At 38.4% G+C, this 144,179-nt stretch overlaps 1 protein-coding gene and 1 long non-coding RNA gene across 3 annotated transcripts in view; one reads left to right on the top strand and one right to left on the bottom strand.

Moving 5' to 3' along the window:
• Window positions 1–7,515: 7,515 nt before the first annotated feature.
• itpkb (inositol-trisphosphate 3-kinase B) lies at window positions 7,516–120,856 on the bottom strand. 2 transcript variants are annotated; one of them, XM_041252740.1, is made up of 8 exons: window positions 120,528–120,856; window positions 116,150–117,508; window positions 57,045–57,144; window positions 54,563–54,776; window positions 40,028–40,232; window positions 21,159–21,260; window positions 16,854–16,925; window positions 7,516–11,221 (listed from the first exon to the last, which is right to left on the bottom strand). In XM_041252740.1, exons 2-8 carry the CDS (start codon window positions 117,332–117,334, stop codon window positions 11,009–11,011), a joined length of 2,091 nt encoding a protein of 696 aa, XP_041108674.1. In that variant the 5' UTR covers window positions 117,335–117,508; window positions 120,528–120,856; the 3' UTR covers window positions 7,516–11,008. The 2 variants fall into 2 exon arrangements, with proteins under 2 accessions (XP_041108674.1, XP_041108676.1); XM_041252742.1 differs by lacking the exon at window positions 16,854–16,925.
• Window positions 120,857–142,082: 21,226 nt separating this feature from the next.
• The window catches only part of LOC121316544, a 19,672-nt gene continuing 17,575 nt past the window's right edge, over window positions 142,083–144,179 (top strand). The window contains exon 1 of the long non-coding RNA XR_005950411.1: window positions 142,083–142,171. This is a non-coding gene — a long non-coding RNA (uncharacterized LOC121316544). The remainder of the gene's footprint in view (window positions 142,172–144,179) is intronic.

Consider the following 144,179-nt stretch of genomic DNA (forward strand, 5'->3'; position numbering starts at 1 on the left):
GATTGTGTTCCAATCAACCATAATACTCACCACCTGTGAAGACTCTTGTAGTCGAAGTGCATCGTGGACGTGGATGCGGCAGTTTTTATATATTTATAAATGTTTGTTTAATAAAAATGAAATAAAATGTGAACTTCTGAGTAGTGTGGATCATTAAGAAAAATCACAAAGTGTGCGATCAAGTTTTGAAGCAGACCTGGGATAAATATAGTTATGAATAAGGTTTGTGAAAAATAACTGTTATTTGAAAATAATTAAATACAGATTGCAGAAAGTAACTGTTATTTGAAAATATTTAAATATGGTTTGTGGATAGTAATTATTTGAAAATATTTAAATACAAGTAAAGTAGTTGAAATGCATTGAAATACTTTAAACTCTTCATAAATATGTAACTGTAACATAGAGCAGCCTAATTATTATCCTGCATTCTAAGCAGGTTAAGCCTTGTCCTTGTCAACCACTCAATTCTCTTTTGGAAACTGCTCTGTTTCAAATAGATTTAATTTGATCAATGCATTGAAATATTTGAACATTTTATTTCAGTGGGTAAATATTTGAAACAATGACATATCTTTAACCACTGGTTTAATGGCCTGTTTTGAAGTTATTGAATTGGACATGTTTAACATTTTCCTTGTTAGAAATCCTCTTCAACCACCATGTGGTAATTGCAAGACCTAATACCTAATTATACATTTAGGGTAATAATTAGATTTTATTTTTTTATTATTCCTTAACTATCTTTTTTAAGATAACTTACAGATATTTAAATATTATCAAATAGTATTTGTTTTCTGCAAAAAATAAAAAATAAAAAAAATGAAATATATATATCTGCATCAGTGTAAGCCGACTCTTTGCATCGTTGATGGTGAGGCCCAGCCTCGCCAGATGCTCTGTCACAACTGCCGTGTAGGCCCCAGCTCCCTCTCGCGACTGTGAACAGATCAACCAGTTTATTACTCTGATCCCCTGCAGCTGCAGGGGGGCCAGGATAGCGTCCAGGCACTTTGAGAACATACAAGGAGCTAGGGAGAGGCTAAATCGCAGCACAGCAAACTCGTAAACACTACCTTGAAAAGAGGTAGAGTTGCAGGCCCTGTTGCATGCTCCCTACCAGCCAGTCTATACAGTTATTTGAATGCTTTGAAATGCTAGAAAACAGTAATAGTGCATTGAGATCAAAAGTGCATGCAAATATTGTCCTATTTCTATCTCTCAAGGTCATTGTTGGCTTCAGAGTGACATCCCAAACCAGTTTCTTACTTGCCCGGCTGCTCAGTATGGGAGGGTTACCTGATCTGGGTAGTGTCTGGGTGGTATGATGCATCTTCCACTTCTTAGTGATGGGCTTCACTGTGCTGAGAGCGATAATCAGCACCTTTGAAATGTTCTTGTAGCTTTGCTCTGTGCATCTCTACCACTTTTTCCCTGACTTGTTTCGAAAGCTCCTTGGTCTTCATGGTTGCTTTATTAGATCAGCTTGAAAGTCTTTATATACTTGAGGGAAACTATCTACAACTTAAACCACTTTGAGTACACACAGGCTGAAACCACTTCACTAATTTTGTGACCTTTCAAACAAATAATTTGCACCTGAACTGATGTCGTCAGGTGTAAGTGGCGCAGTAAATAAAAGTAATGTCCACGCAGTATTTCTCCCAAAAACAGTCTGTGTATTTTAATAATAATAACTGAAATAATCTGCCCCTTTACCAGCAATGGTATTGAGGGGTATATGGCGGGCTTACAGACCCAAAAATAATAATTATAAAAACAATAGTCTGATGGACTTGCTCGGTCCCGCGTCCTCCGTGCATGAAATAGTGCGTGCTCCGTTCTGGGGACAGTGGTGTTTGTGCAGTGAAGTGCTCTGGGGTGACTGCTGGCTTGGTAGAGTCAGCTCCAGGGCCCTCAATTCTCCTCTGCAACACAAATACACATGTAACAGAAAAACAACAAACTACAGGCTCCGACTGTCAGATTATGTTTGTTCAACGCAAAGTGGTGTACTGATGTAGCTGCTTCCCCTTTGTACCCATGACCTCCTCCCTGCAATCATTCGTCGCCATGGTTTCACAAATAGAGGGCTGTCCTGCAGCTGATCGCAATGGAGTCGTTCCGGGTATGTGCAACTACGTGCTTCCTCTAATTTGGTCACCTTCCGGTTTCCACCTACCATCAAGGCGGTCCATCTAGGAGGCAGCATACCACCATCTTTACACAACGCCCTTTGTGATCGGAAGGGAGATTTACAACATTGATCGTTTCTCTCTTTCTCACATATGTCACCCCTCAGATTTATGCCAAAGGAACACTCGGCCAACTCTACATTACCCAATGGGCCCCCCTCCCTAGAAAAAAAATCTGCATTTTGATGCTCCTTACCCGCACAATGCTTCATAGTATAGTGGATGGGTTGCAGCACCAGATAACACCGAATTATCCTGACATTATTGTCCTTCATCATGTGTAACCACCTTAAAGGAGCATGATCAGTGACAGAGAAAGAACACCCAAACAAGTAATAGCGAAGAGCGTGAATAGCTCATTTGATAGCTAAACACTCCTTCTCAATGACGGAGTAGTTACTTTACATAGGAGCCATTTTTTTGCATTTTTTTTCTCAAATAAATGATAGGGTGTTCTACTCACTTGTTGGGACAGGACCACCCCCAGACCAAGGATGAACTCTTTGCTGAAATCTGGTGAAATTAGAGCTGGAGCTTGACAGAGTCGTTTCTTAATCATATCAAATGCTTTCTGACATAGCCCTGTCCATTTAACTAATTTTGAAGAAGCCTTTCGGGATCGACCAGTGGGTTGACTATAGTGGCATACTCAGGGATAAAACAGCGATAACAGTTGGTTAACCCCAACAGTGATCTCATCTGTGACTTGGTTCTCAGATCGCCGTCTCCACCAGCGCCTGGTCTTTAGAGGCGATCGGCTTTACCCATTACCCATAATGTAGCCAAGATATTGGGTCTCCTGTTTGACAAATGCACACTTGCCCACCTTGGCTGTTAGCCCCACCTTTCTTATAGACTGTAGGATACCTGAGAGCCTAATAATATGCTCCTTCCAGGTGGAGCTAAAAATCACCACATTACAATGTACGCGGCTGCATACTGATTATGGAGAGCTAAGACCTGATCCATCAGTCTCTGAAAGGTGGTGGGAGCTCCATGCAACCCGAAGGGCATGGTCTGGAAAAGGAACAAGCCATCTGGGGTAGAGAAAGCAGTTTTCTCTCTCGAGCTCTGAGTGAGTGGAATCTGCCAGTATCCTTTCGTCAGATCCAAAGTCAAGATTAACCGCGGCTTACCCAGTCGGTTGAAGAGCTCATCCATCCGGGGCATTGGATATCCATCGAACTTGGAGATAGCATTAACTTTTCGGAAATCCACACAGAACCGAGTAGAGCCGTCCTTCTTTCCTACAATCACAATAGGACTGCACCACTCTCACTGGGAAGGCTCAATGACTCCAAGCCCGAGCATATACTCCACCGAACGGGACCCCTGCGACTCTCCGGGATCCGGTATGGTCTTTCCCGAACCCTGACACCTGGCAGATTAATAATAGCATGAGAAATAACATTAATTCTGCCGGGCAAGTCAGAAAAAACATCACTAAACCGTTCCACCAACTGGTGGAGCTCATGTTTCTGATCCAGAAGTAACTGTTCCCCCATCAGAATGTTAGTTGTAGCCAGTGGATTGACAGTGGGACCAAAATCCTCTTCTAAACTGTCACCAGCTATAAATAGGGCTTCCCTTTCACTCCAGGCATTTAGCAACTTAATGTGATAAATTTCGGTCTTATTTCAGCAATCAGGTTGTCTGTTTTCATAATTCATATTATCAATTCCCTATATCACCTCATATTGCCCCTGTCACTTCACATACAACTTATATTCTGATGAAGGAAGCAGCAACAGTACTTTATCACCTGGCCGAAAAGTCCAAATTTGTGCTTGTTTGTTGTACTGCTGCCTGGCGATGCTGACCTAGTGGCAAAGTGGCTGGTAAGGGGAACATGTGTAGCGGTGATGCAGTGCAGGAGTGAAAAGCAGACAACTGTGATTCGGTGAATACGTGTTTTATTGTTCTTTTTCCAGGTCTGGTGACCGTCAAATAATAAATCCCCGGCAATACACAACAATGTGTAAAGCACGGGGATGATGAAAACAAGGCACAGTCCTCAACAAAAACAATGGCACAGTCACCAGTCCTGGGTGAATGCAAACAAGCAGGTGCTCAGTGCAGTGGTGCACCAGACAGTGCTTTCCTTGCGACAGCTCTGGAGGTGTGCGTTAACTGTCTATTGGTGACAAAGAACAGACAATTACTGACAGACAGAAATAATACACAACATGTAAATAGGTTTTTAAACTCTGAGAGCTCCTCTCTGTCCTTCTCTCTCCCACTGTTTAACCCAAACGAAGGACAAGATCAGCGTTACTCTGGCCCCTATATGTACTCCTGCATGACATCTAGATAAACGGTTTATTACTTGCAGCTGCCCCTCGTTTACCTTTCAGGTCAATACAGTCTTACAACAGAGTCTCGCTTCTTTCCAGGCTGACCAACTTCCCGGTCCCAGAAACGAACTGTCAGATACTTCTCCTCCCGTTCTTTAGTGCCCTCACAGGTCAGGAGGGAGATTTATTACCAGAACTCACTATATTTCTCACACCTAGTTTTAGATTTTCTTGCGCCAAATGACCAACCAATGCTAGGCTGTCTCTTAACATGATTACATACTTGACTATGTTTTTGGAAGTTTTTGTTTGGTCCTCCCACCCTTCTTTCACAAGATTAAGGATACCTCTTGGTTGCCTCCCATACAGCAGCACAAAGGGAGAGAACCCGGTCAAGCTCTGAGGCACCTCTCTCATAGCATACATCAGGTAGGGGAGGAGTTTAGCCCAATGTTTGTGCTCTTGGTTGACAAACCACTTCAGCATCTGTTTTAAAGTCTGATTAAAACATTCCACCAAACTGTCCATCTGCGGGTGATAAACAGGTTCGAATGGACTTAATTTGCAACAATTTGTACAATTCTTTCAAACACTGTGACATGAAGTTAGTTCCATGATCAGTGAGAATTTCTTTTGGAATCCCTACTCTCGCTATAATCTGTACTAACTCTCGAGCAATTGCTGCAGCACTAGTGGATCTCAATGGTACTGCCTCTGGATAGCTAGTCACGTAGTCCACCACTACCAAAATGTGCATATAACCAGAGTCAGACTGTTTCAATGGATCCACTATGTCCATAGCAATGCGCTCAATGGGAACTGAGGTCAGGGGCAGTAGGACCAGTGGGGCCGGGCGAACCCATTCCAGTGCTATTTGCTGGTATTCCGGACACTCCGCCACAGATCTCGTCACCTCACTAAAAACTCCCATCAAATAAAACCAAGCCAATATTCGTTCCCGAGTGTTATCGCTACCTAAATGGCCTGAACATGGGACATCATGAGCCAACCGTATGATCTCACATCGAAAAGACTGAGGAACTAGTAATTGTGTTACAATCTGGCTTGTGCTCGTGGCTTGAGATACCCTATACAGCAAATGCCTGACAACAATGTGGTGAGGATATGTGAGTGGCCGATTATCCTCTATGTCCTTCCCCTTGACAGACCAAACCTGCCCCCAGATGTGTGCCAGCGAAGGATCGTTTTTTTGTTCCAACGCTAGGTCCACATCTTGGTCCCACAATTTCGGGATATCGAGCAAAGCTACAGTAGCTTCAGTCTGAAGTTTTCCTCAACAAACTCCAGCCTTGTCTTATTGACATTCCTTCCCATTTTTCAACCCTTTGCTCTTTTTTTTTTTTTTTTAGCAAAATCGGGAATGGAACAAATCAACGTCCAGCAGGAAGATTTTCCCAATAGTTTCTCCCGCTGCTCCCATGGTCTTACCGGAAACTGGCTTTACCATTTTATTAATCATTGTTTCAAAATGCAGCCAGTCTCAACCTAAAATAACTGGATATGGCAATTTTGCAGCCATGGCCACAATCACGCGGTAGGTATGACATCCAAGAGTCAAATCTAATTTAGATTCAAATGTCACTATCACAATCAATGAAACAACACACCTAAGCATCACTATCACCATCACTATCACAATCAATGAAACAACACACCCAAACATCACTATCACTCAATGAAACAACACACCCAAGCATTACTATCAAACGTCATTATCAAAAAAAATGAAACACACCTAAACGTCACTATCAAACACCACTATCACAATCAATGAAACAATGCACCCAAACATCACTAGCAAATGTCACTATCACAGTCAATGAAACAACACACCCAAACATCACTATCAAGCGTCACTATCAGAATCAATGAAACAACACACCCAAACGTCACTATTATAATCAATGAATCAACACATCCAAGCATCATTATCAAACATCACTATCAATCAATGAAACACACCCAAACACCACTATCACAATCAATGAAACAACACACCCAAACGTCACTATCAAACGTCACTATCACAATCAATGAAATAACACACCCAAACGTCACTATCACAATCAATGAAACAACACACCCAAATGTCACTATCACATTGGTAGGACAGACAGCGCACATTGCTGCTGTCATTCTTTTCTCAAAATGAACTCCGACCAGTGGAAAAAATGAACTAGCTTTCAGCTCCTTGTATCATGGGTGAACAAACTGACAATCAGTTAATCAATTTGGTAATGGTCATATTTATACATGTTTTTGTAGGGATGGGCTTTTAACTGTATCCCTGCCAAATCTTTTAAATATTCAAATTTCAACCCCCATGTGCAGGGCTGTTGGCATCCCACAGACTCCTGCACCCTATTAACAATTTTATGGCAGATATTTAAAAACATTTTCTGTATGTCTGACAGATGCACAGATGTAAAACCCACCTTTTAAAAGAATCAGGGCTTTAAAATAAAACTTCTTATCACATATTAGCTACAGTATCAGCTGTTGCAGATATCTTTGTTCTTGGATTGTTTGTTAGCTTTTTTACTTAAATTCTGGACATACTGATTTTTTAACCACTATAATCACAAAGCACTTACATGCACCATTTTTTTTATAAGTCGAAAAACAAAGATAAGACAACATCCTACATTATTTATTAAAATCTGTTTAACACTGATGTTTTGTTTTCTTTTCTGGTTGTAAATGCTTTGTGTTTAGTCCCATCGGGTTTTACTTGCTGCTATCGGATACATCTTGTCAGTTTATTGTTAAAAAGTAACAATGCAGTAAATCTGGTTTATAATGTTTATCGATGTTTGGAAATCTCTTTTGAAGTGAAGTAGTAGTATCATAAACTGATGTAACTGTGTAATACAGTATTGTAATATTTAAATAATAGGAGTATACCAGTATCTATCTATCTATACACTAAGGGCATGTTAGAATTATACTGAACACAGAAGAAAATTAGGAAACAGTATACTTTTATTTGTTATTATTATGTCTTTATTTGTTTGTAGATAATTCAGGCACAGTGGTGATATTCCAGTAAACTTTACATTTCATCTGTAACTATCCTTCTCAACAAACAAAACTAAAACAATATATAGCTCAAGCTCAATAAGGCAAGACCAAGACTCAGTTTTGGTTATCTTTGGATTTGTTTCTTTCAACCTGATTTAAAGCCTATACAATATTCTCCTTTCAAGGTTAAGTAAAACATCATGATGTCAATGTGTTATTTTGTATTTTTGATCTGCTATTAGAAGGAAATTTAACAAGTCCTGTTAAGTATATAAACAGCATTTGCTGGTATCAAATAGTCAACCGATAGATTTCTCAGACAATAACCCAAAACCAAGTGTGGACGTTTTTAAAAACCCAATGATTTGTACAAAACACAACTGATGCTAGATTCTCCATACAAAGCATATACAGTATAAAAGGAAAAACACAGTTACAATAAACCCTAAAATATACAGATATGCAACAAAATGTATAGCATTGTATAGATGAGAAATCTTAAAAAAAAAAAACAACAACATTCTACATTTAGTGTTCTCGTGAGAATAACACAATAAATATGGTTATATTTAAAAAAAATAAAAAATCATCATCTCACTAAAAACATTTTCCACACTTACAATGCAATTTGAGCAAGAAGTTCCATTTCGGCACATGTGCAGCTAAAACGTGTAGTCTGTGAGTATCAAAGATCAGGGTTCATAGAGACCTTTCAGCCTTAATTATCAAATCAATTAAAAATAATATATTTACCAAGATTGGACCAACTGAGAACAGATTTTAGGGAATAGGGTAGGAAATGGAGAATATTTTCTTGAGAATTATTTCGGGGCAATTTAAACAGGCTGTAGTTTGCATACAGCCTGTATTGGTATTTATCAGTGACAAAGCCCTAAAAAGAAAGAAAATTAAAATGTACTACTGCTGGGTGTATGGACAACTTCATGCTCTGGTACACTGTTACCACCAATAGTAAAACAATTTCATAGCAAAAACATAAATATTTGCTAGAAAAACACAAAAGATAAAACACAAATTAAATAGGAATGTATTTAACACAATATTATGTGTTTATTTCATTTTTTTTTCTGCACAAACCTACATACCAAACTCACACATTTCTAAACCTAACATAACATGGATTCATACTTTTCCAATTTTAAACAGGTCGTCTACTTTATTACAATATGCAATGCTGATTAATCTGTACACAGAATAGGCCGCATGCAGCTCTTTAACTGGGCCAAAATTTCCCGACAGTAAAACAGAGATTAGATTTAGCTCAAAATGCCAGAAGGGATTGGAGTCCGTAACCATACACTGTACATGCACTTGTGATTCCTGTGCACTATTACTACTAACCTCCAGCAGAGAGCAGTAAAGCAGCATCAAAGCTACCTTGAATCCAATGGTGCAATAACTTGTCACTATATATGGTATTCATAAAGCACCAATTGGCTGTACTCATAGAAAACATGTTGGTATGGTTTATGAATATTAATAGACTATAATAAAGAGAAATTTAACAGCAAAGTAGACACAGAAGACAAACACAAACAAGCCTTTCTATGCAAGGGTAAAATATTTTGCTATGGACACATTTATGTGTGCTTCTTCACAGAACTTGAATGGAAAACAGTTGGAATTATGGTACACAAACCAGAAAACAATTACATCCATGGCTTTGTTTTTATTAGAACATTGATGCTAGCATTTGAGTGAGATTCAGGGGGCGGGCGTTGGGGCTGCTTAATTAATGTCTATCATTATTAACTCTCTATTTAAAGCAAAATCTTAAGCACTTCCCCTATCTAGTGTTTTCGCTTTGTCCTCCTCCTCCTCCTCCTTCCTCTACATGCCTTTGCATCGGTCTCCTATGGGGGACAAGTGAGTCTCACTTCCCCAACCTCAGGTCTGCTTCAGTGACCTCGTCCTCGCTCTAGGGGGTTCCCACTGCTGTGAGTCAGACGGGACCCCCGGTCACACTATCCCGTCATAGCTCATGCGATAATTTTCCTCGTCACCCGAGGCTCTGTTCTATTTCCCTCAGGACGTGGCCTGCTTTACGCTCTCAGTGCCGAGTCCCAAACTAATCCATCTCTCTTTGTTGCAGGTTCCCTGCAGGATGCCTCTCTGCCCTAGATTTGGAGGCCTGTACCTCACCTTGTCCGAGGGCAGCACCAGATCAGTCAGTGAACCCATTTCTATCTTTCCTTTCAAGTCCTGATTCATCAGACTTTCCTTCACCCCGAGAGGCACCTCTGACGAAACAGGGCCCTTTTATGTGTTTTCAGATTCTCCAGGCTTCAGCCTTCGACCAAGCCCGGTCCTGCGGTCGGGGATCTCTTCCTATCCTAACTTCAAGTCCGAACCCCTCCAAACCTGCCTTTAAGTCTGGGCAATCAGCTCGCCTTCTATCCTCTTGTCCCACTAACCAGCTTGTTTCTGCTTCCTTTATTCTATCCTTACAGTCTCAACAAACACCCCGTGAATCAGTAGTACAGTACATGACAAGTCTGGATACACTGCAAACAATCACACTAAATGTTTCTCTATTAGCTTTAGTTTCACGCAAGTGTACTAAATTCTACACATATCTTTGAGAGACAAATACAAGTCTTATAGTTGCATTTAAACATAGCTTTGAAGATGCAATTTAGTTTTCTGTTCTTTTCTGAATTCATACTTTTAGTCAGATTTTTCCAATGTTTACTATTAGCTATATCATACAGTCTTCGGCTGTACATGGGAAACAGCAGGATTTTAGGAAGCGATAGTCAAATTCAGACTGTATTAATTCTGTATTATTGAAATGGAAATTTGTATATTGGTTACATTTGTAGTTTTCAGAAAGGTAAAACCAAGCTTACATCTGTTGCAAAAATATTATGTAACTCAATTACATTTAAGTTAAACTCAGTTGTTTGCAAAAGTGAAACATAAAACAGCAGTAAGTATGTTTGGACCTAAATGGTACAAAATCTTGTAACATAAATGGTGGCCAATAATTATTAACCAACATGTTGTCCAGGAAGACCTCATTTCTCTAATTTAAAAGGGAAAGGTGAAACTGAATATGATTTCATGAATACAGAAATTGCTGATGGAAGTTGCAGCATTTCAAATAAAAAGGTGATATACTGTATAAGAGTTTTTGTGTCTGTTATTTATAACAGAAAGGGTACATGGTTATTTTGTTATATAGGTGGGTGTCCATTGTAATGGAGTTTACATACACAGGGATGAATGGGTGGGTTTATGTCCCATAACAAATGCATTTGAGTTTTTCTCTGCAACTGCACACTTAAGATAAGGCTGCAACAATCTACAAATTGACACATCATCTTTACAATATCTAATATGTACAACATCTACACAGCTCTTTCTTTGGAGGGACAGTAGCTTTTTTGGAAACAAAGAGGGTCCTGTAGTGCGGGTTCCAAGGGTGTTTTAGTTTTTCATACAAATTTACTTGTATTAAAGCGAGTCCCTCTCCGCCATTTCTGTGATAATGTCTATGAGGTTATCAAGCCCCCAGAGGTAGCCGTCTTCCCTGTTGCCCTCCTCCCAGGTCACTCGGTGGCTCAAGACTTGCCCGTCTGGCAGTGGAGTGGTTTTGCCAAAGTCAATCATCCACACTTTGGCTTGCTCTCGTTTATCATGGACAAAGAGCACAGAGCTGCCTATTACCTGTCATAAAACACAAAATAACATTTATTGAGCTTGTGAAACAATTAGACCATGGCAAATCCTCATTGTTTTCATTTTGCAGAAGTACAGCATTGCAGGGGTGTCAACTGTCAACACCACGCCAGCTTTTGGGTTAAGGCAAAAGACTATAACTTATAATACTCATAGTATTCTTTATACTTTTTTGATATGGATAAGACTAAATAAATGTCAGGACAATATAAAATGTAAATTCAAATTAGACACATCATTATATACTACCTGACCTTATTCTTACTTGACAAAATAGGTTTATATACAGTGCCTATAGTAAGTATTCACCCCCCGCCCCTCCCTGGACTTTTCCACAGTTTTCTGTGTTACTGAAATCTTGATGCATTTAGGGTTTTTTTTTTTTTCCTTTGATTTACAAAACCTACACTTTGAAGAGGCAAGCGTTTTTATTGTGAAACAACAGTTAATGAAAAATACAAAAACTGAAATAAATGTCTTTGTTAGATTAGTATTCACCCCCGAGTCAATACTTGGTAGAACCACCTATGGCAGCAATTACAGCTGTGAGTCTTTTGGGGTAAGTCTCTACCAGGTTTGCACATCTGAATCGTGCAATATTTGGCCATTCTTAGCAAAATTGTTCAAGCTCTGTCAAGTTGGATGGGGATCGGTGGTGGACAGCAATATTCAAGTCTTGCCACAGATTCTCAATTAGATTCAAGTCTGGGCTTTGACTGGGCCACTCTAGGACATTCACTTTCTTTTTTTAAGCCACTCCAGTGTCGCTTTGGCTGTGCTTGGGGTCATTGTCCTGTTGAAAGGTGAATCTCCATCCCAGTCTTAGGTCTTTTGCAGACTGAAGCAGGTTTTCCTCAAGGAGTTGCCTGCATTTAGGTCCATCCATTTTGCCCTCTACCTTGACAAGCTTCCCAGTCCTTGCTGATGAAAAGCATCCCCATAGCATGATGCTGCCACCACCATGCTTCACAGTGGGGATGGTGTGACCTGGGTGATGTGTTGTGTTGGGTTTGCACCAAACATAACGCTTTGCATTTAGGAAAATAGATCAATTTGTGTTTCATCAGACCACAGAATCTTTTACCACATCTTTTCAGAGTCTCCCACATGCCTTTTTGCAAATTCCAAGTGGGATTTTACATAGTTTTTTTTTTTTTTTTTTTTTTTCGGAAATGGCTTCCTTCTTGCCACTCTTCCATACAGGTCAGATTTGTGGAGTACCTCAGCTATTGTTGACACATGGGCAGTGGCTTCTCTGACCAATACCCTTCTTACCCAGCTGCTCAGTTTGGGAGGACGGCCTGCTCTAACCAGATTTTTGGGTGGTGCCGTGTACCTTACATTTCTTAATGATCGACTTGACATTCAATGCCTTTTAAATCTTTTTATACCTCTCCCCTGATCTGTGTCTTTCCACAATTTTATCCAGTTGTTTTGAAAGCTCCTTGGTCTTCATGGTAGTATATCTGCTTTGAATGCACTACCCAGCTGTGGGACCTTACAGAGACAGGTGTATTTAATCTGAAATCATGTGAACCACTTTTATTGCACACAGATGGACTCCATTTAACTTATTGTGTGAATTCTGAAGGCAACTGGGTGTACCTGAGCTTATTTAGGAGTGTCATAGCTGAGAGGGTGAATACTTATCTAATGAAGACTTTTCATGTTTTTATTTTGAATTGATTTATTTTTTTCACACACACACCCTCCTCCATTTTTTTCACACATTGAAAGTGTTGAGTAGGTTGTGTAAATCAAAAGGAAAAAAAATCCCATTTAAATGCATCAAGATTTCAGGTTGTAACACAACAAACTGTGAAAACATCGAAGGGGGGAGGGGGGGTGAATACTTACTATAGGCACTGTATGAACTAAGTGTTAACAAAAACAAAAACAGAAAAATATATCTTGTTAATGTGTGTGGAGGTGCGGGTCTAGTGGTCAGGCTATGTGTCAGGAAGCACTCTAAACAACTATGAAATTGAAGCTCTTGTGATCATTTTTAACAAAAGCAAAACAGAAAACCTAGCGCCCACTGGTGCACTAACATAGAAACATCTAGTGCTTATAGGCAGAATAACAGATGCTTGGTAGCCATTGTTTGCAGGCCAGGCTCACCCTGCGAAAGAGACTGACTGGCTTATTTAGGCAGGTGCTTTTATTGAGTTAAGAGGATGCCCATATTTGGCTTTACTGCTCCCTCATTTCTTATGGTGGCCAGAGGCTGGAACTTTTTTGTTCAATATACTGCCCCCCACCCCCTGGCCAACACAAGTATTACACTACACTCTGCAACTTTTAAGTTCAGTGTTTTCTCACTGCCACAAAATGACAGTACGTTAATAACAGCAAAACTGCCTCCATGATCGGTCATTTCATGCTTTGTAAATCCAGTTAGTTCCTTTTTGGAGTATTTTGTGTGTTCTATGTTGCCCTTTCTAACAGCTCTAGCGGTATCTAGGAATCAAATTAAAGTATAAAAGGATACATTTGAATCTTTATGGCCATTATAACAAGAGAACAAATCCTATAAATAAATAAAAGATAAAAGGAGGGAGAATTTTGTGCTAATCTGTTTTTACTTCAGAGATATGTGGTACAGTGCTTACCTTGTGGGCCTCACAATCCTTAATTTTTTCCATTTGTTTTGCTCTGGCATGAGTACACAGGTAGTGTACTGTGTGCTATTAAGACTTTAATATTCTGCTAGACAACGTGTTCAATTAACAATTTCTAAAAGTAATTCCTGATGTCTTGACCAAGTGATACACTTCAATAGATACATATGTGTGTAATCTTGTAACATCTTGTGAGGTTAAGGCAAACATACAATATAGAAATAGAGGCTTATAGTACAAAAAGGACTTATTGGAAAAAAAACTTGTCTTCTTAAGTAGAAACAAAACAGAGAAACCTCCCCTGACTCTGGTGGCAGAAGGGAACTCTGTTAGACGAAGGCAGAAACGAGCATCAATAATACATTAATTCAGGGCAACCCACAAAATAGAGTGAACAAGAATTGTTTTGAATTATTTTCCATGTTACATTTAAACTTTGCCTTAAACCTGCTGGGCTGTTCCTGGCCATTTTACAATTGACAATTTCATTTTGCTTTGGATTAATTAGACCAAGGGTGGGGATTGGAGTGGTTGTGGGTATCGAACACACAAGAACTCAAGGAAAGGTAGAAAATTGGATTTTAATTGCAAATTGCTGTTCAATTAGGAGAGACTTGTCTTGTGTTGTGGGCTCTCCTTTTCAAACCGTTGAAAATTTTGTAAAACTACACAGGGTGGGCATTCTTTAAATGGAACAGCAAATTATGTAACTGGCTCAATTAAACAAACATTGTATGAACTTGTATATTAGCAGCTATCCAAACACTAACAACCTTTTTCCATGCATAGAAATCAGTAAAACAAATCATCTGGAAAGAACCAAAGCCAAGCTACAAGAATGGCAACATCTTTGTTTCTGTCTTTTAGGTGTGGTGAGAATGTTCTTTTCCATGCAGGAATGGTATTAATTGACGTCAGGGCCTGAGATCTGTCATGATCACATCAGGCTCATAATCAGTTTCATGCAGCAGCTGGAATGGTAGACCAGTAACCAGACTGTTGGAGTGAATAGCAAGATGTAGATAACCAACTCTGCAGTAATTTAAAAATGTGTTTAAATGTCTTGCCTCACAGTGTGTATTGTGTTCAGGATCAGTAGTTACTGCCCCCCTCACTCTCTACTTAAGACAAGAATGACATCAGGACACTTTGTAATGAAAAGTAGTATTGCATTCTTTTTTGTAATACTGTTTCACATCAGATAGTGCCATCCAAGGTTTAAAACTCTGCATCGAATACAATTTTAACACACAATTCAACATGAGGTTTCAGGGTATCTTAATTATGTGAACACTGACTTCTTTAATACACCCAAGTTTGTTTCTAATAATCAGGTAATTAATCAACTGTAACCTGGGTTATAGTGATATACCCAACCTCACAACATTTTTTTTTTTAATTAAATAATTTACTGTCAAACTTCTAACTAAAACACCTTTATAAATAGGGCACAGTATCCTACAATGTTCAGTTTTACACCAAAATATGATTCCTCTCTGTATCTGTTTTATACAAAACAGTTGGCATATCCCACATTTCTATGTACTTTATTTTATAGTTAACTGGACCAGTCTAGTTTGTTAACATTTTCTTATGGAAGATTTTACACTACCATGGTAGAAAAAACTCCTTTAGGCTTGTTCCCTTAACTCCCGAATTAACTAATCCTACTCCAGAGGGTGTTTTGATGCAGAATTAATTATTTTGGGAGAAAAATCCTTAAGACGTGTGTGTGAAGGCAAGTACAGTATCTGTATTGACCATGTGTGCTCCTTACTTCCTGTATCTACATCACAGGAGTTCCGTTTGATTCCTACCATTTGTATGTGCAGATGAGATGGAATAAAAAATGTTTAATATAGTAGTTGATGTTTAGCACATTTTTTACTGAGTTGTACGTTCCTTATTTAAGACAACAAAGAGTGGATGAACATAACCAAGTTCTTAAGTGAATAGCGAATCACAAGTTCGGGAGTAAAAAAGTATGACTGAAATCTTCTAGCTCTGTCTAATGAATGATGCAAATTAGAGAAACACAAAAAAAAGGACATTGCCTTTCTTGTTATACAGTAGAGATTCAATTATCCAAATGAACTTGCTGTTAAGGCATTGCAATAACGTGCAATTGAAATGAATAAAAGTTGTAGTTGCTCAGTCTCCAGCCCTTACTGACGAAATAGAAGAAAAATCAATTTACTTAACTGCAACAATTTAAAAGCACACAATGCTCCATCTATGGTTTGGTGGTCTGAATAATTCTGTATCATTTGCCTCTGCTGGTCCTTTTTTAGCAACTAAATCTTGTAGCTATTTTAGCAGCAGAAGCTGTGTTCGTAATACACCACACATAACTGTCACGTGATTACATGTGCGTTCTGTTGATTAGCCAGTACGGTTGATCAAAGATCCGATTATTGACCCTCAAATGTACTGTTAAAATCACAGAGCTGATGTTTTCAGTAAGGCCTTATAAGGTATATTAGCCATCTTGAAATGTTTTTACTTTTAAATTGCATTGGGTACTACACCCTTAATCCTTTAAGGACAGGTGAACAATGGCACATCTGAGCACAAAAACCTTTTAATTTACATCCCTAAAAAAAACTCTTGCCATAAAACACTGTGTTTAATACTGTAGAAATACTGCTTTGATGAAAGTTTTGTTATACAGTACTACAGTACCCCGTTGTCAATACATACCTGGCTGAGTTTTGGAAAGAGGTTTTTTTTGGGGGGGAGGGGGGGGGGGTTGTGGAGCTCAGAATGCAGGCAATTCAATTGCAAGTGCTATATATAAAGGCAGTCAAATAAAAGGCAGTCATCACTGTTTAACTTAAAGCCAGCACAATGCACACACAGATATTACTCTATGGACTGTATACTGTATATTAGAATATATTTTCGCTTGATAGATACACTAAGGTCTCATTCAAATGCAAAGGGAAAAGGTTTATTGAAAATAAAATAAAAAATAAAAAAACAAACAAACAAAAACTTACCTCATGGGTTTCAAAGAATGGTGAAATCTCCAAGGTTGCTCTTAGGTCCTTTAGTTGTTTCAAATAACCAGCCTGGAAAAAGTTTTTAAAAATACTGTGACTCATAAATCTTAAATCTTATTGTAGACTTCTTCCAGGATATATGATAACACTAGCAGTACTTGGTTCTACACTTAATGTTGGCCAGTTTACATTTTCTATCAATATAAAAGCATTGTAACTTACTCTTTGACATCCTTTTAAATGTTTTTATACAATATAATATCTTTATATAGCACCTTTCATAGTGGACCACCATCACAAAGTGCTTTACTGAGGTAGGCTGTGAACTGTGCATTACATGCAGAGTCACTTACAACAGGACATTGATTTAACATCTGATCCGCAGGATAGAGCACAAGGAGGTTAAGTGACTTGCTCTGGGTCACACAGTGAGTCAGTCAGTGGAAGAGGTAGGACTTGAACTGGTAACCTTCTGCTTACAAGCCCTTACTATAACCACTGGACCACATTGCCTCCTAAACATATGGATGTTTGTAGGGTCAGGGCAATTTTATTTGTGGAGTAGTACTATAAAGTATAATAATTAATTTGTGTTCTACTGTATCAGAACATCCTGCAGTGTTTACAAGAAGCATATCACTTTTCCTTTTTTGTATTCCAGCTAAACATACCGGATTCTGACGAGTCAACTCCCCACCCCAACTTTTAGCTCAGGGGTGCACAACATACGGCCTGCTGATTGCTTTAATACGGCCCATAAGTACTTTTATATTATAAATGAAAAATGGCCTGCACCTTTAAGAAAATGCATACTGTCAAAAAAAAAAATCAAAAATTCTACGTCACCACTGCTTACTTGAAAAAAAGTAGCATCGAAAGAGAGTTACAGTATAACTTGACAGACAGAGGTGATTGAAGTTTACAAGTGCTTGGAATATACACAAGCCCAGCCCATTTGGGTGGGATTCTGTCATGTTAGGCAATAGTAATGCAGTGCAGTAGACCTTGGAAAGCATGACGCAAGGTTCGGAAGGTGTCAGCTGACCCTGTCCTTACAAAGGTACCACCCAATGTTCCTGTCAGGACACTGCACTCTGACTGGTTATCATGTTATTGTTAATAAAACAATGAATAATCCTCTCCCAACACTGAAACCATAACTTTAAGGTCAGTATCCTATACTGCAGTCATTGCACATCTAAAGTAGTTAATGTTTGGCACTGAATAAGCGTTTTTGTTACTTTAAAAAAAAAAAAAAAAAAAAAAAAAAAAGTGAAAAGAGGTGCTGACTTCCTCAGTTGTCCTGACAGGAAAATTTCGTGGTACCTTTGTAGGCACTGCCCAGCTGAATGCTAAACGGAAGACAACAAATCAGGGAGACCACCAAGAGGCCTATGGAAACTCTAAAGGAGTTACATTCTTCCTCTGCTGAGCTGGGAGACACTGTGCATACGGCAACAACAGCCCGGGTACTTCACAAAACTGGCCTTTATGGGAGAGTGGCAAAAAGAAAGCCATTGTTGGAAAAAAACTCACTCATCAATCAAACCTCGGCTACAGTTTGCCAGAAGGCATGACTCTGAGACCAAGTGGAAGAAGATTCTATGGTCCGATGAGTCCAAAATAGAGCTTTGTAGCCTCAACGCTAAGCACTATGTTTGACGCAAGCTTAACACCGCACATCATCCTGAGAACACCATCCCTACCGTGAAGCATGGTGGTGGCTGCATCATGGTGGATGCTTCTCTGCGTCAGGACTTGGAAAGCTCGTGAAGATAGAGACAATGACCCCAAACATATAGCCAAAGCCACACTGGAGTGGCTTAAAAACAAAAAGGTCAATGTCCTGGAGTGGCCCAGTCAAAGCCTGAACCTCAATCCAATTGAGAATATGTGGAAAGAGTTGAAAATTGCTGTTCACTTAAGGTCCCCATCCAACTTCATGGAGCTTGAGCAATTTTGCAAAGAAGAATGGGCAAAAATTGCAGGGTCGATGTGCAAAGCTGGTAGAGACTTATCCAAATAGACTAATTGCTGCCAAAGGTGCCTCTACCAAATATTGACTCAAGGGGGTATTTTGTTCTGTTTTGTATTTGTAATTAATTTACAACAATTTGTAGATTTTAATTTTCACCTTTAGCATTTAATGTTTGTTTTATGTAAAGATTCGAAATGACAAAAACAGTGGACTTACTGAAACAGCTTTTTTTGTATTTTGCCTGTCATTAAATAGGTTAACTACACTTTTTCAATCTTAAACTGTAAACGTAATCTATTTTCCTAATGTTGGCCCTAGAGAACAATATGGTAACTCAATATTGGACCAACAAAACCCATAACTATGCAACCTTATTGCAAACATTCGAAGAAAATGTGAACATACTTGCTTTTTAATTCACATACCATGGGCCAAAAATCAACTGGAGAATACATTTCTCAACTTCAGCTTAGGAGCGCACTCCAGGAGAAAGAATTTCTCTTATAAACACTGTAGTGTATCCAGATCATGGACCTGGTTCTCTGAAAGGAGTAGTATATTCTAGAGAGTAGAGAGCATGAGCTGTATTCTCTTTCTACTGACAAACACAGGCGTGAAATGTATTCACCCATTATATCAATCAGTGTGAAAATTACACCACCCACTCGATATATCGTGGATGTCGAAGATCAATATAAATCCGCTATATATGAAGGGCCGTGATATAGCGAGAGAGCCATAGAAAAACAAATAGGCTAATAACAAATACAGTACAACCACTCCATCATTTTATCAGGTGCATCAGGGTCCAGTATAAATCCTCTATGCAACCTGCTTTTTCTCGTTTTTTGTATAAAAAGCAGCACACCATTTTAATTCGTATAACAGGGGGTAACTGCTTCCTAATTTCATGATTCTTCCGCTCCTTTCTCAAATGCCCAAACCCACTGCATTGAAAGAATCCACTCCCAACAGGCTTGTTTGCTAGGGACTTGACGTCACTGCCCTGTGGCTTTTGCTAGTGCACTGCTGCTACACGTGAACACTTCATTGGCTAAAATAAAAACTGCTTCAGCAAGTAGATATTCAATTTGCTTTGTATTATTGTGCAATGTGTGTTTATATGTGATAATAACAGGATGATAGTAATGCTTTGTTTTAAATTGTTTTGTATATTTTTATTTGTGGAGTGCAGTACGAAATAAAACAAACAGTAATTCTAAGTGCTTAAGTATAGTGCAGCTAAGGCATGCACAGTTAGACAGTAAAAATGGGGAGCTAACTCCACGACCATGACATATCTGAATCCGCAGTATAGCGAGGGGCGATATAACGAGGGGTGGGTGTACTTAGAAAATAAGCTTGTACTCTATCCAATAAACAAACACTTTTACTGTTTGGTCTTCAGAGCTAACTTTTTTTTTTTTTAAATCTCCAAAAGAGAGGCAGTACACATCAAGTAGTATGTGGGTATACTACCCCCTTTCAACCTTTTAAGTCAAATCTCACTGTTGGTTTTTTGGCTACTCTGGGACTTGCATGTTCACGAAACAATAAACCATAAACACATATATTAGGCCTTGCCTAAATAAATAAATAAATAAATAAATAAATAAAGTCTTTAACAAGCTAGTGTTTATTCAAAAAAGTAAATGTATCTCTTGGGGAGTGTATTAATGGTAGGTTTATTTTCTATGTTTGCTCTATTTATTTTCACATAGTATACTTTCAGAAGCATCCTATAAAACACATCATTTTTCACTACCAGCACTGCTGTAGGACTAACGTAACGTATCAATATTCTTTACACCTGAATCACAGAAGTGTGCCATACAGTAGATAAATACAGACGGCTTTCTGAATCACAACCAGTTAAATAAAAGTCAAATAAACTGTCAACAGGCAGCAGAACTCTGAATAGCCCTTCTGTATCGCTAGGCCTTTGTCAACTCCCGTTTCTTTAATGAAAAGACTGAAGTAAACAGCTCTCTAAATGGTGTGTGTTTAAAGAATGGACCTAATATCCTTTCTGTATTATGCAAGTGAAATGGTCAATACACATGTTCAAACTTCCTGGTGTACGCAGGTTACTAAGAAAAGAAGTGCTATATGTGTATGTGTGTAACTAAGACTGTGTAACTCTGTGTGTGCATGTGTGTTTTCTTATCTGTACTGTTTTCACCAGCTTACAGAGGCTGGTTCCGGGTCTCTGGTATTTCAAATTATCTCTCTCTATTAATAGAGTGAAGTCCTTGGGAACTCCCTTTAATTTTTGGCAGCTGCTCAAGAACACCCTGCATCACAGACAGACATTTCAGACTCACCAGGATATTCTTGTTTCCCTTGACAAAGTCTTGGAAGGCCTCAGTCACCTGCTCCCTGCTTCTGGTCTTCTTGAAGTCTCTGTTTACAGTGCCATCTTCCTTCTGCAGGGTGAGAGATCAGGAAAATCTGGGGTCATATTGGGGATATTTGACAACAGTAAAATAATGGGACAATAGATGCCAAAGCATTGAAATTATAGTTTTGGAGATTTATAAAAGGCCATTTTGTAGTTTATCATTTTTTTAAAATCAAGCTGTTCCCTTATAGGTAGCATTAATACAACTGTGATGCCATTATAACAACAGGGTTCTACTCTAGCACAACATAAAGTTGGAATAATTGCAGAGGTGTAGCACACAGGTACTGCCAGCAATTACCTGTTATAATAACATTGCTATGTCAAAATTCAAAAATATACCACTGTGGTAAAGAACACAAAATACAATGGAAAACTACAACATGATCATGCAATTTTACCATGATTGCAGTAACTTTTAAAACAATGACCCACCTCACAGGTCAAATTGTTATTGGAACAATATACATGTTTGACCTTACTAAGAATCATATTTATGCCACAAAAGGGATTGCCATTGTCTTTCTGTTTGTTTATCCGAAGCAGTGAGTGTTTATTCTTGTATTGATCTATGATCCAAATAAAGCTTCAATTCAGAGTCATTTTACTGTCTTTAGTACAGTACATTTTTTTGAGCTTCATATACACTACAGTATATCGTAATATTACACACACTCTTCAATGTTCGCGCTAGGCTGCGCCACTGCGCCAATGCCCCCGAAATAAAAAATGTCCCGCTGAATTTCTCTTAACGCAACCGTGTCCCCCTTCCCAGACCAGACACAACATAACACCAGCACGCATCTATTTGCTAGACAAAATATCTGTCTGCTGTTTGGAGATATGGAGTGACCTGGCAAGTGCATGGGAGAAATGTGTACTTCTCCATACTAAAGTACAGTTTATAGACAAAGTGCTGTAGATTTGTGAAACAAAAAACACTTCATTAATTTAAAAAAAATGTAAAAAGTAGGCTACGGTAATGTTATAAAGTATGTGAAATGTGTCTTTTCTATGAAAAAAATTCAAAAATTCAGGGCCACAATAATTCAGTATGTGTTAAGCACCAACTGTCTCTTTGCCAGTAGGCCTATAATGGCATGATAAAAAAATATATATCAACATATACAGTGTATGTGATTTTATACAGTACTGTATATATGCTTATACTAATGTTGCATTGAGAAAACACCACCGGAATCGGAATAAAGGACATTATTATGTTGTGGCATTTTCAAAACTATTATCATTATGTGCAGTATTAAAATATGTTAAAATATAGCAAATCCACAAGACCATCGAAGTACATATTCTATATTTGATATCTTATTTTTAGTGGTCTGTGTAACACGGATCATCGTTTAACCTTGCAAAAATTAAATATACAGTACCTGAAGCAGATATACGCGTTTATCACATCAACAACATCATCGTGTGTTGTACAAATAAAGCAAAAAAAAAAAAAAAAAAAATTGTGGGTGGTTGGGGGGGGCTAAGAATGAAAAATGTGAAAGAACAAAAATGATACAGAAATTGTCAAAATAAAGGGGCAACTGGAAGGTAAGAATTTACCAGTCAGGACAATGACATTTAAATACTACTACTATTACATTGTATCTGCTGGTAGTGTGGTTTTCTTCTAATGCAGCGGTTTGCAAACTGGGAAAAATTCTGAAATAGCGGACAACGCATTTTATTTAGTACCACTTGCCAGTCTATTGCAAACTTTTGTCTTGTAATCAACGTTTAAAACGCTAACAGCAGACAGATGTGCTGTGACAGAGCGTTCAGTGCACACATGGCTAATTTACATATTAAATAGGTACGTTTGAAATAAGCCCTGTTTAAATATCATATAAACAGTTGGACGGTTTCTGCAATCTGTCTTTTGGATAATAAATAAATATAATTACATATTTTAAAAAACTAAAAGCCAAGTCTTAACTCCATTTTATTTCCTGTGTCCGTTTGTGCCTGCAAATCAATATTTATTGTTTTCAAGACCCGATTAAAGTTTATTGTAACTTAAGTAATATTGGTTCATTTCAAAATACAGAATATATGGCCAATCAGAAACCAAAGTATTGCCATGTGGTCTAATTTTACAAGCCGTTACCTCTGGTGTGAGAGTAAGAGTTTTTAGCTTTCAGTCCAGAGAAAAAATATGGATTGTTGGCTCAATACTAGTTACTAGCAAAGGGCGACCAAGACGAAATACCGTCAGATTAAAAACACAAAAAATTTCTTGCGACTGAAGCTCTCTTCCCTGCCATCATCAGTGATTTGTGTGGTAACAAATAGGGACATCCATCACACTGATGCTATGTAAGCGTTTTATTATGATTTTTCAATTTGCATCAGTACTGTACGTTTTAGTCAGTATAATAGTAAATATATTTCCGTTATAATACTGTAACTCTTATAATTGTATCCATCACACACTCCGTGGCTTGTACATTGATGTATAATGTTATTGTACAGACCTTTTTTTTCTGTTTTCATTTTACTGTGACTCTCAGATGGGGATACCCAGTGGCCTACAATTTTTGGAAAGGGGAATGCAGCTTAAAATGATTGAAAAAACCCTGTTCTAAAGTGATTTGGTACAATGAATATCCTTTACTCAGTGATACACCAGCATCACTGTGACACATTTCCCAATATTTTCTCCAAAAGTGACTGTAGTGAGTACGGTAGAGACACCTTGGTTGTATCTACAGCTTTACGGTTTTATTTTTTTGTTCTTCAGAAACAGGTCAGTAAACTCTATTGGCATATTTAAAACAAACAAAAATTGAGAAATGATGAATGAAACATATTGATCCCCTCACTGAAGAACACATTGACCCTGTAAGTCCTGGAGCAAACACTGCTCTTTCACTAATTTTAGAAGCATTGCAGATACACAGGATGCACGTTATATACGAGGTGCATAATATTCCTGAGTGCCATTTACATGTGTATAAAAAAAAGGCACACTATATGAATATCAACCTGTTTTTCTTGCAAAAGCTAATGTTAGTCAGCCCTTTTATTACTGAGATAACGAAAACCAAAGATTTTGTGATGGGATTGTCTGACTTTATAACAAGTATACAGTTCATGCTTAATTGATGCATTGATAAAACAGTATATGCAAACTCAGTTTAAAGTATGACAGAACCAGTATTATTTTTTTTATTTAACTCTCTGCTTTCAGCATACCAGAGGATCATGTTTTACAATGAGTGCATTTTCCAAGGGGTGCGTGTTATACAAGGGATGTTAAATGAAACTGATCAGTCAGGCGACATGCAGTGCATGTTATGTTATTAATTACGGTACTTCGTTATTAACCCTTTAAGGGCCGAGATCGTGTTAACACGATCATACTGAAAGGCTTCTAGGACCGTGAATGCGTAAACACGTTAAAAACCGCAGATCGTTTTTGTGGTTTACAGGGCCACCGTACTTTGCAGTACAGCTTTGAAACGCATATCATTGGATAGGAAAGGGAAAGATGTTCACTTCTGTGTGTGTGTATGTGTGTATATGTGTGTGTGTGGTTACTGAGAGGGGCAGTAGTGTCTAAAGGGCGGAGAATGTTTTGGCAGCTCGGAGAAAGAATACTTCACAGCCAGCTTCAGAGAAACTTCTAAAAAAGATATGGAAAAATGCTGTAAATCCCATGTACTTGAGATAGTTATATTAGAACATTTATTCTATAATGCATTTTTGTATCTTGTTTCTTGATGTTTATAAATGTTGGAAAAAGTCACACACACACACTATATATATATATATATATATATATATATATATATATATATATATATATATATATATATATATATATATATATATAATGTGCGTGTGTGTGTGTGTTTTTACAACATATTAAACATCAATTGAACTATATATAAGCTATGATACAGTATTGATGTTCAAAGTCCACGGTACTAAAAATAGTTATGGAATAATTATGATAATGGAATTAATAACTATTTTATTTCTAATTATTTATTTGAGAAAATAATCTAGAATAATGTACATTATTGCTTATAAAGAACCTCAGAATAAATGTTTATTATGTCATTGCAATCATTCAGGTGTCTTGTAATTTGCCCAAACATTAATATTTTTTAACACAACTTTCAGAAAGTATTGTAAGGTCCCACTGGTCATAGAATAACACGTTTTTATGCATGCATCTCTAAGCAGGATACATAATACAAAATACTTTACATTAAAAAAATATATTAAAAAAGGGTTGAAAAAAAGCTATGTTCCCCAGACTGTTATGAAAAAAAGGACACAATTTCCAAGATGCTACTGCAAAAAATGGATTCTAACACAGTCAAGCACAGACAAAGAATGCCTGATCCTGGGGAAGCATCCCACTGAAATGCTTGGTCATGAAAGGGTTCATTCTCATCAGCTCATTTGGGGTCCCAACACACCACTACAAACAAAGGTGGCCTGAGCCTGTCAGAGCCCCTGAGGCCCCCCGCCCCGATTCTGCTGAGTAACATATTAAAGAAATTAACGTCTGTAATTACCCGGGATTATGGACCTACTACTGCGTAACAGGGCTTTGTGTATTCTGTGAGATTCACTAAGGATTATAGACCAAGACACAAAACACACAGACAGCTGTAAGGGTTCCAAGCACTTCTCAGTGGTTATCCAGGTCTTCACTTTGAGGGCAACCTTTAACCTCATGGCTACAGATAGAGTGAACAATCCTTCCTTCTATGGGCATGCTAGACAAGAAAACTTTGAGATAATAAATATATTTATACATTTTGTATTAATGCACATTAACTCTAGCCATCCAAAGAAAGCGTTCTTCTATTTTTGACAAATGGTTGGGATCTGCTTCATATAAATATTTTGTAATCAGGGTAATCTTGAGTAAACAAAATTATATGCATGAGGTTTACTTTTGTTGAGTATTTTAAGTATTATTTAAGTAAATATACTTGTGAACTTGCTGGTTGATTCTACAAACCTCTGTAGTTCAGTTTCCAACTTTCAAATTCATTCAGTATTGTGAAAACACAGCTCCCCTTGATATACACAAACATTTGTTTCTGACATCCTTTTTTCTTTACAAAGGGCTGGGAAAGACTATACAACACTTCCTGCATAGAGGGTCCTGAAATCCTGCAATCTGATTGGATGACGATTTGTGAGACAAACAGGCACAATTGATAAAGCACATTTCCTAAATCCTAGCTGGGAATGTCCGGTAGTCACACCTTACTGGATAAACATTAGGACTGTAAAGCTTTGAGGTTTAACTTATTCCATGTTGGGATAAGGATTTAGTTAGTTATTTTAAACCAGTATCAGTAGAGAACAGCCATCACTATATAATTGTAATTCTGTGCTGGTTATTGTAGTCTACTAGCTTCCCCAAATACGCATAACTCTTGTATAACCTTACACCCAGGAAAATTATAAGTACGCAACAATCTTTGTATAGTGGTGGCCAGAATATTGACTCCCACACTTCAATTTACTGATTTTGAATAAATATTTTAACAATATTAACAGCAAGATTATTTGTCTCTTAAAGGGTTTCTATGTCTTTTTTTCAGGTTATCTGTTACACCTCCTGGCTCATTTAACCTCAGCAAGGTATCTGGGTCAAAGCATGTTACTGTTTGCAAGCATGTGTGATAGAGTATTGAGCAAGATTACAAAGGGGAAATACATAGGACCACAAATAACGCGCATCCTATACCCTCTGTAATCAGTTGTAGTCCTGATGTGTAAAAAGGGACGTCAGGACTATATAATCCAGAATTGCATGTACTCTCAATTAAATACGGAATGAAAAGTATCTGGCAATGATTAAAGGGAAGTATTTAAATCAGGTCTGGAACTCAATTTGGGTTGTCTGTCTGAGGGCTACAACCTGCACATAGACCAGGATTAACGAATGTTAAGTTATTATCATAACCCTAGTTCCCCAAAATAGGAATGGGTGTTTCCTTTTCAGACACCAGAACCTGAAACTTTATACCAAAGACTGTCATCAGAGCAGTGTGACGCAGCTGCTGCTCGTCCCCCGAAGCATAAAACAGCTACGTGCCCTTCATGAACTGCGACCAATGAACGCCGCAACCCCGAAGTTAATAGTTAATATTCCTATTTCAGGGAACCAGTGTTATGATAATAACCTAACATTCCTTTTCAAGTAGGGAATATTAACTATTACAAATAGGTGAAGTATACCCAAGCTATCGCAAGGAGATGGCAGTACCTCGCTGAGCTACAAAGCTGAGGCGGAACGGCCTTCGTTATTATCATTGTAGGAGGTTGGTAACAAGCTCTGTGTGTTTATGTACCTGTGCTGGAGACTCTGCACAAATGAGCCGATCTTCGAAGTAGTTGAGTACTGATGAGTCTCAACAGGGCCAGTATAGCCTCCATGCAATTTGCAAGTATGCATGGAGCTACAGAGAGGCCGATCGGCAAAACACAGACTGTTTTCTGAAAAGGTAACCTCAGGTACTTCCTGTACACTGGTTTCATGGGGATGTGAAAATAGGTGTCCCTTCTTGGCACCAGAAAATGGGGTTTATTATGTAAATTGCCCGCTTTTGCAGCAGAGCTGCTACCTTCTGAGTCACCTGAGCGTTGGGTTGTGGGTCCATGACAATTGTTATTGTCACGCCCCAGAAGGGAGGAGGGCCGAGTTGGAACTGGAGCGAATAACCAGTTTGAACAGTAGTGAGCACCCAGGGTTCTGTGGTGCTACTTTGCCTGAGGCATGCAATAGAAAGTAAGCCTGCCTCCATGAAAAGCGGGTGCGAGGTGCCACTGTGCTGTGGGCTGCAAAACTGCAGTAGCCGGCTGTATTAGGGGCATAAGCTCTTCCTATAAGGAAAGCTGGGTCACCAGGTCGCTGCCAGAGTCTGCATCATTAGATGGGAATGCCATAGCCTGTTCATGAGCCTCCTCAGAGGCAACAATAGATAGCGCATCACCCCTTAGATCACATGCCCATATCTGAACACAGGCAGGTGGGATGAGTGAGGAAGAGACCGTGCTATTGGTGCTGCTGAGCGCTCTTGCAGCAGTTCAGTATGAATAACCTGCTGGTGTGAAAGAACCTCCCAGATCTTATCTACTTGACCTGCTGGTGTGATGGGACCTCCCAAATCTCATCTATCGGGCCAGCCGACAGTCCAGCATACACTTGGTGAAAGGGTCACAGAAATCACATGAAGTGTGATCGATCGGAGCATGCTCAGGATCCAGAAAGACAATGCACTTAACATGCCCGTCCTCTACAGGCAACTTGGCCTTGCAAGAAACACATGTCTGAAACCCTGCATGGTAGAAACAGACTCTGTCCTATGTAGTAGTGCACACAGTAGTAACAGTAAGCAATGTCAATACAACAGTAGTGCACATTCAATAATGCCAGTACACGCGGTAGGCAGTACCAGTGCACAAGACAGACAGTGTTAGTGCATCCAGAATACAGTGTTATAGTACAAAACAGACTGAGTCAGTGTGCAACAGGCAGTGACTGCAGTATTGGCGCACACAAAAATGCGTGTACACACATAATATGGACAGTGTCTGTGCATTTAGAATATACTGTAGTGCACAATAGAAAGTGTCAGTGCACAGAGCAGACAGTTTCAGTACACACAACATGCACACAAGAACTAGTGTAAATGCACAAATGGACAGTGTCAATGCACTTAGAAAACAGTGTCAGTAAGTATTACAGTGTCAGTGCACACAGCAGAGTGTCAGTACACACAATAGTGCTAGTGTGCACAACATGCACACACAAATTAGTGTATGTGCACAATATGGACAGTGTCAATGCACTTAGAGTGTCACTGCGTAATAGACAGCAGTGTACAATATAGACAGTGTCAGTTAAAGAATAGACAGTGTCCATATGCATTTTATAGAGTGTTAGAGCACACAGTATACAGACAGTGTACACAGTAGTCAGAGTCACTCGGTACCGAAACAGTAACCACGGTCCCGGCTTGCAGTAATTCCTGCTGGTGGCGCATTAACAGGGATGCCCACCTGTAAGAACACCCACTGGCTAACCTTCCAGTCAGTATAGACACGAGACTGGAAGCAGCCTGCTTGTAAAACAGGCCTTTGTAAGAGTGTGCTGATAGCTACGCTAACACAGCAACAAGCTGCTAAAGTAGGCACGCCCACAGTAGCTGCTCGGTTTCATTTCAATCCTTACTCTGTCAGAAAAAAAGAGAGAAAGAAACACAAAATGAATATATTATAACAATACAGAAATAATATACAATTTACAGTTGGACAATACTACACTGACCAAAATTTAAACACAACATGTGTTGGTCCGATGTTTCATGAGTTGAAATAAAAGCTCCCAGAAATTTTCCCACAAAAAGCTTATTTCTCTCAAATGTTGTGCACAAATTTGTTTACATCCCTGTTAGTGAGCATTTCTCCTTTGCCAAGATAATCCATTCACCTGACGGGTGTGGCATATCAAGAAGCTGATTAAACAGCATGATCATTACACAGGTGTACCTTGTGCTGGGGACAATAAAAGCCCACTCTAAAATGTGCAGTTTTGTAACTGAACACAATGCCACAGATGTCTCAAGTTTTGAGGGAGTGTGCAATTGGCATGCTGACTGCAGGAATGTCCACCAGAGCTGTTGCCAGAATACTGAATGTTCATTTCTCTACCATAAGCCGTCTCCAACGTAGTTTTAGGGAATTTGGCAGTACGTCCAACTGGCCTCACAACCGCAGACCACGAGTAACCACGCCAGACCATGACCTCCACATCCGGCTTCTTCAGATGCAGGATTGTCTGAGACCAGCCACTCGGACAGCTGATGAAACTGGGTTTGCACAACCGAAGAATTTCGGCACAAACTGTCAGAAACCGTCTCAGTGAAGCTCATCTGCATGCTCGTAGTCCTCACCAGAGTCTTGACCTCACTGCAGTTCGGCATCGTAACCGACTTCAGTGGGCAAATGCTCTCCTTCGATGGCCACTGGCACGCTGGAGAAGTGTGCTCTTCACGGATGAATCCTGGTTTCAACTGTACCGGGCAGATGGCAGACAATGTGTATGTCGTCGTGTGGGCGAGCAGTTTGCTGATGTCAACGTTGTGAACAGAGTGCCCCATGGTGGCGGTGGGGTTATGGTATGGGCAGGCATAAGCTACGGACATCGAACACAATTGAATGCACAGAGATACCGTGACGAGATCCTGAGGCCCACTGTCGTGCCATTCATCCGCCACCATCACCTCATGTTTCAGCATGATAATGCACGGCCCCATGTCGCAAGGATCTGTACACAATTCCTGGAAGCTGAAAATATCCCCGTTCTTCCATGGCCTGCATACTCACCAGACATGTCACCCATTGAGCATGTTTGGGATGCTCTGGATCGATGTGTACGACAGCGTGTTCCAGTTCCCACCAATATCCAGCAACTTCGCACAGCCATTGAAGAGGAGTGGGACAACATTCCAAGGCCACAATCAACAGCCTGATCAACTCTAATCGAAGGAGGTGTGTCATGCTGCATGAGGCAAATGGTGGTCACACCAGATACTGACTGGTTTTCTGATCCACGCCCCTACCTTTTTTTTTAAAGGTATCTGTGACCACAGATGCAGATCCAGTCATGTGAAATCCATAGATTAGGGCCTAATGAATTTATTTCAATTGCCTGATTTCCTTATATGAACTGTAACTCAGTAAAATCTTTGAAATTGTTGCATGTTGCGTTCAGTTTTGTTCAGTATGTGTGTGTGTGTGTGTGTGTGTGTGTGTGTGTGTGTGTGTAGATATATATATATATATATGACACACACACACACACACACAGTTCCTATAGAAAGTACACCACCTTTCAAAATTTTCACCTTTTGTTGCCTTATGACCTGGAACTTCCAAGTGAAAAAAATATTAAATATTCTAGAAATTGGTAGAAAATTAATTAAAAATAATTATAGCTTAATAAATAGCTTGGTTGGATAAGTGTCCACCCCCCTTGTAATAGCAATCTTAAATTAGCTCAGTTAAGTGGCCTCCAACTGTGTTAAACTGCTGAGATTCACATGATTTCTGGATAAATTCAGCAGTTCCTGTAGGTTCCCTCTGCTGGGTGGTGCACTTGAAAGCAAAGACTCACCCATGAACACCAAGGCACTTTCAAAAGAACTCTAGAACAAAGTTGTTGAAAGCCACAGATCGAGATGGGTATAAAAAAATATCAAAGGCCTTGAATATCCCTTGTAGCACGGTCAAGCCAATTATTAAGAAGTGAAAGGTGTATGGCACCACCAAGACCCTGCCTAGATCAGGTTGTCCCTCCAAACTTGATGACCGAGCAAGGAGGAGACTGATCAGAGAGGCTACCAAGAGGCCAATGGCAACTTTGCAAGAGCTACAGGCTTTTATGGCCAAGACTGGGCAAAGCGTGCATGAGACAACGCTATCTCAGGCACTCCACAAATCTGGCCTGTATGGTAGGGTCGCAAGAAGGAAGCCATTACTCAAGAAAGCCCACCTTGAATCCTGTTTGAAGTAAGCAAAATAACACTCAGGAGATTCTGTAGTCATGTTTTGTGGTCTGACGAAACTAAAATGTAACTTTTTCCTAAATGCCAAGCGTTATGTTTGGTGCAAACTCAACACAGCACATCACCGAAAGAACACCATCCCTACTGTGAAGCGTGGTGGTGGCAGCATCATCTTTTGGGGATGTTTCTCTTCAGCAGGGACTGGGGCACTTGTCAGGATAGAAGGGAAAATGAATGGAGCAAAGTACAGAGAAGTCCTTGAGGAAAACCTGCTGCTCTCTGCAAGAAAGCTGAAACTGGGACAGAAGTTCACCTTTCAGCATGACAATGACACAAAGCACACAGCCAAAGCTACACTGGAGTCCTTAAGTGGCCCAGTCAGAGCCCCGACCTAGATCTAATCGAAAATTTGTGGCATGACTTGAAGACTGCTGTCCATCAACGCCCCTCAAGGAACTTGACAGAGCTTGAACAGTCTTGTAAGAAGAATGGTGAAATATTGCCAAATCTAGGTGTGCAAAGTTGGTAGAGACCTATCCCAACAGACTCACAGCTGTAATTGCTGCCAAAGGTGCTTCCACCAAGTATTAACTCGGGGGTGGAGACTTATCCAATTATGATCTTTCAGTTTTGTATTTTTAATATATAATTTTTTTCTCAATAAAAACTAATTTTCCCCTTAACAGTGTGGAGTATGATGTGTAGATAAGTGGAAAAAATCATAATTTAAATGCATGAAACTGAGGCACTGACACAACAAAATATGAAAAAAAGTTCAAGGGGGTGTAGTATATCTATCTATCTCTGTTGGTGCTGTCTGTCAGGAGTGCTTGTGGCGTGCGTGCAGAGCTCAGAGTGAGTGAGGGGTTCTCCCCAGTTTTTCCTTCTATTAATTATATATATATATATATATATATATATATATATATATATATATATATATATATATATATATATAATATATATATATAATTAATTATCTATGAGAGCTGGTTTTACAAATGACGACCGTTATGGCCAAACCGGGGGGAGGGATGGGTTCAAGCGCTAATTTAGAATCTTTTAACAATTCCGCCGTGGCCCGGCATTTTTAGCAACAACACTGATGTACATTACATGGTGCAAAAATGTGTTGAACTTGGAAAAGTAGTTGGGTGTGGAAACATTGTCAGCTTCAAGGATGAATAAAGCTGTTGTAGTTTCCTCTACAGCTACTGAGGAATTAGTTTTCAAAGGAGAGTCGCAGCAGGATTAGTCACGTCACAATGTAGTTTCGGAGAACGTCTTGCAGTCGTCCCTGCCTCAAAACCCACAACTATTTCCAATGTTCCCCCTTATTTAAAAAATGATCTGTTATGAAAAGAACTAAGCCGGCACGGACAGATAATGTCAGGTATGTCCATGATTCCTTTGGGCTGTAAAGAACCTGCATTAAAACATGCTGTTTCTCTCAGGAGACAGGTCTGTATACTTCTAAATAATAGTAACAATGAATTAAAACAAAGCTTTTAGGTTTCGTGTTGATGGTGCTGATTACGTAATCTTTGCTTCAACGGAATTAATGAAATGTTTCACTTGCAGGCGTGAGGGGCACATTGCAAAACACTGTAAAAACAATGAGGACCACGGTAATGAAAGGGGAGAAACTAGTGAACAGAGTGAGAGCAGAGAGGGGCCTGCGAGTAAGGCAGCCATACTGCAGTTGTGCCTGGTGTGGGAGAGACTGGGGGAGCCGTATTTGCAGCTGCAGTGTCTGTCGCTGAAAAAGAAAGGGAGCCGACATTTTAAAGAGTTTAAGAAACTGATAATGTTGTGGAAGAATTGGGGTCTCTTAATGAGGCTGCTGATGATTCGAATGTTTCCAAAACACGTACCAGAATGGTTAAAAATACAGATTCTGAGAACATAGAAAGAAATCTGGAAAGGGATAGTAACAGTGCAGAGATCCAATCAGAGGAAAAAGTGGAGGAGGGTGGGCAGGTGATTAATGCACATATTGATTTTAAAATGTCTGGGGAAAAAGAGGAAAATAAAAACTAAGGAGATTAATTCAGCGAAACAGTGTGTGCTCGGAAACTATAGTCTCTCATTGTGATGACTCCGGGAATAGTTTAGCTGTGAAAAGAGGTGCGGTCTCTGTTAGTGTTAGCAGTGCTGCCAATCTCTCAGTGACTCAGAGTACACTGGAAGTGGAAGACAGCGGAGACGCTGATAATGATGTGAGTGAGAGCAAAACTGACTCCTCAGTAACTTGTGAAATGTCCACTAGTCAGCCAGACAGAGACGGGTACAGTAATGAAACTATTCATAAATTTCTGGAGCTAATTAAAGGTAAAATAAATGTTAGTGTAGTTGATCACTTTCCCAACTTGAAAGTATTTGTAAGTTCTGCACAGCAATTGATGCGCAACGCGTCAGTTATAGGAATTGAGAAAAAAGAACAAGACCGATTGAAGAATTTAGTGAGCAAAGTGCGTGCTTCTTGTAAATCAAGTAAAAATGTTTAGATGGTTTGTGGTGTTTATTTTCTCTATTACTCCTATTATGTAGACTTTTAATTTGGGTTCTTTAAATATTAATGGAGGGAGGGATGTAGGAAAGAGAACAGCAGTTTTTGAATATTTAATGCAGAAGAAAATGAGTGTTTCCATGCTTCAAGAAAGGTTTGGTTGGTTTAAACAGTGGGACAGTGAGTTTATACTGAGCCATGGCAATAATTTCAGTGCAAGAGTCGTGATTTTATTTGTTACATTTTATTTGTTTTATTTGCTAAGGATTTTAAACCAGACTCTTTTGTTGTGAGTGAAGAGGTTCAAGGGCAGCTATTAAAAGTCCAAGTCAGTATTTGTAGTAAGACTCTTGTCTTTCTAAATGTTTATGCTCCAAATGATGGGAGAGAGAGAGTGTTACTCTTCCAAACTCTGAATAAAGTACTGGCACAGTGTCAGCCCGAGGATGTGGTTTTATTGGGTGGGGATTTTAATTGTACAGTAGATAACAAGGTTGATAAGAATGGCTCTGAACCCCATCCAAGGTCAGTCAGTGAACTGGTCTCTTAAGAGACCATGATCTAGAGGATGTGTGGAGATTGATATTGCCACTATACTTGGGTGAAAGGGAGTGCTGGACATATTTCACTTGTTAGACTTGATAGGTTTTATGTTTTTAAGCATCATTTAAATTTATTTACTACCTGTGATATATGTCCTACTGGTTTCTCTGACCACAGGTCGGTTACTTTGAACATGCTTATCCCTTCTCCATGTGTTAACACTTCATATTGGCATTTAAACACAAAGCTTTTAAATGATACTAATTTTATTAAATGTTTTAATTTTTGGGGGGAACGATGGAGAAGGCAACAATGTAATTTTTCATCTTGAAGGTTATGATGGGATGTCTCTAAGGTTCAGATTAAACTACTTTGCCAACAGTATACTAAAGATATTGCTAAGAGTATTAGTTTAGCAATGAGAGAGCTGGAGGAGGACATCAATGAGCTCCATACAGCTCTGGGGTCCAGTTATAGTGATAGACTGTTTGAGGACCTGAAGCTTAAAAAAAGGAAACTGTCTGATCTGCTGGATACACGCGTACAAGGGGCGCTAGTGCATGCCAGGTTCCTTAATTTGTCTCAAATGGACGCTCCCACCCAATACTTCTTTGCTTTGGAAAAGAAAACTGCTCAGAGTAAACTTATTTATTGTTTATGGATGGATCAAGGCAACTACTGAGCGAACCTGAGGTCATCCGGGAGTACAGTGTGGGTTTTTACTCTGACTTGTTCAAGGCGGAGGCTGGGGATGAGTCTGGTAAAACTCAGCAGTTCCTAAAAGGTCTGGTCCAGGTTCCTGAAGAAGAGAAGGACCAGTTGGAGAGAGAGTTAACTTTCCAGGAGTTCTCTGATGCTCTTGTGGGATTGAACAATGGTAAAGCCAGGGATTGACGGTATACCGGTGGAATTCTGTAGTGGTCTACAGTCGGAAAAGACTGGTTTGAAGTGGTACTTGAGAGTATTGCAGAAGAGGAGCTGCCTTTCAGCTGTTGGCGTGCAGTATTGACTTTGCTACCAAAGAAAGGAGACTTATATGTAATATAAATAACTGGCATCCAATAAGTCTCCTTTGTACAGATTACAAAATTTTATCAAAAACTTTGGCGAATAGGTTGGGCAAAGTGACGAATTGTGTGGTGCATTTCGATTAAACATACTGTGTCCCCGGCAGATCAATATCTGATAATATCTTTCTGATTCATGATCTAATAGCAGCCTCCAAGCTCTTGGGTTTTAAAGCTGGTTTAATTTCTTTAGATCAGGAAAAAAAGCCTTTGATCATGTAGCTCATAAATATTCATTTAATGTAGTTAAGGCTTTTGGTTTTGGGCCCAGTTTTTTGGACAAAATTCAGTTACTCTACAGTAAGCAGTTACTCTGCTTAGCTCTCCAATGCAGGTGCAGAGGGAGTTGTTCCATGTCTGGGATATTATATTCACACTCAATTGATCTATTACTCCACAAATTAAGACTTTTGTTATCTGGCTTGTCCATTCCAAATGTACCAATGGAGCCTATAAAAGTGGTGTCCTATGCTGACGATGTTATAGTCTTTGTTTTGGGGAAAAAAAAGATGTACAAACATTAAATGATTGCTTGACATTGTTTGGAGAAGTGTCCTCTGCAAAGACAAACTGCTCAAAAAGCAGTGGATTTTTATTAGGTGATTGGGAAGGCAGTAGGCCTCCAGATCTCCCCTCAGGGTTACAATGGAGTCAGGCAGTTTTTAGATACCTGGGAGTGTTCTTGGGAGGGGAAGGGGTGGCTAAAGAGAACTGGGATGGGGTGTTAGATAAGGTCAAAAGTAGATTGCAGAGCTGGCGATGGCTCCTCACTAAACTATCCTATAGAGGTAGAGTTTTAGTGATTAACAACCTAGTAACATCCATGTTAAGGCATAGAGTAAGATGTGTAGATCCCCCAGTGTTGTTATTAAAAGAGATCCAGAGATTGATTGTAGATTTTTTCTTGGACGGATTGCACTGGATAAAGCAGAGTGTGAAGAGGGAGGGCAGGGCTTGGTTGATGTGAGTAGGGTGGCAGCATTTATACTGCTTTCTCTACAGAGGTTGCTTTATGCTCCTGAATCTCTCCCCTGGAGCGTGCTGGCTTTATTTTCCTCCAACAGGTGGGGAAGTTGGGTTTAGACAGACAGGTGTTTTTATTGAATACTGCACAGTTGGACTTGTCTGTTTTACCTGATTTTTACAAGAAGCTGCAGAATGCCTGGATGCTATTTAGAGTAAAATTAGATTTTAGGTGTGTGGAGTTATATTGGCTCTTAGAAGAGCCATTGGTATATAATTCTAATTTGAAATGCCCAATTTTAGAGTCAAACAGTTTTAAGTGTTTATTAGCTACTAAAGGGTTGATAAAAATTGTGCAGCTAGTGGATCTTAAAGAGCGAGCTTGGAAAAGCCTTGAGGTCCTAGCATCTGAGCTGGGAATTAGATCAGTGAGGATGATAAAGGGTTTTGTAATACAGCTGTGGGCAGCCTTGTCTACTGAGGGCATGAAGGCTATGGGTCAGTTTTTCAAAGGGGACAGTTCTCAGGGTTTAGAGACAGAGGTTTTTAAGCTTCAAGTTAGACCTGCTGTCGATCAGGATGCTGACTCCCCAGGACACCTTTTATAGTTTGGAGCATTCTACAGCCTGCAATTTGGAGCGTTAGAAAAGAAAGCATTGGACAGGCTGTGTGTTAAGATTAGGAACTTTAAACTGTTGAAAGATGTCCCAGATACGCACCGGAGGGAGAGATTGGGTGTTGAAGGTTCTGTTAAACCTGCCTGGAATAACCTGTATAAACCACCAATCCAGAAAAGAGTAGGTGTTCTGCACACCATTGGCCCTGTGAACTCGTTTCTCAGTATTATCTAGTCAGAGGCAGAAGATAAGTGTTTTTTTGTCAGTAGAGAGAAACTGTATTTCATTGTCTTTGGTACTGTCCAAGTCTGCAGTCTCTCATGAATTTACTAGACGAGTTGTTCAATTATTTAGGAATGAATTTCTCCCATGTTGTTTTCATATATGGGGTTAATTTTTCTATGGGGAATAAGTCTAAAGTTAAATTGGCTAATTTTCTTATTGGTCAAGGTTTGTTTTAAAAAAGCAGAAAAAACAAACTGAGCAATGTACTGACTGCTGATGTAATATCTGTGTTTAAAGTGTTGGTGGCTTGCAGAGTGCAAATTGATTTTCTGTATTATAAATGAGTACATCCATTGGAGTTGTTCGAAACAGTCTGGGCTGTTGGTGAAGTGGTGTGTTGTGGAAGAAGGAAGTTTAATTATGAAGGTGTGAGTTTTTAATAAATAAATAAATATTAAATAAATAAATAAAAAATATAAGAGTCAATGTATAATAGTGTTTGTGTAAATATGTATATATATTGTATTGTTGTTGAATTGTTTGTTTTAATGTATAAATTATGATAATAAAGATCTTTTAAAAATAAAAATATCTATCCATCTTTTTTCTTAACTCTAAGGAGTAGAATATTGCACAGCCGAACGAGTGCTAAGGATCCCAGGAAGGCACTTGAGCCGCAGGCTTCCCGTGGGGCAATAGGCTGAAAACACAGAATACTAGAAATAACCAATTTTACTTCAGCAATTAAATATATTAAATTAAATATTTAAAAGGCAAAGCTAAGGTAATTAGAAAGGTAATAATTTAATACCAGCAAGGTCTCTCAAGTACTCAGGATCAGCTGAAAAGGAAAATGGCGATGTTACCAGGGCACGTAGCTGTCTTATGCTGAGGGGGCGGAGCAGCAGCTATGTCAGGTTCAGGTTCAGGTGACTTAAAGGGAAACACCCATTTGTAATGGTTAATATTCCCTACTTGAAAGGGAATCTGAAGGAAAAGATTTATTCAACTTGTGCTGAGGAAAGCGGGCTTGTTTTTGTTACCGGGAAACGGTTAGCTATCTGGTATTTTAGTTAGAACTTGGGGGAAGTTTAGTTACATGCTCCTACCCGGAGTTAGGGTTTGTTTTGTTTTGATTTACTTTGTTTGTAAAATAAACATACAAGCACCAACCTATTTTGGAAAACCACTGTTGTCTGGATGCTTGATTTCATACTAGAGGACAGTGGGAAAAGACCCGAAGTTGACAAAGCACACCCCACTTTGCCACGCATGTCAGTCAATAGTGGAAACAGCTGGTTGACAGCGAAGAAACCATTGAAGGGTGGGAACAGTTTCACTCTCCAGGTGAATTAACCAAGCAAGTGCAACACTAAATGAAAACATGGCTTGCAAAAAGCAATTTGTTTAGCCAAGTGTAGTAACATATATAATGTTTTAAAATAATATACAAGTTTACTATAATGTGTTTCTTTCAAAACTACACATTTGAGATATATAATATATTGTATGATTTCTGGAATTCTTTTGTTAGCTACAATCACTTTAAAGGAAAGCACAGCAGTAAACAATGATGATAAAGAAAAGGAACAAGTGTGTAATTGCCCTGAAAATAAAAAAAAGCCCTTTGAGGTTCTGAGAAGGTGGACAGGCCATTTAATTCTCTTTACTTGAAGCTTTTTATGGAAATTTTAGGACAGATTTAAAAATACACTTTGGCAAAAAAATGAACAGTGCTATAAAAAAAGCCTTGAAATAAAACAAAGGATAATGCATCACCAAGTGGTAACACATTGAGGGTTTTCTATATGTCAGGAACTGATGTCGTTTGAATAGAAATGCCACAGGCAGGCTCATTTGGTGACAAAAACATACAGTACTACATCGTAAATCATAACAGGAAAGCACAAGCCTTTCATCTCTGCACTCTGCCCCGCAGCATCCATTTCAGTCTGCATTTAAATTGCAATCACCCAGTCCACAATGTTAAAAAGCTTACCTAGGTAAGTAACTTAAAAGGATGGACACTGCTATAATACTGAAACATGTATATCACCACCTCTGTGGGTCTAACCTACAATTCAAAAGTTATGAAGTTATGTGGATATTGCAAAGGAAGCTGTTTTACAATCTGTGAATCTGTACACATGACCTTGTGACTGAAATGATTGCACCACTCAAAAAATGTCCAGCTGTACTTCCTTATTTCTTACTGGTTTTGAAACAAGAAAAAAAAAAAAAAACAGTGTAAGATTTGCCCAATCTTAGTAAATGTAGTCTAATAAGTCCTAGAACCAAAGTATGGAAGTGCCCACCTTAATTCCCTCTATTCGGAAGCCCAGAGTTGCTGTTGAGCTAATGGTCTCCCTCCACTGCATATAGCGAGGCTTGGTCACTGCCTGTTGTTCCTGCTCCTCTGGCGTTGGCGCGGTTGGGTCCACCTCAATCATTTTCTGGTACATGTCTTTCCGTAAGCTGGGCTTCTTACGGGCTTTCGTTAGCTCCTCTTCCAAGTATGTCCTTAAAGTTAAAAGAAAACTACATTATTCATGCATCTAACCATAATTGTATTCCCTTTCACCAAGAATGGAAAGCAAGATCTTACCTTAAACTAGTGCTGGGAACAAACGCACGAAAACTGAAATTTATATTTAAACACTTCAAATAAAAGAAACGTGTAAATGGCATTGTAAAACGAAGGGGAAAAAACTCACCATTTTGGTTCTCATTTATTACCATCCACATAAAAGAAAGTCGCAACAAAATATATAATATAGACATTCTGTATAAAAATCACTACACAACCATTTCCTGCAAGTTGGGCACTGTTTAAGCGAGACATCTATCCCTTGAAATTCTGACACACTTTTTTGACACTGATGTCCATAGAGATCACTATACGTGCAGACGCGTAATCTGGTTTGTTTACTTTTTGCCGTCTAAAACTTTTACATAGAGGCTCTAATTGCTGTGTTGATCGTATGTTTTTTTTTTTTTTAAATATGCTTTATATCTCAGATATCACACAGAGCTGTTTATCATTTGCCATTGTTTTAATTGTAGTGCAACCTTTGGTGAGGTGGTAAATAAGTGCAACGTATTTTTATAATTTCTAGTGAATACGAGCATCTAACTTTTGTATATGAATACATGTCAAAAAATATTAATTCAAATATTCAGATATTTGTCCGAGCACTACCTTAAACCCATAACACTGGTGTTGACATTGTATGTCTGTACTGTTGTCAATGTATGAAATTGCAGAGTATATAAATCTCACTGACCTTCAGCAGCAATGTATGAGATTTGTATTGTGAAACAGCCCTTTGGAACGTCACTTACTCGAGTATGCCATTGGCAGATTTTTACCCACCCCTGCCGTTACTGAAAGACAGCAAATTCCCGATTTACTGGATTACACTAAACAAAGCAGTGTTTAAACAAACAGCGAAAGAAATTTGAGAACTCTAGTAACGAGGTAGCTACAATATTTGTCTGTCACTGTCTTGACCCAAATCTTGTGCAGATCTTTAAATCCAAGACTGTGGAGAAGTGGACAACAAGCGAGATACAGGAAAGGCTGGATGAACATCAACGTAAGCAGAGGAGGAAAGCGAATTGCTATGCTTTCTGCCGAGCAGATTAGAAAGCAAAATAGTACAATTATGGGTGATGGTGAAGAGCAACAACTGACTCCAGAAAACTCTGTTTCATGTCTCAAACTTGTAGCGACATTGGAAAGAATGACTGGAATGCTGGAGCACGAACAAGAGCAAACTACACAATGGCAAACTACACAATGGACTAACAAATCAGCCAGTTTACCACAGTCATGGCAGTACCACAACCGACAGCACCAGGAATGTCTAGTCTGCAGTGATATGAATCACATCACTCAATTTCACTGTATGCGACATGGATGGTGTTTTAGGTGTCATTCCAGTGTACATCAGAAGTGCCTAGGCCCCCAAATAAGCTTATTTTCAAAGCAGCCAGATGGTGTTAGAGGAAACATCAGTAATCTGTCTAAAGAAGAAGTCTTTAAGGTAATCTATTCTAACTTTTGTTCGAGCTTGCCTGGATCATTCAAGGTACCCACCTTGGTAGTGCCTGGCCAGAAGGACGATTTAATACCGTGCACGTTGTTAAACAGTTCAGACAAACTAATGGGTATTGGTGTTTGATGTCTACCCAAGATTATGGTAGAACAGTGAAACAGTGATTGCTAGTTCCTGCAAGTACTCGCTAGTCTGGATTGATGGAGTGGACACACCATTCCTTATAAAGTGGGCTCTATAAAGTTAAAGAATGTAGTCACCCTTTCGCCGCAGTGAACATCTTGTTTGGAGTAGGCTACCAGCCTGTGCTCCCCTTTCAGTCAGCAGCACAGTGCTGGTAGAGCCTACCACCGTACCTATCAGGCCCAGAAATATCTTAGTAGGACAGTTAGTCCCCCCTCTGTGGGGTGACAGATGGGTCCCATTGAAAGTGATAAACCCTTCCATCAAGTCTGTGACGTTAAGGAGAAATGCCAAAATTGCGGACATGTATCCCTGATTTGCCCTTGAGGATTTTGAATCCTCTGCAGCAGTGGACCACACAGAAGATAGCATCCAAGGGCAGGGTCAAAAGGTTGCTCAATGGGAGTAACTGTGACTTTATCTACTAGTGATTCATATAATAGGAGACTTGCGGCCCTAACTGCCCCTAATGAGCAGCAGTTGATTCCGAAGTTACAGAAGCTTGGGTTGCAGGACATCGACATAGCATCTGCTGAAGTGTCCCGTACTAGAAAGCCAAGTTAGTAGACCTGCTTGGGGAAAAATGGAGATGTGTTCTCTAAACAAAGATTGGACTGCGGAGAAGTGATGGGTTTTGTACACGGCATGCATTTGATTGACGACAAACCATTCAATCCCGTAGAGGAGAATGTCACCTTTCCATTACCACAAGTTGACAAGTTTTGGATGAAATGAGTGGTTAACATGTAGAAAACAAAGTACTGATTAGAGCAGAAGCCTCACAACGGAGTGAGGTAACCAGTGGAGTACCACAGGGATCAAACTTGTTAAATTTGCAGACGACACAAAAATAGGAGGAGTGGCAAACACTGTTGCAGCAGCAAAGGTCATTCAAAATGATCTAGCCAAGATTCAGAACTGGGCAGACACATGGAAAAAATGACATTTAATAGGGAAAAGTGTAAGGTACTGCACGCAGGAAATAAAAATGTGCACTATAAAATATCATATGGGAGATACTGAAATTGAAGAAGGAATCTATGAAAAAGACCTAGGAGTTTTTGTTGACTCAGAAATGTCTTCATCTAGACAATGTGGGGAAGCTATAAAAAAGGCCAACAAGATGCTCACATATAATGTGAAAAGTGTTGAATTTAAATCAAGGGAAGTAATTTTAAAACTGTACAATGCATTAGTAAGACCTCATCTTGAATATTGTGTTCAGTTCTGGTCACCTCCCTACAAAAAGGATATTGCTGCTCTAGAAAGAGTGCAAAGGTGACCAGAAATATTCCGGGTTTAAAAGGCATGTCCTATGAAGACAGGCTAAAAGAATTGAATCTATTCAGTCTTGAAAAAAGAAGACTACGCCGCAACCTAATTCAAGCATTCAAAATTCTAAAAGGTATTGACAATGTCGACCCAAGGGACTTTTTCAGCCTGAAAAAAGAAACAAGGACCAGGGGTCACAAATGGAGATTAGACAAAGGGGTATTCAGAACAGAAAATAGGAGGCACTTTTTTACACAGAGAATCGTGAGGGTTTGCAACCAACTCCCCAGTAATGTTGTTGAAGCAGACACCCTGGGATCCTTCAAGAAGCTGCTTGATGAGATTCTGGGATCAATGAACTACTAACAACCAAACAAGCAAGATGGCCCGAATGGCCTTCTCTCGTTTGTAAACTTTCTTATGTTCTAAAATGGAACAACAGGATATTATACTTAAGTCAGGCAGTGAGATTGCTTTGCCTATAGCCTTAGTATGGAAGAAGAGTGGAGAGTTGAGTGTGCAATGATTTCCGTTGGCTTAATGCCATAGCACTGAAGGATGCACATCCACATCCTCATCAAGCAGACATCCTTGCAGCCCTAGGAGGGAACTCCCTGTTCAGTACAATTTAACTTCCAGTTTTTACAATAGATACGCTAGGTTTTTACGAGTATGACCGTTTACCAAAAGGTTTGTGCAATAGCCCAGCATCCTTGCCATTTTTGGAAATCAGAACTTTTTCAGTCTCCTGTGTTACCTGGATGACCTTCTAGTGTTCGCCTCGAGTGAAGAAGAGGAGAACGGAGATGGTCTTCAGTAAGCTGTGGGAACACAATCTTAAACTGGCTCCAAAGAGGTGCTACTTGTTTGTCAGGTCAGTGAAGTTTCTTGGGTACGTTGTCAGTCAAGAAGGTGTGTTGACTGACCCAGGGAAGGTGGGCACAATCTCTTCTGTTACAAAGGAAGATTTCATGGGAATAGCAGGGCGAACACTATGCCCAAAGAAGATTAGATCTTTTCTGGCAATGGCAATATTACTACCAGCATTTCATTGAAGGATGTTCAGCGATCGTGGTTGACCAAAAACAAAGAGGAAATTAAAGACAGGAAGAACCAAGTTCCAGATCCAGGGGTTAGGAAGATAACATCAGCTGACTGGACATCAGTGTAATCAAGCATTAGAAGAGCTGAAAGCAGTGCTAGTGAACAAGGTTGTGTTAACGCACCCAGACTTCAGTCATCCGTTTATCCTGTCCGTGGATGCTTCATTTGATGTCCTTGGCACAGTATTATTTTAAGTCCCCGACGGAAAAGACAGAGAGCGCCCTACAACTTTTGCAAGTCGATCCTTGGAAAAATGCACAGTCCAAGTACCCAGTTCATCAAGCTTTTTGCTGTTAAAGTGGTCAGTATGTGAGTTTAGCTTCTGGCTGAAGGGGCACCTATTCACGTGGACAGACAACAATCTGCTTACGTACATTCTCATAAAGCCTAAATTGGACGCTTGTGAACAATTGTGGGTGGTGAAACTGGCATCTTACAAATTTGACCTGAAGCGGGTGCCCGGAACCTAGAATGTAATAGCTGATGCTTTGAGTCTTTGAGCTGTTTGTAAAAGTGAACATAAGCCACCGGCTTAACAGGGAATCATATAGAAACTAGAAACTTGTTGAAGCAAGTCAGTAAACCATGCATATATATATATATATATATATATATATATATATATATATATATATATATATATATATATATATATATGCACACACACACACACACACATACACACACACACACAGTGGCTTGCAAAAGTATTCAGACCCCTGACCAATTCTCTCATATTACCGAATTACAAATGGTACATTGAAATTTCGTTCTGTTTGATATTTTATTTTTAAACACTGAAACTCAGAATCAATTATTGTAAGGTGACATTGGTTTTATGTTGGGAAATATTTTTAAGAAAAAAAATAAAAAAACTGAAATATCTTGCTTGCATAAGTATTCGACCTCTGTGCTGTGGAAACTCCCAGTTTGCACCGATGAAAGAAATTGCCCTAAAGAGGACACAATTACCTTACCATTGTCCTCCACCTGTGAACCATTAAAGTTGCTGTCACATTTTCTGGATAAAAACCCCACTGTTGAAGGATCATTGGTAAGGCTGTGAATCTGAAGGAAAATGAAGACCAAAGAGCATTCCACAGAAGTTAGAGATAAAGTAATACAAATGCATAGATTAGGAAAAGGGCACAAAATAATATCCAAGTGTTTGGATATCCCAGTGAGCACAGTTGGATCAATAATCAGGAAGTGGAAGCTACATCACACCACCCAGGCACTGCCAAGAAAAGGCTGTCCCTCAAAACTCAGTGCTCAGACAAAAAGGAGACTTGTGAGAGAAGCCACAGAGAGGCCAACAATCACTTTGAAGGAGCTACAGAGTTCAGTGGCTGGGAGTGAAGTAATGGTGCACCAGTCAACCATATCAAGAGCTCTGCATAACACTGGCCTGTATGGGAGGGTGGCAAGAAAGAAGCCGTTACTCAAAAAGTACCATCTGAAAGCACGTCTGAAGTTTGCCAGAAAGCATGACAGTGACCCAGCTGCGATGTGGGAAACGGTTTTGTGATCAGATGAGACCAAGATAGAGCTTTTTGGCCAAAACCCAAAGCGCTATGTGTGGAGCAAACCTAACACTGCCCATGCCTCAAGACACACCATCCCTACAGTGAAGTATGGTGGTGGCAGCATCATACTGGGGGGATGCTTCTCATCAGCAGGGACTGGGCATCTTGTTACAAAATATAGAGATATAGCAGTGGCTGATAGCCCTAAAACAAAAAATGACACAACGCAGAGTCAGTCATTAACAGCAGTATAGCAGAGCAGGCTGAAGCGTTTCGCAGTGTGTGTGAAAGAGGGTGCTGAGCTGCTACATGTGATGCCATGAGAGAGAGAGAGAGAGCCGCTATGTATGTACAGAATAGCATTTCATAAGAAATGTCCATTCACAGTATCAGGACAAATTTACAAGAGATTATTAATTGTTTAGGTGAGCCAGTGAGGTTGTCCCATGGTCACTGTGACATATTTTGAGAAATGGTTCTGAAAATACAGTCTACATTATTCAAACCAGAGACCAAAACTCATGCAAGAACAGGCTACCAAGCATTCTGCACAATAACTTTTGAACAATTATATAACTTAACATAGTTACAGACAGACGGGCACCTCCTTATATACCCAGATCTTGAAAATCACTCATAATTTCCTTAAAGCATCACTATTGTTCCCTATAAACAGTTCTCCCTTGTAATTTCACAATTCAGTTATACATTAACGCTTGACAGCAAATTACACATACAGTAACTTACTTCATAAAAAGGTCACTGCTTTCAATATTCAACAATTCAACAGTTTTTGGTTTCAGTCTCGTAGCAAAATTAATGAGGGAGGTCTGAATGTATGTATGCGCCACCAAATATCCAAATACTAGTGCTATTTGTGTTAAAGAAGGTCTACACTAAGTTTCATTACAAGCAATAGATATGTTCCATACACTATAAACATAAGCACCATTTTGCTAAATTGTGTGAATTGCTGACTACTAGGACTAAGTAAAACACATTTTACTTGCTTCCGTAAGCTAAACAGAATAGTACAATCTAACTACTGTATGTCAATTAATTTTACGGACCACCATGTATGTGGCAACCTAAAGACAAACAGCTAGATACAAGTCCAGTTTTTTTGTACATCACTGCAGTTTGCTGAATAATCTTAGTGTTTGGTACAGTTGGTTAATTAAAACTTCACAGGAATGTTTAAAATTACTTTTAAACAGAGCTTCATAATTTTAGTTTAGTTATGATAAACTGGCTCTGTGTTTGAATTAGTAATTTGGACAAGTTGAGCCATTCGTCATTTCTAAACTCTTCAGAATGTGGTGTGCTTTTCATGAGGTTTAGAACCTTTCCATCTGATTAAGCAGCAACATGAGAGAGTCATATATTGTTTTGTTTGGACTGCCTTGCTCAGAATTAGCTAATATCCTGACCATCTGGTTACTTCTATATTTGTACATCAACTCTGCTATGTTCCAACAAGGCTTGAACCATGTAAACACAACTCTATTAAGTAAAACAGAGGCAGCTGGGTGGCAGAAGGATAATATCCCCAGAGCCTCAGAAACTTGGTTTCAACTTGATATGACCCTTACAGCTTTCTTGGATTAAGCAAGTGAAACCCCTTGTGATTCCTATTAAAGTAGAACATAAAACAAAAGAATCTGAGATAGGGTCAAAGTTACAATGTCCCGGTCCTTCTCCTAGGTAGCCAGAAGGATCTCAAAACAAATTGTTAGCAGGTGTACAAAGACAACAGGCACTGCTGATTGGATTCCAGCTTCAAAATGTTTACTTAAAATTGAGGAACTAACTTCTTGTTCTTTTCGTGGAATGTGGAACATGTAATAGTGGAATATTAAATTCCACGTGTAAGCAGCTTATTCCGAATAAGGTAAGCAGTATTCTGAATAAGATATGTGGAATATAGAGCTATCTTGTGGAATGTTAGTTTATGCAAACAGAATATTTCAAATACTTGCCTTTGCCCAACCATAAGTACATACCCTAAACTATGCCGTTTCACTGATCAATGTGTAGTTATAGCCATGTAAAACATCATTAACTGACACTGCGCATCATTGTTTTGTTACTAAAGTTTCAACTATACCTGCAGTGAACCGGTCGCTGCCAAGCTCACAACCTCTGTCCTGTCTAAAGCTGCACAGACAGAACGAGGATAAAACCATAAAATATATGCCAAAGCCTAGCACACATGAAATAATCACGCATTCCATATACAACACAGCTGTAGCCAAACATTTTGCATCAACTAGAATTTCAGAATTGAGACATACAAAAAAAAACATATATTAACATAACGTTTCTTTAACATTATGTAACCAAGAAACTATAAAAAGATATTGCAAAAGTCTACCGGAAGCCATAACTGTAGTACAGTATTTCATGTTAGATTTCAAAATGTCAATTTTTTCCTTTTTTGAGTTTTTCATCAAGTATAAATGGAAAACTTCAAAGTAGTATGTAATTCATTATGTTATCGCAACATTATTCAGGAGGTTTTGTTTGACTTCATGAAGCAAAATTAGTTAATTCTATAGGTTGATGCAAACCTTTTGGCCATAGCTGTATATACTGTAGTGTTTTTGCAAGGATAGTAGACAAAAGATGCATGCTATTCAAGAGGGATGCATTATACAAGAGGTAAACCACATCTAAAACTGTATACTGAATTAAATAGCTGCTGATTAATCCTCAGTACACATACATATATAAAATACATTACTCTTCAACTAGTATTGGGCTACAAATTAGGCTATCCAGTTTCCCAATATTTAGGGCCTTCAGCTCAGTATGTTTGCCAAGTTTCATGCATAATTATATTATAAATTGCTTTCAGCTCCCCTAGAACCAAGTGGCTTAAGGAAAAATAGTGGAATATAAATATATTATTCACAGTGCCAATTGATGGGATTGTAAAGATTTTGTTTTTTTGTTAATGCCTGTCTCTTTGGCGAAGTTTGGGATCACAGCTGCTTTGCTCACAATCTAACTATCACAAGGCTTTGCACAAAGCCCCCTTGAGGAAGTCTTTACTTAGACAAATTCACACCACCTGAACAGTGATCCTGACTTAATTACTACAAAATCCATTGTGGCATTAGCTCTGTATAGTTATAAGGCACAGAGTGTGTTTGAGAAGCTATGTTACGTGTAGAATAGCAATTTGTTTCCTAACTTTACAGAATAGTTCAGGCCATCTGCAACTTATTTGCAGACCACAAGTGGTCACCAGGGTTTTTAGTGATGTTTCTGCAAGTCCTAAAAACATGATGGTTCTGGATCATTGTTTTACATGTGTTTCGTAAACAAATCTAAATTTAAAGTCCGGGGATAAGTTGCTTATTGCTAGTTGGTTGTCTTAAGAGGTGGTATTGAAAACTGGAGCCGCTCTGTCTAACACATGGAACGGTGTTTTGACAAATAATGGATTTGTAATAAAATTCTTGAACATTCTATAAATTTCAGTATCATTAATATTAAGCATTGCAGTGATTGTGTAAAACATATGGAAATCTAGACAATAAAGTTACATTTGAGACCCCACACCTGTGGTAGAAAAGTAAGGACCTTTCAATAACAAAGTGGGGAGTACAGATGTCAAGATTTAAAACAAAAGATGATGGTTAATTGGAATAATTAACCCAAGTGTGAACAAGGTCTGTACTTTGTTATCAAATACTGGAAAATAAATGGACAGTGTTTGTAGCTATGAAGAATTATCAGGTTAAAAAGGATTGCAAAGTTGAGCTTCTTGTTTCAATAAACCACGCCTGTACTTTCAAGAGAGTACACTTGATCTGCAAAGACAAGTGGGTCATTGAAACTGGACTGAAACTGACAAAAATGTCTCTCTCTAATTGGTTTGTGATTGATTGATTGATTTAAATCTTTGATTATTTTCACTGATTGGTGACATTCGGTAACTATGTGAACTGTATAACTGAATCCCTTAATCAAGCTGTTCTGTATTCAATAAACTGTTTTACTTTACCAGTTGTTATATATTGTTCTTCATACACCTTTTGAAGTACTGACACTTTTCCTACTCATTGGATAAGGGATGCTATATTACAATTACATCATCCAGGGCTATATTAGTGGTTTTCCCAGGTAATTTGAGACCAGGGATGGGCAAAAAAATGTTTTACTGTTTGCAAAATGTCTATTTTACAATAAAAATAGTACTTTCTATTTTATTTTAAAATAATTTTCCAAGATTATTTATATTTATATTTCAAACACTTTTATTAAACTGGAAACCTATGTTGCAAATCGTTTTAAAAAACAAACTCAATAAAATCTCAATAAAATTCTAACATGCACGTATGTTCATTTTCTATGGTAGTAGCATTATTATTCCTGAACAAAATCCACTTGACCCAGTCCTTATTTATTATGACATGGGTTAACAACAAGCTTCTAAGTGTCGTGCCAATGGGTGGCATTTTATGGTTAATGTTAATATTTCAGATGACATGCATCATAAAAACGTACCATCGATTAAAAACATGAACTGCATTAAAAAGGGTGTTTTCAACGACTTTGTAAGACTTGATGAAACAGAACTGTTCCAATATTACTAACCTAATCATGGCTATCTGGGTTCACAGAACATGTAACAATCATTGTATTTGTCATCTCTGATTTTTTTTTTTTAAAAGTCACCTCTGAGGTTGGTTAAATGCAATTATGTGTTAAATGCTTTCATTAAGATCCCCTTATTGCACAAAGCAGATTTGTTAATGTACTGTGGTAAAATTGTAATTTTTTAAAACTGCACTAACATGTGCATCGTTTTACAGTTACCCCTCCAGCTATGTTCCATTATCCCGTGCATGATTTATTCTAAAGTTGTGCAATAAGCATTTATTAACAACAAGGTTTGCAATGGGATTACAAGGGACAATGGAGTGTATAAAGGAATTCAAAACATAGAAAAGATGATGGTATGATGACATCAAAATGGGCGTTACCTCCTAAAGACCCCAAAACCTGAATATTTTATACCGATGCCACTTAGCTGAGCCCGTAATGCAGTCGTGGTCACCCCCCCCCCCGAGGTTAATTTCTATTTCAAGGAACCAGGGTTTAAAGTGCGAAATGTAGCCATTACCCTATGGGTGAGTCTACCATCGCAAGGGCAAGATTGCAGAATGACTGGAATGCTACCAAGAGCTAAACCAAGAGGCTGCCCTGTGCTTAACCACATGGAGTCCTAGTAACAAGTAGCTATGGTGAAAATATTGAGGGAGAAACTCATCTCTATGCCTGTGTTGTAAGGGTAGACCCGGAAGGCGCCCTTAACACTAGTTCCAAAGAAGCACCTAGAATAAAGCCCACGAAGTTGTCATGCTCCTGGTGGAATGGGCAGTGAGCTTCTCTGGAGGGGGCAGGTTGGCTCACTCATAGGCTGCCGTGACTGTATCTGCTATCCATTTGGACAGCCTGTTTAAACAGGGCTTGACCATGGGACTCTGTCCTATAACAGATAAAAGATTGTTCGGACTGTCTCCAACTTATCTTCCTGTCAACGTAGTACACCAGAGTCTGCACTAGGCAGAGCGTATGGAGCGGTCGCTCCCTGTCAGACTTGAAAGGAGGTGGATGGAAAGCCGCCAGTTCCACAGACTGGTTGACATGAAATGCTGAGATAATCTTTGGCAAAAAAAGCAGGATAGATACGGAGCATAACCTTTGTCCTGACTTCTGCAAAAATTAAGCAGGCTTTCAAAACTGAAAATGCTTGCATCACACTCACCTGCTTTGCGGAGGTGCTTGCAAGCAAGAAAGTCGCTATAAGTGATAAAGATTTCAGCTCAGCTGAATGTAAGGGCTCAAATGGAGGCTTCATTAGTACATCCAACACCATGTTAAAGTCTCCAGCGAGGAACAATATCCTTCATAGGTGGCCAAAACCGCTGAGCTCCTTTCAAAAATTGCCCCCACCAAGAAGTGAGCACCTGGGGAGGCCAAGTCAATTTTGACATGGCAAGCTGAAATAGCTGCCAGATAGACCTTTAAAAAGTAGAGGGGGATTTCCCCTCATTAAGCATGTCCTGCAAAAGTTGCAGTATAACTGCCATGGGACAAGTCATGGGGTTGAACCCACGAGTCAGACACTACATCTGAAAGACGGTCCACTTGTACCCGTACTGGGAACACGTGGACACTGCTCTGGTATTTTGTAGAGTCTCAATAACCCTACTGGACAGACCCAGATGGCTCAAATGCAGCCTTTCAGGGGCCAAACCCAAAGCAGCAGGCTCGATGAGTCGGGATGCAATAAGGTCCCCTGTGCCTGACCTGAGCAGGTCGCAGAGCTTGGGTAGTCTCAGTATTGAGCAAGGCAAGCGGTGGTAAGGCATGGTGACAGAGGTAGAATTATTATTGGTGATAAATCCCCCTCCCGACCTGTGAGGGCACCATGTAAAAGGAAAAGAGTGCCCTGGACTGGATGGCCAGACAATTCATTCCCAGGGTTAGACAGAAGTCAGTCATCTAGAAAGGGAGCGGAGCTACAATACACTAAATCATCGACCCGGAAGGGAAAAGATTGCCAAATGTGGATTGGAGGAGCGGTTGTAATCATTAACCAAGGGGTCATGACTGATGGCATAAAAGAGAATGAAGCAAAGTGATCTGTTCCTTTGTTATGGTTAACGCTAACTGGAAGGAGTGTCGTATTGTTAATCGTGAGTGTTTTGTTTGGTTTTGTCATGTCTAATTGTACTTGTTTGTTATTTAGATGGCTAACATGATCCGGAGCTGTCGCTTCAGCACAAAACCCAAACAATACTGCACTTTGTAGATAAACTGTATTTGCACCACGAGCACTACAGCACTCACTTTGGACTGGTTTGTATATTATGAGTGTATTAAAGACTGTGTTTATTGTTTCAGGACTGAACCCCAGGGTTAAACTGAGTAGCACACAGCCTAGTTTGCTACCATTCATTTTTATTTACCGTCTGTCATCAGACTTTGGATTATAAATAAAATACCCTTGCACCTGGATTGTCACCGTCTGTCTGTTATTGATCACCGCATCACTCCTGCACTTGCACACTACAAACCACTTTGCAACAGGCATATAACAGTTGCCTCGGCCACTGGTGAGCCAAGGCATCTACTGCCAGCGGGTCCCCGTCTCCCATTATGGTGAACCAGGGGGGACAGTGGGTTGATTCCTGGGAGGCAGAGATCTATCTCTGCTCTCCCACACCTCTCCTAAATGAGGCTTACCACCTCAGGTCAAGGATCAGTTGGAGGCCACCATCCCGCTTGGGCACAAGGAATTACCAGGAGTAGAACCCTTCCTCCAACTAGAGGGGGTCTATCATGCAAATTTCACATTTTTGCAGCAGAGCTGCTACCTCCTGAGACACCACCACGGCATCCTGTAGGACCGTGCTAGAACTGCAGAGAGTAGCCGGTCTGAACGGTTGTAAGCACTCAGATGTCCGTGGTGCACTGACGGAAACTAAGCAGCCTGTGAGGAGACCACAAGTCAGCCGAGTTATGTTGCTTGATCCCTGGGAAAGAGCAACTCGGCTGCTGGCTTCACACAGAGAACAAGGCCACTGCTGGACATAACAAACAACAGTCTGTTAGTGCACAGTATATGTGCAATTAATAAAAAATAAATAAATAAATTACAGCATAAATAAATTATTGCATAAATTATGTAGCACAATAACTTGTGAAACTTATACAGTCATAAGCAACAAGTACTTATCTGATAGCCTCTTCCTGTCAGGCCAGATCTTGAAAGGAAAATTAGATTTACTGTATTAGATTTTGTAGAGTAACTCTGTAATCCATTACATGGTGTAATCTGGCATACATTTCTGGTCTTCAACCACACCAGACTGCATAGGTATTACTGTAGCATGGTGCCATTTTTATTTTTTTTAAAGAAAATGTATGTTGGCTTTGTTTGGATATAGACAGTCTCATGATAGTCTAGTTTCTAATAGGGATGTGCAGATATTTGTATTTTCCAAGTAATTACCTTTAAAATATTTGATGTTGTTAGGTATTAATTAAATGGAATACAAGATGTTTATGCAATGAATTGTGAGATTGTTTTCCTGGGCAAGATGTCATCTCTGATCAAACTCTACAAAGAAATACATATCCCAATTTCCAGAGCGGCAGTTTAAGAAAGGTCATGTTTACGTGATGAATCAGTTGCATTTGCTAGTTTTGCAACATATGTTCATTGTCAGTTTACAGCCTCAGTACAGCAGTATGGCAGTAAAAATGTCAGCACCCCGTATGAGAGGAAATTTGCTTCCAATCAACTTTTAAAACGCTCATTGTGGAAGTTAATTGCTACTGATTGGCATTCAATTAAAGGAAAGAGAAGGGTAGCTTTTCTTGTTTTCAAATCAGCACAATAAATGTGTTTTGTTTTATTTAATACCTGCCAACAAATACTTCAAGGAAATTACAATACAAGTTTAAGCGCACCCCACGTTTTTACATAAGATCTAAAATACATAAATGCAAATAACAAGGAAATGTTTAATTATTGCTATACAGTAGGTTATAGTCATGCAGTCAAACCAGGCATTTCACTAAATATCAGGCAGTAGATCCAATTAACATTTTACTTTGTCATATCACAAAATAATTTAAACTTGCTTCAAAAGGGGACAATACTAGTTGAATATAAACAGCTAACCTTGATCCCATTTTACAGTCCATGACACAAGGCAAATCGAACTCAGCCAGCAGGTCATCCATCTGATTATACTTTTCACCATCCTTCTCCACATCACCGTGGTAAGCAGGGACATAGGGCTTCAATATATCATTCATCAACCGGTCAAGGCAACGCTGCTCACAGTCACAGTGTTTCTTCAATATCCTGCCATTGGCGCCAGCTTTGAAGCTACCTGCATCACAAAGACCAACCAAACATATACATGATACACCAAAGTCTGCATTAGGGTTGCATGGTTATGCAAACATAGAAACTGCATTACATTCTGTGTGTCACAATTTAACTTTTATTTCTAAGTTTTATTTCTTTTTAGTATTCATATTGATAGTGATATGTGATCCCTCGCTAATCCCAAACCCAGATTTAACTGTTAGTATAAGGTTATTATTATTTCTCAAAGCAACTTTTAGTTTGTAACAAATGTTATAACATATTATTAGAAATGATCGGGATGCTACATCAGCTATGTTAGATTTTTAAGGATTATGATTGTGCAGTAGTTAAATTACACAGAACAATGTAGCCTTCGTGAAGCAGTTCTGAATCCAACAGTGTCCAATTCAAGTAAATTGTTAACGCATTTTGTATAGCCTTGTGAAGAGTGAATACATCCTCAATAATAGAAATGTGTTGGTTTTGTGCAGCGATCAGTTTAAGCCTTCAAACAAGTGGTCATTCCTAACCGTCTCTACTTTCAACATGTTGAAACATTTTATTCTAAATGTAGCTACTGGTCCAAAAAATTCTTAAAATTAAGAATGAGGCTCCATGGCAAAAAAAAAAAAAAGTGTGTTCCGAGTCCCAGCCAAGCAATTTAGTATACACAATGCATTTAAAGCTGAGCTCATTCGAACAATATCTCCAAATTTGATCCTACTGTAAAAGTAATCAATATTATTAACCTCTCATACGTTTGTTATCGGTAATTATACTTTAGAACTTGAATGGTTCTAAAGTGAAACCATTAAAATTAAGGCATTTGGCAAATACAAGATAAAAAGGTGTGTGAGGTAAAAGAAAAATGTACAAAGAAGGGTAGGAAACTGATAAGACATTTAATACCCGAGTAGGGTTACACATTGGATTCACATAGGATTGCTGAATAACACTGATAATAATCAGGTACAGTCGACTCCGCATAATTGGGACCAGTGTGAGGTCATGCATATAACCTTAGTGAGGGAATACAGTGGGATACAATGACAATAGGTCTAATTGTACATGTACATATGACTTGATTTGATCAGATTCATAACTTTATTTTTCCCTTTTACTATAAGTAACTTAAAATACCGAACAAGTTCAGAGAAATAAACCAACTTGATATACATTATACTCTCAACGCAAACAACACTATTCTCTGGCAACGCACAATATGAAAAGTACAATAATGTAAAATAATGTATAGTATACACCTTAAAAGTTGAACAGGTGTCTACAGCACCTTACAATAGATCTGTGACTACAATATAGCAATACAATATTTGATGGAAGTATGCACAGTATTCTGCCAATTTAAGTTGATAAACAACTGTAAAAAAAACTCTTATAAAACAACCTTTTGCCTCCATGAAGGCTCATAGTGTTCTGAGGCTCGAGAGTTTTACAGATTGGCTTTGCCATTTTCTGTGTCTTTCTTGCCGGCTTTTCCCTGTCATGAACATGGTTTGCATTATGCAATTATCCCAATTAAAATGCAATGTACAAATGACTTCGGGACCACACAGCTTCATACAGTTAACCGATTTATGCATTTAGCCTATATGCACTTAACCATATCACACAATCGTAGAAAGTGATTCACTTAAAAACAGGACTAGCTGAATGCTATACAATTAGCAATTTATGCAATTATCCAATATGCAAATAAGTTGTGTCGACTGTATATACAAATAGTCTGATAATAAGTCTTAGATATGGGATACTTCACTTAGCATCTTGTGGAATCAATCCCCAACTCTGTGTATGTATAGTTGTTTTTTTTTTTTGTTTTTTTTGCCATGTACAAACAGTAAAATTAAATGCAAGCCAATGTAAGGCTATATTTCAGCCAATCATTAGCTTAGCGAAAACCAGAGATACTGGTTATAAATACTTGAACTGATCACACAAGAATATGAGGAAAACAACAACTTATTTCCACCTAGATACCAAACACCATTATATGTTTTTTGTGTTGCTATGAATTCTTATAGAGGAGCCTATGTTTTCTAGTGAACCATAACATTCTTCTCATGCTCCGCCAATTATTTCCTTAGACCATCCCATATAAAAAACTATAGTACAGCACTGTGGTGCATACTATTGAGTATTTAAGAAACAAACAAACAAAACACTTTTATATGGGATATTTGTCATTTAAAGAATGAATCCTAGATATCTTCATTACCTATTGCCCTGCTACAGCTTAGGCTACAGAAACTGGAGAGAGATTACTTACCTGCATGCCCAGCCAGCTGGATCCAAGGGTACTTCTTCTTGAAGGACATGACGAATGGTGACCAGTGCACCATATTTTTGATTTTCCTCCATGATTTACTCTGCAAAACAGATAGAGCAAAGAAATAAGCATTGCTTTGGTTGTGTAAAGACCACATTTGTTCATTAAAACATTGCTTTGCTGAGACAGTGGACAAGGTTTTGCGTTAAATATGCTTTTGTGAGCGCATGTTATTTTTTTTTAATGTGTCCTACAAATCTCCCCATATAATCTGTAGATAATATAGTGATTCTAGAGGTCAACAGAAAAGGCAAGAACCTGTATATGGCGTTTTATATTAAATCCAATTTTGGCACACAAGTATTCAAAAGCCTGTGTAACCAGACAACAGGAGAGAGTGCTGCTGCTGCCCAGAGTCGCTTCGTAATTATTATTATTAGTATTAGTTTAGCAGTGCTTCCAAGAAAACATTCTAATTTAGCCCAGAATGGATCCTGTTTATTCATTTCTGAGCTGTGCCTGTGAGCTGTCTACATGCAACCATCAAGGAAAAAAGATGCGATGCATTATCTGTAGATCAACAACAACTTCTGTTTACCTCTTTACCAGTTTTGAATCTTGTTACTGATAGTGTATGCAAACTGAATTTGAGGGCTTTATTCTGCTTTTATTTGTGATTATTACTGATGCATGTTTAATTGGCAATGCAAGGCTGATCTATCGCAACCAAATATCAACAAAAACTAACCACTTCTATTGCTCAAAAGCACACAAGTAAGTTTTTGACATGGAGAATTAAGATCGGTTCTATTAATACATTTACTAAATAAATGAGTACAAATTGACTCAAACTTGCTGTAATACAGTGTGTGATCCACATGAACTTGCAGTTTCTTCTCTTCATCCACAAGCTGAATTACCGGTAGTTTGACTTTCCATAGAAACTCAATTTAATAAACATTTGCACCGGGAGGTACATTTTAAACTTTCTTAAAGCTACACTAGCAATAAATTTAACTTTATAACTTTATTATTAGTACTACTACTAGTAGTAATAGTACCACTAGTAGTATTGTATTTTTATAAAAAAAAAATTATCAAAAGTATTAATATGCTGTAATAGTTTTAAAAAAAATCTATTTCAGGGAAACAGGGTTTTGATAAAATGTTCTGTCAAGTACGATATTTAACCATTACCGAATGGGTCAGTATATCTAAGCCCTCGCAAATGGCATGATAACAGAACGACCGGAATGCGACAAGGCTAAGCTGAGAGGCTGCCCTGTGCGTTACCATTCAGAACTCTAGTTACAACTAGCTAGGGTGAAAAATTGAGGGAGAATTTCACCTCTATGCCTCTGCTTTGAGGATCATGGATCGCAAAATCACTAGCCTGACGTTCTGGAACAACCAAAAACATCTGGCGGACAACGTGTTTTTTTTGGCTGTTACCCGACAGGCAATCCTATTTTTTTACTCTATAACAAGATAACGTTCTGTGCTTTAATCAAACAGCGGTTTCTCAATCGAGATTCCGCTCACAGATCATCCTGGTAAAACACGTTTAGAGGGATCAACGTTTTCCATTGGTAATGCTTGAGTGATTTCCGGGGTGACGTACACATTGCTTGTGACCAAATCCTGCAAGGATTACCCGTGTAACACCCCTGACAACTCAAGCAATCCTATCTAGTCAGCGCACTGGTATATGTCACATGACTGTTTACTCCACAAAACACAATGAGAAAAGATTCAACAAAAAACAGTAATTTAACAATTACATAAATAATATAAAATGTCTCTTATGGTGCTAATTAGCAACAATAAGAAAATAAGCGCCAGCTGGGACTAGAGCACAAAGTTAGCTGACTTATGTTGCTGGCTCCCTGGGAAAGAGCTGCAGCAGGACATACCTAGCAACAGGCTACAGTGCACACAAATACATGTAAATAGAAAAAACTATTACAGCAATTCGTTTAAAGGGGATAGGAAACACTTTTCGGTTTGTTTGTAAATGATAAAATAGGTAGGAAAGCAATGTAATCTCGGGTTGGTTTTGATCTGTATATGGGAAAACAAGCTGCTTAAATTATTCAGTCTATCAAATTTACAATGTTTACAGAAATTTCAAGTATGATAATTTGTAGAGAATCTCTTTAACCTGCTAGTAAATCCTCAAATTTCTACACGGCCCGTTGACAGGATGGTACCCCTGGCCTAACATTTGTACAATGCTACGGACAAAAACCCTGCTTTTTTTGTGTGTTTTGTAATCTTTTTATTGTTGCACACTGTAACACGGCTAGGAGCCCTGTACATGAAAAGGGGGCAGGGCAAAGCCCTGCTATAAAATCTGTTCGTTTTTGTATGTGGAGTGCGAGCGAGGTGCTGTCCGCCACATTACTGTTTTCTTTTTATTTTTTATTTATTTAAGAATGGGATACTCCCCGCCCCGGTGCATATTTTGTATTTACTTTGTATTATGATTCATTTATTATATTTATGTGACTGCGTAGCCGTGTGTTTTTGTATTGTGTTGAAAAAATGTTGATATTTTCCCACTGATCTACAAGGCTTGTATAGTCCATCGTGCAGAAGTGGGAAAAATACAAAACTACCACCACACCGCCTAGATCAGGCCACCCCTCTAAACTTAGTTGCTGGACAAGAAGGGCACTTCTTAGGGAAGCTACTGTGAGGCCAACTGTGACTCTGAATGAGTTACAGAAGTCAGTGGCTGCGATGGACAATGATGTTCATGTATCAACAATCTCCAAGGCATTCCACAAAAAGGGCCTTTATGGGAGAGTGGCAAGGAAGAAGTCCTTGCTGAAAAAAGCCCATATCCTTGCCCGCAAAGAGTTCACAAAACGTCACCTAGAAGATACTGCAGTTACATGGAATAACGTCTTGTGGTCTGATGAAACTAAAGTGGAACTTTTTGGCCTAAACGCTGAGCGGTATGTGTGGCGCAAATCAAACACTGCACACCTGTCAGGTAACACCATCCCCATCGTAAAGTATGGTGGTGGTAGCATCATGTTATGGGGATGCTTTTCAGCAGCAGGGACTGGCAATATTGTCAGGATTGTTATGGGAGGACGAATGACACACAATACAGAGAAATCCTGAATAAAAACCTGCGCCCCTCTGCCAAAAAACTCAAACTGCGGAAGGAGTTTGTCTTTCAACAGGACAATGATTCAAAGCACACTGCCAGAGCAACACTGGCATGGCTTAAAATGAAGAAAACAGATGTCCTTGAGTGACCCAGTCAGAGTCCTGATCTTAATCCCATCGCAAATCTGTGGCAAAACCTCAAAATTGCTGTCCATCACCGTTCCCCAATTAACTTTACACAGCTTGAGCAATTTTGCGAGTACGAACGGGCAAATATTGCTCCATCATTGTGTGCAAAGTTAATAGAGACTTATCTGAAAAGACTACTCGCTGTAATAGCTGCCAGAGGTGGTTCAACCAAGTATTGACCCAGGGGAAGGAATACTTAAAAATAATGACATTTCAGTTTTTTAATTTTTATTATTTTATTGTGTAATTTTCTTTCTTGGATGGGGGAGGGGGGGGGGGGGGGGGGGGGGGGGGGGGGGCTCTATGAAGAAGAAATTGTGACTCACAAATAAAAATTCCCAATCTAATGCATCAAAATCACACACACACACACACACACACACACACACACACACAGGGTAAAAGTGGCCAGTGGTCATTTACAAATTACAAATTAAATACAATGTTCAGGACACTTATCACTCCCATCTGTAGTTTCATCTGCAACAACACAGACTGGTTTATGCTGTACTTGCTGTAAAACTGCTTGCATATGTTTCTTGTATACCTGGATGGACAGGGTTCCCTGGGCAGGCAGGGTTCCCTTAGTTACAGCAGGGATCTTAATCTACACATGTTATCATATGAATAGTACTTTAATAATAGAACAGTGTGAGAATTTAACAGTGCATCATTACAGACATTTAAAAAATGCATGTGACATCAATAGTATAACTGTTAAGAAGTGATCAGTGCTTCTTTGGAGCTTCTAACTACTGTGCCTTTTCATATTGTATTCCTGAACTACTGACACACATTCACTGCACAATAAACACATTGGCTTTGCGTTCGGTACCGTTGGTAAAATAAGTAAGTAGGTTATTTATTTGTCCACTCATTGTTGAATCTACAATTTTCACAATCACGTTTTCGGTTCTTACCAGCTAGGAGTAGAGAGAGCCATGTTACAGCAACACGAGTAAAAAAACAAAAAATCACTCTGAGTATGTAGTATTATTAAGCAGTTAATGACACATTAAAAATAATAAGTTATAAAACTAAAGTAAGGTTTTACCTCAACTACCGTGTCGTTTCCTTGTGTGGAGTGGGTGAAGGAGTAACGACTTTGCGATAACTAAATAAATGAATACATAAATTCTTTTATTTATTTATTTTTTTAAAATTGTGGGTTAACAATAGTTTCCCACTCCCCCCCCCCCCCCAAAAAAAACTACAAAAATATTCAACAGAATATAACTCACAAAACAGCTAGTTGCTTTTTAAACAACTCGACTCAGCACACAGGCAGCGGCGCAGCAGAGACAGACAGTCCATCAGCGTAACACCCACAAACCACCTGTTTTTCTCATTATCAAATGATCCAAATAAACATACAAAAATGTTTTATACTCATGTCATCGCCCAGCTTTTGGGTAGTATAGTTTTCAAGCAATCCATTATTTTTTTTTAAATAACAGAGGTAAAAGACGGTTTGCAATAGTGTTTTTTTTTTTTGTTTGTTTGTTTTTTTTAAAGGTGCAGTTGCAAAGTAGAATTCCATTCCCAAAATGCCAATTCGGTTCACAATGCCTAATTCCGCGATTCCGCGATCATGGAAAATCAGTCGCCCTACGCTAACACTATTGATGGTTTTCTTAATCACTACATTTGTATGTAAATGAGAACAACCCCCTAAAGTTCAGCCCATGTCCAGGCACTAAAACACGGTTACTAAATGATTTGCCCACACGTGCACCTGATTATGGTGCGCTAACTGTCCACAAAAGTGCTTTGTGATTGCCTTAGGGGTTTGCAAACGTTGCTAAATAGGGCCTTTGTGTTGCACTGACGAACCCACAAACACTAACATGGTTATGGTCGGATGTGGCATTCGTGCATGGGTGTCTAGTTTTTTGTAGGAGAGAAAATGTATTTGGGTTAGTACACAAAACTGATGTACTTAAGCCCATGGAAAACATTACCTGAGTATCATCTTGTCTGTGTTCTACTTTGCATTAGGCAGGCAAATAACCTTCTAGCCCTACAAAGCCTAAATAAACGAATGATGGAAAAAAAAACAAAATACATGCTGAGCATATGCGGTTTCCTAATCAAGCTCAGCAGCAGCAGCATCTCCACTCAACTTTAGAAATTTAGCTGTTTGTCCCTTGATGCCCATACAAAAAAAAAAAAAAAAATCATAATATTCCCCAATATCTTTACATCTACAGTATTGTACAATCTTAAGGCACTTATGCTGAAGCAATTCAGAAATACTGAAGTTTAATGAAATGAGGTGTACTGTGTATTATTTAAACTTGACTGTATTAGAACCGACTACACACACACACACATATTTTATAAATACCTATTTGGCCTTAAATACATAAACATTTGAGAAGGAAACATTTGTAACAAAGCACGAGTAAAAAAAAAAGCCATGTTTTTGTGCAAACGATTAGTGTCAACAATGAAATTATTATTGTACCATATATTTATTTTGTTTTTCTCTGTACGCTATTTAACATTACCAAGCTGTCGTATGATTATTCTTTTTGTGTTTTGTTCCTTCACAGATGCTGCATTTGTTGTTTGATCAAACAGCAATAAAAATGGTATCACAGTATCACACTTCATTGTGTCAATGACTATGCTATTGCATGTCTAATCTTGCCCATGGATAACATATTTAAATATTTATTTCAACAGTAAAACATTTTCCTGTTGTCTGTATGACTGAGGAGTAAATCTGGTGGTAGCACTAAATACTAAATAGTATTGCCGACATATACCTCTGCCTTTATAAATGTATTTACTGTTATTGCTCTTATTTAGGCTTTGAAATAGGGGCAATAATTCTAACCACATTTCTTTGTATTACTAAATTGTAAATTTGTACTGTAAGATAAGTCACTACAGGTGGCTGAGAAAAACAGCAAGCACTAGATTTACTCCTGAGTTCAGGAAAAACCTGTGACAAAGTTCCTTTTACGACAAACTACTAGTATTGAATAACCTAGAATTTAAGGGAGAAAACATCTCAATGAAATTTCTACCCTTGAAAAGTTTTTGTATTTGTTCATAAATTTCTTTTACAGGTGTACCTGTTAAATAATGAAACTGTTTAGATGAAAACAGATTCCTGGGTCTGGAAACTTAAGCAGCTTTCCCTTTGAACAAAATCATTTGAACAAGCAAACCCGAAAAAATGACAGTGGAACAAGGTCTTGAAAAGAGAGGGTAGAGGTAACATTTACTGATACTCTCACCTCAGTTACATTCGTCTTCCATCTATCACACTTTAATGGCTATAAAATCACCATTTACCTCACTGAACTATGCAATAAACAAGAGACCTTTATATAATAATATAAACCAACTAAGTAGATCTGCTACAGTTTATCTGTGACAGAGATACATCATGAAATCCATTTGCTGAACTGCTCTAACTGAACTAGGTCTAACTTTAATTTAGACTCTGACTGCCCTTTCCAGTCAGAGTTATGTAGTTCTTAACTTGAGTCCAAATGAAATCCGTTTAGTTTTCCATGCTGGTATTAAATAATATGTTTTCCAGGCCTCTGAGGTATATGGGGTTTCCTTAGTTACCTTAATGTCTTCAAACCAGGGAAAGCCTTATGCATTCACAACTCATATCAACAAACAACTGCACAAGCTGTTCTGTGTGTGCAAGGCTATTGATATGTATACGAGACTTTATATGCTAACATTGCGTGTCCAGACAGAACCAATCTTGGTTTATTTATTGTAGCGTTAATAACAACCTGTTGATAAGCTGCATGTACCCACGATTTCTCCAGGCTGAACAAACAACCAAGTATTAGAAGTAGATGTTGTGGTTAATAATATGAATGTGATGTCAAACAATATGCAGTCGCACCAGAAAAGTATCAGTATGTGAAAAAAATTGATGATCATGACTTATAGAAACAGTATGTACAGAATAGTATAGAATTATAAATGACCAAGTTTCATGAAATTTTAATAAGTGATTATCCAGATATATGCAAAAATCTAGTTGTGACAGTGGAAGAAAGTACTGTACAGACATACGGACATCCCAGGTGGTACTGAAAGGTAGTAAGGCAGAGAGAAACAAAACAGACATGTGTTTCAGGAGATGGAGAAAGACGCATTTAATAGAACATAATAATATAGCAAGTATATATATATATACATATATACATATATATATATATTATATATATATATATATATATATATATATATATATATATATATATATATATATATATATATATATATATATATATATACATACATATATATATATATATATGATGTGTCTGTGCTGACGTCTTTTGAAAACAATCCCTGACAGCCCCGTAAGCTTTGTACCTTTCACTATTAGACAAAATAGTAACAGAATACTTAAACTGCTGCTATTGCCATGATTCATGTACAATATTATTAATGGCATGTTAATTAAATGATACCAAATCACGTTTTTATTTACAATGAAGGGAAAACATAATACATGTTTTCATTATAAGCATTTGGGAGACACAGTATATTCCCTACATTGTAAATAAAAACGTGATTTGGTATAAATTATAATTTCATTAAAACACTATTAATAATAAATATATGGTGCTGAACAGTGAATGGCAAAATAAAGCAGAATACATTTCAGTGTAGTTCTCGGACTTAACTGACTGACAGTAACAAAAAATAAAAATGTGCACAGTGCAGCGTTGATAGGACTGGCTCAGCAAGAATGGACACACAAACAGTAATGGACAGTGAGTAAGCAAGATTCACAAGAACCAGACTTACTGTCCGGTCAGTAGTTCTGGCCGGACGCTGTACAAATTCCCTTAAAACTGGATGTCTGATTTAAAACCAGCAATATATGGTTTTCACGATTGTAGATAGTACTGTCATAGCCATGTTTTCGCCTATTGTCACTGACCTGCCCCATTGCTGCTGTACCCTTTCTGCGATTTCAACCAGGCAGTGCGTTCCGGGCTTGAGAGCTTATTTTAATGTAGCCCATTTTTATTTTATTTTTTTTTTTTTTTCATGTATACTGTATTAAATTATAGTTTCATGTACCCAGTTACGGAGGATAGTTTATGGCAAAACGAAAAAATAATAAATATAAATACATAAATGATGATATATAATAATAATAATAATAATAATAATAATAATAATAATAATCTTTATTTTTATATAGTGCCTTTCATAGTGGACCACCATCACAAAGAGCTTTACAAGATACGAGACTAGGGTGTCTGAACTACGCATCGGCTACACAGCCCCCCTTTTTTATCTATTTTTTTTAAATATAGTGTTGATTACATGGTGCTTTATGAATGGTTAATTCACAGAAACTTACATTTTTGTTTCACTGTATGTGGATTATAGAGAGGGAGTTACTTTATTTTGTACTTTAGTTGGATGTGTGTTGTTATGTGTCCCGCGGTGCCCCTCATCCCCTCCCCCAGTTATAGCGCTCATATTGTGTGTCCCCCGAAACCCGCTTTATAGCAAGAGAGCACTGTATATATCCACACACACACACACACACACACACACACACACACACACTATTATTTATTTATAGTTTTTTTTTATTTAGTTATTTATTTTTCATTCTAGCATAGCAGCTACATTATCCCTTCCATTCTCAAAAATTGCAGCAATATCTAGCAGCACATTGGGCTCCATCACCACAGTCGTTAGAGTCACTGCACCCACAAACAGGTTCCCATCTCCATTAGGACTCTTTGAAACTGGCGGAACCACTTCAGATGGAATATTCAATCCGACCACATCAACCCTTTAGATTTTTGTACGGAAGGCATGTTAATTAGGTACCCACTTAATCTGCATAACATTCATTTTCATGTATTTGAAGATGGGATCATTATGTAATCAGCGATACCGAGGTATTTAGTGAGCAAGGTGTCTGACAGAGGTAAAATTGGGACCCTATAGATAGCATTCTGGGGTACCCCAGCACCTGTTAGATTTAGGTGTAGATGTACTAAAGGGTTGCGGCTGTCGCAATAGTCGCAAACCAGTCTAGGGTGAAATGCACTAAAGAAGTGCAACGTTGTTAGCGTCTTTTTAGGGAACGTTGCGCCTCTCGCACAATGCTAGCGATCTGGCTAAGAGGACGCAACACATATTTAAATGAGTATATTGCTGCTCTCTTCATTAATTTCTTTTTTCTTGGTACGTACCACAAATTGTGTACTTTGCAAATTATCACGGTATGTTTGCGGTGCGACTGGCCCCTTAGTCATCTACCCTTTGTATTCTGTATTTATATAAATAAGAAATTATCTTTTGAAACCAATATATTTTATATATTTAGTGTGCATGAACAAGTGTGGTAAGTAATTTCCTATGTCCCATTAGTTGATAGTATATTTATATTTGTTAAATATTTTCAGCCATCATTCATTCACTCTAACCAATCATGAAATAACTAGATACCCTTTTTACAGTGACCCCTCCAGTGTCTGAGCCATAAAGTACAATTACAAAACACTAAGACATCTGCTTAGTAATAGGCACTCTGATGGTTATCTTACCTAATGACAACAGTAGCAAAGCATGCAAAAACATGTTGGTTAAACAAGACCAAGGATGAAAAGAAAGAAAAAGGAACATCCCTTCCATTCAATCATATGTCAAAGAGGTCTGCTCTGTTGTTAAAGCAACCCCTCCTGTGAACGCCACACTGTAGAAGTGTGATTGTCAGAGTCAGCAAAGTGGAAGATCTTCAATCAAAATAAATGTTAGGCCTGGTTGACTGCCTGATCTGATTTGTACCTCAGTGCTTCCATAAATGTTGCAATCAGCTCCTACCAGGCTTAATAAGTGGTGTATTACCTTTTATAAATGTATGCTATCAGCTTCTATGAGACCTCAGGAAAACCAATCACTGAAAAGAGCTTACCAGCCAAGTGCAAGTTCACAGAGTTTTTGTTGTTTTTTGGCTGCCTCGTTACATTCCGTTGAGCTAAATGAGACAATAAGTGACAAGTTGTTTTTGAGAAAAAGAGGGTGAATCATGAATCTTTTTTTAAAGGAAAAACACATCCAACAACTCACCAAACAAGAAAAAATAGGGAATTATAAATAAGCTGGGGTTTGTAACACACTGCTTTTTATTCTCTTGGTCGTTCTTCATTTGATTTAAAATCTGTATTGGTTTCATTAACATTACAGGCTTTTATTACCAAAGCTTCTACTTAGAACAGCTTAAAAAGAATAGATTTGTACGCATTTACATTTTAGGTTTTCACAATTATTGCTGTAGCACTTAAATTACAAGTTTCAAAAGCACAACTGTATTGATCTGCATATACTGAGTATATCATTGTTGGTTTGCTTTTGAAGCTTGTTACTGTTGGACAAAAGCAAATCATATTAATATCTATGTAGAAGTAAATATACATATAAAAAAAGGATACTTGTCATTTTACTATTTTACATACCTCTATGGTTTTTACAGGTATGTAAACAGGGGCCTTTTACATACCTGTAAAAGTAATCTGTTTACTGAATAAAACAAAATAGAAAGCTATTTTGGACTCTAGAATCATATTACATTGTTAAAACTCTCATTTTCATTCAAGACTAATGTATTCCACAATGTTTCTATTTCCAATTTAAAAAATATATATATATATATATATATATATATATATATATATATATATATATATATATATATATATATATATATATATATATATATATTTATTTATTTGTTAAAACATAGTTGAACAGGATTCAATACTATCTCAAATAGTTCTCAAAAATCTCTACTATTTTTAATTAATTTTAACTAATTTTCCAAATGCATTCAGAACTTTCTACCTAAAAATGCAACAGGGTCTTCGTCACCCTGAAATCAAGTTAACTGAAATATCAGATTATCTTGATTTCTTCAGGCAGCTGTAAAAGCTAAGTCAAGGTCATTATTGAGTGTTGTTTTGCTATGTGTCTCCAGCTACGACCAGTACAGATTTCCATACTTTACCTGCGATTCAAATCTGACATAGGGGCTCAAAGCATTAATCCAAAGTTGTAAACAACATTTAAAACACCAGATGTTAGAACAGACAGTGAAGAGTATAATAGTTGGAAGTATACAGACAGAGGGGGTTACATTTTAAAAGGTGACTCAAAAAGCTATACTTTTATAAAGACAGTATAAGATCAGCGATGACTATGTATGTTTGCCCTTTTTTAAGCATGTGTAACTCAGGACTTCTAAACTACTTATTGCAGAAGCCTAAATGCATTGCAAATCCCAAGTGGGAATGTGTAAACTAACATATACATCAAAATAGTCAAACGTTTACAAAAATATGATTTAAAAAAAAAAAAAAAAAAAAAAAAGATATATCTTTACAATAGGATTAATATCCTATGTAGATAATGTGTGCATGTTATAAAATACTAAAAGATACTAAAATAAAAAAAAATAAAAAACTAGGACAACAAATTCTACGACACACATTTTAGACTATAGGTTTCTTAGTGTATTCAGAAACATATTGGCACACCATTCGTTACTAACCAAAAGTACTGCAATTCAAAATTCATAGTTTCAAGTGCATTTCTGCGACACCTATTGTAATAACAATCTTTGCTACATTATAATAATTATTGTTACAACAACACGTTTTGAAATTTGCTCTGAAGCTGACTATTATGCATACAATGTAATGTATGGCTGTATGCCCCATGTATTTTACTTACCTACACCTTGCCATGATGGAACATATTTTTTCAGCACTGGGCAATCATCCTGGATTGCATTAACCACCTCTGTGGTTATCACACAATTAACTCCAAAATCACTGGTCGAAGCAGAATTATCTGGTGCTATATAAAATGTCTGTGCATATATGGATCAATAGACAAATTAGTATCGGAGTATTACACAAACTAGGGCTGGGACAATGCATGGATGCATCAATACAGCGAATAGTTGGAATAACCCTCGATGGATAAATAACCATCGATGGTTGAAAAAAAAAAAAAAAAAAAACACATTAATAGTATTGTTTTTTATTAGGACCGGCAAAATGTAAATCTACACTCTTATTCTTTGCCTTTCCTTTGGTTCCTTTAAATAATAATAAAAACCTCCCCGCCTATACTAAGCAGCACATACGTTTCCAGAGTAAGCGTGACAACAAAAAACTTGAGACTATAGCCGCTGCACTGAAATAATCAAATTTCCAATAACAACATAGGAGGCTTGTTGCTAGGGAGCTGACTTCACTGCCTTGTGGCTTTTGCTAGTACATTGCTGCCACATGTGAACACCTCATTGGCTAAAATAAAACCCACTTCAGCAAGTAGATATTTAATTTTGCTTTGTGTTATTCTGCAATGTGTGTGTGTATATGATAACAGTACGATAGTAATGCTTTGTTTTTAATTGTTTTATATGTTTTTGTTTGTAATGTGCAGTATGAAATCAAACCAAGCAGAATCATTATCAAACCACATCAATTCTAAATGGGCAAAAATAATAAAAAAAAAATATTACACAGTGGGTTTAGTAAGATAACATACCTATACTGATATAGTACAATAGTATTGTAATATGTATTGGTCCAGGCCATTGTGATATAATTTTTAAGTCAAAATATGCCTTTTCAGTGTTTTAGCATTCTACTAACAGTAGCTGCCCATACAAAGCTGTTACACTGCCATGGCAGTACAACTGCTTTGTCAGTGCCATGGTTTATTATTTTTGGTGTCCTGCAACTCTTTGCAAAAAAGGTTTAAAAAAAAAAAAAAAAAAGTATAGAAGGGTTTAAATCCCATACCTGTATGTTTCTGCCAAAGTACATGGCTAACTCTGTTAAACTGTAAACCAAAGGGATTATAAGCCTCCACAGTTGAGACAAAATACAAAGCATCCTTCCAGTACAGCTGAGATGTTTGTCCTAGACGAATTCCACAGGATGCAGGGCGTCGAACCCTAACAAAGGATCTGTGGTGTTAAAAGCTTAATCAAAAACTGTCCCTTAAAACTTCATACAGCTAACAATAAGTACCAAAACTTGGCTTCCAAATTGAAAATGAGAAGATTCCAAAAAAGGTACTGTAGAGAAGAATGCTAATGCCACAGAAGAATAACACCCAATCAGGTAGGCCCTTTCTTCTGTTTAGCACATTCAGACCAGCATCTTCATCAAGTCAAAAACAATGTGTGCGGTGTACACATCCCTCAGAACACCTCTTTCAAAAACAACAATAGATTTGTTTTCAGAACTTCCTTTCTTTGCTTGTCAAATAAATTTGTATAATATTTACCTGTGTTTACCTTTGGGAAGAGCAGCTACTAAAACAAGTTATCTGTCGGTTGATTGCAATAGGTCAGGAGGTCACAGGTTCAGATTCACTCAAGTCTTCTATATTATTTATTTCTTAGCAGACCCCCTTATCCAGGGCCACTTACAGTTGTTACAAAATATCCCATTACAAAATATCTGATTACAGATAAGAGCAGTTATAAAATACAATAAAGGCAGCAGTAAATAAGAGAGAAATCAAATAAGAGAATATAAATACAATACACAATTAGGTTTGAGAGCAATTTTGACTAAGAGCAGTTAAACATAGTAACAATATTTGCTTAAAAGGAGTAAATTCCATTAAAAACAAGTAGTAAGTACAGTAAATGGATAAGAACAATTACAATTTCAAACAAGAACAATTACAAATAACATAGATACGGTTACCTATAAGAGTAAAATCAAGATACAAGTACAAGATACAGAAAATATAATTACAATTGTGAGCGGTAGTAGTAGAATACAGCAAAATGTGGAGCAGTTAAGAGCTGCAAGTACTGATACAATTGGGTGCCATATAGTCCAGTACAGTCAAGAGTTGTGAGGTTTACAGACGCTGTCTGAACAGGTATAAGAACTCAAAATAAGGATGTGAAATAACACACTGAAAATTGTGGCTAAAATCCCTTCCCCTTTAAAATTTTGAGGTTTACATTTCATTTGTACTGGTTTTAACTTGGAGCCTGGTAAAGTTAACTGTGCTCTTAATTTTTACAAATAAGACTAACTGCTTGGCTACTGTGTTTTTGACCATCCTTCACCTTGGTCCATCATTGACTATGCTCCTTATGCTTTACCATAGTACAATGTTATATGCAAGTAAGGTTAAATTAGCTTTTTAATATTCTACAGGATTCTGAGCAATAAAGAAACTCGCAATGATGTCGGAGTGAGCCAAAAAAAGAAAAACCTGCCATAATACAACAGACACATTCAACTGTATCTTCAGGAAATCTGCCCTGAAGCTATCACTATTGAGATTGTTGCTCATGAGGAATCTGTGATTGTTGCAGTCTGGGAAACAGAAGCACCTGCCAACTATCAGCTTTAAAACAGTCACATTGGTGCCTTGCCCATTTTGTTTGAACTTGCAACAAAGAGGTGTCATTTTGGTCAACAACATATAGTAATACATGACAGGAATTTAATTTGCATTACAGAACATTTTTACATAGAACTGAGTGTTATTTTTGGAATATCATTTTGTAGTTTCTTTGATTACATGATGTTAAATAAAAGATTAAAATTATGTTCATTTAGTTTTTGGGGTTTTTTTATTATTATTTTTTTTTTTTTTATTAATTCTGTCTCAATGCTAAAATTATAGGTGATGCAAAACTTTTGACCGTAGCTGTGCTGGCTTTTTCATTGAAAGGCCTGCAACAAGAGCCCTCCTGTAGTCTGTGTTGGTTAACCAGCTAACAGACCAATGAATGAACTCATTCATTCATACAAGTGGGGGTTTCATACCAAGAGCTTTAATCTTTTAAAAGTGAATCAAACATTTAGACCAGTGCTAAAAGTCTCCTTAAGTCTGCCATTTGGATGTCATCCTCATGCAGAAATGAAAACTGCTTTCACTTACTCCCATGCGTAGTTCTCCAGTGCAGACAAATGTATGTTAAGATAATTTAATGCCATGCTACTTATGTAAGCCGAAACAGCTGTAATCTTAGTCCATACAGTGCCACTTTGGATATGCAGTTAGTGTATAAGCATTGTAAAACTGGGGGACTTTCCATTGGAAAAGAAAAAAAGTTTCACTTTTTTCTAACTCTATTTTGATAGTACTTTTGGGTTGTGTGTGTTTCCATGTAGTTTTCTTTTAGCCAGAGACTCGTCATGCTGAAAGGCGAACTTCCATCCCTGTTTCAGCTTTCTTGCAGAGGGCAGCAGGTTTTCCTCAAGGACTTCTATGTACTTTGTTCCATTCATTTTCCCTTCTATCCTGACAAGTGCCCCATTCCCTGCTGATGAGAAACATCCCCATAACGTGATGCTTCACTGTAGGGATGGTGTTCTTTGGGTGATGCACTGTGTTGGGTTTCCGCCAAACATAACGCTTGGCATTTAGGCCAAAAAGTTCAATTTTAGTTTTGTCAGACCATAAAACTTTTTGCCACATGGCTACAGAATCTCCTGAGTGTTTTTTTGCATACTTCAAATGGGATTCAAGGTGGGCTTTCTGGAGTAATGGCCTCCTTCTTGTCCACCCTACCATACAGGCCAGATTTGTGGAGAGCTTGGGATATTGTTGAAACATGCACACTTTGATCAGTCTTGGCCATACAAGTCTGTAGCTTTTGCAAAGTTGCCACTGGCCTCTTGGTAGCCTCTCTGATCAGTCTCCTTCTTGCTCAGTCATCCAGTTTGGAGGGACGGCCTGATCTAGGCAGGGTCTTGGTGGTGCCATAAACCTTCTACTTCTTAATAATCGTCTTGACCGTGCTCCAGGGGATATTAAAGGCATTTGATATTTTTTTTATACCCATCCCCTGATCTGTGCTTTTCAACAAGTTTGTCCCGGAGTTCTTTTGAAAGCTCCTAGGTGCTCATGGTTGAGTCTTTCCTTTGAAATGCACTACCGAGCAGAGGGAACCTACAGGAACTGCGGAATTTATCCTGAAATCATGTGAATCACTACAATTTAACAAAAGTGGAGGCCACTTCGTGTGTGATTTTGAAGGCGACTGGTTACACCTGAGCTTATTTAGGATTGCTATTACAAGGGGGGGGGAGGGACTTATCCAACCAAGCTATTTCAGTTTTTATTTTTAATTTTCTACAAATTTCTAGAATATTTTTTTTTCACTTGGATGTTGTATGGTAGGATGTGTAAATAAATGAAAGAAAAAAAAAAACTACCTGAATGCATTTTAATTCCAGGCTATAAGGCAACAAAAAGGTGAACATTTTGAAAGGGGGTGTAGACTTTCTATAGGCACTATATGTAAATCTGGGGCGATTCTGAACGAAACTGCTAAAATTGGGAGGGGATTTTGCAAATGAGATCTATTGAATATTCTGTCTAATTTATTAAAGCTGCAGGTAATTGCAGGCCTCGTATTTGCGTTATTATTTTAAGAACTCTAGGCTAAGACAAGGTGATGTGGGAGACTTGTCTGCAGCAAGGAGAGATTGTTTTCAAAGACAAAGAAACATTTAATAACATTTTGCAAAGAGCTCATTTTTTAACCCTTCTGATCAAGTCAGTTTGTAAATTACGATTTATAATACCGGTACTGTATTGTTTTCTAAATTCCAATTTTCAATATATGTTTCATAGCTTACATGACAAAACAGAAAGTCTGCAAATAGAGTATATAGAATCCATGTAAAAAATGTTCTTAGAAGCACCTAAAAGGTCTCCCCACAGTGGCAAAGCAAGGTTTTAATGAGAGCATGTACTTCTTAGTGTAGGCATTATTAAAAGAACGGTGGAGGATACGTGGAGGACGAAAGAAAAAGTCTCATACAATGAGAACTCATCATCCATGGTTATTTTAGTAATGCCTACAGAATGTATTTTTTGTAATATTGCATTCTGGTATTTAACAATACTGGTTTACGCAGTAGTGTTAAAGAAAATGGTAAAAAAAAAAAAAAAAAAAGGACAGATACAGGTACAGATGATGCAGTTAGTTTGTAGCTAGGGAAAGTAGTTTTTCAACCACATATGCCATACAGATAGGCTTTAAAATCATACATAGAGTAAGAAATACGGAGAAACATAAGAAATAGGAGAGTTGTAACTGCATAAGAATATATAAGTCGTAATTAAACTAAAGACTGTTCTTATGCATCAGTATTGTTACTGAACATACTGCTGTACAACAATGGAAGGTTTATCCACTCGTTTGACTGCCATGGATGTAAGTAAATAAAACGTATTGTTTCTGAAGTTTGAAAAGTCTATATGCCTGGAATTATTCTATATGAAATAAGAAGTTGAACTAATATGCGAAGCACAGTAACTGGATGATGCGTCGCAATGTATAAACAACCTACTACAATCTCTGAAGTGGTACATTTGTTTTTTGGCACATCCCATATTTTATTAATTTGTCCTGGTGATGTATTTCGAGCTTGTAACACATCTTTGTGGGTTAAAAGTACTGCTTGTAGGAAAATCTCCAATTCCATATTGGTAAATTTCAGTTTTCACTTCTGAGCATCGTCACCACCATGGCTAGTACTAGGCTGCGGTCTTTGTGTGCCATTCATTTTCTTTTGGAATGAGTAGCCTACACACATAGGGTTGACCCAAACCCACTATTTATTGTGCGAGCTGTGTATTTAAATTGGTTGACTGCGGAATCGCCTGCTTTATCTAATTAGTCTTATAAAATAGGTCGGTATTTTGACGATGAGTGCGGCCGTACTGAACACACACATTACGTGGCTTTTTGCGGTCGGTTTTTCCCCTTTATAAATTTAGGCTTGAAAGTGCAGCCTGTCTCATTTGGCAAATAAATAAATAAAAACACAGACAAAACATTACAATAATAATAATAAACAACATTGCATAAGAAAGTGCTGTGTACTATCGTTGTATTATTTGCTAAACATTTTTGACTAATACAGTCAGCACTCACATTTCTGACCCTGTAAAATTTTGACTTCAGTGAATCAGAAAACTGGTGACATGAGTCAGAAATCACGTGACGGGTATACAATGCATCCTGCTTATTTTCTGATGCTTAAAACAGCTACAGTAGGCCTACATGCTACATTCTTTTCAAGTATATTTGTAGCGAAGACATTTTCTAAAACATTCCTAAAAAAGAAATAAAAATTCTAACTCGTCCTCTACCAGTACATTCATTTTCTTTTTTAAATGTAGGTTACATCTTTACAGATAAAACATTACTGCCATTATGAAGGAACCAATGTCCAACTGCATAAATAGATACTAGCATACAATAAACAAGTGTTGTACAGAACTTACATTTTGCTCTTTTTTTATGTCTGTTCTTTTATATGATCCTTACACAGCTGTATTTTCTTCTAGTTGTGATCACGTCAAAGCACACAGTTTTTTTTGTTTTGTTTTTGTTTGCTTTTTTACACAATGCTGGAATGATCAAGCACAGAACGAATTTGCCTTGTAAAACAAACTGATAAGCGCACTGTAGACTTTTAGGTGCAATCGTGTGAAATTAATGGTAGTTTTAAGGTATCTGGATAAGTGCGACTGCTGAGGATGTGACGTCACAACAACATAAGTGTTGTTGTTAAGCGGTGGCTATGTTGCTGTTACCGAGTGGATTTTAATGGTAAGGAAAGTGTTCCCAGGGAAATGTTGCTCGTAAGCAGCAGTTGCTCTTACCAGGTGTTGCTACTAACAAGTGTCTACTGTATATAATGGGAACTTTTAAGATTTTATTCTTAATACAAGGGCGGTAAAATCCAACTGGGTAACAGATATCAGAATGCTGACTGTATATTTATTTTAAACCTATGCCTACATATATAATATATACACGTTTTCCTACAGAACCGTAGCTTCAGCAATTCTGATCCTTACAGTCTACGAACAGAGCTAAATTATACCAGCACTTTAGGTTAATGATTCAGTATTAAGTGTGTCAGTATTTTTTATAGCGTTGCTTATAAAACAACCAAACTACAAAGCCCTATCATTTTATGGGTCAAATGGCATTAATTTGAAACGCTGAATAAATAGTGTCACATAAAAAATAAATATCGGTATCTAAACCCCTCCCACTTTACACTTATGTTTTCCAATTTGGTCAAAGAACCCGGCCATGTTTACTTCCAGCAGCTCTCAAATAACAAAGGATTGCTTGGCTGTAGCGCGAGATGGCGATTTACCCACCCCTTAAAGTCATAAAATGTTTAAGACTGAATGTGTGAGGTATGTGTGTGCTATGTCACATAAATAATGACTGTGGAGAGAATCAACTTTCTAAGCTGCATGGAAACCAGGCAATTGACTGGTGATACAGTCCAGTAAAATAAGACCAATGATAAGACCTGCAAGGCAAATTACTGGTTGTTTTACAATGACAGTATGAAAGTCATTTACTTAATGTAGTGCGATTAGAACAGCAGTACAAAATAGGTCGGCATTGTTCTGAAAAGCAGTTTTCAAGATATTAGTGGCCTGTAACATTTAAAACATAAATAAAACAGCTTTATATAGAAACAGTAGTGTTGAAAAGGACTTGTAATGTACTTGTAATGTACTTCTTGCTATGACACTCAAGTCCTCAGGTATAAACACTGCTCCTCCCATCTGTCCTAGTTAGTTGGCGATCCCTCTTATTAAATAAAAACAAATCCGTTGCCCCCCTTAAATTCATTAACATCCTTCTTTGTTTTATAGTGCCAGTGGGAGGGTATGGTGATTCACTGAACACGCAGGAGTCAGAAAGTTTCTTTGATACCACCTCACAGGCGTTCTATTTTTATTTAACGCACAAGGAGGCACCCTTGTACCATAGATAAAAAATACCAAACAATGGTAGGTTTCTTTTCCTTTATCAAGGCTAATTATCTTGCACACGCAGGTGCTGAAAACAATGTTCAAAACAGAAGGCGAAAGAAAAAAGTAAAATAAAACAATAACAAAACTACAAATCAAAGGTGCTCTGCTTCTTGCAGCGTCCAGCAGCCTCCGATCTCAGGTACGGCTTGAGTTTCCGTAACGCTTTGTTATTCCTCCTACGAAATCCGGACTGCACAGCATTGGCTTGTTATACCATCTCCTCTTCAGTGCGAGAAAGGCCCTCTGACACGGCTCCGTCCACCGGACCGTAATTGGAGCAGCCTTCCGGGTGAGGTCCGTCAAGGGAGTAGCCCTCTAGTCCCAAGAAGGAGCGCATCTGGGTTTTAGTTGAAGGAAATCGGCCAGTCAGCCAAGGCTTTCACCTTTGCAATCAGTGGTCTGATCTGGCCCTACTCGATACCCCTAATACTCCATCATAACCACATCATCAATGTAAGCAGTGGCATAATCCATCATCCGGTGGGAAAAGGCTGGCGTTCCATATAACCCGAAGGGCATGGTATTAAAATGGCATAACCCGAAGGGAGTCGAAAACATGGTCCTCTTTGTTTTCCAGGGCTAGGGGTACCTGCCAGAACTCTTTCGTTAAATCCAGTGTCGTCATAAAATGAGCCGCACCTAGACACTACATCAACAAGACATGGAACTCACACGGTTCACACAGTACCTTTTATTTTCTTTGGTCCACACAGGTCTCTCGCCACTGACAGCTTCTTGCCTTCCCAAGGACAGCCTTGAACAAACATTTTACCCTGTTTATATACCTGCCTGCTAATCCCGGGCAGGTGACACTAATTAAAATACATAACTAATTAGAATGTGGGACATATTCCCTGAATATGATATTAATACCTGAATGTGTATTAAGGATATAACTGGTCTAATTAATGAAACTGTTGTGTCTTGGGAAAAGATCAAACTGCTGTGTCTTAAGGGCCCCTTGATTCCTGGCAGGAATACTGAACTGAAGATGACCAGGGCTAGGAGGGGGGCTGGGTGAGACTTAAAGGACAGTGAAGACAGTGAAGAGACCGCAAAACTGAAAACACAAGCGGTTTGGTGCAAGGAAGACATAAAATATAGATGTCAACAAGTCAACAACAACAAGCTGTTGGACGAAAGGAAGCAAACTGAAGTCAAATCTCAAAGATCTGCCAGTTAAAAAGGTGAGGTAAAGTGACCTCATGAAAAGTAGCTACTCAGCAGAGTAAAAAGACTAGAAGTATCCAAGCAAAACTGAACATTTGGTGCTCCAAATCGAACGCTAACCAAGGTGCTGTCACTCTGTTAAACTGATGCTGCAACTCCGAGACTCTAAAAACGGACCCAAGAGGAAGCAAGCTGCAAGCAAGTCACTACCACATCGAGACTGAGGCCTGGCTGGAGGACTGCTGTAAAACTTACAGATGCTGTTATCAGACAAACCAGTCTGGGTCTGCTGTACACCTAAAACCACAGTATCCAAAAGAAACTGTGCCCTGCTACCTGCGTAGCTAAAAGATTCAGCGAAGACGACAGAGCGGACAGGCGCTGTTGTGCATTCTATACCGAGGACTGAAGACACTGTTGCGGCTGTTTGTTGATTCTATCGAGAATAAAAAGCTTTGTTGCTGGGTTTGATCCAATGTGGAATTGAAGACTTTGTGGCAGAGGAGATCATTTTGTACCGACACTTCAGACTGAGTTTCCAAACCAGCGGACCAAGGAACCGTTGAGTATAATCCTAGTTGTATTTTCCTTTCATGGAAATAAATTAATTAATTGTAAAACATTGACATAGAATTGAACAGATCATTATTTAGTTTGCACACTTTGTGTGTGAAATAACTAAGTAATCTACCTCATATTGTTGTATGAATAATATCTTTAAAAAGTAAACTTGCCATACATTTAATCTATATACCATTAATAAGCTTAATGTGTTATATTCTAAGATTGTCTGCATCATTTCAGTTTAGGCTGTACGTGTGTACGTGGTCATGCATGCGTGTGAGCAAGTTACTAGCTATGTCACAGCTTGCTTGGGTTGCTGCTGTGTGTGTGAGGTGATAGGCGTGTCATATTTCAATTGCCCTGCTAGCTGCCCTATTTGTGCACTTAATAAAATACCCTATCCCTACACATTTATACAGGCAAGGACTTGCCCTGCCACACTAGCTAGGGTTGAACTTTGTTATTTACAGCATTTAAAGTACCACCCATGAGGAAAAGCCTTTACAAAGTAAGATATTGTTGCTGTTGGCATTTATCCTAATAATATGTTAATCAACCTAAATGTGTGAACTTATTTTCTTTCCTGTTCCCAAACGGTCATGTGACAGGGATGGCTGAGTGGTGACATCAGGCCAGAATACAGGAAGAAACAGTCAAGGTACTGCAGAGCAAAGGGGCGGAAGCGCTGTGTTTATTTAAACACAAAAATAAATAAAATATTTAAACAAAAACAGTGCTCACAAAGCAAAGTAAATATTCAAACCAAAACAAATCTCGAAACAAAAACACAGGTCAGGCTGGGCAATTGCTTTCACTGACCCTGTATTTAGTTTAGTTTTAATTTTCCTCTCTCGCTCTCAATCCCGTTCTCTCCTATAGAACACCCACCCAGAGTGCAGAGAGCTGCCAGCTTTTATACAGGTGACCTTTTACACAAGGTTTTATTTTTAATTATACACTGGCAGAGGATGAGCTGCCTAATCTCGCTTCTGCCAGAAACAAAACAATAACAAAACAAAATGCATGGCTACACCGTCACAGACATTTTTAAATAAATATAAATAAACAATAACACGGCTTTCACCACAACTTAAATACAAAACAATAATAATAACAATAATAACAATACTACTACTACTACTACTACTAATAATAATAATATTAATACAACACAAATACACTTTATAGGTGCAGGGCTTTGCCCAGAGCCCTTCTTCTGTACAGGGCTCCTAGCCCTGCTACAGGTCAGTATAAATGTTCTGTCTATCTTGAAACTTAAGCAAGTAGTCACATGTGACCCATAACCAGCCTGGCAACAGACACATCAAGATTAAATCTAATTATGAGTGTAGAGGCTAGCCAAAAATTTGCATCGTGTAACCAATATAAATACTTTAAAACTTGACAGACAGAAGATGATTGCAGGTTGAAGACACACAGAATCCATTTTGAGGCTACATTAACCAATAGCAATACAGTAGTATTTTTTTCACTTTTACAAAATTACACATAGGCTTAGCTTCTGTAGCCTCGAGCCACCACTGGTAACTGTGAACATAAGTACCTTAAATATAAACAAAACAAGAAAGCTTAACTACCAAAGAACGGGAGCTGCTTACTTAGAGAAAACACGAAACACCATTTTCCGAATTTATATTTTCGCTAAATGCAATTAAAATTGCACACGTTAAAAGTTTAAACTGTACAAACGGCTGTGCCACTGCCAACAAAACAGCAACTGTTTTTCCTGCCGACACAATACAACATAATACAATACAATACAAATACCTTGCAGTTTCGAACTGGTCCCTGGTCCAGGAACTGCAATCTGCAAGTTGTGTTTGGTGGGGGAAAAAAGCCAGCTTGATGTTTAGCAGGTGTAAGGTGGTGTGGGCACTGCAATTGTCACCAACTATGATGATGTGTCTGCCTTTATGTTGTAACTGTCCCTTTCTATAGCCAGTTCTCAAATAAAGAATAAGTAATCCAGGCTTTCCTGTTAGTCTTGTAAATGAGAGGTAGGGATTTCAATCCTCTCATGCAGCGAGGGTTTTACGAGTTGCCGATGAACATTCATTTTTCGCTACCATCACTGTTTGCCCAAAACAGAACTGCAAGTCTCTCCTTACTTTCTTTTCCTCCACTGAAGTGAAGTGAAAAGGCCAATGTTTTGTGAGGCAAAAGGTGATAGAAAAGGGCACTTTCATCAGAATTTAAAATATCTTTTGGATCCTAAATCGGCTATCACTATAGGGAGAACACCATTGACCCACGTATCAACTACACTTCCATCAAAATCGATGGTTAACCTACACTCATTCATTCTTTAAAACGATGCCGTTCATTTTGGAACAGAGAAAGTACATATTAAAACACAAAACATCTGCCTGTGGAACAGAAAAATTGTATGTATTAAACGATATATACGGATCAAACTGGCGCAAACTCAGCTTGGCAAAAATGGAATCGAGACATGTTAAGGAACAAAATGATACCAAAAAGTCTTAGTCTGACAGGGGGTGAAGCCAGCGTGAAAATTTCTGGCCTTGGTCCATGGACTATATGTTATCAAACGCTTATTTATGTGCACCATAAAGCAACTGCTGTACTGCTTAGTTCACAATCAATACATTGCCACTGTTATGCAATCACTGGCATAGAAAATAATTTTGTAAGGTTGAAAAAAAAAAATGATAGATACATTTTTAAGGGAAATATGAACATTGTCTATACATTAACTTAAGTAGTACAGTTAAAATGCAGTAAAGTTATCAATAGCCCTTGTTTCTTAAATTAGGACCGGAAAAAGAGCACAGTATCATGGACAGCACACTGAAGCCTCACCACTGCATACCATTGTTCAGATAAATCAGCCTTCTAAATTCAGAACAAGGAAAGGGATGCCGTCGTTTTTTTAGTCACTCTAAAACCTCACTCATGTTTATAAGTTTCCACTGAGTTTACAGAGGAGGAAGTGGTTTTTAACCCCTGAAGAGGAACCTCTTCATGAAACAGGAAAATGGTAGAGGTTTACTACAGTATTTTCCACATTTGCAAGTTGTAATAAGTCTATGTAAAAAGTCTACAGCAAAGTTTCTACGTGCACTCAATTAGTTGGATCATCCAGTAAAATAGCAATCAATTGTCTTTCAGTCAACTATACTGTTCCAGTTTGTTTGCTTAAAGATGCAGTCCCACACATCATTTAAAAAAGTACACTTTTTTAACACATTTAAGGTTGTTGCTTCAGAAGTTTAAATACTAGAAATGTTTGTTTGTGTGTACAAAATGAAAGCACCCCCTGTATCCCAAAAAAATAACATTCACCAGGGTAGCATGAAACAAAAAGGGTAGCATGTTTGAAAAAACAAAAAGTATGCATAAGACAAACTTGTCAGAGTCCACCACATGTTAACCACTTTTGACTGGAAAACTTCAACTGAGAATTACACCACAAGTGTATCGGAATAATATCAGTATAACAGTAAGCTTGTTGTTTATCTTGGTAGTTTGTTACATTATGTACTGTACTACTACTTAATAATTAGTTATTACATCTGACAGAGGATGACCTCAAATATGTTCATGGTGATATTACCACGAACAACTGGACATAATAACATAAGAATGTTTTTAAGTTAAGTTTGTTTTTGTAATTGTATTTAAGATATTCCTGTTTATAGACCTGATAATACTGTAGAAGTACTAGATACATTTATATGAATCCAAGAAGAAATATACAATAGAAAGATTCTTTGCATAAAATACTCTGAAGGTGTACCATGCAAAAACTATTTCGTACGGTAAGGATAACTCAGCAGCTTTAAGACAGGTTGACTTGGAAGCTGCACTGTTTCTAAAAGAGGGGATGATCATCACTTAAATAAATGTGTACAGAATTTTAAGTATCTGTATGTTACAGTATTTTTCAGCCTACAATCACAGGAAGTGAGAGGCGTAGACGGTAAAACTCTTTACAGCACACAGTGCAAAATAAATAATGCATGTAGTAACATTGCCCCAAATGTAGAATCAGTATTTCTGAAAGCTCTGCATAATTTCTAAAGTGGTAAATTGAAGGTGAGAGTAATTAAAAAAGGCATTCTGAAAGCAAACAGTTCAATGGTACTGTACGTTTGTGTCTCATTCAAATTTTCAATGAAATTCTGCAAAAGCAGTTGTAGAGTAACCTTAGACCATGTGAAGGTGTCTCTGAGATAAACTTGATTAATTTCCTTAGCATATTCCAAATTAAGCAATGAAACAGACTCTGTACTTAAAGTATTGTAACGTATGTGCTTTAAAGCTATTACCTTCCTACTGTATCCTTCCAGACTTCATGGTGAAAAATGCCTACTGTACAAACAGACCAGATTAACAATCACAATTAAATAAACAGAATGAGAGGTTCTCATTTCTACCGTCTACAGTATATAACTTTTTCAATTGATTATTTAATGTTTTTGCCAAGTGTGTCCGGTCAGTACTAATGGTGTATTTCATACAAGTCATAGAATTGGTTCATTACTATTCTGGACTAGTTGCCTATAAGCCTTTATCCTGGGCACTGACAATGTTACTGCCGTACTGTACCGCCAAAATATGTTGCAGAACTATCAAACCCAACTGATTCGTCGTTTTGTGTTAGAATTCACTGACGGTGAAAATAGATCTTTAAAAGGTGGACATAAAAAATTTAATATTCTACAATTTAGCATTTACTGTTTTTCAGGTAAGCATTTAAATATTTAGGAACATTTGTTGTCTAATAACTCTACAGAAAATGATCAATTTTGAATGTGAAAACATTTTTTTTTTTTTTTTTTTTTAATTCATAGTGGTCACGATTTTCCCCTGGCATGTGCAAAAGTGTGTGCAGATGCAAAGTTGTGTGCAACGCACACACAGCTGCCCACGGTGTGCAAACTTGTCAGCTCCTGCTATTTTCCCCATCAGAACAATCAGTAGTTGCACATTCACACATTAGCACTTCCCAATCAAACCTTAAGGGTTGGAACTTAGCAAATCATATGGTAATGAAGCATTTATTGTCAATTCAGTGCTGCATCTGTGTGCAAAAGGGAAAATGGCTTTAGAGGGCACAGCAAGCACAGCGTCGAGAACGACAAAGCAGAGATATTCAGAAAGAGATCTAGAAAGTTTGTTAGAGGAGGTACAAAATCACAGTTCTGATTTATTTGGATCTGGTAAAGATGGTGCAAGTTATAAGAAGTAAAAAAAAAAGTGGAAAACAGGTTGCAAAAGTAATAAATGACACTTCCACTGTTAAATGGACTTGGTCAGATTATTTTTTAAACAGTTGAAAACCACAAGTATGCTTACATTTTGAAAGTGAGCAATTTGTTTTATGTACACATCTACGTTGATTGTTTATCTGTAATAACAATAATTAACCATTTTATTTGGAGATCATATCTATATCAAATATAACGTTATTTAACATGGCCGCTTAACCTATATAAACTGTATTATGTTTACAGTGACTACCTATATACACATATCGCCAGGCATACTCTTTTTAAATTGTAGTATATTGCAAGCGTAATATAATTACTATTGAATGCATTTTCATTTATTACAGGATCACGGATCATCCAAACATCTTGCAAGCACAACAGGGCCAGACCAATACAGTCAAATTATGCAAGATGATGAGCATGGTTTGATAGATTCTCCACATCTATCAGCGGCGTCCTATCCAGATCCTAATGAGGAAATTAACAGAACACCTTGTTCCTAAATTTCTTGATCGTCAACTTGCTCCTAATTTTCTTGAACGTCAAGAAAGGGGATTTGCTGAAGTGAATAAGAACTTACTAAATCTAAATGAGAACGTAAATAGAATGTACTTGCATGTGAAAAGCTCCATGCAACTAATAGAGACAACAGTTAAAATAGAAAGAGAGGGGTAATATACATTTAACAAGAATGAACTTACCTTGATTTTCAATTGTTAAGCAATGATCATTATTCATTTTTAAAGTGATTGGTAATGATAATGTTCTGTACATTTCTGCCATTTCCTGGAGCTGCTACTGGTTCATCAAAGTCAACCTCTTCTTGAATAATGGTGTTTAACATGTTTTAACTAACGTCTAACAAACATCACACAATACAGTATTTCAATAGAACTTAAATATGCTCTCTCCCTTCTCCTCAGCCAAGAACCTCGGACTAACCCTGGCCTCTCCTACTCCCAGCACATCTCTGCTCTAGCACTCACCTGCCATTTCTTCCTGAACATAAGAAGAATCCGACCCTTCCTCACCAACTACTCCATGCAACTCCTTGTCCAGGCCCTGGTACTCTCCCGCCTAGACTACTGCAACTCTCACCTGGCCGGCCTCCTTGTGTCCACCACCCGTCCATTCCAGCTCATCCAGAACTCTGCTGCTCATCTGGTGTTCTCTCTGCCTCGCTTCTCCACTGCTCCACTCACTCCACTGGCTCCTGATCACTGCTCACATCCAGTTAAAGACTCTTGTACTCGCCAACCGATGCCTTGACCAGACTGCACCCAGCTACCTACACCCCCACCCGACCTCTCCGCTCCGCCTACACTAGAAGACTGGCTGTACCTCCTCTACGCTCCCCTGCCTCCAGAGCCCGCTCCTTCTCCACCCTCACCCCGCAGTGGTGGAATGAACTTCCTGTGGATGTCAGGACTGCCCAGTCCCTGACCACCTTCCGGTGCCTCCTCAAGACACACCTCCTCAGACAACACCTGTAAAACTCAACTCTTCCCTTCTGGACAATATAGCACTCTGCCTTTAATGCACTTTAACTTGCACTTATCTGCTCCCTATTTTACTGTATTTAATGCTGCACTGAACCCAATCTGTAGTATCTTGTATTTCACTGTAAACTCATATCTAACCCTGATGTAACTATCAACACAGTTATCTGCTCTTGAACTGCCCAGATATCAAATGATATTGTTATTTGTATTTGCTATTATTAAGACTGAAGTCAATGTAGAAGTCGTTGCATTTTGTATCTTGCTCTTAATTGTACTGTAATTCTTGATATGTATTTTATATTTTTTATACAACTGTAAGTCGCCCTGGGTAGGGGCATCTGCTAAGAAATAATCAATAACATTTTTTTTTTAACATTATAATACTGTACTTGTGCAAGCATATCACTTTTTACATTTAGTTTTTTTGTGTGATAGATTTCAAACCCTCATCAATGCTAACATCTTCATCTAGAAACATACATCAGAAAACTCATCACGTCACATACAGTACTTTCCCCAGTTTCAGGCACAGGTGTATAGCGCTGTTATATGCGTTATTATCTGTGAAGTGTAGGTACAATAAATAAATAGGTCGTTTTGACCAGAATAAAACCTGGCAAGGCTTCCTTAGAACCTGTAACACCAACAAATAAATAAAGAAATCTCCTCATTTTATTCTCTGTAGATACACAGGCATCCATTTTTCACTCTCAGCTGTGTATGTACAGATGACCTGGTCTGTCAAGCACATTTCTTAGGGGCAGCTGCCATCTGCCAGTAAAAAACAAAACTGCATAAGTGGCATTGTCAAAACCTGTATATTGCAGTTTATTAATAGGTTGTGCTTCTGTCTGTAACAACACGCTGAGTGTGTGTCTGAATAGCAGAGTAAATAGTTTCAAAAGGTGAACACTCCAAACTTTAGGTTTCCTCAAAACATTCCAATACAGTTTTTTCGGATACAGATATTGGGAAAAACTATTTTGGTTGATGGCTCTTATCTGCGGAAAACCTTCACGTCCTCAGTGTTATTTAGAACTACAGTACCAATAAGCAAAAGTTTTTTTTTTTTTTACAAAATGAGTATGTGTAATATTACGCTACAGCTTCATTTTGCAATCTTTGTTTATTTTACAGTTTTACTTTGTGAGAGGCTTGTTAGAAATAAAAGTGCATTCTTAAAATGCATCACCCCCTCCAGACCTTACCCACTTACAAATATAATTGAATTTTAGTTAGCTTGATCACGATAGGTTCTATTTTAAATAACGCTGTCAAATTTGTACTGATTGATACTCAATAATTGTGCAAACAAAGTAAAACTGAGGGACTGCATTGTTTTGTGTGGAGTAATTAACATGTTTTATTCCATTTAATTAATACCTAACAACTTCAAATTTCTTAAAAAAGTCATTTAAGTATCGACATACCCCTAGTCTAGTCTAAGGCCTGTGTATAGCTTGAATGTTACCTGGCTTACTGCTACTAAACAAAGGAAACAATGAAACATGGAACAAGATGTATTGCTTCAGAAAACTGAAAGTGTGTTAAAGAGTTTTTAAAAGCATTACAATGTTTTACGTACGGTAAAGCCATGTTTTTCAACTATTCAGTTATTTTTACACTGATGTTGGCATTTATTAACAAACAAATACAAGATCAGTTTTATCTTAACTTTTGGACTGTGAATTCACACATTTAGTATTGGTATCAAATTATTTCACATATGTGATTTAAATTCCAGGCATATAAAAAAAATGTTTATGGTTTGCTTCCTCACAATAAGAAATGTAAACATATTACAGAAACTGCTCACTGGACTAAATACAAAAACATCATCTTGGAAAATGTATGCATCAGAAACAGCGAGAACTAAAGTATTTTTTTTTCACTCTTCAGCTACAACAGTGTATATAATGACTCTCCCTCTTGAAGTTATTATTGCAGTTAAAGAATAAATTCAGTGGTATTCAGTGAAAGCAGTAACAAACTTAACACTGTGTGAAAATGCAAATTATCTCAAATTCAAATTAGAACATACTAGCATTTCCCATGTTTCTCTTTACTACTATCAGTTTTTCTTTAGGGTGTGATGGGTCTTTCGAAAGTGAGATCTCGCTGCATTTCCTGCCCATTAATCAACCCCCTTTACAAGCACGGCTAACATTCAGACCCAGCTGTTCGAACGAGCCTAGCTTTACGTCAGTTCGTTTCCTAGCAACCATCTACCACAGTGTTTTACATTTTCCATTGCACTCTGAGGCTGCACTTGCAAATTAAACTCGACTGCAGTCACACACATAAAAAAAAAAAAAAAAAAATGCCTTTCATCTCAAAACTGTTTTGTTTTGGCATTGTTACACGCTGTATACTCTACTCATTCAGGCCTGAGTGGAGTCATAATAAGTCAGGAAGTAAGAGGTGCCCTTTTTACAGGATAATAAGTAATTGGATCCTCTTTATGAAGAAACAGCAGTAACTCCAACCTGCCAGAAAACAGTGGCAATGTGGAACAGTAAAGGTTATGGGTTTTTTCAGACACAATACTTAAATATGTATGTAAATTAAAACAACAATATATACACCCCATTTCAACAATATATTTTAATAAAATAATTTTGAAATGTTATTTTTTTAATATCTATTTTGATTCCTGAGCTATAACAGAGCTGCATGGTGAACATGTCTTAATGAGACCACTTCAAAAACAGCACAGAAGGTGGGACCGGCCTTTTCCCATTACCAGAAGTTCCATACATTAGTATATTGAGGGCATCGGGTCACAGTGGAGAGAAATGGGGTGGCTTGTTTAGCTGAGAGGGTATGCATGGGGATCTATGTACAACTGGACAACTTGAGTATACATGTTGTCATGGAACTCTGGTTAGTATGAATTGTAACTGCTCGAATTGCAGTATTTCAAATTATTGAAAAGCAATAATGAACCAATAGGTCTGTGACTTCAGAATAGCAAATAGCAAGATGATGTATAGTCTTGTCCTTCAAACCTTCTTGTTAGCCTCAAATCTGTGGTAATATATACCTTGGCATTCTTTATTGCTCGATTAACCTATATATCACCCACAAAGTATATACATATGGTTCCTAGGATTCCGCCTTTCTTGGCATAATCCATGAGCTACATTCAGAGACCTTTAAGAATGTATGAGAATGTGTACACCAAGTCACATCAATTAAACTACTGTATATAATAAAATAGATACAGCTTAACCAATTATGTAGAAGGTCACAGTTGATTCACTTCTATTTATTCACTGAATCCCTGGTTTGGGGAGACATGCATCCCTCATGTGGGTTAATAAATGCAATGGTGTTCCATTTTATTATCGGAATCTTGTAAGAAAAAGCTATTCTGAATGTTATGGTCATAGCAGTTTTGGGGTGTGGTTTGGTATAATAAAGACAACACCCAAATATACACAAAAGATTGAATATAATTATCTTTCTTAAAACTTTATATAAAGACGACAACGAATGTTCAAAGCCATCTACTCAAATATATAATGGACAGTTTACAAATTGACTGTTTATATATCTTCATACACATATACATACATACATACTGTACAACAAATTGGCAAAAAATGAAAATGCAATATGCAGTATTCAAATCTATGTGGGATGCATCGTATGATTGACTAGATCTATATGAAATGTGTGATAGTTGTGTGCATTTATTCATAAGTAGAAAGATCTGATTGACTTCACAATGCAAGTGCCTGTGCAATCAGATCATCAATGTGTCCATCAAGAAAGTCTTCCGGGTGTATTCCTGGAATGGCAACAGCAGAAAGCACAACTCTGGGTGCAACTGGATCATGACAGACTGAGCCCAGACGTCTGCAGTGCATTGTGACAAGCAACAGACCTGCTACAGTTGACCCAAATCACAAAGCCGTCAATACAGCACACACCACTCCACTTTCCCATCACCAAACTTTTATTATTGATGCCTTCTCTCATTTTTTGGCCACATACATAAACAGGTTTCCTATGGCACAATTACATTCCACTCACAACTCACTCCCTCTACAACTCAGATAAAGTTCAGAAGCGTTTAAACTAGAAAGGGGGGATAAATCAACAAAAAAAAAAACAGAAGGGAGACTACATCAAAACAAGGGCAACAACAACTCAGGTAAGACATCCACTAAATATATTTATCTAATGCTAGAAGTCTCAGAAACTAAATTTTAGAACTTGAAGCTACTGTACTAACAAGTAATGATGTGAAGGGTGTTACAGAAACCTGGTTATCCGACAGTGATGGAGACAAACATAATATTAGTGGGTATACACTGCATAGGAAAGACAGGCAGGACAAAAGAGGTGGAGGGGTAGCTCTTAGAGATGTCACAGTATCAAAATTTGACGGTATGATAACCATCCAAAAATATACCACGGTTACCGTCGTAACGCGGTATAATATTTTTTTTTTTGTAATCCGTTTTTAAATGGCTATTTAAAGAAATACTCTCAAGTATTTTTTAACAAGAAAACAACACACTGGTACTACAGTTCTATCAGGTACTACCTAACTGGAAATAGTGTGCACTCCAGATCACACAGGCTCAGCAAAATGATTTATTTCAAATTACTGTGGAGAAACACCAAAATATTAACATTTTCTGGGCTGTCTGAAACGGTAGGGGGTAAGGATGTGACCACTGCAACTGAATACCCTCTTCATTTTTATCAGTTTGGATGGCATCCTATTAGTTTTCAACCGGGGGTACGCGTACCTCTGGAGGTACTTCTAAGGGTCATAGGGGGTACGCAGTACAACTCAGAAATGCACAAATAAAGAAACGAAAGTAAGAGAAAACAATGATCTTGAATTTTTTTTTTTTATGGTATTATATATTCTCTAATCTTTGTTTAGCAGCTCAAAGTAAACGGCTAATGAAATAATTTTTTTAAAAAAACTGAATCTATTACGTCCACATTTTACACCTGTACGCATGAGCAATTTCAATTTCGATCAGTGATGCACAGTGTTTCTGCGTTTTTTTTTGAAGTATAAATGCTCTGGTAACCATACATAGTCAACATACTTTGACGGTTTTTGTTTATTACCGCGGCTGCATTTTATTAACAGTAACAGCGGCTGGTTGAATATGTGTTTGGTGTTTAATACGTTTCTTACTTGAAAAACGAAGGAAAACACAAAAGTCAGAAAGTGCAAAGCAACATAAAGTTATACAGAATCCCTTTGGATCATTTTTAGTTAGAAATTAATTATAGACTTATCTTGAACTTAATGTTTTTGATACTGTAAACCTTTTAAATGGCACACACAATTATGCTGAGGTGGGAAGTAAATAGTAACGTGATAAACATTCACAGTGCAGACTATTTTGTATTATTTGTAATGAAGTGAAAGATTCCTAAATACTACCTTTTAATACTTTGCATCCAAGTTTTAAGAATGAAGCCTACTGTTTGGTTTTCTGTCTCAGCAATCTGTCAGTCCCAGACTGCTGTGTAAAATGATATATTAAATAAACGGGAGAAAAAAGAAATGTGTTAACCAGATTATTCCGCCTTTTCTTGCAAGAGTGGTACCATTCATTGAGCGAAAATTGTAATGGGTACTTTATAGCTGAAAGGGGTACAGTTTTAAAAAAAGCTGGAAAAGCTAAGAGAAGCAAGTGATTGAACCAATCGAGTGTGTTTTAGTGCAATGCCCGCCCACGGATCTCTCAGCAGAGTGCAAAACTTCATGATGAGAAGACAGAGCCTGCAAATTCTGTTTTTTTTTTTTTTTTGTTTGATGTTTTTTCGGACTGCATGTTAATAGCAATGAACACAAAGGAAAGAAGAAAAGTTAAGGTGGGTATGACACCGTTGCAAAGCAGCATCTTAGGGACTTTTTTTTGTTTCAAATAGGAATAAAATTGTATTAATTTTTCAATACATAAAACATGGCAACATCTTTACAATACTGTTTAAAATAAAAAAGACAAATGCCTGTAGTATCTTACACTTAATTATATAGTAGTATATAGACCTTTTGTTTCTCTGCTTGGTGTGTGCTTACTACTTTTCTCTTGACCGATACGATAGATAATAGCTACTGTTACTTATTTGGTTTAGTAAATTAATAGGAAGGTGGTGATGAAAAGTTATAGTGCCTCTGCCTTGTTCTTGCTGATATTTTCAAATATTTTTGTTTCATTTACTCTTACAATCACGTTTGCAAGCGATCAGTAGGGCGGTTTATATTCAATATGATGTCACTTATTAAATAGCCTACTCGGATAATCTCATGCATGGCAGTTTTCATTAGTAAGTTTTAATGAACACAGTGGCTCACCAATGGACAAACGGTGAATAAAAAAACTCGCCCATATCACCTTAAATCATGTGAACTCGGTAATCATGGTATAGAAAATGGTAATTCAAAACGGTGGCAGTTTATACCGCGGTTTACCATAAAACTGATATACCGTGACATCCCTAGTAGCTCTATACATCAAAAATAGTCTTTGAGCCCAGGTGTTAAATCTGGAAGAAAAAAACAATGCAGAATAAATATGGGTTAGAATAATGGACAAAAATTCAAAGGACATAATAACAGGGGCATGTTATAGACTGCCAAATTCAGGTACCGAGCAAAATAACCTGTTATACAATGACATTAGAAATGCGTGCAGCAAAGGAGAAGCCATTTTAATGGGGGATTTCAACTTCCCCCCACATAAAATGGCAAAACCTGGTGGGGAGCAGATGAAACTGAAATAGTGGAAATGACAAGTGACTGCTTCCTAACGCAATTTGTCAAGGCACCGACTAGAGGGGAGGCATGCCTTGATTTAGACTTTTCAAATAACAAACATAGAATAACTAAAACAAAGGTCAGTGAACCATTGGCAAACTCAGACCACACCATGGTCTCATTTGAAGTACTTTTAAACCCCAAAAGTAATGACTAAAGCTAAGGTTTACAATTTTAGGAAGGACAACTATGAAGGAATGAAACAGACACTAACAGAAGTAGATTAGAGTAAAATAGAGAAAACATACATGGAAAAATAAAATGCACATGGTTTAAAAGATCAATTTAAAAAAAAAAATCAGAGAAAAAAGGCACTTTACAGAGTGTTTAAAAGAGACTAAGAACAAAGTACACAGAAAGAATACTTGGAACTGCAAACACATGTCAAAAAGAAAGTTAGAAAGGTCAAGAGAGAGACAGAAATGAGCATGGCTAAGGGGGCTAAAACCAATTCCTAAAAGTTTTTTCCAATATTATAACAGCAAGAGAACACTCAAAGAGGAGATAAATGTGTAAGACGTACAAATGGCAAAATCATAGATGAAGAGAAAAAAATAGCAAATATATTAAATTATTACTTTTCACAAGTTTTTACAAATGAGAATACGGACAACATGCCCCACATGTCGACCTGTTCCTATCTAGTTTTAAATAACTTTAGCATAACAGAGGCAGAAGTGTTAGAGGGACTAAGAGCTCTTAAAATAAACAAATCCCCTGGGCCGGATGAGATCCTCCCAATAGTAATCAAAGAAATTAAAGAAGTTATTTACAAACCGCTAACCAAGATTAAGCAACAGTCTCTTGACACAGATGTTGTACCAACAGACTGGAGAATTGTAAACATAATACCGATCTACAAAAAGGGAGACAAAACCAAACCAGGTAACTACAGACCAATAAGCCTAACTTCTATTATATGTAAACTTATGGAAACTATAATGAGATCCAAAATGGTAAATTACCTATAAGATAACAGTAACTTGGGAGACAGTCAGCATGGTTTTACGAAAGGGAGATCTTACTAACCTGCTTGACTTTTTTGAGGATGCAACATCGACAATGAATAAGTGCAAAGCATATGACATGGTTTATTTAGATTTCCAGAAAGATTTTGACAAAGTCCTACATAAAAGATTAATTCTCAAATTGCACATGGATTAGGGAGTGGTTAACATGTAGAAAGCAGAAAGTACAGATAATAGAAGAAAGCTCAGAATGGAGCAAGGTAACCAGCGGTGTACCACAGGGATCAGTATTGGGTCCTCTGCTATTCTTAATCTACATTAATGACTTAGATTCTGGTATAGTAAGCAAACTTCTTAAATTTGCAGATAACACAAAAATAGGAGTGGTAAACACTGTTGCAGCAGCAAAGTTCATTGAAAATGATCTAGACAGCATTCACAGCTTTGCAGACACATGGCAAATGACATTTAATAGAGAAAAGTATAATGTACTGCACGCAGGCAAAAACAACGCGCAAGATGATTATGATGCGATCTGATTCAAGCATTCCATATTCTAAAAGGTATTGACAATGTCGATCCAAGGGACTTTTTCGACCTGAAAAAAGAAACAAGGACCAGGGGTCACAAATGGAGATTAAATAAAGGGGCATTCAGAACAGAAAACAGGAGGCACATTTTTACACAGAGAATTGTGAGGGTCTGAAACCAATTCCCCTGTAATGTTGTTGAAGATGATGCCCTGGGATCCTTCAAGAAGCTGCTTGATGAGATTCTGGGATCAATAAGCTACTAACAACCAAAACGAGCAAGACGGGTCAAATGGCCTCCTCTTGTTTGTAAACTTTCTTATAAGAATCACACTTCGTTATAAGGGAGCAGCATCTGCAGGTTTTGAAGGGTGTGTGAAGGCAACTGCTCTTTTATCTAAAACTGCTGTCTTACTGTTTCCTTTTGGAAGCTGGAAAAAGGCCCCAATTCACTTTTCCTTTGTTGGGCACTATCTGACAATGACATTGGGAAAATAGAAGACTAGAATATTACATTATTTTGCTGCTAACCAAACCTCCTCTTGCACCCTCTCTGTGCCACCATGTTGTAACAGTGGATAGGGTTAAAGCAAAGCAATAGGTTTCTACGCCTAAGCTGGAAAACACATGGCAACCACATGCAAATCCACCCACTTTATCTCAGAGGGCTCAAATCCCCTGACATAAACACCAACCACCTCCAGAAAGACAGATTTACACACACGCAGTCCTGCACTCCCACACATACATGTAAGCGCACTAATACAACTCCTCGATGCACACATAAAATACATATAGCACCTACACACAGGCACTCAGACACATATGTACTGTAGTATAGTATGTACACAAGTTAGATATCAATAAACAACCCGTTACAGTAAGGACAAGTTCAATAAAACTGAATAACAAATAAATCTTATAGTTTGAATAGAGGGAAACTGTGTACACAAACCACTTTGTCCTATTTAAAACAAATAAAATAGTAAAGGAAAAAATTAAACAAATGTATCAGTATATAATAGGTAAGAAACTATATGTAAAAGCTTTATTAATCTGAGCATTTATTACTCATTTTTAGGGAAACATTCAGACTTTCAGGATCTTCATTTTTTATCCAAACATTCCTGATTTACCCTGTCTCAAGACACGTTTTCAAAGCCACAGCCTTAGACGAAGAAAAGCTCTTTGCCCTTCCTGCTTATTTGTTTATGTTATTATTTGTGACAGCAGTGAAACCAACATTCCTGATTTACCCTGTCTCAAGACACGTTTTCAAAGCCACAGCCTTAGACGAAGAAAAGCTCTTTGCCCTTCCTGCTTATTTGTTTATGTTATTATTTGTGACAGCAGTGAAACCTAGTAACCTGTTTAGTGAGTTTTTTTTTTTTTTTTTTTTTTTTTTTTTGGGGGGGGGCAACTTACGACCAAAACAGTATTTTAATTACTCTACTTGCACTGTAGATTACCCTAAAGCATCCCCATCATATTTTACATATTTGGGACTTAAAAATAGCACGGCATATTAAAAAAACAACTTCGACCTTTTCAGTGCCTTTGACGAGAGTCTTGTTGTATAAATATCGTTAAACATAAAGGTTGTGACAGTGTGCAACCTACAATAAGTGCAGAAACAAACAGCTTCCATGTAGCTACATGAAGTAATGCTTTTATTTCAGTAGGAAGTTGAAATCTTCTGAGATGCCATCAGGGTAACTGCAATGGCTCATCACAGGTGTATACTGCTGCGATCTCTGAAGATACTAATACAGAATTGCTGTCATATGCTCAGACAACTGACATACTTATTCAAGTATGTTTGTGCATCTCACTCTGCTCTGATCCCAACAACATAGTCACCAGAAAGCATTTTATCTAGGGTCTTCTTTTTTGGTTTATACGGATTTTTACCACAAAATTCCTGGGGTATACTAAAAAAAATTATTCATTTTTTTTTTTTTAGCAATTTTCACCCAAATTTTGGATCACTCATGTGCATTAAGAAAATACAATACATTAGATATATGTGTTTATGTTCATAATAAATTAGGCTGTGTGTATATGCAAAGCTCTCTGTTAAAGTAAGTCGATGTAGTGGAAGATATACAAAATAAGCAACACACACACACACACACACACCCACCCACCCACACACGTGCATATCTGTACGTACTGTTAATTAATCTCACGCCGACCACATATACATTTCACGCTTTACAGATAGTTAACAGCTTTCAAAGCAATTACACTTGATGTTAGTGAATTACTTTTCTTGCTAAAGGGTAGAAAAAGAAAAACGGTATAAACTGGAAAGCGGACTCCATGTGTAGATGGCAATGGCTTCTCCAGACAATGGGGGGATCACTTTTAAATTCTGAAAAAATCCACCTCACTGACTGCAAATTTGAACCATGCTGCGTCCCATCTGGCTCAGCCGATATGGAGAGAGTATTTTCTAAATTCAGCTACAGCTAAGACTGCAGGAGATCAAGCCTACGAAAAGACACTTTAAAAAACTGCAGCAAGCCTACTCTACACAGGACTTTTACACTGAAAGCACCTGGCAGGGCTTTATAAGGCTGGTAAATGTATTTAAATATATCATTGTAATGGATGTAGATTGTGTAAAATAATTTGGACAACTTAGAAAAATGTTTATAGGCTAAATGGTTTTAAGTCACCAACAGTAAACTGTTTATTAAAAATAAAAGTTGGGGGATTAGTGATAATGGTTTCATAAACTCAGTGGTGGCGTGGTCACACACACACACGCACATATCTACAGTTTAATTTATGATTTTATATATATATATATATATATATATATATATATATATATATATATATATATATATATATACACACACACACACACACAGTACTGTGCAAAAGTTTTAGGCAGGTGTGAAAAAATGCTGGAAAGTAAGAATGCTTTCAAAAATAGACATTTAATAGATTATATTTATCAATTAACTAAATGCAAAGTGAGTGAACAGAAGAAAAAACTAAATCAAATCCATATTTGGTATGACCACCCTTTGCCTTCAAAACAGCATCAATTCTTATACCAAACAGGTGCTAATGATTATCAATTCAGTATGTAGGTTGAAACACAATCATTAACTGAAACAGAAACAGCTGTGTAGGAGGAATAAAACTGGTTGAGGAATAGCCAAACTCAGCTAACAAGGTGAGGTTGCTGAAGACAGTTTACTGTCAAAAGTCATACACCATGGCAAGACTGAGCACAGCAACAAGACACAAAGTAGTTATATTGCATCAGCAAGGTCTCTCCCAGGCAGAAATTTAAAGGCAGACAGGGGTTTCCAGATGTGTTGGCCAAGCTCTTTTGAAGAAGCACAAAGAAACGGGCAACGTTGAGGACCGTAGACGCAGTGGTCGGCCAAGGAAACTTACTGCAGCAGATGAAAGACACATCATGTTTACTTCCCTTCGCAATCGGAAGTTGTCCAGCAATGCCATCAGCTCAGAATTGGCAGAAAACAGTGGGACTGGTGGGACAACCATCTACTGTCCGGAGAAGTCTGGTCAGAAGTGGCCTTCTGAAAGACTTGCGGCCAAAAAGCCATATGTCCGACGAGGAAACAAGGCCAAACGACTCATCTATGCACGAAAACACAGGGTGCAGAAAAATGGCAGCAGGTGCTCTGGACTGATGAGTCAAAATTTGAAATATTTGGCTGTAGCAGAAGGCAGTTTGTTCGCTGAAGGGCTGGAGAGCGGTACACGAATGAGTGTCTGCAGGCAACAGTGAAGCATGGTGGAGGTTCCTTGCAAGTTTGGGGCTGCATTTCTGCAAATGGAGTTGGGGATTTGGTCAGAATTAATGGACTCCTCAATGCTGAGAAGTACAGGCAGATACTTATCCATCATGCAATACCATCAGGGAGGCATCTGATTGGCCCAAATTTATTCTGCAGCACGACAACGACCCCAAACATACAGCGGAAGTCATTAGTAACTATCTTCAGTGTAAAGAAGAACAAGGAGTCCTGAAAGTGATGGTATGACCCCCACAGAGCCCTGATCTCAACATCATCGAGTCTGTCTGGGATTACATGAAGAGAGAGAAGAAACTGAGGCTGCCTAAATCCACAGAAGAACTGTGGTTAGTTCTCCAAGATGTTTGGGCCAACCTACCTGCCGAGTTCCTTCAAAAACTGTGTGCAAGTGTACCTAGAAGAATTGATGCTATTTTGAAGGCAAAGGGTGGTCACACCAAATATTGATTTGATGTAGATTTTTCTTCTGTTCATTCACTTTGCATTTTGTTAATTGATAAATATAAACTATTAACATGTCTATTTTTGAAAGCATTCTTACTTTACAGCATTTTTTCACACCTGCCTAAAACTTTTGCACAGTACTGTATATATATATATATATATATATATATATATATATATATATATATTATTCCTTAGGCCTTTTCAGCCGGACGGGCCAACAGCGAGATGGCTGTCGCCACCTGACTGAAAAAACCACATCCACCCATCTTGCAGATACTACTGTGCCTTTAACAATAAGGACCAATTGCGATTCAAGATCAATTGCGCATTGCTGGGTGAAAAAAAGCTGTGCTACGTCTTGATACAACATTTAACCAATCAAAGAGTTGAAGGGGTGGGTTTTCTGTGTTAATCAACCAGAGATTAAAACATTAAAATGACTATTTTCAAAGCAAAAATACTGACAATGAATGCAAGGTTTTCAAAATACGCCGTCGATTGGGAAGGAGGGGGTGATTTGGCACCAAAATAAACCCTGATATTTACCTAGAAAAATGTGGAGTACATTTTTTGCACCGATTTTTTTTTTATAATAAACCGATAAATTCCCAGGAAATAAAATTTAAAAAAAAAAACATAAAAAATGAATGACCTTATTTATATCGTAAATCCTGCACCTTGTTTTCTTTTTCATTTTCTGTGAAGCAGAGGAGTTTATTTAAACTGAGACTAAAATGGTATGAGTTTACATAATCAAATACTGGAGCTCATTAACCTATCACTGGGCCTACAACCAAGCTTGCCACTATTCATTTTTTTTTTTTTTTTTTTTTTTTTGCCAAATCAATATTAATATCGACATTTATTTTAGAAAGAATTTACTGTTTTTCGATCTTTATTTTTCAGTTCAAATCAGAGAATGAGTGAAATCGACCATTACGTTTAAAAAAAAAAGACTTATTACGCAATTGAGAAATATCTCATTTAGCAAAACCCCTTTATCATATTCAACATGCAAGAAAAATAACTATTATTTCGGAGTCTGAGCTCCTCCCCCCCCGAAACCCCCAGCTGCAGCACAGCTTCAGTCACGGGAAGACACGGCAGATGCGCCCGCTTTGTCCTACCGTGGAGACTTCAGTAGTCGGCCAGGGTATTGTGCACAATACTAATTAAATGTTTTCCTCTTGCTCCCCATTTTCAAATCAAACTAGTAACTGTCACCGTAAACCTTTGAATGTCAGGCTCTACAACTGGCAAATGAAAGTGCACAGTCGGTGCAGGTCTTCATGATTGGCAGTCATTTAAATGAATGAGACAGTTCTAGAGCTGCTTCAGTCAACAAGATCTGTCAAAACAAGATGAAGTGACTGACAGTGAAACTACAGTAGCCTACCAAGGGACCACTGAGTTGACTGACGCGACCCCAGCCATTCAGAGCAAAACAGAGACGGGACAGACAGCAAGTATAAAAACTACACAAATTAGAGATGATTTTTAAATTATTATTTTTGGTTTTACTGACGTTTATCTTATGTAAATTTATTTCAGTTAAACTCATATTTTTTGGGAATACGAAGTTTAACAAGCTTTACCGATAAAAATCAAAGTAGCAAGCCTACCTATAATAGAAAACCTAGACATGTAAACTTAGTCATGGGATTTGCATACCTATTGTCTTGGTAATTATAAATTGAAATGAATTGGGATATGCATCCCAAGCAGAGGGGCAATTATAGAAGAGATTTTATTTTTACAGCCAGTTTGACAGAAGGTATTTTTCAGCAGCCCTTTCTGTGCTTTCTGATACATCACATGCTAATCAACAAGACAATAAATAGAAATCCTTGGGAATAGCAAAACAAACTGTAGCATGCCTGGCCTAGAATTTTCCTGCTTTCACTGCAACCAATTGACTTCTTCATTGTGTTTTTTATTCCACTTTGTATATTAAATAGAGCCGTATCTCACATACAAAGAACCTCACAGAAGCTTATCAAACCCCCTATACTCAGGATTGTTAAAAAACTAAAAATTGACCCTGCTGAGACAAGTATTGGCATTCAAATTGTGTTAATAGACTGCATTTTAGTGCTGCTTTGCATGGCATAATGACAGACTGGGTAATGTATGCCATATAACAAATAACTAATGTAAGTTTAGTAAGTTAACATTAAACAGGTGAAACAGTGCAGCAAGTCAGAATGCTACTGCACTCAGTGACCTTTTGATCCTGGGACACGTTTCAATATCTGGTCTGGGTAGTAACAGTACTCATCAAGATCAAGCACCTTTAATTGTTTAATGCCTTGGGCTTTACCAACACCTTGTGTCAAAAAAAAGACATGCTAATGACATTTTTTCAATCTGAGAAACGTCACTTCAAGGTTGTGGCCTATGCCGTCACAAACTGGCATAGATACATTAATTCACACTTTTGTTATCTTAAGCGTCTATTATTGTAATTTTAGACAAAATCCCCTTAACTCAAATATATTATTGAATCTAGCGACAGGGACATAGCTCCATCCTGCGGATGAGATGTTAAATCATCATGTTCCATTGTAAGTGACTCTGCATATAATGACAGTTCACAGCCTACCACTGTAAAGCGCTTTGTGATGGTGGTCCACTATGAAAGGCGCTATATAAAAATAAAGATATTATTATTATTATTATTATTATTATTATTATTATTATTATTATTATTATTATTATTATTATTCGTATGTACGTAGGGCACACTTCAGAGTACTGTATGTATCTAGAGAGCTGCTTATCCATTTGTGATGAAACTTGCTAAGGGCCTTCTTATAAATATGGGGGTAAGAGAGGCTTTCTGCCTGTCCCTCCGACTGCCTGTCAGAATTTCACACATACATTTCTTCTTACATCTAGATAACTACTTGTCCTACTGTGATATAACTGGATAATGATTTTATTTCGCAGTTATTGAGTCATATCACTTTGGGGCTGTATGGAGGCTGTCTATTTGTCAGACTGCCTGTATGTATGTCCATGTGAATGGGAGAGAAGGAATCAGAGCTACAAATCTACCTCCCGACCAGGAAGGGCGCGAAGTAAGGTTGGTGGTACGCCTTGACAGGGATGGGCCAATTCGATGGTAGGACGGAACCGGAAGTCGGACAGCTTGGAGGAAGGGCGTAGCTGTAAGAACGCTGAATGACTATATTGTGATCAGCTGCGTTGTGTGCTGCAATTGGATAGAGCGTGGCACCACACTGATCACAGGGGGGAGTCTGGCAGTACAAAGGGGACGAGGCTATGGGAGTTCAGCCCTTTACACTGAAACCTGACCCAGCCAGAGCACTGCTTTGTTTTGATTTCTTTTGGCAGACTGAGACCACGGGAGCTGAAGCTGCCAAGTAGGGATGGAAATTTTAAACATTTAAAACGTATAAACTCTAGACGTATAACCGGTCACGTTACAAAGATCAACAAATGCACATTTTTGAATGTATTCATTTTAGTGATTTATCATCATATACAGCAGTCTGTCGCGTATCCGACTGCTGTGGTGCCACAGCAAGGGTAGGTATTATAAAAATGAAAGGGCTTGGCAATTTTCTCCAAGTAGTTTTTTTCTAATTGCTGCAACAGAAGGCTTTACACCGGTGGCAGGTTTTATTCTCTTTCAATCCTGCGCATTGGTGCACTCTGTGTTCATGCTGTAGCAGGCGTAATATGGTATGAAGTCCATGGTGTATGAGTTAATGACAAGCGTTTTTTCTGACGTTTGTTAAATATTTTTAATAAAATGGCATTTCTAAACAAAGGAACGAGGCAAAACCACGTTTGGAAGTATTTTGAGGAACCAGACTAGAAAACAGTGGTATGTAAATAACTATGCCAAACAAAATTGCCGTACCACAAAAACACAAGTTCAATGCTTTTGAAATGAAAACATTCAGAAATGACTGTGGATGGAGTTACTGACAGCAGTAAAAAACAAACATCCACAATAAACAGAATGCTCTAGGTGGCATTTATTTAGCCCTTACATCCCTGTGAATGATTTTAAAAGGATAAGGACAATATTAATTCAGAGAATACGTAAGTGTAAATAAATAATGTATAGGCTTTAATTTAACAGTACACTTTTATGCAAATAATTTGTTGAAAAAAAATGTCCTTGATAACTATGTAATTTGTCAACAGAAAGGGATATTTAAATGAATCTACCGGTTAATCAACTAATGCCCATAAATTAACCACACAAAAATTTGAATGGAGTAAAGTCCTAATTTCAATATAAACTTCGGTGTGTATGTGTTTTTTTTTTTTTTTTTTTTTTTTTTTTTTTAACTTTGTAGTTAATTCTTTGCAATGTTAAAACTTTATTTGCTTATTTAGGGTTTCTTTGCATAGAAAATACTAACCAGGGCTGTCACTATACATCAGAATGTAATACAAAGAGTGAGTGAGTGAGTGTGTGTGTGTAGATATGGTTTAAACACTGACACTAATAAAAATCTACCAAAAGCACCGCCCTACTACCAAGCCAGAACAACCTCCTGGATCACCTGCACTGCCACAGCACCTCCACCTGGACTTTCCCTTGGAGCATCTACACTTCCACTCCACCTCAACACGTGTGTGTGTGGATTGGACTGTGATTATTGTTTATTATTTGGAACAGTCTTTTGTTTGGGAACTGCAATTCCACCATCTGTGCTCCCCCAATACCATTGCTGTTAAAATTAAAACTGTTGTTTCTGGAACTGCACCACAGCTGTGGATCTCGATTCCTTCCTGCACCGCTCACATCCTGACACGTGGTGTCTCCGTGGGATCCTGCTAACTAGAGGATGGACCCCACCATAATAGCAGCCATGCTGGAAGCCCTGCAGCGAAGGGCAGAAAAATGGGAGGGAATACCAGCGAGACAAGGTTTGGGTTTGGTAGTGGAATCCTCAATATCTATTAAAAACACCAGGGGAAGGGGACTGGAATTCTGTTAAAAATCAACTACCTTCCTCCTGCGCCAAGGAAATTCTTTATCACATAGGTCTAGAGAAATACTGTTCTAGTTGTCACACATTTTATCATACACTATTTAAAGCATTTTTACATGTGCATACAGGGGATTTAGAGTAGGCCACGTTGATCTATTTTTTATTGCTAACAGCAATGTCGGGGTATTACTGACATGCTTGTTTAATATATATTTTTCAAGACTTCCCTAGATGTCCCTTATCTTATGAAGAAAACAGTTTGAAGCATCTCCACTGTTTAACCACAAGAGCCCAATTTGTTTTGCAAAGGCTGTTGTAGTGTAAAATATAAAAATATATATGTCATTAGTAGAAATAGTAGAAAACTTCAAATCAAGTTAAAATCAAACTAAGGCAACAGCATCTGAAATGATTTACACTGCACCTCATTTCATGTACCATGCTGCAACTATATCACATTGATCAGCGTTCTGAAAAGGAGTCTACAGACAACACACCAATTAGTAACTTGGCTTCCTGCTTGCCTTGCCACAATAAGTAATGGTCTGAACAATGGGAGTAGTACAAACAGAGCCTGATGCTTTCTTTGTGATAAAGAATTCTTCAGCCTTGATAACTTCCTGCCATACCAGCAGCGTTGAATAGGAAGCGACAATCAGTTCAAACTCACCACATTTGTTTCTATAACATCACACTTGTATTACTTACTAACTAACTAGATTTGACATTAGCAACATATGCTACTCAAGTCGCAGGGAAAACAATAATTGTACTGTATCTAACAGCATATTACATGTATTTTAATAGATCCAGCTAGACCCTCCAGGTTTACAGCTTCTTGTATAGAATCAACATGTGAAAAATACCAATATCCGTGGTGTGTCAACATCATAAAAAAAGGAACACTGTGAGATGTCACTTGATCAAACTGCAGTATAGAAGGCCTAGAGCAGTTGTTAGCTGATGCATGTTTAAAAAGTCAGAGCTTCGGTTTCCCAGGCTAGAATTGCAACCCAGAAATTGAGGAGATTTTGCCATGAGGCAAGGTGTCAGTCAATCCACACCATAACCCAAAATGAAAGGGCACATACCCTTTCTTTTCATAATGTAGTGTCTGAGGAGTCAATTTGCATAATGCTTCTGAAGAAATAAAAAACACAAACAATCATTTGAAGGATGCCATATGTTGTGAGTTACAGTGAAAATGCTGAATTCTGTTGTTTTTTTGCAGATGAAATTTGTATTTAAAAATGAAGAATGTTGTCAATATTCTAGACTCGGGTTATACATTTAGGAGTCAATTCTCAAAGGTTTTCCAAAGCTATGTTCTTATGCAATATGCAAATGAAGGTATACAAACATCTGTCATCAGTTTTAAATAATGAAGAAGACAAAAGGTGATTTTGATAAAAGAATGACAAGCCCTTATTTAACACAGCACTTCATGAAGCATGTACTAAACTATGTTGTTAACAGTGGTGGTCCTAGAATCTTGTAGTTTATTTTAATCCTTTGTATTTTGCATGCAAATCATAATTTGTCCCTAGTGTAAGACATTCTGATTCAGTGCCTCACAACACACTTGTGGTGTGCAGTAGTAATCATCTTTCTGAACACCTTGCTCTAGGTCAGGGTTGCCCAAACTTCCTGACCCTATGAACCGCATACCAACATTTTCATATGGCCGAGAACCATACACGTAAAACATGAAATGTTTGCAAGCAAGACATTTTAAGTACTACAGTAGCATTTTTTTAAGAAATGTTTTAATTCTCTCAAACATTACAATGAGATCTTGCAGTTCCTCTAAACAGTAGTTATCTCTTGATGGAAGCAAAATATAAAAGAACAAGGGGGGACATTGCAGAGCCTTACAGTCTGTGTAATTTTTCTTGTACTAGTATAGCTCTACAGTGTAGTTAACTTTAAATGTAACACTATGGTTTTTCCATTTTTGTTTATACTGTATGTACTACGCACTTAAATATATATTCAGTTATGAAGCAAAATATGATTGATTTTACCAAAAAAAAACCACATAAAATTATTCTTTTTGACGAACTCTTCCCTTGAAGATCTGAATGCTAGGCTTAAACAAAAAATAACTTTTTTTTGTATGACTGCTGTGTGTAGGTAAATACTTTTGAGAGCTTTGTGGATAAAAAAAAACACTATTTATTTATTTTAAATTTAGTAGTCACCAATTATTTATTTTTTTTAATTTCTCCCAATTTGGAATATCCAATTTTTATTTTATTTAATTTTTTTACGCTCAGCTCACCGCTAGCGCCTCTGTGCTGACTCGGGAGCAGCGAAGACGAACACACGCTGTCCTCTGGGAGCATCACCCTATGAGCTCCTGTCCACGGTCGGCAATGGAATAGCCTGGACTAGAACCACTGCCGTGCAGGTTATAGGGCGCATCCTGTACTCCACACAGAGCGTCTTTACCGGATGCGCCACTCAAGAGCCTCCTGTATTTATTTTGAAAGGGATTACAGTACCTGCTCATTACGTGATGCAAGATGTGTAACTATAATCCTAATTTTAGACCTGCAATATAAAATGTAAACATGCATTCTTTAGTCTAGTGCCAACACTCCAATTTTATAAAAAGATTCATTCATTTGAATAAGGACGCCTGACACAAGTAATATTCCATTCCATACAAAACTCGCTTAAGTCTGATCCAGGAGGATATTCAGATGAAAATTTGTTGCGATTCATTTCCTAATGATGTCTGAGGCTTGTCGCCTTGTAGATGAAGATGACCAAGGAGTACCGTCTAGAAGCATACCTGGACATGCGAAGCGATAGCAATAGTTGACTGATGGCACCAGGCACCTTGGGCTAGCTACCTCCTGCCACAGTTAACGGGGGAGGCACAAGCTGCCACAAGATCCCTGTCCCCTGTCACTCGCTAATACAGATACAGTTAAGTAGTAGATTCAGATATGTCGGACATTTGTACCCGTATAATATCCAATTAAGTGTTATGCTATATCACGGTGAAGTGCATGACAGAAAGAGAGATAATGAAAAAAACTATTATACTGACACCAAAGACAAGATGAAAATAGAGATAAAAGTAGCTTACTAAATCTCTAAAATTAAGTACATGATTAAATAAGGGGGGAAAAACTCATGCTCTAGAGTTTAAACTAACTGTGCTCAATAGGTTGGAAAATGGCGAGAAGCATTCAGGAATACTGGCGGACTCCAGTGGTTCATAAAGCAAGCTGTAGACTTAAAATTCTGAATTTGAATTCTTTATTGCTTTTGCAAAGAAAGTCTGACTCATACCAACAGAAAACAGAAGTAGCAGGTAGGCTATATGTTTTATTTGCAGCCAAGCGTACTATGTAAAATGTTCTTGGTCAATTTAAAATAAATGATATATGTGTTCTATAAAGTGTGTGCAGTATATGTAAGGCACTGTAAATTAGCACAACATCTTAATTGGGAACCATGATCTATTTTGTGTTAATAGGGTACTAAGTAGGCTACAGTAAAAATGAGAATGTGCTAGAATATTTATTATGAATTATTATGTTCACATTGTACGGTAATGTGTACAATGCAGCAGCATGACTTATATTGTGTTACCAGTGACCTATAGGCTAAAGTAAAAATAAAATGTATTCGGTATTCATTTGATTTTAGTACTGTATGTTGAGTGCTATAAATGTATGTGTGTGCAATGTATATATTATATATATATATATATATATAGATATAGATATATAATATAATATATATTTTTTTTTTTTAAACTGGACACCATGTTATTTGGGACCTGTCTGTCTCCTGACATGTCCAGTTTAGCGAGGGACTACTGTAGTACATTAAATGGCTCAAAGTACTTAGAATGTTTAGCCTCATAATGATTTGTATGCATGAGGACAGTAGTATCACTGGTAATGTACATGATATAATAAAGTAGTAGCACTGAACTGACTTCTTGTTGTGTGTCTTACCACAAGCCTGCAGTGCGTGTTCTGCAGCTGGGCTTTTTGCACCTCTGCTACTGCTAATAAACAAACATGCAAGGTTCTTCCCTCATCTGATTAGCAGAGCTCATATACGGAAAGGAGACACTTATTATATATTTTCTAGTCGTTACAGGAAGCCCACAGTCTTCTGGCACGAATTATAAAGCAACACTACTTCTTGATAAGGTGGCAGAACTCGGAGGTTTACCGTTGCCTCTGCTGAACCGCACAATGAAACACATTTAAATCTCCACTAAGCCACAGCAGCAGTTGTTCTCTTCATTTTAACTGTACCAACAGCAGTTTCCATGACTTTAAACGATGCAGATTATGACATCCAGTACAGAAAACAGTGATCCTACAATCTTCTCTTTAATTAATCAGTGTAGTCATCCACATAGTTAAACTGGGAGTCCAAAACAACATCTAGCTGCATGGAAGGAGTTCAGATTAAACATACCTTTAAATAAAAACAGTAATCTAGGGCAGTGGTTTCCAGTCCATTTAGGAGGTCTGTGGAAAGGTTAAATAATTATGGAACGGAAGCTGCAGCATAGTTTCTTTGCAAAGCCAAAATCTGAGACCTTAAAATGTAAAAAAAAAAAAAAAAAAAAAATGCTACTTAGCAAGCAGTGATTGACAAGTGTGCTGAATTGTGTTTTTGCAAGGACAGCTGTCCACTCATGGTTAGACTGAGCCACAAAAACTTATTTCACTTGTAGTCTGAGCTGAAATCAGAGCTGCAGAGGTAAAGGCTATTATTACTCAAAGCAAAATGTAAACATACTATTTGCTGTGTCAATCATTTTGTTTTCTTTAATTTTCTTTTAATTTTTCTTTGTCAAGGCTGAAAGGTATAAAAGGTCTGTATGCTGTAGGTACAGTGAGAGAGGCTACCAACAGGAGGGGGGCTAATAAGGCAGGGTAAACAGTTACAGGGTATCAGCAACCATATTTAAACACCACCTGTGGCCAGAAAATATGCATATATATCCCTGTTACTAATGTTACATTTCATTTTTCAAATAGTACCCAATAAAGACAGGCCTATACCAATAGTAGTTGTTTCCTATAATATACTATGTTTTTTTGATGGCACAATAGTATTTTTGTTAATTGAATGGATTTTCAGAAATGTTTTATATGTGTGAGATATTTTAATCTTTGAAAAGTAAAGAAAATACTATTTAGTAGTGGTAGGACAAATATTCCAATATGCCAACAAACACTGCTTGAAATGTATTCAGTGGCAAAAAATGACCATGTTTGTATTCATTCAGAACGCATAAATCAAGTCTGAAATAAATAAAACATACTCTACTGCTAACAGTTCTTCGTTTCTTCAGTGTTATGCAATGATGAGATGAGACTCTGGGATCAATAAGCTACCAACAACCGAACGAGCAAGATGGGCCGAATGGCCTCCTCTCGTTTGTAAACTTTCTTATGGTCTTATGTATCCCAATGGTAAATGGAGTGCTTGTCGACACATTTCATTGGTTAACCATACATAACCCTGTGCTTGCATACTTTATCCTCACACTTCATGATGGTTATTTATAAAAAAAGACCTATAAATTATTTTATTTATAACCAGATGCTTTGGCAAGCCAGTCCCAACTTATCCACGTGAAGTAAGAGGTAGTGGAACTAAGGCTTTTTCTCAGCCAAGACTCCCACATTGCCATAGAACAAATTTCCCTAAACTGGTAGATTGTGTGCCTAATGTATGCAGTCTAAAAAAGGCAGCATTCGCCTCAAATGAACTCAGTAAAACTCTCTTTAAAACAGACAATTACATGAAAAAAGAAAAAATAGAAACCAGAAGTGAGATCGATGAAAACTGAAGCACCCCACCTTAACTATGACCCTTTCTTTCATAGCATTATCTGTGGTATAATGCTGTTATAACTTGACAGGCTATGGTATTTTATGGTTTGGTATCTATAGCTCTTAAAGACTCAAATGTGAAAAAAATCTGTCAGACTGGTTATTCTATAATGTTAAAATAAATCCTTCCACATGAAGGAGCTGCAAGCAACAGTTGCCATGAAATAGCATTACAGAGAGAAAATTGTCAAACAGTTTGTAAAATGAGAATATTCCATAGCTACAGTATGCAATTACTAATATTACAACATTGCTCTTCTTTAAAATAAATGAGTCATGCCACAGCTGGAACACCTATCAATCATCATATTTTTCCAGTTGCGTTATCAGATCCAGAATCACCAATTCAAATCATGCAAATTATATTACGTTCCAATGTTTTTTAAAAAATGCAATCCCAATCTATCTTACCAATGCATTTTTTGTCTGAAACACTGCCCGTATGTAAATAGTCCTGCTTAGAGGAATTGAGAAATAGACTGATCTACTTTGTGGGCACTTCTGTAACCATTAGAAAATAAAACGGGTAGACCTATATCATGGGGGAACACATGCCTAAAGAAGGCCCAAACTGCCTAAGCACCTGTGCACTAGATTGGTACTGGAACCAGGAAATCAAAGATCGCTGTGCACTGGTCAGTCTATATGTGGTCAGTGACAGCCTATAGAGGATTGTGACATTTGAAAGGTGACAGTAAATATGTACATCACAGTACCAGTTTAGAAAGGTCACAATCCACCACAATTATTTTCACTAGTATTTATTTGACAAATAGCCCCCATGCTGCTCATTCCACAATAAAAGTAGGCAGTAACGTAGGGTTAGTTTTACAGACCTAGATTAGCACTAATCTTGGAATACCTTACCTAAATCATCATTAGGCCCTCCAAGACCACTGCTAATCAGGGTCTCTGAAACCAGTCCTCTGTATTTGCCTAGCAATTCATTTTTAATGAGATTAGTATTCAATACTTCATGTTCTCAATAATTATTCATTGTTGTTTCTGCACATCAGGATATTTTAGGTTTTGGCGCAGTCTCTCTGTAAAACGGAGCATGGTGGAATCTTTGCAATGAGGCCAGTGCACTAGGAGTGTGCACCAGTAATTCTTCACCCCTTGAAACAGCGAGTTTGATATTTTCCATTGGAAAAGCAACCACCTTTTAAGGATTTCAAGGTCGAAGTAATTATCAGTACACAGTCCTAGGTCATTTTTATACCTAAATTATTTTGAAAACAACAACGTGTATTGAGTGTGTGTGAGTGTTGCTGTCTCTGGATGTAATCTAAAGCCCTTCTTTTGAGGCATTTTCAAAGGCAGCTAAGAGGTCCTTTGTGTTTCTATCAGCAGAAGATGTATTTAAATTAATATGTGTGAATTAATTTGTTAGTTATTCTCAAAACGTACACATTCATGCAAAGCCAGATATTGGGAAGTTGGTACCACTGGGTTGCATTTGTGTCATGTTGTCATCTGATATTTATAATATATTTCAATATTTAAATGTATATGTTGAAAAATAATAAAAACTAAAACACTGTTGAATGGCAGAAAACCATGTACTCTTGAATGTATAGCAGGAAAAAAAACATAATCTATGAAGGCAATTCAACGGTCAAGACTGTATAGTGACAGTCAAAGCTAACTACAGCAGGGTTTCCAAGTATTGTCGTGAGAGTGTGATGTAGCATGCACACACCATGCACTCAACAAGAATTCTGAATATAACAGACATTTGAAACATACATGCCCAGGATAACAGCACAGCACTTGTTTGTCATTTCCCTGGGGAAAAAACACTTCGATCCAATATATCTCATTTTATTTGGGTGCTTAACAGTAAATGTATGAATTCTGTTATACATTACCTTATATTTCAAAAGACTGGCTTTAAGTGATTTAACTGTAAAATGTTATCAGTATATATAAAAAAAAAAAAGTTTAATATGATTTCTTTATGGATCTTGAAGATATTATTTGGTAGCTGCAATTAATAGCATGGGCATGCCTTTTTGGCTAACAAAGTGACAGATTCAGTAGAAAATTGTTTTTAAGGGTCAAATTGATTTGTCAGAACGGTTTTATTTCTTATAAAAGTGCAATTTCTGTTTGCAGGGCTAGATTATGTAATAAAATAGTCAGAGACTAAATTAATTACAGTTAAATAGAAACCTTTAGACACTGCAGCTTTAAGGTCACCCAGTGAACCAGTGGCTGCGCTGTTACAGTATATACTGTATTTAAACCCAGGATCCCCTGGCTCTTTGACCACGTTGTCTAGCCCACATCCTCTCACAGCTTTCAGGCCTAATATAATCTAAACGGGGCAGAACCAGCAACCCCATGGTAACAAGCCCCATTCTTTAACCATTGGACCACCAAGCCTTTCAGGATGTTCCCCTTGAAAATGCATTCAAATGTATTCAAATGTTATCAGCAGGGGTGTGGTTTGTGTGTGTGTTGCTGTATCTGGATGTAATCTAAAGCCCTTCTTTCGAGGCATTTTCAAAGGCAGCTAAGAGGTCCTGTGTGTTTCTATCAGCTGAAGATTGGCAGATGTGTTTAAATTAATATGTGTGAACTGAATTAATTTGTTAGTTATGCTCAAAACGTACACAGTCATGCAAAGCCAGATTTTGGGAAGTTGGTACCACTGGGTTGGATTTGTGTCATGTTGTCACCTGATATTTATATTAATACATTGAAGAATATGAAGAAAACAAATACTGTTAAATGGCAGAATGCATTCTTGAATGCATAGCAGGAAAATTTACATGAAGGTGTACATCGGTCAAAACTTTATGGTGACATAATTCATAGTTAACTAAGGCAGGGTTTCCATGCAGTTCAGAAACTCCAAATCCGGTCCACATTCTCATGATAAAGGAATGTAGCAGCACATACCACACACATTCCTCATGCTATAGGAAGTGTGCGGCCAAACCATGGTACAGCTAAAGGGGGGGGGGGGGGGGGGGGGGGGGGGGGGAATCGCCATTTTCAAGCTAAAGAGCAGTGTGCAAAATGACCAAAAACTAATTTTTTATTTTGTTTTAATGGAAACATGTCCAAAAGCTGTACCTTATGTTCACAAGACTTCATCAGTGCAATTTAGCAACCGAGGTCTGCTGGAAGTAGTCCTGGTAAGCTTATTGACCAAATAGGAATACATAACACCATTCATTCAACGTTTCAAAATACTCCGGTTTGACTAATATTATAGTACTTTTTGGTAGGGTTGGACGATAATTTACAGATTGACTTAATGTCATTATCACGACAATCGTGATTGTCAGCTGAATAAATAAAATATTAAACATTTTTGTAATTTATGCAATTTGAGCAACATGACAAAGTCACTGAGTTTTGAAGAAAAAAAAAAAACACTAGACAGTATATGCGCTGAGTTTTTAAATTTCTGTGGTCGCCCAGAACAAACTTGAGTATAAAAATACACCTATTGTAATTTGTATAATAATTAATTATGTAGTTTTACTATAAAATAATTCATATATTTTTCATATTTAAACATTTGTTAATTCGAGAATGTTTACTTCCATAAAAGAAAGTGCCACAAAATGTATTAATGTAACGAAATAAAATTGCTAACATTACCTGGAAGCTTTTGTTTTTTTTATTTGTGTGGCGAACCTGCCATTATGAGAATCATACTTTAAAGTAGGTTTAAAAAAAAAATACTACTAACATACTGAGTTTTGCACATGGCTGCTTGTAAGCAGACAGTTTAATAAAATAAACCGCCTATACTTCCATAAAATGTTAAATCTGCTTTTTCTGCAACTACTCTTTTTTACGATAGCAACCCTTCCTGCTTCACTGGGTCACGGACATAATTATGATTATCGATAATGTTTCAACGAGATAATTTATTTGCAATGATAATGTTACCATGACTATCGATATTTTCAATTATTGTTCCAACCCTACTTTATAGTATAGTAATTGTTTATAAGTAGAGCTTCTGATTTTCAATAAAAACCAATAAAAAAAAATATGAAACCGGTGTATAGCCAATAAACACAAAAAACACTGGAAATGGTCAATTAACGTTGACTTCACCCCTTTCCCATTTAAAAAAAAAAAAAAAAAAAAAAAACACACACACCTAGGTGGCTGTGTGGTCTAATGGTTAAAGAAAAGGGCTTGTAAGCAGGAGGTACCCGGTTTAAATCCTGGCTCACTCACTGACTCACTGTGTGACCCTGAGCAAGTCACTTAACCTCCTTGTGCTCTGTTTTACAGGTGAGACATTGTTGTTAATGCATAGCCTAGTTTCTATAAGTCGCCTTGGATAAATGTGTCTGCTAAATAAAATAATTATATATAAATATATATATAAAACCACAATCTAATGGCGAGAGCCTTGCACTGTCCCTCTGGAATTCGGATTCAGGTATTTATTATTATTATTATTATTATGTAGTGGAAAATGTGGGCAAGTAGGGTATCCTATCGTAGATTTACTACTGATATTTAAAAAATGTACTTTACTAAACATTTTGACTGGATGATTTTTATATCACTAACCTAAATGCTGGTATTTTAGCTCAGTTCGATCAGAATTGCTGTAAAACTTGTACATAAATATCTGTGCATTTGGAACAATATTTTTTTTAACTAAAAGAAAACTACATGGAAACACACACGACCCAAAAGTACTACCAAAATTGTGAGAGAAAGGTGAGACGTATTTTTATTTTATCATGGAAACCCCGTCTATGACCCTGAATTAGGGGCTGTCCAAAATTGTCATTTTTCAGAAAACGTACAAAGCATGCACTGAAAGGGGGGCGATGGCAGTGTAAGCTTTTTGATTAAGAAAATGATGACATTATTATATAAAAACTTACTTCCTGAAAAAGCACTACAGCCCCCAGAGATGTAATTTGTTGTCAAAGTTCATGACACTCTTGGTTTCCTTCGCAGCGCAAAAGAGAGTGCAAAGGCAATGGAGCTCCAGCAAGCTCTGGTTATTTCTCATATGTTTGTAACTTTTTTGGGCCTATCAAGTTCCTTTCTGATGCAATGTGGCTACCAACATCAATGTATATCATGGGCAATCACTTGAATGGCAAATGGTACAGAAAACAGCACCGCATCATTTAATTAGAATAAATTCATTGTCCTCTGGCAAAAAAAAAAAAAAAAAAAAAGGTTTTTATTTGTTACTGTATTCAAACTCATGCACAATCCATTGAGATACATACAGTAATACTATAAATCTGTTTGTACAAAAGCAGCACTTCTTCAAAAAGTACGCCATACTGTACAAAACAAACTTCAAAACTAAAAAAAACCAAAAAAAATCCTGCCTGCCATTTTATTGCAAAATCTGACTGGAAAACATAATTTATCTGGAGTTGCAAAAACATAATCTCTTGAACTAGTTTTACAAAAATACAATACTGCTTGACACGAATATGCATTTTTCAATATAGATAAACCCATGAGCCAATTAAGTTACAGATTATGATTCTCTTGTGAGTCATAGAGAGAAAAAGATGATTATAAAATGTTGAACTGGTGCTCAAATTCTGCAATGACTGTATGTTTGTGTACAATATAGGATACAGTAAATCATTCAAAGGTGTCTATATGTGTCTATTTTCACTTCCACCATGCTGACAAATGCCATTTTATGTATGAATGCTCTTGGGGGGGTGGGGGGTCTTGAAAAAAGAGCATGCTGTGTACACTTGCTGTAATTGTACTCTTTCTGACATATATAATGCTGGTACAGTAACTTAGCAGAAAAGGACAGTAAAAATGTTTTTTTCTGTTGGTTTTTTTAAGTGATACTTCTGCCAAAACTGTAGCTAAAGAGTAATTAAAAAAAAAAAAAAAAAAAAAAGTTTGCTTTAATTAATTAGTCCTATTATTTTGTTTAAGCTCGGTAAACTGGGTTTACAATGTTAAATGTTTAAGGCCCATGTTATGATGGTTTTAGTTAGAGGTTCCTGCTGCTTCATGTCTAGAAGTAAGGATTGGGAGAGATTACTGTTTAAAATGTAATTCTCTGAACTTCAGGTCATAACCTTCCGCACACAATCCACACAAAAGCCATTCATGGAGCTAACTGTCCTTAGATGTTGCTCAAAGGTACGAACCTCCAATGAAAAAGGCTCATAGACAACACCTCATACAAGTATGCACATACTTGAGCTGCTATAGATCACATGTAAGTAATATAAAACCATCTGTACCACTTTCTATGAAGTTTTCATTTATATCCCCACACTTATTTTAATGCCACAGATCGTTGATACCACTTTCACAAAGTCCATAATATAGCAGATGTAAATGCAGCTGTATGTAAAATCCAGCCATCTGCAGTTTCTCCAATCCAGTTTGCAAGTTTCCTTTCCAGTGTGTCAATATTTATCCAAAATGTGCTTCTGTATGCCATTTACAATGGAAATACTATTATTTGTTTTTAAACTCAAAACCAATAAAAGCTTTATTTATAGCACTTCATCTCTAGAACATGGAATGGCCTACTTAGCAGGAAAACAAGACTTTCAGGAATATGCCAAACTGCCCTTAAGGCAAAAGAGAGATACTTCTTAAGTATGCTTTTCATAATGTAAATACATCAGACTACCTTTTCTAGAGAACAATCTAAAATGTATTCTCTTTAAGGACCACCAGATGTTCACACACACACACACACACACACACACACACACACACACACACACACACACACACACACATCTACGTGATTTACCAAAGAGTTTAAGATGCAGGTGATGTGCTGATATTTGGTTAGTCATTAAATGGCAAGTTATTAACTATAGCTCAGTGGTTTACAATGAAAACTTCAGTGTTTGATCTTATACATAAACTTGTATTAGGAATACGTGTGATGTTTACAATTCAAAGGTTTTAGCACATTGTATTACATCTTGTATTACTTTTCCCACAGTCACCACACTAGCAGAAACTCTTCATGGCATTTTCACAGTTCTGACTCAATCTGGAAGCTAACACAAAAGACTCACCGCTCTGTTGCCCTGATGTCCGGTTTGTAGGAACGTTGACGACTGCCCCTCCACTCGCTCCGGGTCACTTGAGATATCATCCTCAGATTCCTCCCAGGATGAAGAAAAGCCAGCAGAAGAGGCAGAAGATGAGGAGAGCTTCCTTAAAGATATATTAGCACTGGGGCTGCAGGGTAAATCTGCCCCATCCCCAGATGCCTCCATCCCGTGGTCCGTGATTATGACAAAGGGTATGTTTCCCAGATCAGAGCAGTTCCCTCCACCTGAGGCCGAGGATGGAGCTTGCCTTAGGTCCTGCTGTTGCCTGACTCCTCCTTCAATCAAGCTGGGCTTTGTCTCTGTTGCTACCTCAACGGCTGCCAAGTTCTTGCCAACTATGGAGGCCTTGGGTGAACTCAGGGAATGACTGCTGGCTGCTGGTGCATTAACATCCTGCAAAGTAGTGACCTGTTCCCTTTTTGGATCAGCTGTGCTGTTTTCCTTTTTACAATTCACCATGCTGCAATCTGCTACCTCTGAGCCACTACATCCTTTCCCATTCTGAAGTTCCTTAGGGATGTTTGACAAGTGGTCAGGAAGTCTGGGAGAAGCTGGCCAGATGGTTTCAGTGTCCTGAGCGTTCTTGCTGGGCTCAAAGGGGAATTCAGGTTTACGGCTAGGTCGTGGACTGCGGATAATTTCCGAGTTCTGCACTTGGGTCCGTATGTCCGAGATGTGGGCTTCAAACAGGCCAACTTTTTTGTTCACCTCCACGTTTTGTAACTCCCTGTGTATCTGAGGGATCTGCACTGTCCTTTTAATTTGTTTCTCCTCTGGAAAGCCCAGCTTCCAGCTGAGCTCGCCAAAAGGTCCAGGACTGGGTGGCTGACTGTCATCGCTAAACCTGCCCCGACTGGGGCTGCTCAGCCTCCTTACGCGCCCCACCTGTTCCACCCCTAGGGTATCCTTCTGCCTCGTCGGCGATCGCCCCCTCTGGTCGTTTTGGTCGGGAAACACAAAGGTGGTCCTGGGCGAGGAAGGGCTAAGACTGCCAGGGCTGTACATGCCCCCACTCACTAAGACTTGGCAGTACGCAGCGTTTCTGTCTGGCACGGGCAACACTGGCCTTCCGGTTCGAGGAGTGCTGCCACTTTTCACATTGTTGGTATTCATCATTATCAAACTATTCAAGGCATAAGCAGCCATAGTACTGGGCTGTTGGTGTCTTGATGGATCCCATTTAGCCTTGGTCCTGGTTGCTGCTTGTGTTCAGGAAACCCAGCATTGCTTTGGAAGACCACAAAGGTTACAGGAAGGTCAGATTGACAGGGCTGTTGCTTGGAGGTTAATTCAACACAGAAAACTCCATAAACAAATTAGCTGTAAAACAGATTCAAATAGGTCATTTGTGAGGTAGTGATTCATAGAAATGTTTGACACATGGCAAAGATGATAGAATTAATGAACAGACTACAGATGTGAGACTAACAGACCTGATGTAAAATACTGGGTTTTTTTTTTCGGACCCTTCTGATTTTGTTCCTTTTTTTTTTTGTATTCAGTTCTGTTTGTGCACAAAAAGTATTTAAACTAGTGATGTATACTACTATGCTGGAAAAGTTAACATTAAACATATATAGCTTAGCTGCTAGTAAGTTACTTAGTAAGCAGTTTTAGGAGGAATTCTTCATGAACCAAAATTTACAATAGACAGGACAAACAAGTGTGATGTACTATAACTCCAAATTGTATTTACCATTACGTTTTAGTCATATCCATCTGCACATCTGAGATCATTTAATTAAAGAAACACATTATTGTTTGCTGCTAATGTAATTATTATCAACGAAACCCTGTCCTGTTACTATGAAAACAAGACCACAGGTTTCCAAGCTGGTAGGACATCAGGGCTTGTACTGTAGTTATAGATATTATCTAAACTGACTTTACTAATACAAGATGGCATAGGGGTTTTAAGCCATGTGCTAGTTTATTTACATACTGTTAATTCTGAACACAAAACTTGACATACAGTTTTCCCACATATTATATGACTCCAGCTTAAAAAACAGTATCACATTATAAAAGTATTTGGCAGTTTGTTGACACCCTTTAAATTAGCAAATGTGTTGTAACAAATCCTATAATAAATGACCACACCAGAGATTTGGAAATCTGCAGGCCTTCGTATAACACAACTGGAGCCTTTTTGCAGTAGTTGTTATAATTCAATGTCATTTAAGCCAAAACGTTTAATGATAGAAGAGGGGACTTTCAATACAATGTCAATAGATGACTAGGACTATGCTGTGGTGACCAGAATAAGTTTTGATCCATCTTAATGGACTAATAAGGATAGATACTTAATGTAATGAGTTAAAAGGGTTTAATAATGAAACAACCAAATAATTGATAGGTTTCAACAAAAATTATACTTTTGTACAGAAAAGAAAGTTGTATTTCACAACACAATAATAATTGTGTTTCAACCAGAACACCTTTTTTCTTTTTAAAATTAGTTTTGCAGTCTGTTCTGACATATATTGGTAAAGCTGTAAAGCTAGACTAAAGTCTTAAAGCATGTGTTAGTGTTGTCTGTTTTGCATTGGAAAACTATACTGATTAAAAAGAAATATTTAGTTTCTGCTTGAGACAAAACCTGACCCTTCTGGGTATGTGAGGATAACTGATTGTTTTTGCAGTTTTTAGTTAAGATGCCTTCACAAAAAGGTATACATATATACGTAAATACAATGTTGTATTTTAGATGCTGTAGTTACTGAAAGTAAGTCGATATAAGTCATGTAACTGACAGCAAAATACGTGTTCAATAAATAGGTCTGTAATGCTTTACTGTATCAATGAATAATGATACATTCTTTACATGTTACAATGTACTGTAAAGAGTATATCTTTGTATTGTGATACAAGCCCAAAAGCACAACATAGGTCATCTTAGTTTACCAAATGGATTTTGAATAAAGAACAAATGGGTTATAGCAAAACAAAATAGTCCATCAACTAATTACAATTGTATCTTATTATGCCCTCTACCTCGCAATACATATTACATTGCGAAATTAGTGTATACTTACCACAGTGCATCATTGCACCCCTGTCAATACCCTCAGTTAAAAATGTTTTATTTCTTATTCATTCAACTTTCTCCACAAATTAAAACTGAACAGGCTTATTAACAAGCTGTTAAGCAATGTGCTGTGTCAAGTATAGGCATGGTGATTGCTAGTTACTCAAACCAAAGCTACCTGTTGTTGTTTTTCATTAGCCATAAGGAATAATATAGATATCCTGCTTTGTGTTCAAACAAGTAGAGCGGATGTCCAAGAAATAAAAGATACATGTTGCATGTTTTTTAATGGCTTGCTTAAAAATATTCCAGACCATTCCTCAGTCTGTGCTTGTTTGGGTTTCCATTTACATAGAAAAAACATTCAATTGTGTTTGAGATCTTTAATATTGCCCAGACTACATTCCAGAATAAAATATTCAACTCCATATTTTATATTTTAAAAACTTCAGGTATAGGCTGAAGATAGCTATGAAGGCTTGTTTATTTAAAATATACAGTTCTTGATGAAGGCTTGTTTATAGCTTTATTGAATATCATCCTTATACCACAAATGCTATCAAGTCTTGAGATTATTTTTTAAATATACCATTTCAGTTGGTTAAAAGTAAGTGCCCTGTGGTGCACGTTTTGAAATTCAAATTACTGAAAGGATGTTTTGCTTCTAAAAATTGCTACTGCACATCCACACTCTTCTAAGAAATTCACACATTATGTGAAATTAAAAGCTCGAATTTGTGGACAGTACAGATCCCCCAGTTAAAGCAGAAAGAGAAGTATCTGTATTCGTTTTTAATATCTCACAAAACCTTTTACACTAACAATCAAATACGTGTTACATTCTTAAGTATTCCAAATAGAAGTTAATATTTTTAACCTTTATATAATTGAGTCTAAATAATAATATTCAGTACTTTCACTTGGGTGAAGAATATCAACGCATGGTGTTGGTCTTCAAATTATTTATGTGCACGTTTCACAAATAATTATTTTAGTTTCTGGGCTTGTTAAGCCAGTTCGAAATACCGTACACGAACCAGTGCCATCATTTTGGAATCTACAACCACATTTTTTAGATAAGTAATGTATTTTAAATTAACTGAAGCGTTTTATTATTGAAAAAGTGCAACTAGAAAGCATAACATCATCTTTTCCCGTAAAGCATCCTTACACTCATAGCAATTGCAATGCATTCTCCATTAACCCTTTTGCATTCTCAGTCCTTGTTTATCGTAAACGTCTCTAAACATACAAGAGCACAAATTACTCACAATAAAGTACGTTTTTGGTCAATATTAACGTATTTCTTACCTCAAACAGTGTTCCTGCGCTTTTTACATCACATATACGTTCCATTTAAATCCTTACACGTAGAAACTGTAGTAGCGACCTTGTTGCATAGCAGCTACAACTTCTAGACAGGTCACCAATCCAACATCTGTAGTAACAGGTTTGTGGAGAATGGTTTTGGGAGCTGCTTTTTTTGTGTTTTTGTTTTTGTATCATTCGTCAGCCTCGTAATCCAGGTTAGGTCTTGTACAGTATAGTCTCGTAGCAGACCGTTTCTCTTGGCTTTGCATTTGTTTGTTTAAAGTACTAAAAAGCAGGAAGGAAGTTAGACTGTGTCTATGCGGGTATGAAATCAGCGGAACAAGCTGTTTTTTTTCGGTATCGCCTGGCAGAAGTCAGCAGGGAAGCACTTCAAGAAAAAAAAAAAAAGTTTCCATTGTTCGTTTAAAAAAAAAAAAAAACTGAAGCTAGTTACATATATGGTATTGGTTTTCGTGCACTAATTCACAAATAAACATATTACCAAAAATGTGAAAATAATGTAATGATTGTTATAAGTTCATTATCAGTATGACATTTGTTTAGGCTTTATATTTAACATTAGCTTGAGATTTACATTTCAAAATAAGGAGTACACAAGTAACTTTCTTTTTGTACATTGCATTCCTGACAACACAGTGCACAATTAGTATATTTTACGTTATAAAATATAAGTTCGAATCTGGTCAAATTTGAAGTTTTACACACTGGTGGTGTTATTTTGCGGTAGGCATTAAATCGGGGTACACGGTGTACGGCGCTTGCCCTGGCATGAGCAAATAATTTCAGCTCATTAAACAACGAAGCGCCCATCTGAACTGGGTACGGTATACTGAGTTTTGCCCTTAAAGTTGTTTTTAATAGATATTTTTCCAAATTCAGAAAATTTATGTGACTTTAAATGATGCCCAACAAATTGGATTATCTAAAATTGTAAACATACTTTTTTGTGAGTGAACTACAGTATGTATTGTTCGTAGTGATTTGTACATTAGTTAATCACAGCACTTCCGAATCAATGTACCTATAATTTGAGCCTTATTATATGGCTGGGGATTTAATTCCCTCTCAATTCGAAGATGGCCACCATTAAACATCGTTATGGGAAACGCCTATCTATTGGTAGGTGCCACTGAGCTCGTTCTATCAAAGCTGCCGCTCGGTCCACCCTACCGAGGGTACATAACCGTCACACGGGAGACTCACTCTTTTTTCACTTCTGAATTTTGGTACGGCAACAAATCGGTGCTCGGTGCACCTGGTGCACACAGTTCTAGGTGCTTGAGTGCACGCAGTGCACAGCATCTAGCGTTGCACGGTACTCGGGCATGTGGTGCGTGGTACACGTTGCACGCAGTGCACATATACCCAGCTATGACAGACAGGACTGGATTCCATGCCTGTGAGACTAATATCCCACAAGAGGACAGACGTGCCATGTGTGCGCGGTGCTTAGGCCCCTTTCAGCCCGAGTGCTCGCCAGTCACCTGGAGTGTTGCATGGGGGCTTTCTTCGTCCCCCGCAGTGGGCCCATCCCAGCCATGCCTCCCGATGCCATCACGGAGCCCCTCCAGGGAGATCCCTTGTGCGCAGGCATCTGTGTCCACCCACAGCTGCTCTCTGTCATGGGCGAGACAGGTGAAGAGGTCCCGGCAGGCACGAGATATTATGGACATGAAGGCTCAGATCAGCTGCATCATGGAGCTTTTAGAGAAGCAACAGGCCCCACCAGCTCCAGCCATGGCCCCCTGTGTGGCGCCTCCCCCACCCCCAGTGCCTACCAGAGTTTCTGTACCACCCCCTGACCTCCATGTGGGAGAACAGGGCGAGCAGGATGACCGGGCACTTTGCTCTGACGAGGACGCGCTCTCCATCGCTGCCTCATGGGGGGAGTCCGCATTTCGAGTGGAGATGGAGGTCTTGGCGGAACCTGAGTTCCCAACGGACGCGGTCCCTAGTTCCAAGGTCTCCTCGATTACTAGCACACCACCGCTGTCAAGGTCAATGCCCGCGCTCAATGGGCAGCGTACCTGCAGGTCCCCTGGACAACAGAGGCAGAGCCATGTCACTCCGTCTTTCGGCCACGACTCCACGACTCCTCGACCCCAACCCTTCCCCCTTCCCTGATTTTATGGAGGAGGTGCGCTCCTCTTGGGACCACCCAGCCACAGCGCCTACCCAGTTGAGACATGGTTCTCAACTGGCCTCCCTGGAGGGGCAGAGAAGCTGGGACTGGTGGGGTTTCCCCCTGTAGACTCCACCATAGCAGCTTTGGTGAAGGCTTCATGGTGGGAGGTATGCCCAGGGACCCTATGAGCCAGAACCTGCAATGCAGGGTTACAGAGACACACGTCCGGAGGGTTTACATAGCGGGGGCCCAGAGTACTCGCTTGGCCAATACATTCAGTATGCTGGTTGCATACATGGATGGTATCTTGCGTTACACCCTGCTCTCAGAGCTGGTGGCCAGAAGTTGCGATTACTATTGCACACGTTGCTCCAGATCTGCGGCATGCAGGGGTAGGCCCTGGGCCAGAACCTGGCGGGCCTAGTGGTTGCTCGCAGACAGCTGTGGATGTCGCAGGCGCGGGTACCTGATGTCGATAAGGCCAGGCCAGGCCACACTTTCGGTCCCGCAGTGGAGGAGATCCTGCAGTGGTCTCTTCGAGAACGCAAGGCGTCTAGGCAGGTAGCAGTGTTGCATCCTCCCCCCGCTCCAGTGCGGGGTAGTTTGAGCTGTTGGCACACACCCCCTACGCCGACAGTCACCAGGATGGTGCCAGTTCCCACAGCCCCACTGGCTGACCTTAGGCGTTGCCTACAGGCCTCACCTCAGGCAAGGGACAGGACTCTCCCGCAACTTGAAGGGTGTGGCCGTGGCCAGTCCACGCAGCAGCATCCTAGAAGGCGGTTCCAGGGCACTCGCCCTAGGCAACCACCTCAGCTGGCCCAGCAGGGGCCCTGAGGGCTTGCGGCCTCAGACCCAGTTTACGGCACATCAGCTGAACTACTGGCACACTTGCACCTCCGATGCGTGGGTGCTTGCAACTGTACAATACAGTTACGTGCTTCAGTTTTGCTTGGGATCCCCTCCTTTTCACAGCGACTGCATTTGTAATGGATCCGCTTCAGACCTCGGTGCTACAGACCGAAGTGGCAGCCTTGTTGGACAAGTGCGCCATTTGTCTCGTAGACCCCACCTCTCACCTTCTGCTGCCGAACAAGGACAGTGGCTTTCGTCCCATCCTGGACCTGTGGTTCCACAACCGGTTTCAGAAACACAGGAGGTTCGAAATGCTGACTCATGGTCACGTACTCCGGTCTGTCCGGCTGGGCAACTGGTTTACCACGGTGGACTTGCGGGACGTGTATTTTCATGTCCCCATTCGTCCACAGCACAGGAAATATCTCCACTTCGTCTTTCAAGGTAGCGTTTTCCTGTGCTGCCGTTCAGCCTCTCCCTGGCTCCCCTTACGTTCTCAAAGTGTGTAGGCGCTATCCAGAGTAATGAACTATCTCAACGACTGAATTTCTCATCTTTGACCTTTAAGTTGCCCTGACTTAGTCTAGCGGGGTTTTTTTTTATTTTTTTTTTTTTATGCATGTAACTTTTTTCTTTTTTTTTTCATGTATTTGCCGTTAACAATGATGGATAAGAGCAACTCAAAACGAAACCTAAGCTGTAAACTCTGTCACATGATGAGGGGCTTAACTTCAGGCGATCATATTTTCTGCTAGGAGTACCACATACACACATTGAATATGTCAATGGAAAGCCTCTAGTCTGTACTTGAAAAAAGAAAACTAACAGTGAGTATTTTTGTGCTTGTTTCTTTATTGTACTAATAGTGTTTGTTTTATAATTATTAGAAGGCTAACACTGGGAGCTTTCGCTGTGAAGCCAGCATTGAAACCTGAAGCACAAAACACCACACCAGTCACTGTGTATTCACCACCAGCACAGGAACACTTAAAAAATCACGCAATGCAGTGCTTGTATTATTTTGGAACTGTAACCCTTATTACTGAGCTGTGCAAATACACCTTGCTGTGTATTTGCCAGCATTATTATTTGACAGTGTGACAACAATTACAATAACTATTTGGACTGTGAACACTGTCTTATTGTATCACCTCTATACCTGCGCACTACTAACCACTTTGCCACACTTACCTATCCCAAGTCAAGTTAACCAGAATAGAAGCCACACTCACCAAATCACAGCTATATTGTGCTGGCCTCGAAGTGAGATTGGAACAAGTGGAAAAGTATTTTCTTATCCAGTACCTCACTGCCAGGTGCTACGGAAACTGGCAGATATTCTAGACTGATAAACAGTGGCAGTCAGATTTAACCGTTTAACTGTCACTCATAGAAATCAGATTTTTTTTTTTTTTTCACTACAGATTCTGATTGCTGGCCTCAAAAATGACAACACCTGACTTTTTACTGGACCTTTAATTTAGGAATTGTAAACATCAACCAGCCGGTTGCGCTGCCATTTAAATGGTAAAAGTAAGATTATAACAACCTTTGTTTTCAATTAACCATAAAACGTTATAAATGTGCAAAAAACAAGTTTGTTTGATTGCATACAACTAATGGAACATCAGGCAATAAAAGGAAACAAGCTGATTAAATAGGATACAAGAGTAAGTAGGATTAAGGATCACATTTATTTTTTCTGGTGGTACCCAAAAGCATTGTTGCTTATTGTTCAGACACAGGAAAAGCTTTCCATCTCCACACTTTGAGCACCTCCAGCGGGACACACCCTTTGGGCACAAGTTGCAACGGCTACGCTGGTCACCGAAGACTGACAAGTGACCATGATTATCATATTACACATCAGGTGTTCGCTTTGGGATGCTAGGATTTTGGTGGCACTTTTCCAGCTTTCTTAGGTTTGGTGAAGCTGATGGCCGACCGACCCTGGCTGGAGCTTTGTTGACTGCTTTCAGTGTCTGGGCAACTGACAGTCTTTTCCTTTAGAAGACCACAGTCCCTCTTGTACATAAGCCAAGCATTGGTGATGAACAGGTCTAAAATGTAACCAAACAGGGGCAGGTACCAGCGCCGTGACTTCATGGGGCTCTTGTACAGATGAACTAACATATCGGAAAGATCAATGCCCCCCATGTGCTGATTGTACACCAAAATGACTGATGGGCATTGGACATCAATCTTCACTTTAGCCTCTTTGCTAAATTGCTTCACAGAACTAAGAGGCTCAACACCATAGTCATTGCTGAGCAAACTGACACACTTGTTGTCAAGCCACTTCAATGCAATCGCCCCTTCGGAAGAGCAGTTATCATATGCTCCACGCATTTGTCGTGACAAATCCTTGCCATTCATCAGGTTGGCTCCACCAGTACGGTTTGACCTAACAGTGCCAAGGCATTTGATACCCAAGTTAGCATGCAGTGTTTGGATCAGGTTGAAGCTAGTAAAATAATTGTCACAGAAGATAACAGTGGATGCTGGCTCTGCAATCGTCTTTCAAAGGGTGGTCACTACCTTGGCTCCCACCAGCAGGTCCTGCTCAGTCTCCGTCAATGACACATTGAAAAATGAGGAGCTCCCGTGGTACAGCAAAAAGTCATGAATGACACCAGAGGAACTGGCTCGACAGAACAGCTTGTACCCCCACTTGTCTGGCTTGTTGGCCATGTATTGCCAGTGATTGCCAGCTCTGGTTCCTTTATACGCAACCATGACCTCATCAATAATGCTATGTTTGTTGTTTGGAGGAATGAGGAGACAATGCTGGCACAACATGTCAAAAATGGGTCGGACAAGGTTAAAAAATATCAGATAGGGATGCAGTCTGGATGATCTTCTTGGTCATCACTCAGATCAACATCAGAGTCCTGGGGGTTGTCTTGGATGGTATATCTTATCATACCCATAAGCTCAATCTATATACTCTTTACTCTAAAAACATGAAATTATTACGATTCATATCACATAAATTCAAGATTACTTTTGTTCAGAATTAATTCTTTTGACATTTATATGCCATCACCCTTTGATCTTTTGAATCTTCTAACTAAAAGTGGATGTGTGGCTTTGAAGGGAAGGGGAGTGCCGGGCAGCTATATTGTTGGTTAACAAATTCACAGTTTGTGCTACAAATCTTCAGGAAACTGTGGATGTGTCAAAGAATCCACAGAAAATTGTTGATTTGTTAACGAAACCACAGTCGGAACAATTCAAGTGAAAAGTGAATATCATTTTATTAAGCAACAATCATTTCAACAATTAATTTGTATTTGAAGAGGGCTTGCGATTTCAATTTAGTGTTTCATATGGTTTGCTAAAAGTAAATTAATGAAACATAATATAAAATTTTTTTCATAATTACAAATTGTGACAAAGTTGATTCTTTCTTTCTTTATATATATATATATATATATATATATATATATATATATATATATATATATATATATATATATATATTCTTTCGTCTTTTGTAATATTGGCTTGATGTGGGAATCTGTTTAACATATTGAATAGAATAGTATTCTTGAAGTTTGAAGTTATGATACACCTGTATATACGCAAATTTATTTTCAATTATAAAATGGGTCTTTAATATTCTATCATGTTTGGTTAAAACCAATTGAATATTATAGCATATTCCCATGGGTTGAAACTTTTTTTCAAAAAGGGGCAAATCACTTGTAGATATCCATACGGGACTAGAATTGTAAAAAATGGTAGCCATATTTAAATTTAGATTAATAAACATAACTAACCACATTTAATATATCATTTTGAAAAAAATGGTAGCCATATTTAAATTCACAATTAAGTTGACTGACAAGCGTATATTAATTTTAATCTTTTGGGAGACCAAACTCTAGATGAGATTTTGGAAGACTGAATCAGACACCAACACTTAAAGTTGTGGGGGAAAAAAAAAGTAATACTGCTAGGCATTGAACTTATGGAAGCACAGCTTCTGGACATAGAAAAAGAAAAGGATAAAAAAATACAAAGAAGTCAACTGCCTGGGCATTGGGTGTCCTTTTTATGCCACTGTCCGAGTATTTCAAAATGTAAACATCTTTGTTGCCACTGTGAAATACAAATCCTGCATGGATACCTCCTGTCGCTACTCTCGGATCGCAAAGCACAATTACAAAAAAATGATAATAATCTTCCCCAACACTGTCACCTGACACTGCCGCAGGTCTTGTGAGAGGTTTGTTTTGATGTGCAACTAAATATGGCCAGACATGGCAAAGAAGGTCTGCGTGACTGTCCTGCTGCACTTCCTCAGACAAGGACAAGGACAACGACGAATAAAACATCATGCTGCTCGAAATCGCCTGCTGCAGCTCCACCTACTGTTCAGAAAAAGGGCCTGTAAATCTTCAAAGCTGCAATTTCAATGACAATGTTCAATTTTTTAATGTTGTTTCAATCAGTTCATAGTTTATTAAAATAATAATAATAATAATAATAATAATAATAATAATAATAATAATAATAATAATAAGATTTTTTTAATTCATGCATTTGTTTTTTTAAGTTTTAAGGGATTACTTTTTATGTCAGGTGGACGGATATTTTAAAAAAAATACTTTTTTGTTAATTAAAAATGTTTTTACGTTTGCTTTTTATTTTTATTTATTTAGTTGATCCATTTTATAAGCACATTAAGGCACTTCAGGGTCTTGGATATACTATATTTCCGCACGCCCCTTGTGGTTATTAAAGCCACTCTGCTTCGCCTTGTGACTTAACGCACCCGGAGCGTGTGGATATTAGAGTATCGAGAGGAACGATAGTTCCTCGCCCCAAGTTACAGCAAAGCTCAAGAACTGCCATTGACTATCTATACAGCATGGATAGTTTACATATTTTCAGGGTATTGGCACAGCAAAAGTAAATCAGCCAAAAGCACCATTACACATTTCATTTCTAGTTCCCAACACTCTTAGGTGAAATGTAGGGGGAACAAAAGTAAATATATGTCATAAAGTAAAATAAATAAGTTATTAAAAGTAAGGTAAAAATGGCCACCCCAAATTATTTTTATTGCAGACCCAGGCACTTTTATCCATGCATATGTATATTACAGAACATCAGAGTTTAATATATTTTGAAATAGCAAGCTGAGAATGCTTGGGACTTACATTTGAGATTTTTCAAGCCATCATTTATCTTCATCATCCTCATTCTGAGATTTTGATCTTGAACTCTGAAAATTTTTGGTTTCCTCTCAGTGTAATGCTCATTGTGGTCCCTACTGGCACAAGGAAGTACAGTTTCCTCTCTCGATACTGGTTGATGAGAGGAACGCTATTTGTGGTCCCCACTGGACAAAAAGGAACATTGCTTTCTGAGAATTAACTATGCTGGAGGATAGCCTACATATTTGTGGTAAAAGTAAAATAAATTAATTAATTAATATAAATACTGAAATAAATGAATACATGCGAGAATACATAGACATGTATTTATTTATCTTGATATTTTGGTGCCCGCACAGAACCCAACATCTTCTGTCTAAACTACAGGATGAATGGTGCACACAGAATTTAACTGCAAATGTCTCTGCTGAATAGAACCGCAAAACCTTCCATGAAGACGTGCCTTGTACCAGCCTCCGGAGGAAAAGTTCAGATAATTAAGACAATAGCGATAGCTGTTGAAATGAGGAAGGATAGAATCTGAATTACTGACACTGCACACCGGCAGCTACAGTGATACAAATGTGTAACATCTGTAAATATAAATGTGAAGGATATTGTCACTGTTAAAAAAAAAATAAATAAATATTTTAGAAACCCTCCGTAGCATTCAGATTGCACAGGCTCAAGTGCAGCTGCACCGGCTGCACTGCTATTGCTCCATGTCACAAAGATGGCTGTGTGGGTGACGTCAGACCAGAAACAGGAATCAGGAAATAAACAACAGAGAGGTGGAGTTGGGTGGAGCTGAGCGATTGGTTTCACTCAGCATTAAATGAATGAACAGAACAGTAAATAAAAAGGTTGTAACAAACAAAAACACAGGACACGGCACTTTCGCCAAAATAAAGAGACAAACAAACGGACTACATAGACAAACACGGTGAGCTGATATTTTAACTATTATTATTATTGTTGTTACCTCCGTCTCCAATCCTGTTCTCCACTCACCGAACACACAACCCTGAGTGAGTGAAAACATGCTGCTTTTATGCAGCTGTACCACGACTCGACTGCTAATCAATCATTCAATTGGAGTCGCGGTACAACTGCACGTGAATTAATAAAGTGCAATTCCCTGTGCTCACATATTACACTTTACTTGCATGTGAAGTGCTGTGTAATCCTCGTGCCTAAATACAAATATACATTTTAAACACTCATGTTACACAGACATCGTGCTCGTAACCCATATTACATCCCGTGTACCAATGACTATACACCAACATTAACACACAACATACAACACAAAAAACACACAGGAGAGGGGCACTTTGCCACATATACCCCCATTGTGCAAAGCACACATGACCTCAATGGCCACCTCCTCCCTTAAAATCCCAAAAGTCTCGCTCAAAGTCCTGGGCCAAGAACAGGGACTTTAAGGGGTTGATGGGTGGCAATGTTGCTAGTAGCCAGGCTGCTACTGGCCATGCTGTCAGCAGACGTACTGACAGTGGGGCTAATCGAAATGCTGCCAATGGTGTGGCTGTCACCAGACATGACAGCTCCCAGACTGACTCCTTCAGCCGGGGCAAGTCCAGCAGCGGAAAGGCTGCTGGGGTTGTTGGTCTCCAGACCTCCCCCAAGATCTCCGGCAGCGAAACTGCTGCGGGGGAAGGTGGTCTCCTTACCTCTCCCCTCTTTTTCATAGCCGACAGCTCCCTCTGAGGGGACTCCAGCCCCCAGAACTCCTGCAGCGAAATTGCTGCGGGGAAAGGTGGTCTCCTGACCTGTCCCCCCTTTTTCATAGCTGGCAGCTCTCTCTGGTGGGGCTCCAGCCACACTGACCCCTGGTGAAGCAGTTCCAGTGACCCCAGGCGATGCGGAGTGGCTGGCAACCTGAGGCGATGCGGAGCAACAGGCAACCCCAGGCGATGCCAGGCAGGTATCCTTGGGTGAAGCGAGGCAGGCATCCTTGGGCAAAGATGTGTGGGGAGTCAGGACAAGCTGGAGTGCAGATTTTAACCCACTTCTCGGCCATTGCGGCCAGGCGGTTCTTCCCAGTGCTTCCCTCAGCAGCCTATGCACGGGCTGCTGAGGTCCATCTAGTCCTGGTCCTTGTGGTGAAAGGAGAGACAGCTCCTGCTCCTCTCCCCCTTGATGGTGATGGAGGCATTCACCCTCTGCTGGTGGAAAGAACCCAGCAGGCATTCACCCTCTGCTGGTTGAGGTGGCGGAGGCAGAGGCAGCTCCTGCTGCTCTGCTCCTGGTGGTGGAGGTTGGTGGAAGTAGAGGCAGCTCCTGCTGTGGAGGTTGTAGAGGCATATGGTCTCCTGGCGACAGAGGTGGGAGCGGTGTGTAGTCTCCTGGTGATGGAAGTCGGAGCAGCATATAGTCTACCCTTGTTACAGGGAACTGGTGCGGCTCTCCCTCACTTGCAGGGGACTGGTGTGGCTCTCCCTCCTGCTCTGGGCACAGCAGTGGGACCTCTTCCTCTGGCGCTGGAGCCAGCGGCAACAGCTCCTTTCCCTCTGGCGCTGGAGATGGCTCCTCTCCCTCTGGCTGTGGAGGCGAAACCAGCAGGCATTCTTCCTCTGCTGGTGGAGATGGGAGCTGCAAGTAGTCTCCCTTCAGCCCAGTGAGAATGCAGGTAGGCATGGCTCCTCCCACTTGGATTGCAACCTGCTGGGGCAGTCCCATATCGACAGCCAAGTAGTTGATCACCATGACTGCCGGGTTCACGAAGGGCACTGGGTAGTAATGTTGTTCTCAACGTTCCCCATCTCTGGCCCACAGCAGGTCAACAACAAGTGGGAGGTCCTCCCCGCTCCATTCCGGGTTCGACACCCAGTCCAGCATCTCCTCAGATGACGGGAAAGGCTCTGTCTCCTCCCTCCTGGGCTCTAGTTCTTCCTCTTCATAGCTGCGGAAGGGACAGCTTGAAAAGTGATGCCCCTGTTCACAGAGGGGGCGCACCGACGACGGCTGGTTGTATCGCCCTGGGTTCCTAGCCTTCAGGCAGAACTCCTCTGTGTCCTCCTCCTCCTGCAGACGTTGCTGCCACTTTCCTCTCCAGCTTCTATTTCCCAATTCTTTATTATTATTATTATTTATTTATTTTTTTGTAATCCAAAAACTTTTTTTTTTTTCCCCACACACACACAAAAAAACCCAACCGTCTTTTTTTTTCAGAAAAAATATTGCGGTCCCTGCTCTGGTCTGCGTCTAGGAGGTGCTGGTAATCCCGGTTCTGACACCACAAAGACAGCTGTAGGGGGTGACATCAGAGGAGAAACAGGAACCAGAAAATAAACAACAGAGAGGTGAAGCTGGGTGGAGCTGAACGATTGGTTCCGCTCAGCATTTAATGAATGAACAGAACAGTAAATAAAAAGGTTGTAACAAACAAAAAACACAGGACACAGGACTTTCGCCAAAATAAAGAGACAAACAAAACGGACTACACAGACAAACATGGTGAGCTGATATTTTAACTATTATTATTATTACCTCCGTCTCCAATCCTGTTCTCCACTCACCGAACACACAACCCCGACAACAACACACAACACAAAATACACACAGGAACGGGGCACTTTGCCACACTCTACTACTGGACTGGACGGGTCATGGTGTTAGTGAATGGGGAGAATGTGTGTTGTTGTTTACATATAATGCATTTAGACCTTTTCAGACATTGTTCTTCAGATAAGTGTCTGTCCCTTTAATTACACACGGTACACTGGAAGTGCTCTTTAAATGACATGGCATAAGTTTATTAACAAACTGATTTCAGAAAACAAAACAAAACACAAAACAAAATTTAACTCTTCTTTGAGCACTAACTAAACAGGTTAATGGTACTCCTATCTAACGTAGGGCAGGGTAAGCCTGTTCCCCTGTTTAAACCAATTCCACAAATAGACTAATCCAAATCACCATCTAGCACTTTCGTTGTCAAAACCTGTACCATTGTTTCGTTATCAGAAAATCCTTCTTTGTCAAACACACTTTTCAACTGTTCAGTTTTCTCCTCTTTCACCACTTTAACCCTCATCACCAAACACACAAACTGTGACCTTTTTATTCCCCAACTTGATCAGTTGCATCTGATCAGCATTTAACCATTGTTAACCATTGTTCAATTAATTAATTACCTTTTCTATGATGAGGTGTATGTGGCTATCACCAGGGTCCTAAAGCCTCCTTATTAATGTTCGGTACATACACATCATCACATACCCTTCTCCTCTGCACGATCCCATGGGGTCGGGCATACAAGATTTCTGCTGGCTGTGGAAATCTAGACAGGAAGTCAACATTTACATGTTCTTTACCTTTTCTGTGTATAAAGTCAAAACAGTAGGGCTGTAATGTTAAAAAAAAACATCTGGTTATTCTCGCATTCTTGTCTTTCTGAAGATACATCCACTGGAATGGGGCTTGGTCTGTAACCAGTGTAAATCTCCTTCCCCAAAGATAATACCTCAAATAGTCTACTCCCCACTTAACAGCTAAGCACTCCTTTTCTATTGTGGCATATTTTTTTCCCCCTGATAGGAGGTTTTGGCTCAAAAACAAAACAGGATATTCCTCCCCATCACAGGACTGTGATAAAACTGCCCCTAGACCCATTTTTGAAGCATCTGTTTGTAATTTAAATGGTTGTCAAAGTCAGGACTTATCAAAACAGGCTCAGAGCACAGTGCTGATTTAAAGTCTAAAAGTGCCCTTTCAGCCTCTGCTGACCATTTTACCATGTTAGACCTGAAGGCTTTAGTGAGTTCTATCAAAGGCACAGCTCTTAAGGCAAATTTTTCTATAAAGTGGTGATAATAGCCAGTAAGTCCCAGAAAGGCTCACGCTTGTATCTTGTTCACTGGACGGGCACAAAACAAAACAGCTTCAATTTTGTTTAGCTGTGATCTAATTAAGCCACATCCGAGTGAAAATCCCAAATATTGTGTCTCCTACAGAGCAAATCCACACTTCTTTTTATTAGCTGTTAAGCTCGCTTCCCTTAACAATCTCAATACAGCTCCCACCTTGTGTACATGAGACTCCCAATCAAGGCTAAAAATGACCACATCATAAAGATAAGCTGCTGCATAGTGACTGAGTAGCCTGAGTATACGGTTCATAACCCTTTGAAAAGTGGTTGGTGCACCATGCAGTCCGAAAGGCAAGACTGTAAATTGGAGCAAACCCTGTGAAGTTACAAATGCTGTTTTTTCTTTTGACGCTGACAATGGCCTCTCCAAAACATTTGGTCAAGTGGAGGGTGGTAATATACTTGGCTTTGCCCAACCTTTCCAGCAATTCATCCACCCCCGGCATTGGGTAAGCATCAGATTTTGATATTTATTCACTTTTCTGAAATCCATACAAAATCTATTGTTACATTAGGTTTTGGCGCCATCAACACTGAACTTCACCAGTAACTGTCCTCAATTAATTGTAATTCCAACATTTTTATTTCTTTAGCCAGATCGCCCTGTTTAAACTCTAGAATTCGAAATAGTTTTGTTCTGACTCGGGCTCCCATAGGGGTAATAATACTATGGGATATAAGATTAGTTCTCCCTGGCAAGTCTGAAAACACATCTTTGTTTCTATTAGTTAGCTATTTAATTATTGTACTCCGTTCCACAGTCAAATGCGTCCCAATTTTTATTTCACTTGGACTTGCCATACCCGGCAACTCAGGACTCAGTTCTAAATCTTCGTACTCTACGGTGCCTACTAGAGGTTCCCTGTCTACCCACAGTTTCAGCAGATTAACATGGTAAATCTGGTATGGTTTCATTTTCCCTGTCTGATACACCTTATAGTTTACATTACTTAACTTCTCTGCTATTTGGAAAGGTCCCTGCCATTTAATCAAAACTAATAGTTTGTCTCCAACTTCAAACTCTGTTAGATGAGCACTGATGTTGTACGTCGTCTTTTGTAGTTCTTGTGCTTTGACCAGATTTTCATTTACCAGACTGCTGACCTTTTACATTCTATCTCTCATTTTTAATACATATTCAACCACATTGTCCCCTCTATGTGCGCCCCCTCACACACTTCTTTGACAACATCTAAGATTCCCCAAGGCTGTCTCCCATACAACAATTCAAATGGAGAAAAACCCGGTCGAATCTTGAGGAACCTCTCTGATAGTGAACATAAGATAAGGAAGACAACTATCCCAGTCTTTGCCATCTATGTGCATTACCTTCTTTATCATTTGTTTTAACATTTTATTAAAACGTTCAACCAAACCCTCTGTTTGTTGGTGGTAAACAGAGATAGTATTTTTTTTTACTTTGCACAACTTATACATTTCTTTCATAACTGTGGACTTAAAGGGTGGCCCTTGGTCGGTAAGGATCTCTTTAGGGAAAAATACCCTGGAAAAAACCTGTATCAATGCTTGTGCTACGTTCTTTGAATTAATATTTCTTAACGGTACAACCTTGGGGTATCTAGTAGCATAATCCAAAATGACCAGAATGTACTGGAACCCTGTTTGAGACTTTTCCAGGGGCCCAATTAAATCCATCCTGTAGTAAACTCAATAATTTACTAGTTATTGACTAGGAGAAATGGCATGGCTACACTTATTTTATTTTCCTTTACAGCAGGGTGCTCACTCTAGCACCGGAACTAGAATCTGCGGCAGGACGTGGTTCCCCATGACCCATGACCCCTTCAGCTATTGGAGCTGTTCCAGGGATCAAGTTACAATAACTCAACTGGAATAAAACGTAATTAAAGCCCAGGGGACTAAACTATCAAGATTCCACATCCCTCCACCACAGATTAAAAGTGATCTTGTTTTTATCTTACATTTACTTTAAACACTGACTCAGCTAGGAACAACTAAATTAACAGTCCAGTTTCTGTGGAGCTCTACGCACTCTTTGTGAACAGTGCAACTCTGGTGCCAGGGCTAATGTTTGTTCTGGCCCTGGATCTACTGCCTGCTCTGAGTCTACCGGAACCCATTCGGTTGAAACCTCCAACTGCACTGGTTCAGGGCTGTAATCATCTTCCGGTCTCCAGATTGTGGAACTGTTGCTGCCTGGCACTTCCTTAGGTGGTCTTGATGACAGCGAATCACTCTTCCATCTGTCAGTTCCACTTGGAATGACACTGAACTCACTTTCTCCAGTATGGTTTCTTGTATCCACTTATCCTCCACTCCAAACATTTGTGCATAAATATTATCTCCTACGTTTAATAAGTGAACTTTGGGGTGTTGATTATGTTGAAACTTCTGCTTAGCTTGCGCAGCTCTCATTCTCCCTCCCACTGCTGGTCTCAGCAAATCAAAACACGATCGTGGTCTACGTCTCATCAATAATTCTGCCGGCAGTGAACCAGTTGTGGTTTGAGGTGTGATTCTGTAATAGAACAAAAACCTGGCCAACTTGGTTTCAATTGTGCCAGTCCTCATTTTCTTTAACCCCTCCTTTACCGTCTGCTCGGCTCTTTCAGCAAGCCCATTGGATGCAGGGTGGTAAGGTGATGTTCGGACATGCTTAATGCTATTTTTCTTACAAAACTGCTGGAACTCTTCGCTAATTAATGTTGTTCCATTATCTGTCACTAGCATCTCAGGCAGCACCTCGCATTGCAAAGGTGACCCTCAGTTGATTTATGGTAGCTTGAGAAGTAGCAGAAGACATAACATGAACATCTATCCACTTGGAATGGGCATCAATGAGGATCAAGAACATCTTCTCCATAAATGGACCTACATAATACACATGCAGATGGGCCCACGGTCTGTCAGGACGCTTCCATGCGTGTAGCGGGGCCGGTGGCGGTGCATGGCGTGCACTCCGGCAAATGGTGCATTCTCTCACCTTTTTCTCCAATGCTTGGTCCATGCAAGGCCACCACACCATACTTCTGGCTAGGCTCTTCATGCCAGTGTTGCCCGGATGTGCTTCATGAAGTTCAACAATGACTTTCTCCTGGCTTTGCCGAGGTACAATGACTCTGTTCCCCCAAAGTAAACAATAGTCTTGGATACTTAACTCCACCTTCCTTCTAAAGTACAGTCTCAGATCTTCCATCTCAGCTTCTGCTGGCCATCCACTTCTCACGTATGTCAAGACTCATGACAATATAGGGTCCCTTCTGGTTCCTGACTCTATTTGCCCTAGGTTGACAGGGAAAGTGGAGAGGTTTTCCAGTAACAAAACTATGTTCCCTGGTGTTGGCACATGTGTGGGTGTGTCCTTCAGTGGTAAACGACTCAGTCCATCAGCATTACTGTGTGTCTCTCCACTCTTGTAGCGTATCTCGTACTCATAACCTGCAAGCAATAACGCCCACCGCTGAATTCTCCCTGAAGCCTTCAGTAGAATCAACTTGCTGTTATATATCTGTTTTATCTGTAGATGTTGTTCTGGCTCAATCACTTACACGGACCACTGTATGCAGTATATTCAAACTTTCTGACCTTTATTAATAACTCCCTTCCCCACGTCCACTCCATACCATTACCACCTTAACCCACATGGTGGTGCTATTAAACGGAATATCTTTAACCATTATTCTAATACATTAGTAGTCGATACTACACTTGCTCTAACTGAAAAGGCTCATCAAGGGCTTGTGGTCCGAGCAAATAGGGAAATGGTGTCCATACAGATACTGATGGAACTTTTTCACCCCGAACACAATGGCGTGGGCTTCTTTATCCAGCTGAGAATAGTTTTTTTTTAGCTGGAGCCAATGTGCGGGATGCAAAACGTATTGGTCTTTCGCTTCCATCAGACAGGGTGAGCGATAACATTGCTCTCACTCATAGGGTGATGCATCGCATGGCAGAAGCAATGGTTTCTTGGAGTCAAAATATGCTAACAACTGTGATGTTAACAAAAGCTTCTTTGCTGAATGGAAGGCTTTCTCTTGCTGATGTTTCCAACACCATGGCATCTTCTTCTGTAGTAGATGATGCAATGGTGCCAACAGCGTAGATAAATTTGGCAGAAAATGATTATACTAGTTTACCATCCCTAAAAATGACTTTAACTCTGTGGTATTATTGGGCATTGGAGCTTCTGATATTGCCCGGACCTTCTCTTCTGTTGGGTGTATGCCCTCTGAGTCAATCTTGTGACCTAAATATTGCACCTTCCGCTAGGAAAATGCACTTTTGTTTTTTGAGTCTCAATCCTGCATCAGCAAGCCGTCTCAAAACTTCTTCCAAAACTTGAATGTGTTTTGACTGGTCAAGACCAGTTATGAGGAGGTCATCCAGATACACGAGAACGTGGGGCCAACCTGCTAGCAGGCTTTCCATGGTGCATTGGGAAATCCCGGGAGCTGATGACTGATATTTTAACAGTAGAAGTTTTAACATCTCTGCGGACAGCAAGTTTGAAACCAACAAGAATATATTCCTGTCAGTCATGAAATCTTTTAGAAAAGCAGGTAAAGACAAGGCCAGACACCACCCCCCGACCTGGATTTTAAGTGTCTGCGGGAAAGTTAGCTTCTGTCCCCTGACACCGCGGTCAGATTGGTGCGTAAAGTCTGGTTTGATCTTTAAAACTTAATCTGGCACGACTTGGATGCGAGGGTGTCCAACAAATAGCAAAAACATCATTTGAGATCTGAAAGGATGAAAACGGACTTGAATATGTGTGCCTCACGTATATAACAAGGACTGAAGGATATAACCCACCTGAAGATATAGCTTCAGCATCCATGGCAGCTGCCCCTTACTTCCTCTGTGTCATTTGAAACTCTGCCCATCATCAGCATGTGCTCAGTCCTCTAGTTTCTAGTAAGATGCCACTTTCAATGCAGAAAGTCACAATAGACAGACATGTGCAATTTATTTTTAATAAGTGAACAATAAATTACAATAAATAAAATGTGGGACTATATTACACTGCGGATGTATAGACAGTAAAAGTTTCTGGTTTTGTCTTAATTTAAAAATGTGTTTTAATTATTTTAATTATTTTTCATCACTCAAATGACAGTTAGCCGGGTTATAAGCTATATAAACTACTTTGGGCAGTGCGGTTCAGAGGAAATGTGACCTGCTCCCACAAAATCAGTCATATATGACCTCATGACAAAAAATTACACCAAATGTATTCAAATAGCTTTAAAAATGACAAAGTTACAACATTTTAAAGTCTTGCATAAGAGAAATCCTAGTTATGAGAAATTCATGTCTTTTTATTTTATTACCTTGCAATTTACAAGCCTTTAAAAAAAAAAAGGCAGTTATTTGGCTGTTGGTGCAGGTGTGATACAGCTTGCTAATTAAATATCTCACATTGACAAAGCAATTGTGTTTCAGAATATAAATTACCCAATATTTTAGTGAGCAAGCCATGTCAGGGTTGTAAATAATCAGGCAATAAACACATGCAGGGCTAGATTAGATTTTTTTTTTTTTTTTTTTTTTTTTGCTTTTTGCTAAACAGTTTACTAAAGCTAAAACATTATCATTTTTTAAATAAAACAATGTTAATTTAAATAAAATCGAAATTAATTAGCCTTGATAATGTATTCCAGAAGCCTATTTTTCTAAATTATTATTTTTTTTCTAAATTAAGACTGACCGGAGCGCTTCCCTCACTTCATCTGTGTTTACAACCTCTCCCTCAGTTTCACTCCCTTCATTACGTTTTCTTCCTCTGTTGAATCAGACTCATCTAACCCCAGATGAATCGTCAACGGTGTCCCCCGAATCGCAATTTTGGACATAAAATAATCCTCAGTCAGATTCAGAGAATGCCACTGTCCACTTCCTGCAGCTTCAGATAAAGTTGACTTTGCAAGATTTAAGCGCATTGCTAGCAACTTCACCCTCCTGATTTGACATTCTCGTGTAATGTCAAGTAACGTGATTATTTAACTATAAGTGAATCCTTCACATTAAATAACAACTGTGTAAGTCACCCTGGGTAAGGGTGTCAGCTAAGAAAGAAACATAATTATAGCTACAGTATGTATCTAGCTAATGGTATAATAATAACAATACATTGAAAGTATAAAAACTAGTGGCAGCAATTGCAAGAATATTCTCATTTAATGTAGGCTAATCTCTGCAGATTATTGATAATAATAGAAACAAACTATCAAAATATAAAGTATAAACACTATCGCAAATAGAATTCCTCAATGTTTATCAACTTAAAGCCTCTCTGAGTCTGTCGGAAGGATGAAAGCACAAACGTCAGAAGGTTGTGCTTAACCAATCAGAGGCTGCCATTCGGTCACATGGTTGCAAAAAGCTTCAAGTTGCCTTCGCAACAAGCTATTGAAAATGTCATCTGGTCAGCCGTTAATGTGAAACCTGACCTGCAGATGGTGCTGTATTGAAAAAGCAGACTTTTAGCTTTCAGGGGATGTATAACTTGAGGTGGTACACGACTTTGAATGAACGCCTGCTTCACTTTAAATTAGGCATAATTTAAAAAGTTATAAAAACGCTTAAAAATGAAGATTTTAAAGCTGTTTAACATAAATAGTTGTTACCAATTTATAGTTTAGACTTCAAACTGTCAAAATAACACGAAAACTAAAAATTGTTCAGGGATGCCATTTTTTCAGTTTTCACCTCTGTAGCAAAAGAAATGTTGACGACATGTGACTGATTTTGTGGGAGCAGGTCACATATATACCACTTCCAGGTGTGGTAGACAGTATATTTCTTTCACTCCAAAAACATAACCACTACGCTACACAGATTAACATCTTAACACTTTCAACAGACTAGGCTACTATTTACATTTATCCTATCCAAACGGCAATATAATTTTGCTATTCCTGGTATGTGTGTGTGTATTTGTCTGTATTATAAAGTGAAAAAAGAAGTGATATCTGCAACCAAAACACATTGGAAATGTGAAAAAACACCAAGTTATCAAAAGAGCCCAGTCATTTTAAGTGGAGATATCAAAAACACGAGTTTCAAGAAACCATTGGGGCAACCTTGCCCAGCACAAAGCAAGTAGGCACAACTATAGAACCGATAGGGGCCAAGGTTGCTCCAATTGTTTCTTCTAACTTGTATAAAAAATACAAGCTAAGTTAGAAGAAACAATTGGGGCAGCCTTTGTCCCCATTGGTTTTACAATTGAGCTTATTTGCTTTGCATGTATAACATTGCCTCATCATTTCTTTTCATATCAATGCTTATTGATGCAATACAACATTTTAAAACAGTAATTATAACTAGATTTCAACCAGAAATTTAATTTAAATATAATTTTCTGCGGATCCACTGTGTAAGACATTATACAGCAGCTATGCATTCCGGTACTATGGCAGAGCAAAAGCTCTGCCTGTAAATAGTATTGCTATTTTTGTGTTTTGGTGGTGGTTGGTAAGGATGGCCAAAAACATGTGAGAATGTGGCTGCTCCAAATAGAATATTTGTTGATAACTACGTAAATTTACCATGATTTAAGTAGACCCCTACCTATAATACATTGCCCTGGCAACATTTTTTGGGAAGAGCTGGGGGTTAGGATTTTAGTGCTTGTTTGTCCTAATGTAGACCCTCAACTTTAGTATCTTGGTATTCCTGAACCGATAACAGGTTAAACCTTTAAAAAGTGTAATAGAGTCTTGATGAGGAAGGTAATGTTGGGAATAGTTTGGCCATGGTTACTAATAGTAGGAAAACTACAGAAAATTTAATTATTATTAATGTATATTAATGGTTCCATAAAACACAAGTTTTTCCTATGCAGTTATTAACGCTGACTGAGACCTACTCTTTGTGTAATGGAATCGTGTCTTTATACAATGTTCTCAATGTTTTAAATCTCTTTAGACCAGCACCAGAGATGTACATTATCAACTTCACAGGAAGTGACATCGGCTTTGACATCCTCTGATAGCCAGACAACTCCAGCTGTAAGTCTTCTTAGAAATAATAGAATTCCAGCATTCAATGAAAGGAATGCAGTGAGTCAGAATGACACAGAATCCCTATCTGTTGGCAAAAGACAGACAGGAACAGACAGTGACAGGCAGGAAGCACTGAGTCGTACAAACATTTGGCAGTTGATTTGTATATTCCTGTTCAATTTGCAGACTTCGTGTACATCATTTTATAAATGGAAATTCAAAAAGTGTGCTGGGAAGAGGGAAACAGAAACTGTTTCTGTAATTCATGCATGTACATTTTTTTTTATTTATTATGGTTGACTACACTTCACAGCATGCTTGTTTGAAATAAATAATCTATATTTAATAGTAAAATATTTTAATAGAAAAACTAATTTGACTAGAGCATTGTTCTAGCTAAGTTTCTAGAGTTAAAAAGCATGGCTGGCTTTGACGTCATGGATGAATGTTTATTCTTGTGTCTCTAAATGTACTCTAGCTGTTTCTATTTTCTTTATCATTGCTCAGTCCTGTTGAAATGGAGGAACAAGCAGTTAAGAAGCAATTAGACAGAGTCTGCTGGAAGATATTAGGAATTGCTCAACTGAACCAAGGTTTGATTGTTAATTTTTTACTTTTGTATTTTGAATGTAGTGCATTTAATTGTAATTTTTATTTGGCTGTGTCAAATAATCTCCACATTGAACCTACATATTTAATTTTCACCTTGTGGTTTTTTTAAGCTTTTGTTTTGATACATACATGTATGAATCTTCTATATTTTACATTTTAAAAAAATTCAAAAATGATTTACAGCTGGCGGTGAGGCCAGTGACCAATTATTTTCTCCTTAAGGAGCTGCCAAAATTATTTTTACAGATGTAATTCTCTGGATGGTATTTATAATAGGGTAACTCCTATAACCACATTTTTTTTGGTTTCTTATAGGTGAGCAAATGTCATATATCTTTAAAATAGGTTCCAATGTAAATCACTATGAAATTACATTTTTTTTAAGGACTTGAAATTTCCTTAAGCAGACAGGAAGTGAGTAGAGTACTGTGGCAAAGTGGTAGCAGGACACCATATACATTATAGGAGGCTAGGTGTAAAACCTCCCATTGAGAATAATTTATAGTTTGCCTGGTGTTTCTTTTGGTTCTTGCTTGCTGCACTTTGAATTCCCACCACTAATGGCCGCTGCTGTGTGAAGGCTGTGGTGGATTACTAATTCTGAGTTAGATAGAGATTGGTTCTCTTTTAGAATTACAAGGAAACTGACAGGACTCAGAAGCGGAGGGCGAACCATGAAGTACTGGAGTGGTGCATGCGTTGTAACAATCTGCGACCAGTGAGAACCAAAGAAAGAAAATGGTTGGTTTACTGTTTAGGAGCTTACAATTGTGTATTGTTAGCTGAGAAAGATTTATTGCTTTTGAAAGAGTTCAATTAGAAAGGGGACTGAGCTGACTGAGAAGATGGAAAAACAAATAAAAATGAAACCGTGGACAAGGGTTTTTTTATAATACCTGTCTGAAGTACTGTGTTAGTGTGTCTAACACGAAGCTTGAAGACCTGGACTGGATTCAAACTGGATTGAGAATCGTTGGAATGGGACGCTGTGACAGGTGCGAGTGGTGTGGTGAATAAAACGATTGTCCAGACAGTTATGTTCCCAAAACACATCAGTGTTTTTAATAAACCAAACAAAAAGAACCACCCCTCTACCAGCAATGGTATCGGGGAGAACACGGCTCGTTTACAGACCAAAACAAAAACAATAACAATCCAACAGTTCCGTGCACAAAAGTGTGCTCTTTAATCCGCAGGGTGGTGCTGGTGTCGTGCACTGAGGGTAGTGCTCTGGTGATGCGGGCTGGCTCCGTGGCTGCAGCCTCTGGCTCCGTACTCCTCCTCTGCAACACACAACAAAACAACAAGTAACAAAAACAAAAAACTACAGGCTACCATCAAGGCTATTTATCTATGAGGCAGTATACCACTGTCTTTACACAACGTCCTTTCTGATCAGGAGGGAAATTTACCACATCAATCCTTTCTCTCTTTATCACAGAAGCACTGGAAGAAACATGGAGCCATGCAATTTACCAAGGCAAACAATGGGAGTACCACTTTGAACCTCACACTTATACTGTTTGTATTGGTAACCCGTGTGGATTTTAAGAGTGTTGGTGCAGAAGACAAGACAAAGAATAGACAAAGCATAGTGTTGCATTGGAAAGTGTTTCATTTCTTGGGACCCTATAAAGAGAAAGAAAGAAAACACAGCAGCTCATAAAGCAATAGTACAAACCTGTTGTTACTTACCTGCCTGGCCAAGAAGGAACAAACTGTGTTGGAAGTTGCTCTGCGGAAGCATGCTGTGCGATCCTGGAAAACAATACAGCCTGCAATCCTGCGTCTCACATCAAGGGGCAGTCATGAGACCGGAACTGGAATACAACACTTACCTTTGCCATTTGTCCAAAGTCTTGGACTTGCTTATAGGAAGTAAAGACAAACTTCCATGCATACAGTGTTTTGGTGGTGGTTCAGTACACTTGTAATTAATAAATTCGCCAGGTGACTTATTCCAAAATATTGGTGCAGTCTCATTATTTG

Source organism: Polyodon spathula, chromosome 6, assembly GCF_017654505.1.
Source record: "Polyodon spathula isolate WHYD16114869_AA chromosome 6, ASM1765450v1, whole genome shotgun sequence".
Lineage (NCBI taxonomy): Eukaryota > Metazoa > Chordata > Actinopteri > Acipenseriformes > Polyodontidae > Polyodon > Polyodon spathula.

Coding starts and splice junctions, on each gene's coding strand:
- itpkb (XM_041252740.1), bottom strand. CDS start 117,334: ATGGCTGCTTATGCCTTGAATAGTTTGATAATGATGAATACCAACAAT. Junction 57,145..116,149: donor GACATCAGGGCAACAGAGCG/GTGAGTCTTTTG, acceptor TCTGTTTTGCAG/AGTAAATCATGGAGGAAAAT. Junction 11,222..16,853: donor CATTCTTTGAAACCCATGAG/GTAAGTTTTTGT, acceptor GTTTTATGACAG/GTAATAGGCAGCTCTGTGCT.